Genomic DNA, 144,179 nt, shown 5'->3' with positions numbered 1-144,179 from the left:
AAAATTCACAGTTACAACTCAGATGTGCAAACATATAACTTTATTTCTTTGCAAGTGGATGCAGTCTTTCCTGGAATCCTGCTTTGTGTGACACAGGTGATTGATCTTGCTCTTTAAAAGTAATGGTCCTGGTTTTTCAGTTCTGTCCAGCTTACATCAGCCTCTTGAGTAAACATGCAAGCTTGCAGGCTTTCTTTCCTTTTCTTTTTCTTTCTCTCTTCCCTGAAAACTCTGGGTGACACAGTGCCCTTACTCAACATTGCTCTGTGATTTAAGTTGATAGCATTCTGGGAGGAACTTGCTGCCCCCAGCCCTTGATGGCCTCCAGTAAGGGCTCAGGTGTTGGCCTCCACTCCTCTGCCTCCACTCAATCTCTGTTTGTTTTCACAGCACTGAGTACACAGAGGTTCCTTCCCACTGGCTTTCCATTGCAGATTAGCTTGAGCTCTTGCTGTCCATCCAGTTCAGCCCCCACTTAGAGAAGCTCACATTGCTGGCTGCAGGCCACTCCCTGACTCACAGAGTTATCCTTTGAGTCACTTCAGGAAGGTGGAGAGAAACTCCAGATACATTATTTGTTTCCCAGCCCCTCACCCCCTAAGCTGCCTGCCATTTTCTACTCCACTTCAGTCAGTAGTCTCATGAGTCTGGAGCTTATAGGAAGACTGCCTTGGTCTGAAAAATAGCTTATAACATGAATGGGAGGTGCTAAAGTGGTGACAATGAGTGTGGACAACTTGATAAAATTGGTTGTAAGGGAGGGTAGAAAGGTAAGGAAATGTGTAGGAAGGAGGTTTGGTCAAGACTTGCTAGTGGGATATAGAGAGTGGACATCTTCCACCTATTGTCCTTCTTGTTTTGTGTTTTATGTGAAACTCTCTTCTGTGACTACATTGTTTTACATTTCATTTGCTCTATTCAACAATTAACTATTGTAACCCTACCAGATGCCAGAGCCAAACCTCCCATACGTGTACACTTTTTCCTATTTAATTTGTTTTAATGTGTTTTAAAAATAATGTAATATCGATCACTTAGCAAATGACTACCCCCTCTTGTACAATGTGTTGGTTTGTACTTTGATCATAAGAATTGGATTTTTTTTATCCCTACTGTGTGGCTGCTGCAGCCTGAAGTATGTTCTTTCAGTATAGTGGTTCCTTCCAAAAGTCATGTGGTTAGGGCTTAACTAGAATATAGCTGGAAACTGTGTGGAAGGAGATGAATCCAAATTATGTTCAGGTGAAAAGTAAATGAAGAAGAGCTAGCTTAATATGAATGAAGTTATTTTCTGGTAGGGTTTGATAGCAACCATGCAGAAATAGGTGACTAAAATTTCCAATATCAACTTTCCTTCATACACATCTACTCTTTTTTTTATTGAAGTGTAGTCGATTTACAGTGTTGTGCCAATTTCTACTGTACAGCTAAGTGACCTATCACACACACACACACACACACACATATATATATATATATATATATATATATAACATACATTCTTTTTTTATAATATTTTCCATCATAATCTATCCCAAGAGACTAGATACATCCCTATGCTATACAGCAGGACCTTATTGTTTATCCATTCTGGATGTAATAGTTTACATCTACTAACCCCAAACTCCCAGTCCATCCCACTCTCTCCCCTCACTTCCTTGGCAACCACAAGTCTGTTCTCTATGTCTGTGAGTCTGTTTCTCTTTGTAGATAGGTTCATTTGGACCATATTTTAGATTCCACATATAAGTGATATCTTATGGTATTTGTCTTTCTCTTTCTGACTTACTTCACTTAGTATGACCATCTCTGGCTGCGGCCATGTTGCTGCGAATGGCATTATTTCTTTCTTTTTTATAGCTGAGTAGTATTCCATTTAGATATGTACCACATCTCAATCCATTCAACTATCCATGGACATTTAGGTGGTTGTGAATAGTGCTGCTATGAACATAGGGGTGCATGAATCTTTTTGAATTATAGTTTTGTCTGGATACATGCCTAGAAGTGGGATTGTTGGACCACATGGTAATTCTATATTTAGTTTTCTGAGGAATTTCCATACTGTTTTCCATAGTGGTTGTATCAACTTACATTCCCACCAATAATATACACACTTAGTCTTGGTCTAGAAATTTCCTTTCCAAATAGATTTGAGTCTCTAAAGGGGAATATGACCCTTACAGCAACTTTATAGATAATTTTTGGATAAATCCAAACACAGGTACAATGCATATAGCACTGACAAATGAGGAGAGGTGAAGACTTTTGAATAAATAGAGTTATTTTTGAGATACCTGGAAAATCCTATTTAAATCAGAATACAGAAGGGTGGGAAAAATACCAAAGCCTTTATATTACATAAGATTAAAGCTATGAAAACATTCTGAAATAATTTTATTCACCATTTAGTTAATAACCAAATATAAAAATACAAGCAGCAAGAAGTCTAAAGTAATTGTTTTGTTAATTCATCAAAATTCTAAAAGTAAATTTCAAAATGTGGATATTGAAAATTGTATAAACATATTTGAATTAACACATTTAATACATTAATGGGTTTTTACAATCTCAAAATACTCTACACAGTTAACAAATCAGTACAGTAGTTCTCTCACCCCATCTGCAGTTTTGCTTTCCATGATTTCAGTTGCCCATGGTCAATCATGGTCTGAAAATATTAGATGGAAAATTCCAGAATGAAACAATTCATAAGCTTTCAATTGTGCACCATTCTGAGTAGCGTAATGGAATCTCATCATCTCTGCAGGACATGAATTTTCCCTTTGTCCAGTGTATTCTGCCTTTTAGTCCTTCAGTAACTTTCTCAGTTTTCAAATTACCTGTTGAGTTATTGAAGAACCTGTTCAAGTAACCCTTATTTTACTGAATTATGGCCACAAAGCTCAAGGGGAGTGATGCTGACAATTCGGATGTGCCAAAGAGGCTGTAAAGGGCTTTCTTTCAGTGAAAAGGCAAACTTTCTCAATTTAATGAGGAAAGAAAACAATCAGTGATGAAGTTGCTAATATATAGGGGTAAGAATGAATCTTCTGGGAGTTCCCGTCATGGCGCAGTGGTTAATGAATCTGACTAGGAACCATGAGGTTGTGGGTTCAGTTCCTGGCCTTGCCCAGTGGGTTAAAGATCTGGCTTTTCTGTGAGCTGTGGTATAGGTTGCAGATGAGGCTTGGATTCCTTGTTGCTGTGGCTCTGGTATAGGCCGGCATCTACAGCCCGAATTAGACCCCTAGCCTGGGAACCTCCAGCTGTAGGAAAAAAAAGGCAAAAAGATGAAAAAAAAAAAAAAAAAAAAAAGATGAATCTTCTATTTGTGAAATTGTGAAGGAAGGAAAAGAAATCCCTGTTAGTTTGGCTGCTGCATCTCAAACTGAAAAAATTAAGGCCTCAGTGCATAAGTGCTTAGTTAAGGTGGAAAAGACTTTAAATTTGTGCAATAAGATATTTTGTGAGAGAAACCACTTTCATTTAATTTGTATTACTGTACATTTTTATAATTGTTCTATTTTATTATTGTTGTTACTCTCTTACTGTGCCTAATTTATAAATTAAACTTTATCAAAGGTATATATATGCATAGGAACAAGCATAGTATATATAAAGGTTCAGTAATATCTGAGATTTCAAGCATCCACTGGGGGTGGGGGTGATTCTTGAAACATATCCTCAAGGATAAGGGGAAATTCTTCTACCTTATATGGGGGAGGTGTAGGTATAGGGAGATAATATATGCCTTGACCTCTTTTTCCATTAAGCTACCTCAGCTGGAAACTTACTTTCTTCTAATATCTCAGGCACTGTTCCTAGATAATAGAGCCACAGCAAAAGCTTTACTGGAGAAATAAGTTAAGAAAAAAAGAGGATTCTAACATTGTTATGAAGGTTATAGATTGAAATCTATTGAGGATAATGAGAGGAGATTAAAGAACATAGAGACCTATATTCTTTTTCTTTTCTAATTTGCTAATTTTAAGAAAACAGAAACTTTTATCTCTAATATCCATTTTTTGGTTCTTAAGTCTTCAATCAGTGGAGCTCCCACAATATTGCAATGGTTTTAAAAAAAAATGTGGCCTTAGGTAACAGCATTTTAGATACTAGGGGATTAGTTTTCAGGCAGTATAGATTCTATACTAGGTGTTGCACTATGAATATCTCAATTACTCAGATGCAAATGAGGGGAAAATTCAAGGAGTTTAGATGAAGACTCCGCTTTGGTGCTTTGGTGTTAATCCTTTTAAACCCCTAGATGTCACTCCTGCAAAACTCTGTTGCTAGTTAGGAATGGCTTTAGGAAGGTTAAACAACTTCATATTTATGGCAAGCCATGCCAATTTATTTATGATTCTCTAATATTTACTATGTATGATTATCTAATTTTTAATTTCTAGATTGATGATGGGATTATCACAAAAAAGCAAAATATTTAAAAATTTTACTTAATGAAAATAATATTACATTGTTATTTAGGATTTAAACCTTAGAGAGGATTTGAGGTAGCTTGCAAGATTAGCTATAATTATCATTTACTCTGTATGTCTACAAAGATAGCTGGGAGAGGCATTTCCTAGGTGGGCTTTTTTTTTTTTTTTTTTTTTCTTTTCTGTGTGCATACTGTCACAATAGTTTGCATTTTGCAAATGAGTGTCTTTGTAGGAGGGGTACCTATGGTTGGAGAATTTACACACACACACACAGCTTTATCATGATATAACTGACAGAAAACATTGTGTAAATTTCATGTGTGTAGTGTGATAATTTAATATTCTTATATATTGCAAAATGATTACCACAGTAAGGTTAATTAACATATTCACCATAAACACTACCTTTTTCTGGTGTGTGGGTGTGAGAACTTGTAAGATTTACTCCCTTAGCAACTTTCAAGTATATAATACAATATTGCTGCCAATAGTCATCATGTTGCACCTCAGTCCTCAAAAATTATATATCTTGTAACTGGGAAATTATAACTTTTGATCACCTTCATCCATTTTTCCCAGTCCCCACCTCTGGTAACCACTCTCTGAGTTCAGTTTTTAGGTTCTAGATATAAGTAAACTCATACAGCATTTGTCTTTCTCTGGCTGACTTACTTAGCATAATGTACTTAAGGGTCATTCATTTGTCACAAATGGTAGGATCTCCTTCCCTTTTAGGGCTGAATATTCCAGTCTATGTCATATATATATATATATATATAATATATGTATATATATATATATAATATATGTATATATAAACATGTTTATATATGTGTGTATATATGTATGTGGTGTATGTGTATAGATATATATGTATGTATATAATACCACTTTCTCATTCTTGATTCATTCATTGACAGACACTTAGGTTGTTTCCATGTCTTGGCCATTGTAAACAATGACACAGTGAAAATGAGAATGCAGGTATCTCTTCAAGATACTGATTTTATTTCCTGCAGATATACACCAGAGATGGGGTGCTGGATCACATGGTAGTTCTACTTTTAATTTTTTGTGTAACATCCATAATATTTTCCAGAGCGGATGTACCAATTTACATTCCTACCAACAATATCAACAGTGCACATGTGTTTGCTGTTGAAAAGCTCCACATTCTCACCAACACTTATCTCCTGTCTTTTTGATGGTGGCAATTCCGAAAGGTGTGAGGTGATAACTCATTGCAGTTTTGATTTGCTTTTCCTTGATGATTAGTGATGTTAAGCAAATTTTCATTCACCTTTTGACCATTTGTATGTCTTCTTTGGAAAAATCTCTATTCAGGTCCTTTGCCCATTGAAATATCAGATTAAAAATCATTTTTTTGTTGTGCTTTTGCTATTAAGATGTATGGGTTCTTTATATGTTTTGATCTTAAACTCTCATAAAATATATGATTTGCAAATACTTTTTTCTCTTTCCATAGGTTGTTGATTGTTGCTTTTGCTGTGCAAACAATTGATGTAGTCCCAATTGCTTTTCTTTCCTGTGCTTTTGGTGTCTTATTCAAAAATTTGAATGCCAAGATCGATGTCAAGGAGTTTTTCTCTATTTTTTTTCCCTAGAAGCTTTATAGTTTTAGCTGTTACGCTGAAATATTTAATTCCTTTAATTTTTGTGAGTGAAAATAGGATCTATTTTCTTTCTTTTGCATGTAGGTATGCAGTTTTGCTGATACCATTTATTGGAGAGATTATCCTTTCCACATTGAGTATTCTTGGATCCATTTGTCAAATATTAGTTGACCATGTTTGTGTGGATTTATTTCTGGACAATGGATTATGTTCCATTGGTGTGTGTTTTTATGCCAATGCCGTACAATTTTGTAAACTTTTTTTTGTTAAAAAAGTATTGCTTATAATTGAAATTAATTTATCTGTGGATCTATATTTAAACATAAATAATAAAAATTTTACAAGTTAATGTGACTCAGTACTTCTTGTTTAAAGTTTAGTCTCAGCTTTATCATCTCTTCCACTCTCTCCCTAGTGTTTACCCACTGACTTGTCTATTCTCAAGTGATGATGATTTATGCTAGAGCTCCAGATTGAAAGTGAAGTAAACCTCCATGATTCTCAAATTCTACCAGAGATGATTAAAAAATTATGTCATTTTGTTGGGCCACAGTGTTCAGATATTTAGTCAAACATTGTTTTTGTAGGTTTCATGAAGGTGCTTTTGGCTGAATTAACATTTTACTTGGTGGAATATGAGTAATTGAAGATTGCCCTCCAAAATGTGGGTGGGCCTCATCCAATCTGTTGAAGTCCTTAATAGAACAAAGACTGACTTAACTTGAGTACAAAGGAATTTTTCTAGCAAACTGTCTTTGAATTTAAATTGCAACTCTTCCCTAAGTATCTGGCCTGCTAGCCTACCCTAGCAGATTTCAGATTTGTTAAACCTCAACAATTACATGAGTCAATTCCTTAAAATAAATCTCTCTGTGTATATATACATTCTGTTGGTTCTGTTTCTCTAGAGAAGCTTGACTAGCATGCCTCCCCTAACCAGTTAAAATTTCTATTGAATTTTATAACAACTCACTCTCACCCCTTGATTCTGAGAGGGGGTTACTCAGAGAAGAGAGTGCCATACTGTTTTGATTACTATAGTTTTGTATATAGTTTGAAATCAGGTGGTATGAAGTCTCCAGCTCTGTTCTTCTGTCTCAAGATTCCCTGGGCTAGTTGGGATCTTGTTACAACAAACGATTTAGGATTTTTTTTTTTCATTTCTGTGAAAAATGCCTTTGGACTTTTGATAGGGACTGCATTGAATCTATAGATGGCTTTGAGTAGTATGGATATCAAACAATGAATTCTTCTGCTCTATGAACATGCAATATCCTTTCACTTATTTGTGTCTTCTTCAATTTCTTTCATCAATATCTTACAGTTTTCAGCACACACACTTTATCTGTGTGAAACTAACTGAAATGAGCAGGGATCAAACTTAATTCAGAAAGTACTGTAAGGAAGTAGATGGACTCATATCCAGGTATAAAGGAAATGAAGAAAGTGCTCTTAATACTTATGGTGCCTACATATCATTCTTAAAAACACCCCACCTATAAGATTAAGCCTAGATTGATTCAATTAGGTAAGGTATAATAAGGCTGATATTCTCTCTAAGGACTAATAAATAGTAAGAAATTGAAAAATATGCTTAAGATTCAAAGATCTTCAAGAGTTAGAATAGTTTTTCTGAACTCCATGTTTATCTTGATTCCTGTTTGGATTTGGATTTCAGAGCCTAATTTTATTGGCTACAACTTGTTGGAAAAATAATGTTGGCATTAATAACATCTATGGATGGTCCTCTTAAGGAGTTACAAATTCCTCTTTTACTCTAAAATGTCCCCCTGTGCATCTTGAGCTTAAAAAATTCAGAGGTTTTACCTAAAAACTTCCCATGATTAATCCATTTGTAGTTTAAAGTGATGAAGACTGCCACTGAGCTTGTTCAATCTAACATCACAATGATAAAGTCTATTAGTGAGTCAATTGACTCTGTTCTAGATAAAACATCAAATTTTTTTATATTATCTTGTTACCTGGCTGGGTTCTGAGGGAGTACATTGCAGAAGAGGTATGTTTTTGTGGGGGTGATTTCTGGGGCAGTGAGGGTGGGCTTTGTTATGCACAAAAAGCAACGTGAAGGAACAAAGACTTTTAGAGCCGGAGACCAGGAATGTTTGGTGGTGTTGGGAAGGCTTCTTTGGGGGAACAAGTCTTGCTAAAATTTGAAGAATACAAAAAATTTAATATAATCATTAAATGGAAGAATTTCTTGGCTGAGGGAAGAGAGTTACAAAAAATAAGCTGTGAATCCCCTTATGCATGTATTATCAGAAGTGCTAAACTGTTAGAGTGGAGACCAATTTACTTATAACAACTGGTAACCTCAAAATTAAAATTTTTTTCAGATGCATTTTATATGGTATTAGATGATGGTAAACTCTGTTATCTCTTAGAGCTTTATTATGGCTTTCACTATGTTCAAATTGCTGAGTGACAGAGGGAGAGAAAATGTAAATGTATAGTTAACTCATTCAATACCAAATTAATTATGATTTTGGTGAGAAAATGTAAACAGAAGGGAAATTGATATTTTAAAAAAGTATTAAAAATTGGATTATTTAAGGAAGTTATATGCTTTCTTCCTTTTTCTTTTTTTTCTTTTCTTTTTAGGGCCGCACCTGTGGTTTATGGACGTTCCCAGGCTAGGGGTTGAATCAGAGCTGCAGCTGCCAGCCTATACCAGAGCCACAGGAATGTGGGATCCAAGCGATGTCTGCGACCTACACCACAGCTCACAGGAACACCGGATCTCCGACCCACTGAACAAGGTCAGGGATCAAACCCACATCCTCATGGATACTAGTCAGATTCATTTTCATTATGCCACAATGGGAACTCTGTAAGTTATATGTTTTCTGCTTGTAAGACCAAATAAGTTGAGAGTGGTTCTTGGAGGAATTGAATGAGCAGGAGAGAAGTCTTAGGATTCAGTTGGGTCAACAATGTTTGTTCTTAAGGAAACTATCTTGAGTCTTTAAATTTTTGGACATTTTGCCACTTACAAGAGTTCAAAACGGGAGTTCCCGTCGTGGCGCAGTGGTTAACGAATCCGACTAGGAACCATGAGGTTGCGGGTTTGGTCCCTGCCCTTGCTCAGGGGGTTAACGATCCGGCATTGACGTGAGCTGTGGTGTAGGTTGCAGACGCGGCTCGGATCCCGTGTTGCTGTGGCTCTGGCTTAGGCCGGCGGCTACAGCTCCGATTGGACCCCTAGCCTGGGAATCTCCATATGCTGTGGTAGCGGGCCAAGAAATAGCTAAGAAGACAAAAAAAAAAAAAAAAAGAGTTCAGGACGGTTCAAAACTTGTGGTCTTATGTTACACAATATAACGATTCCTACTTTTTTCAAGGCATGTCAGTACATCATTCTTTTATAATACCGATTTTCAAAGGAATAAAACTGGGTAATAAAACTGGCCATAACAGGGAGTTCCCTTCGTGGCTCAGTAGGTTACCAATCTGACTAGTATCCATGAGGATGTAGGTTCAGTCACTGGCCTTGCTGTGACCGCAAGGCCAGTGGATTAAGGATCCTGTGTTGCCCTGAGCTGTGGGGTAGACTACAGACATAGCTAGGATCCTACATTGCTGTGGGTGTGTTGTAGGCTGGTGGCTGCAGCTCTAGTTCGACCCTAGAGTGGGAACTTTTACATGCTGCAGACATAGCCTTAAAAAGCAAAAAACAAAGCAAAACAAAACAAAACAAAAAAACACCCAAACCTTAAAAAACAAACCCAAAAAACCAAAAAAAAAAAAAAAAAATCCCCCAAAAGCTGGCCATAGGTGGGTATGTCTCCTATGAGGTGTTCATGCTAATGGTCAGATAAAAAGTATATAATAGGTTGCCAAAAGCCAACTCGGAGAAGCTCCACAGAAAAGAAACGCTGTTAGCCAAATCTCCAAACCTGAATAAGCATGAACATGAGACTCTGAGGCCAAGAGGGAATTTAGGTCAGGTGGAAGGAATCAGATGAGGGAAATTTGTGCATAAGCGTATTCATGTCAGAGAAATTGGAGTTTTGTGGGAGGTGCAATCCCAGTTACAGGCCCTTGGAGGACTTTCGTAGAGGGAGGGTAGATTATCAATCCAAATAAAGTCAAGCCTACTCTCATGACTTCTAAAAAACTTATGACAAATAAGTAACTTTTGTCTGAAAATATTGGACCCAGTTTAGATTTTGCAGATTTCTGTGACTCTGTATATTTTTGCTAAATTCTGTAGTTTACAGACTAGTACTTGCCTTGGAGTTTATACTCTTACCACAATATTCTTTTCTAATATGTCAACTTGGCCTCAGCACCAGGTATATCACAGCTGTTTCTATAATTTCTTATAGTTATTTCCCAGTATTACAAATTTCAGCCTCCTTGGCACTACTCCTTGGCATTTTTTATTAGAATTCTATCTTGCTTTTAATATTTATATTAAACTGTGGAAAAATATGAAATCTATAATATGTAAATGCTTTGGTTAAGTGATATACATAGACACAGAATATTTATATCGATTTTTGATTGTAATAGTTCTTTTCTTCTAAAAGACTTAGGAAGTATAAGTGAAAAACATGATCAATATCTGCACATATTTTTTTCTTGTAAGTCAAGGGTATGGATTTGACAGTGGTCTGTTCATAACCCTCTAGAATTTGACCAGCATTAAAATTGTGAAGAAATTGAAAGGAAGGATTAAAATTTGGTGAAACTTTCTACTTATTTGCCTCATTTCTCCTTGACTTTCAAAAGATGAGGATTTCAAGTGGAAGAAATGAATGACTAATAACTAAAGATGTTCAGAAATATTATCAACACCTACACTTGGTATAAATTAAACTATAATAGTCTCAAATCTGCTTTTTTGTCTTTAATAGTCTGTATATATGCCTTGGTGACAGTCTTAATGGGAACAATTGGCCTTTTTGTGCTGATACTCCTTGAATTTTAAGGAAAGTAAAGCCTAAGTTATATAAGTATAACATTGGAGCATGGCAACCCAATCTTACTGGAAGGCATGTCCTCCATAGCGAATAGAACAAAATTGTCATGCACCCTATTTAAACAATACTATGAACACTCTGAGGGTCTATGAGGATGGCAATATTAAGTCTTCTATTCATCTCCATCTTTGTTGGTTATACTATTAATTATTATTTCCCACAGTTGTTCTGAAGGCTGTCTGTACTTTCAAATTTATCCCTTTATTAGGAGACCGAACTTTTTTTCTTCCTTATTTTTTTTTTTCTTTTTACAGTCCCACCTGTGACATATGAAAGTTCCCAGGCTAGGGGTCAAATTGGAGCTGCAGCTGGGGCATACACCACAGCCACAGCCATGGCGACACCAGATCTGAGCTGCCTCTGTGACCTACACCACAACTTGCAGCTATGCCAGATCCTTAACCCACTGAGTGAGGCCAGGGATCAAACCTGTATCCTCAGGGACACTATGTTGGATTCTTACCCCACTGAGCCACAGCAGGAACAGCAGTAGCCTGTACTTTAAAGGTGGACATGAGATCTATATTGATGAAATAATCAGATTGATTCTGTACTTCAAGTGTTGGTCAGCAACATTGGTCTGGAGGAGTAACTGTAAAGGTCATCAAGGAAGGCAAAGCTCTTTATAATGAGCTTAGGTAGAATTGGAATCAGTAGAAGGAATTGCACGTGGGGTTAGGGAGGGAGTGGCTATGAGTATTTACCTGGCTGAGTGCTGTTGGGGTGTCAGGAGATGCTGAGGGAGTGCAGAGGTGAAGCCCTCTCTTATAGGGCTGCCTGAGCATCCTGGACTGTGTCAAGTGACCATTAGGTATCTGCAGTCCTCCCATTATCCGTAAAACTCATGCCTTAGAACTTACAGAATCTTAGGCAGTTACTTAACAAATCCTATCCTTACCAAGGCCTTTATGCCCCATATCTGTGATTTGTCATTTCTACCAGAGAGTAAAACAACTTATAAAAATATTTAGTTGTGGACATTAATAATAAAGTCTCGATGCCTGATTTTCAGAAAGGTCAAAAACAATTTTTAGTGTTGTCTAAATAGTGATAACAGAGCAATGTAGCATTTTAAAATGTACTATCTTATTTGATTAGCTACATGGCCTTCTGAGGCAGGTAGGGAAAATATTACTGTTGCTGGGAGGAAACTGAAATCCAGAGTGGCTATTTTGGTAAGGAACGGTAAGGAGAAGTGAAATAAGGATTCGTGGTTCCTTAATTAGGTCTGTCAGATGCTTTTACAAGTGGTCTGTTATTTCACATTACATTTGACTCTGTCAGTTTAGCTTGTAGATATGCTTTCCTTCATCATGAAACTGGGATTATACTTCACTTTCTTTATTTCAAGGATTGCATAAAACATAAATATATGATCAATTTAAATGTAATAATTCTCTTTATATGGATCTCAATATTATAGCTGTTTTCTCAAATGAGTAATCTCTGAAAGAGAGTTTCTTGAAGCAAGTAACTATCTTTTTTTGAAAAATGGAACTAATGGAGTTTTTTTGAGAACCTGTTATAGAAACAAAGACATCAGAAAAAGTCTTTAGAATAAGGAATGCTACTACAATCATGAGCAATTTGAGTATCCAAAACCAATTTTCAAAATTGTTTTTACCTAAGATTCAAAAAAGACCTCTGAGTTCCTGTTGTGTCTTAGCAGGTCAAGAAACCATCATAGTTTCTATGAGGATGTGGGTTCGATCCCTGGCCTTTCTCAGTGGATTAAGGATCTGGTGTTGCCGTGAGCTGTGGTGTAGATCACGGACGCGGCTCAGATCCAGCTTTGCTGTGGCTGTAGCTCCGATTTAACCCTTAGGCCTGGAACTTCCATATACCGAAGGTGTGGCCCTAAAAAGAAAAAAACCCTGACAGTTTCCAATCTAAGAATCATTTTGCAAAGGTTTTGCCCATTTTTTGATGTTTTGCTTGGTTCAGGGGGAAAATGGTTTTTTCATCTCATGACTGATCTGACATACAGCAGACTAGGAGGTGGTTTAAAATAGTGTCAGATAAAGGGTCTCATCCCCCCTAAATAGGAGGATATGCATGGAAACATACACAGACATATATGCACTTAATTTTTGGCTGATTGATGGTCATCTGTCTGACTGTCTGTGTTTGTCTGTCTATCTTTTTATCATCACATACCTCTTTTGTACTTAGACTATTGCAATCCATAAAAGCCACTACCAGATAAATGGCATTCTATATTTAAGTTATTTAGGTATTTATATACATGTAAATATTCAAAATATTAATGGATATTAAAATTATATTTATCTTTTATATTTGTGTGATCATTGCTATGAGTAGAAGACAGTTAAGTGGTACTGCTACAACTACATTTGACAGGAGGTGGACAGAGATTTTTATGGCATTTAATGAGGGTCATGTGTGTGTGTGTGTGTGTGTGTGTGTGTGCACATGTGATTAGATTATCTGGACAACTAGAGAATAGCATGAAAGCACTGTACGGGATGAAAGACAGGAAAGTGGAAGAGCTGAAGGGAAAGTTTAGTTTCATTTTTTTTTTTTTTACTATTGTTTAAAAAAGCATAGTTGATTTACAATGTTTGTCAATTTCTGCTGTACAGCAGTGACCTAGTCATTTATATCTATCTATCTATCTATCATCTATCTATCTATAGTTTGTGATATATATACACATATTCTTTTTCTCCTACTTTCTTCCATCATGTTCTATCCCAAGAGACTGGATATAGTTCCCTGGTTTCCACCAGTGTTCTGAATGAGAAATCACAAGGGCCTAAATAAGATGGTGGGGAGAATAAGAAGGAAGAAATGGATGTTATAGCTGTTATGATAGCAGAATGGGATGTTGATTACATGAGGGTAATCAAGGGAGAGTGTGCTGTTAAGGGTGTAAAAATATTTCAGCCTAGGGCTCAGAAGGATGGTGTTCCTATGAAGGGGGAAATGTATTTAGTTCAGTTAATATGTGGGGTTGTAGTGAAAGCTGTGGGGCTGACCTTGGAAAGAAAAATTAGAGCCACAAAGAGATAGACAGGAATGATCAATATCCGGGTGGTATTTGAAGTCACAAGCTTGGATGAAACTGACAGGAAACATTGCAAGAAGACATTGAAAGAAAAATCATTGAAAGAAGAGAAGAAATATATGGATTCATCCTTAGGAAATGTTCATATTTAGGTTGGTGTCAGGACACAGAGCAGCCACAGAAAAGAGAGGGAGATGGGAGGACAAGCACCTACAGTGAACCAGAAGCGGGGGTTTTGATACAATTGAGTGCTGCAGAGAAAGTTTAAAGAGTGAGAGAAGGCCAGTGAACTTGATGGCTTTGAGGTCACTGATGGCTTTGTGAGAATGGTTTAAATACACCAGATGAGAATATTTGTTGGATTTTGGTACGTAAAAAAAAATATAGAAATTCATATGTGTATATTTTGGTAAAGTTGGGCAGAGAAAGGAAGGAAGCAAATAAGACCGCAGTTGAAGAAAAAGGTAACCATGTATAGAAATGTTGTTGTTCACGAAGAGAGCACATGAACATATTTATAAACTGCTGGGAAGAGTCCTTTGAGAAGATGCAATTTGAGAAAGGAGAGGTGGGAATATCCTTCAACAGCAAATTCTCAGAGAAGGTGGGGCCAGGTGGCATCCAGGGCACAACTGGAGGGATTATCCTTTTTTTTCCCCCCTCTGAAATGGAAGGTAATAGAGAATCCTTGAGTCAGGTTGGGTTTTACCTGATGATCTCAATCTTCAGGTGTTGTAGGATAAATGGAAAATAAATGTTATATGTTCTGATTTTATCCTTTATAAATATTCCTTAATCCACTAAGTAAAGTGCAGTTATCAGAATGAATTCATGGTTCATTTAATTATATAGATTACTATTAATAAGCAGGTATATAGTGGAAGATTTTCCTAAATTTTGATAAGTATATACATTCTTCAAAATGTGTACATCTGACATAATAGGATTAGGAGTTCCCATTGTGGCTCAGTGGAATAAGGACATGATGTTGTCTATGTAAGGATGTGGGTTCAATCCCTGGAATCACTTAGTGGGTTAAGGATCCTGAATTGCTGTGCCTGTGGTGTAAGCTTCAGCTGCAGCTCTGATTTGACCCCTGTCCCAGGAACTTCCATATGTTTCACTGTAGTTGTAGCCATAAAACAAACAAATGACCCCCCCCCCCCGGTATTAGTAGTATAAAATGAAATGAAGGTAGATCAAATTTTATTGATAAGATATTTGAGTTGAACTGTGATTATCACTGAAGCACAATTAAATATAGATGCTTTCTTGACCTGTCCTCATATTCTGGAATTACCCCAACCACTGTTTCCTTGACATTTCACCATAAATATCTTAGAGACCCCTCAATGTCATCCTGTCCTTTACCAAAGTCACATTTTCCCCCCTGAACCGACCAGACTCCTAATGGTCCCTACTTTCTGGTGTCCTACTGTGTAGTCCCCTCCCACATTATATCAGAGTTGGTCTATTTGAGCAATACCATATGGCAGAGGTGATGGTGTGTCACTTAATGATATGAGGTCAAATAATCCTGCAGCTTCCATCTTGAAAGTCCTCTCTTGCTTATTCTTTTTCTCCTTTGGGTTTCTTACTGTGCAGGGAGGGTGGAGTGTGAAGTGGAGAAGAGGGAAGCAAGCTCTCCTGTTGGGAGCAGTCCTGTGTAGAAGCTGATACCTCCAGTCAATTACTAGAGAGGTACTGAGACCTGCCAACAACCACATGAGTGAGCTTGGATGTGGATCCTGCAATAATGACAGATCTTAAGATGATACAGCCCTGGCCAGTAGCTTGGTTGCAACCTCGTGGAGATCTGCTCTTATATTTTTTACCTTCAGATACTCTGTACTTGCTATTTTAAGTGGCTATCTTTTAAGATACTTTGTTTTGCAGCAAAAGAGAACTACTACAGCCCTTATCAGATCCTATTTTTGGATAGTATTGGTGAATTTCCTCATTACCTGCTCTCTTCCATGAGCCAAGATCCTAACAATCATCCAAGATACCACTTTCTCCTTCACTCTGTCAATCAACTACAAAGTTCTCTTTACTAACTCTGTATGGGGGACTAATTTAGATACTGGTACGCATTAATGAATAAAATAAAGAAAAAATATTCTTTTATGAAATTTACATTTAGTGGGAGATAAGACAATAAATGGTGAATAATATATTTGTCTAATGGTGATTACAGGTGGTATGAAGAAGAAAGCATGGTGAAGAGAAAGAAAATAGTGGTGATGGGGAGTTTGGTTTATCCAGAGGGTTGGAGAAGGCATTTCTGGTAAAGTGTCATGTGAAGAGAAGTCTGAAGGAAATGTCTATGTGAATGTCATGTGCAAGGGGCCTGAGACAAGACTGATTTGGGCTAGCTGGTGGGCTTGATGCAAAGGGCTTGAGACGGGACCATGCTTGATGTGTTGAAGGACCAGCAAGGAGCCCGTTTTGGCTGGATCAGAGAGAAAGAAAGAAAGGGTGGTAGGGAAAGATATCTGAGAGGTAGTAAATCACCCTGGAGATCTTTGAAAAACTTTTGATTTTATTCTACATTAGTTGGGGGAACTATTGGAATATTTTGAGTACAAGAGTGAAAAGACCATGTTCAGGTTTCAATAGGATCACAATGGTTGTAGTGTTGAGAACAGATTTTGTGGGAGGGCCTGGAGAAGGGAGAATAGAAAAAATGATGAGAATATAGATTAGAGTGGTGGATTTAGAGGTGGTCTGACATGTTAGATTTTTAGATATATTTTGAAGGTAGCATGGACTTGATGAGTTAGGTGTGGGCATGAGAGAAAGTGAAGAAATAAAGATGTCTTCAGATCATGCTGAGGTACTCTGGTGGCCCCGAGGTAAGGATATACCAGTCTATTTTCCTCTCCCAATTCTATGTCCCCAGTCCATGGCCCCTCCCCATAACTCACTGTTCTACTCCTTCTCTTCCCCAAGGAACTCCTCAGAGCCCCTGGGGGATTTCTTCAGAGATCATTCAAAACAACCACTCTGGTAATAATGGCTGCAGATTCTGATAATATTGATCTTTAAGTTATGCTAAGCATGCTCCTATCCCAAGTTGTATTAGTCACTATATTTTTCTAATATTAAATGAATTTTAGTATACCAGTAAGTTATGGCAGTTCACATGTATTGAGTGTTTTTCATATATTATTTCATGAGTCTTGGCAGCAACCTTATGAAGTAGGTACTGTTATTATGACAACTTTATGGCCAAGAGGACTGAGGGTTGGAAAAGTTAAGGTAGCTTGCCCATATTTCTACAGCTAGTAAGTAGTGGGGACAAAAATTTTATATAATTCTGTAATTTCAAAGCTCAGTCCAGCAGAGCTACATTCCAGTGAACTACTCTGCCTCTATAAGTTAATTGTCTTTGACACACTCAGTTATACTGATTATATCTATCTCACTTTCAAAGAATTATACTAAAATGCTACAATTGAGGAATAATAGTTGGTTGACAGGGATTGGCAATAATGTGCTAACAGGACCTCAGACAAATGACATCATTACTACCTATGCAAGAAATAAGTTCAACATCCATAGTGATGGACTAACAACTTGCTAATAAGAACTGGCCAATAAAACCTACTCTGCTTAAATGTTTATTCCCAAATAATCTAATTTGCATGGAGATCTGGAATGGGGCTTGTCATGGATGCCAGCGTTGAAATGTCTGCTCCTTTTATGAGTCACGAATGTTGAGTAACCAGACTACTAGACTGATGTGGCATTTCCCATTTGACTACTCATTTTCTAAATTGTTTTATTGTCTTATGCTTACACTGGTATAATTGACATTATGCACTATCACAACTCAATCACCCTGGTATTTTTATAGAGAAAATGAAGTTGAGAGTTCAAAAAAAAAAAAAAAAAAAAAAAAAAAAGCCTGTGCCTTTTTATAGTTCTTGGATGCTTGATTTTCTCAACTCTTTTAAAATTCAGTACAGATTCTATTACATTATCCAAATAATGATGATAATACCAGTGGTCCAATAGTCCATTTGCCTTCTTTTCATTATAAAATGGTGCTTAATAAGTACTTCAAGCTTTTTGGAAGAAAATCACTATTTCTATGATGATTGCTACTTTTTTTTTCTTTTGAGGATATAAATAAAATGCCCAGGAAAGGAGAAATGCCTATATATTTTTCATGTAAATTAGCAAGAAATGCTATTACTTTTAAATGATCCATTGACAGAATATTTGAAATCACTTTCTGCTTCTAAAGAAAATTAGGGACTTTAGATGGCAAAACTCCAGTCACCTTCTTTCTTTAGTAAATTGGTTGTTCTGTTTTAATCCTAGTATTTTTCCATTGTAGTTAAGGGTCAAATGTAAACAGAAGCTATTTAAAAAAAATCACCTTGGGATGATGAACTCTAATATTCTCATTCCAAGTTTGACTACATTTTCCTTCACAAAATAAGGAAAGCCAATGAGGGACAAAAATAGCCTTGGGGCCATACCTCAATGTCCCAGATTTTCCCTCCTTTGATTCCCCTCCTCCAAATTTGACAGAGATGGAGCTTGTATTTTATCAGGTCTGGGTTGCTTCCCATTACTCTTTTCTCAAAGACCTGTTTTTTGTTTTTGTTTTTGTTTTTGTTTTGTTTTGTTTTGTTTTTCGCTGAACCTCTTCCCAAGAACAAGGTTTGACCAGTGGATTGTAGGCACTTCATCTTCTCCATGAGCTCCTGAAGAAGTTGGAATATAGAGCCTACCTTTGCACCTTTCCCTTCCCTTGTGTTACCTTTTATTCCCTGGAGTTGTACTAGAAGAAAATTTCAACGGAATGAGGGTAAAAAGTAAAACATGCAAATACGAAAACCTTTCTTGCCTTCGTTTTTATTATGCTTATGTTATAAAATTAAGATTTGGAAGACGTGACTCTTTCTAACTCAAAAATGACTTCAGAGTCCCACAGAATATCTTTTATTGTTGAATATATTTATATAGCTCACACTTACATGTTTTCTATGTGCCAGGCACTCTCTAATTATTTTTACATGTATTGCCTCATTTAAACCCCATACCAACTCTATGAGGCAGATAATATGGTTATTACCAGAGCAGGAAACAAGCCAGGACTGGCTTCATGGTTTTGCAGTTGCGCTTGGGCCTTGCAATTGCACAGGGCCTCAGAGGGACCCTGCACTTGGTGTAAAGCCATGTTGTCCCTGACTTGGAATTCTTGATAATTTTTGAACACGAAGCACTGCATTTGCATTTTGCCCAGGCCTAGGTAAATCATGGGCAGAGGCAGAACAGTGGGAAGCAGTACATATACTTACTACTAAATCATGCCTTATTATCTGGCTTTGGCAAGAGAAGGGCTGGAAGAACATGCAGCCTAGGGTTTAGATTTTACCTTGTAGGCAAAGCTGGGACCAGCAAGATTTGGATCATGGAAACACAGATGTGCCAGTAGCCTGCAGATGCTTTTCACACTAACATACCCTATGTTATAGATTCATAGTGAACTTCAGAAAAACATTTGTTAGTGACTATTTTACTCAATTCATTAATAATACAGTGTTTTTTTTACCATATTAAAAAAAGCAATTATTACTACATCTGGGATGAAAATGTTCATTTATATTCAAAGCACATAGAGATGCACAATTTAGACTCTTTTGTTTGTTTGTCTTCTTTTGCACTTTTGTCTATTAAACAAAAACCAGGAAGAAATGGTTACTAAGATGAATATAATGAAAAAAGTATTGGAAATAGAATTATTCTCACATGGGATCATATTTACTTGATTTCAGAGAATTTAATAGTATGTTTTCATGGACTGGGATAAACACACTTTTCCTAGGAGATCATATCAAACACCATACATGTGCCTGGAACTCTCATATTCACACTCTGATTCAGAGCTTGCTTCAGTCACCTCCATTAGGATGGCTCTCAGACACTTCTGGTCATCAAGTCCAGAACTGCATCTTTGGTCACCCTCTCCTGAAACTCTTCATTCTCCTACCTTCCCATTTGGAACATGGCACCCTTGGTTACCTTTGCAATCACTCAAGCCAGTTAGTCATCCTTGTCACTTACGTCTTCCTCACTCTGCATCCAGTTCATGACCAACTCTGTGCCTAATATCCATCCATAGCTCCTATTTCTGTTGCTTCACTCCTAGCCAAGCCATCATCATCTCTTTGTGCTAGGTTCCTTAATGGTCTCTCTGTCTCTTTTCTCACCCCTTCTCTAATTTTTCTCCACCTTGTAGGCAGTGATCTTATTAAGACAAACTTGACTCATGTCTAATGAAAGCCCTCCAATGGCTTCCCAGTTTGATTAGTGTGAAACCCAATTTCCTATAGGAGGGTGATAGTCTGTCTCAAGCTTGTCCTCACCCTCACCTCATGTCTGGTGAGACCAGCTCACAAGGACCACAGATTTGTTCCCTTGTTGCTGCTCCAGGGATGTGAGAGACTCTTTTCTGCCTGAGAATACAGGATACAGGCTGAAATCTCTCCCTGAGTGCAGTTCGGCCTAGATCACCTAACTCCTGATCATTGTTCAGAACCCCAGAAACTATCTTTAGGGAAGGCCTCCTTCACACTTCAATCTAAAGTAGGTCACCTTGCTATCATTTCTCTAAGCACCCTGTGAGTTTCAATTATTATCATTTTTTTGTTGTTGTTGTTTAGTATCTTCTCTTGTAAATGACAGGCTTCAGAAGGGCCAGGCCATGTCTTTTGTTCATCTCTCTCCCTAGGACCTAATGCAATGCTGGATGCATATGGAAATGTTCAGTAAATACTTAATTAGTATTTGAAATAACCCTGGCCTAACGTTGTCGTTTTACATGCTTTGTATATTTTATACCTTAAAACTTACTTTTGTTGGCCTCTCCTGGGCATTTTCACTTTCCCTGTTTTTCTGCTTGTTCCTCTCCTGGTACGTCCCCCACAGTGTTCCATACTTAGTACTGATATTCATCTCTGATGAACTTGTCACTGTTCAGGGCCAGAGGTAGTGTTCCCACCAAAGTGCCACCCACTGTTGGTGTGGGGGTGTGTGTATATGGAGCTCTGGGAACATGCCCCAGATGCTTGCCACAAACATGAAGCTTCTTTGAAGCCCTTATCATAATTTTAAGTAAATTTGCATCCTACTTTATAATTATTCCCTGTTTGTCTTACTATAAAAAGTGGATACTTGGTGTTACTTCTGCAGGTGGTGCCTATATCCCAGAAGCTCTGATTTAAACATTTTTAGGCATTTAAGCCAGTTCAGTTTTCAAAACAGTTCCTTCTCTACTCTGAGCAGAGACCTCCTGAGCACTATAAAAGTCCTGTCTCTACTTCTCTGCTTTCCTTGTTCTATTTGCTTGTTTTTGTCTCTTTTATCCCTTCCACCCTAGTTCTCATTCCAGTAATTCCTGATGGGCAGAAAAGCTATTTATCGTGCTGGGCTTTCCTATTGTCCTCTCCACCTCTCTCCATATTGCAGAGAATTTAGCATCCCTGGCCCCATCTGCTGACACAGTCACCAGGGCAAGCCAACCCTGCCCTGTACTTCCAAATACTCTTAGGTAGGTTGTTTCTCCCCCAGTTGAGAACCACTTCTCAGAATGTTGACCCCTTTAACCAAATCCAGAAACTTCTGCTTGTTAATAACTTTAGGGGTTAATAATGTGTTCATTCATTCAAAACACAAACAACTCTTTATTAAATGCCTGTTGTGTGCCAGGTACTGTTCTAGGCAATAGAGTACAGCAACAAATAGATCCATTCTCTGAGGTTTACTCTGGTTCTTTCTGTCTAACAACTCACTGCTTTTTTTTTTTTTTTTTTTTTAATGCATCTTTCCAAACAAGGTTGTTCTCTCTTAATGTATCATTAAATTATTTTCATTTTATGTTTTGATGATTCTTCGTTTAACAGTTATGAGTGGTAGGTGGTAACTGTAGAAAATGAAACACAAAGCTGCAAGACAAAAGAATAGCTGGAGAAACTGTGAAATTTTAACAGCATGTCTTGTGTCTTCCCTGTTTCTTACTCCATCAGGAACGTGTGCTAAAAATAGAATGTACTAAAAATGGAGACTACCTCTTTCCTTATAAAGCTAGCTGCTCCTTACGCTGCCAGGGAGCCTGAGTTCTCTCTGCTCAGTGCTCCCAACCACTCCGTTTGTCGATAAACTTGCTTGAGATCTCCTTGCTCCTGTCTGTACCTCCTTCTTCCCTTGCTATTTCTAACAGTGAGGACATTGACATTTAGAATAGATGAAAACATTGGCCAAAATAATAATAAAAATCATTTAAAAAAATCCACAAAATATAAATGACCATTGCCTATTAGGTAACACGTTGGTAGAATATTAATATTTTAAACATATTCTACATTAAAATATTTTATTGCTGAACAGTGTAATTTTTATTAGAATTCATACTTTAATTCTTCTTTTCTCTTTGATATAGTAGTTCATTTTGGAAACAGTGATTTTATTTGCTATATGTATTACTTAATTTCTCTGGATTTACTCACATTGTCCTGTCATTCTAACTTATTTATGTATTCATTCATGAATATAGCTATACAGTGTTTAAAGAAGCTGCTGAATGCTATCAGAAGCCACAGTGAGAACCCCTGTATCTATAAAATGAAGCAGCATGGCAAGACAGAGAAGAGGGGGCCTGAGATGATATGAGACTACTATTTGGGAGAACAAATGGCAGAGAAAGCAATATGACACAAAACTGTTATCATTAAGAGGTAATAAAAACAGATATCCCACTCTTGGGCATATATCCAGACAAAACTTTCCTTGGAAACAATACATGCACCTGTATGTTCATTGCAGCATTATTCACAATAGCCAAGATATGGAAACAACCTAAATGTCCCTTGACAGATGAATGTATTAAGAAGATGTGATATATATATAATATACATAATGGAATACTACTCAGCCATAAAAAGTACAAAATAATGCATTTGTAGCAACATGGATGGAACTAGAGACTCTCATACTAAGTGAAGTAAGTCAGAAAGATAAAGATATATGATAAAGATAAAGATACATATGATATCACTTATATCTGTAATCTAATATATAGCACAAATGAACCTTTCCTCAAAAAATTAAACTCATGGCCTTGGGGAACAGACTTGTGGTGCCAAGCAGGAGTGAGGGGGAGGGAGTGGTATGGACTGGGAGTCTGGGGTTTTAAAGGAAGCAAACTATTGCATTTGGAATGGATAAACAATGAGATCCTGCTGTAGAGCAACAGGGAACTATATCTAGTCACTTATGGAGCATGATGGAGGATAATGTGAGAAAAAGAATGTATATATATGTGTCACTGGGTCACTTTACTGTACAGTAGAAAATCGACAGAACACTGTAAACCAACTGTAATTGAAAAAATAAAAATCATTAAATAATAAATAAATAAATAAATTAATTAATAAACAAACCTTAAAAGAACAGGCTTGTTTTCCCAACTGCTAACATTACTTGCAGATTTCAGAACCTGCAGTGACCAGAAGATAAAACTGTAGCACTTTTATACCACTTTGCATGTCCGGCACCATTACCAACACTTTATATAACTTTGTTTAATCTTGACAAGAAACTTGTAAGGTAGGTTTATTATCACTACCACCATCACTACCACCATGTCATCATTCATATTTTGCACTGGGAGATTAAGTGACAGGTAGGATCAGAAGTGGGCTCCAAACCCAGAGAGTATGGCTGTAAGGCTTGAGTGATTAACTGCTACATTGTATCGCCCTTGGCAGGATAATGTTGAGAGTTTAGTAACAGTATGAGCTATTGATAAACTACATACTGCTCTCTTAATGTCAGGCTTGGTAAAGCTGTGATTTGCCTTTTTTTTCTTTTTCTTTTTCTTTTACATTACAGTTTAATCTTTTTAAAAAATCGATTTTAATTAACTTCTTTTAATTTTAACACCTTTTCTATGTAAGGGAGATCATTCCTCAGTTCTGTTACAATTAAGCATTTTATTCCTTTTTAAAGGCACTATTTTGGCTATTCAAGGTCTTTTGTGTTTCCATACAAATTTTAAAATATTTTGTTCTAGTTCTGTGAAGAATGTCCTTGGTAATTTTTACAGGGATTGCATTGAGTCTGTAGATTGCCTTGGGTAATATAGTCATTTTGATAATATTGATTCTTCCAATCCAAGAGCATGATATATCTTTTCATCTGTTGATTGTCTTTGGTTTCTTTCACAGCATCTTATAGTTTTCAGAGTACAGGGCTTTTGTCTCTTTAGGCAGGTTTATTCCTAGGTATTTTATTCTTTTTGATGTGATAGCAAATGGGATAGTTTCCCTAATTACTCCTTTTTTTTTTTTTTTCTCCTTTTCTAGGGCTGCACCCGTGGCATATGGAGGTTCCCAGGCTAGAGGTCGAATTGGAGTTGTAGCTGCTGCCCTATGCCACAGCCACAGCAACATGGGATATGAGCCACATCTGCGACCTACACCATAGCTCATGGCCATGCCGGATCCTTAACCCATTGAGCAAGGCCAGGGATCAAACCAGTGACCTCATGGTTCCTAGTCAGATTCGTTAACCACTGAGCCATGTCGGGAACTCCTAATTACTCCTTCTTGATCTTTCATTGTTAGTATATAGAAATGAAGTCAATGTCTGTGTATTAATTTTTTTATCTTGTAATCTTACCAAATTAATTGATATGTTCTAACAGTTTTCTGGTAGTGTTTTTAGGATTTTCTAGATATTGTATCATGTGATAGTTTTACTTCTTCTTTTCCAATTTGAATTCCATTTATTTCTTTTTCTTCTCTGCTTGCTGTGGCTAGGACTTTCAAAACTATGTTGAATAATAGTGGTGACAGTGGGCATCCTTATCTTGGTTCTGGAAATGTTTTCAGTTTTTCACCACTGAGAATGATGTTAGCTGTGGGTTTGTCATATATTGCTTTTACAATGTTGAGATAGTTCCCCTGAATCAGGCTTCCTGATCTAAGACTATCTTACAAAGCTACAGCCATAAAAACAGTATGGTAATGGCACCCCAAAAGACACATAGATCAGTGGAAGAGAATAGAAAGCCGAGAAATAAAACCAAACACCTATGGTCAACTAATCTATGACAAAGGATGTAAGAACATACAGTGGAGGAAAGACTGTCTCTTCAATAAATGGTGCTGGGAAAACTGGACAGCTACACATAAAAGAATGAAATTAGAACATTCTCTAACAACATACACAAAAATAAATGCAAAATGGTTAAAGACCTAAATGTAAGGCCAGATACCACAAAATGCCTAAAGGAAAACATAGGCAGAACACTCTTTGACATCAATTACAGCAACTTTTTGTTTGATCTACCTCCTAGAACAAGGACAATAAAAAGGAAAATAAACCAATGAGATCTAATTAAACTCAAAGGATTTGCACAGCAAAGAAAACCATTAAAAATATTAAAAAACAATACACAGAATGGAAGAAATCTTTGTTAACAATGCAACCAACAGGGCCTAATCTCGAAAATGTACAATCAAGTCATACAGCTCAACATTAAAAAAAAAAAACCTGATCCAAAAATGGCAGAATATCTAATAGACATTTCTCCAAAGAAGACATATGGATGGCCAGTAGACACATGAAAAAATGCTCAATATTACTAGTTATTAGAGAAATTCAAATAAAAAATACAATGAAGTACCACCTCAGACAGGTCAGAACGGCCATCATTAACTAGTCAACAAATAACAAAGTCTAGAGATGGTGCTTAGAAAAAAGGAACCCTCCTTCACGATTTGTGGGCATGTAAATTGGTACAACCACTATGGAAAACAGTATGGAGGTACCTCAGAAAACTAAATATAGAGCTACCATATGATCCAGCAATCCCACTCCTAGGCATATATCCAGACAAAACATTCACTCAAAAAGTACATGTATCCGTATGTTCATTGCAGCACTATTCACAATTGCCAAGACATAGAAACAACCTCAATGTCCGTTGACAGATGAATGGATTAAGAAGATGTGGGGTACACACACACACACACACACACACAGGAATACTACTCAGCCATAAAAAGACAAAATAATGCCATTTGCAGCAACATGGATGCAACTAGAGATTCTCATACTAAGTGAAGTAAGTCAGGAAGAGAAAGACAAATAACATGATATTAGTTATATGTGGAATCTAAAATATGGCACAAATGAACCTGTCTACAAAACAGAAACAGATCTCAGACATAGGGAACAGACTTGTGGTTGCCATTGGAGATGGAAAGGGAGTGAGATGGTTGGGGTGTTTGGGGTTGGTAGATGCAAACTATTACATTTAGAATGGATAAGCAATGGGGTCCTACAGTACAGCACAGGAAACCATGTCCAATCTCTTGGTTTAGAACATGATGGAAGATAGTATGAAAAAAAAGGAAGAATGAATATGTGTGTGTGACTGGGTCATTTTGCTGTATAGCAAAAATTGAAGGAACATTGTAAATAAACTATAATTTAGTAAATAAATAAATAAAAGGCATTATTTTATAGAGAAATTTCTGTGCAGTAATATAATAAGTAGTTACATTTTATTTCTCTAAATTTTTTACTTTTCCAGAAAGATAAAAGTAAAAGCACATTTATTTTCCAAAGGCAATTATTAAACCTAGAACAGATTAAATATCATCTATTAGTTATTACTTGCCTAAAGACTGTCAAATGTAAATACCTGAATGTTGGTTTCTCTTTTTTTCCTCTACTTTGCTTAATTTTGATCTTTATTTTAAAATATTAGCAGATAAGTTTTTAAGTCTTCTTTTTTTTTTGTAATTTCACTTATTCTTAGCCAAACTGACAATTATCTCTAGGGTTAAAACCACAGAAACCATGTTAAAATATGGCCAAATGGCCCCTCATTGACTTGCCTAATCCAAAGAAGTGTGTTACTGAATGTGAGATCTAGTGCCTGATGCACAGTGAGGCAGAACAAACCTAATCATTGGAATTTGGGGGCAGAAAAATTTTATTGTAGGGCCCATCAAGGAGAACAGATAGCTTGTGACCTGCCAAACGCCAAACTCCCTGAAGGGTTTTAGGAAAGCACTTGTAAATGCAAGAAGGCAGTGGTTGGTTGTTGCAAACTTCTTGGTGCAGGAATCCTTTGTTTTTGCAGTCGTCCATAGTAGGGCAGGTCATAATGTTCGTATAAACTTCCAAAAAGGCAATTGGTATTCTCTGTTCTGAAACTTTTTATCCCTCTATGTATGGAGAAGTGTTATGCCCTTAAAGGTCAGAGCCTTGAGGAAGAGCAGAATACCTGTACATTTCAGGCTGTAGACAACATTCTTAACTGGAAGCAAAAGCAATAGAATACAAAGGTTAAAGAAGCAGATCTGATATGGAGTCAGATTTGTTCTTCCCTATTACAGAAGGTCAAGATGGAGAAGTCTGGAATCCAACAGGTATACAAGCTGCTAAGTAGTGTATACACTTACTATTTGCTGAAAACAAAATATCAGTTATTGGTCCTTAGCTACAGGGTTCTTTTTATTAATCAGAAAGCAGAAGCTTCACTTGAATCAATCATCTATTTCTGTCCTCAGATTTCTAGGTTTATTCTGTCACCTGGGCACTGTTCACTGTTGCCCAAGAACCTGTGTCTGTCCTCTGTGAACCCATTTGTCCTCAGCCGCTGCAGCTCACCTCTTGTAAGATGCCTATCCCTTCACAGCCTGGCTTTCATCTTTCATCTTTGTTGAAATTGCTCTTTGGCAACTGATAACAGATCCACATCTAGTAATTTTTTTTGTTGTTCATAACAAAAATTACCATCTTAGTCATTTTAAGATGCACAGTTTAATGGCATTAAATACATTTGTGTTATAGTGCAACCATTAGCACTATCTATCTCCAGAGCTTTTTCATCTTCCCAAGTCGAAATTGCTCCCACTACTAAGTCTTCACTGCTTCTCCCCCAGCCCCAGAAAACCACCATTCTACAATGGTCCCTATACCACATATAAGTGGAGTCATGCAATATATCATATTTTTTAATACAATGTTTTTGACTTATTTCACTTATGCTTAATATAATTGGGGTTCATCTGTGTTGCAGCATTGTTGGAATTTTCTTTATTTTTCAGGCTGAATACTATTCCATTATATGTATATACAATATTTTTTTATCCATTCATTCATGAGTAAACATTTGAGATGTTCCCACCTTTTGACTATTATGAATAACACTGCTATGAACATCTGTGTCCCTGCTGTCATTTTTTAGGGGGTTATGTGCCCAGGAAAGGAAGCACTAGATCATATGGTAATCCTGTTTAAGTGTTTGAGGAACTGATATACTGTTTTCCATAGCAGCTTCACCATTTTACATTCCCACTTCTAATGCAAAGTGTTCCCATTTCTCCACATCCTTGGCAACACTTGTTCTTTTCTTTCGTCTTTTTAAAAAGTAGCCATCATCCTAATGGAGAAGTGGTATGTCTTTGTGGTTTTGATTTGCATTTCCCTTATAATTCATGATGTTAACTCTTTTCCTGAGCTTTCACTAACAGACTTTTTAAAAAAAATTATAGCTGATTTACATTGTTGTGCTAGTTTCTTCTGTATAGCAAAGTGACCCAGTCATATATACATATGCATTATTTTTCCCACTAACAGATTTTTAAAGGAACTCCTGTAATTAGAGTTTCTCTTTCTGATTTTTCCAAGTTCATTATGTTCAACTTGTTCTTATATTTCCTAAGAATCTCCAGTGTTCTCCCACTCCCCTTTCTGCTTAAACTTGGTCACCTTGTTTTCTGTTATTGTAAACATTTCTTATTTACTTTCCTAGAGGATTTTCTATTCCTCTTTGCCTCCACCAACTTTGCAATTAACTGCAGCCTTTGATCCACTCCACTATCTTTGTAAAACATTCTGCTACAGTCTTACCATTCTCTGTTTAGGGAAAATGATTAGCTGTGGCAAAGAAAACCCCTAAAATGTTGTTTTATACTTTAATGAAATAAACACATAAGCAGGACATTTAGAGTGTACTTTCCCCTCCATGGGAGGTCCAAGATACATGTTTACCATTTCCAGTTAGATACATGTTTACCATTTCCAGTTAAGCTTGTGTTCTCTCTTATGCCTGGATGTCAGGGCAAGAGTGGTCTCTGCTATATACAGCAGCCATACAAGGAATCCTCATAGGTGGAGGAACAGCAGCCTGGGCATATGCGTTGGTGGGTGGGAAGGTAGGGGACTCTAGTAGAGGGGCTCCCAGATTTCTAGTAATACCACCCTTGGTATGGCTGTTTTAGAATTTCACAAGGTAGAGTGAACATAAAATGACTTAAAGCCTTTCACCCAATGCGTGGCAATCACTACTAGATCAGTAAACGTTAGCTATCTCCCTCCCCTCAAAAGGCAGTTTTAATATCAAAATTAAGAAATTCTCTTCATTCTTGGGTGACTTTCCCCTAAGTGGTATTTAGGGAGCATGGGATATAGAGATTTTATTTCCCTTTAACTTAATACCTTGCATTTAATGAAGCAAGATGGCTTTCTAAGAGTACAGTAATTAAACAAATGTTACAGAGGGAAAGGGGTTGGCCACACATGCCATCATTTCAATGAGGAATGAGGAAAAGATCAATGCCTTGATTTTCCATAATCATTATAAGGGTCACACAAAATGTCATTTTCAGTAATGGGGGCTATATTTTCATTCTACTGTCAGGTCTTCTGAAGTAATGAGGAAGGAAAAAAGTTACAGTGTATTTCACTGACAGCTTAGATCTGAATTAATATTCTTTAAGGATCTATAGAGTTTTACCAAATAATAGTTCAGCTTAAATTAAAATGGAAATTACAGTAATATTTTTCCTCTGAGAAAGAACTCCTTTGTCTGAACTGTCACTGTATCATCATTTCTTCTTCTGTTATTAGAATGATCATTCAATCATATTTTCTTCTTTTAGGGTTAATTACAAGCTTAAAGACTTGCCAGCAGCCTCTCTCCTCAGTGCCATGATTCAATCCTAAAATGTTTCATAAGGATTCTGACAAAGCAGGATCCTGGACTTACATCTATCTTTTCTATTTTTTTTTTTTTTTTTTGGAAGGAAAGTGAGTTAAAGTGACTATAAGAAATCAACACACTTGGACTTTTTTAGACTTGTGCCTTTTTCGGTAAGGAATATTATATTGTGCTCTACTATAACCACCATACAGATCTGGAAAACCTGTAGGTTCAGCCTTGGGTGATGAAAATGACAGATCCCAACGCTAATATTGTCAGAACTTACCTCCTGTGCCAGATATGATTACAATTTCTGTTTGTAGCAATGTGGTTTCTTAAACTGTGACCACTCTCTGCCACTAGTCTGTTTGGAAAATTTCTGTGTTCTCTATTCTCTTCACTCAGGGGTCAGACATTCAGGAGATGTTTCTTTAAGGCTTCAATAGTCTTATTTCACCTACCCCCAAACATATCAAGATGTTCTTTTTATAGTTGTTACTGTGCCTCTGACCTAGCCCTATGCAATTGCATCTGGAGTAATGATGCAATTCCAGGTGATGCTTTGAGATTTGATGTGGTGTTTTCATTTGTCTCACTAGTAAATGGATTTTTTTTTTCTAGTTTGCAAGGTGTAGTCTTCTCAGCTTTAAGAATCCCATAGGTATCTTTGGTCATGGAAATAATATCTTTAGTGTTGTATTTGAGTTGATTTTTCTTATTTGTGTATCAATTGTAGATTTTGGTTTGCAGTTACCCTGAAGTTTTGATATAGGAGTCTATATATATATATATATATATATATATACACACACAAGATTATTTTATGTTGTTGGTCTCTTAATTTCGAGTGAGTCTTAAGTGTCCTGCATTTGTACCTTCCTCTTCTCAAGATTTCTGATTTTGATAGCATAATTGTGCATGGATGATTTTGTATCTTTACTGTATATATGCCTTTACTGGTGACCCTTGTCATTTGCTGTATTTTTTGTTTCTGATTGTGGCCTTTTCTTTTCTGCCTAGAGAAGTTCCTTTAGTATTTGTTGTAAAGCTGGTTAAGTGTTGCTGAATTCTCTCAGCTTTTGCTTCTTTGTGAAGCTTTTGATTTCTCGTTCAAATCTGAATGAGAGCCTTGCTGGATAAAGTAATCTTTGTTGGAGGTTTCTTCCTTTCATCACATTAAGTATACCATGCCACTCCTTTCTGGCTTGTAGAGTTTCTGCTGAAAAATCTGCTGATAACCTATCGGGGTTCCCTTGTATGTTATTTGTTTCTTTTCCCTAGCTGCTTTCAATATTTTCTCTTTGTCTTTAATTTTGGTCCGTTTGGTTAATATGTGTTGTGGGGTGTTCCTCCTTGGGTTTATTTTTTATGGTACTCATTGCACTTCCCGGATTTGAGTGAGTGGCTCCTTTCCCATGTTAGGGAAGTTCTTGGCTATTATCTCTTTGAATATTTTTTTCTGTCCCTTTCTCTCTCTCTTCTTCTGTCACCCCTATTATATGGATGTTGGTGCATTTAACATAGTCCCAGAGTTCTCTGAGACTCTCTTCATTTCTTTTCAATCTTTTTTCTGTTTTGAGTTCCACATCAGTGATTTCCACTTGTCTGTCCTCCACCTTGCTTATTCATTCTTTTGCCTCCTGTATTCTGCTCTTGGTTGCCTCTAATGAATTTTTTATTTTAGTTATTGTATTTTGCATCTCTCCTTGCTTAAGTTTTATATCACATATTTCTTTGCTCGGTGTTTCCTGTAAGTTATCAGTCTTTGCCTCCAGTTTATTTCTAATGTCTTACATCATCTTCAGCATCAGTAGTCTAAAGTCTTTTTCCTAGAGGCTGAGAATCTCCTGATCACTTAGCTATTTTTCTGTTTTTTTTTTTTTTCTTTCTCCCTCATCTGAGTTATAGTTCTCCGTCTTTTCATTTTTATTGGTTTTTGGTGTGGTGACCTTTTTACAGATTATAGAGTTGTAGCCTCTCTTACTTTTGGTGTCTGCCCCCCTTGTGGCTGAAGTTGTTACAGGGACTTGCTGTAGGCTTCCTGATGGGAGGGACTGATGCCTGCCCACTGGTAGGTGGAGCTGATTCTAATCCCTCTGGTGGGTGGAGCTTTGTCTCTGGGTGAGATTAGAGGTGACTCTCTGCCTGCAGGGTCTTTAGGCAACCTGTTTACTTATGGGTGGGTCTGTGAACCTACCTGGATTATTATTTGGCCTAGGGCTCCTCAGTGTTGATGGGCGGGGCCAGATTTTCCCAAAATGACCACCTCCAGAGAAATGCATGATGATGAATATTTCCAAGAGCTTTGCCTCCAATGACCTTTCCGCAAAACAAACCACAGTCACCCCCTGTTTTCCCAGGAGATCCTCCAAAAGCTGCAGTCAGTTCTGACCCAGATTCCTATGGAGCCTCTGCTTTACCCTGGGACCCAGTGCATGTGAAAGTCTCTGTGTGCCTTTTAAGAATGGGGTCTCCATTTCCCCCAGTCCTGTGGAGCTCCTGTGCACAACCCCCACTGGCCTTCAAAGCCAGAAGCTCTAGGGGCTCTTTCTCCCAGCGCCAGATTCCTAGGAATGGGCATTCGACATGGGGCTCAGAACTCTGTGAATCTCTGTGATAAAGTTACTTTCCAGTCTGTGGGGGCTTCCAACCCAGGAGGTATGGGGTTGCTTATATCATGTAATCACCCCTCCTACCTCTTGATGTGGTCTCCTCTTTGTCTTCTGGAGTAGGATTTCTTTTTGAAAGTTTCCAGTCCATTTGGCTGAAGGTTGCTCAGCATTTGGTTGTAATTTTGTTGTTTTTATGAGAGAAGTTGAGCTCCAGTCCATATATTCTGCCATCTTAATCCCATCTCCTGGAAATGATATTTTAAAAATCAGAGATGGGTCCTCACATAAAGCATAAAGTAGATTTTGTTTCTACTGGAAAGAAAGGATTCCTGAATATCAACATGAAAAACAATAGACACTTAAAGATATGGGTACCAAAGACTCAAAAGTGTTAAGGATCACATTGTTTCATACTAAAACCAGTCCTACAATGCAAAGAAACCAGGTGTCTTCTTGCAAATACCTTAGTCTTCCTCAAGTTTTGTTTCTATTTTAGGTGGTAATCTTTACAGCTGAAAGGTTTAACAAATTTTCATACCAGCTTTATCATTCCATAAGATTTTTATTTTCCCAGAGAAAAAGCTCTGTGATTGTGGATGCTCTCAGGACAGGCTGGTACTTCATTCATGTATATCTCTTGAACATGCTCTGTAGGACTTGATCCTTAGTGATGCTAGGAAATAATAGCTAAACAAAGAGACATTTTTCCTTATTTTATGCTTCTCTGTGTCTGAACTTCTTTTAAAGACAGTGTTGCTTGGTGACATTTGACAATTTGGTTTTTTTTTTTTTTTTTTTTTGATAGAACATGGAACTATGGCCTCCATGCATGACCTAAGAGGAACAGGAGTGTACTGTTTCTTGAGAAAAAAAATTTGCCAACTAAGAAAATTTGCAGAGTTTCCCTTGTGGCACATTGGGTTAAGAATCTGGCTGCAGCTACTTGGGTCACTGTGGAGGTCTGGGTTCTATCCATAGCCTGGTGCAGTGGGTTAATCGATCTGGCATTGCTGCAGCTCTGGCACAGATTGTACTTGTGGCTTGGATTTAATCCATGGCCTAGGAATCTATGCATGCCACAGGTGTGGCAAAAAGAAAGAAAGAAAGAAAGAAAGAAAGAAAGAAAGAAAGAAAGAAAGAAAGAAAGAAAGAAAGAAAGAAAGGAAGAAAATCTCCAGAGTTGTGGGAGCACCTGTTCTCAAACATTTCTAACTCTCTGCTTAGCTAGTCCATCACAGACACAAATATATGTTCCATTGTGAACTGGAGATTGGCACTTGCCTTATGCCGCTATACAGATTGAATCATGATCCACTCTAGCTTCTGACCCTCAACACCCCCTGAAAGGAGCTCAGGCTGTATGTCTGTACTCTGGGAAAACTGACAGAAAAGTCCTCAGATAGTAAGATGTTTTCAGGAGAAGATTTATGAGCCCAGTTCTTAAATATCCTTATATCTAGAAAAGCACTGAAATCCTTTATGGTGATGTCTGCTCCTTGTGACTAGCAGCAACCTTCTGTAAAATGTGTGTGTGTTTACAGGTACCTCCCCCTTCACCAAAATCACATATAGACTCACCTTCTCCCCTACCTCTTTGGAACAGTTTTTCAGAGCTATCTGAAATGCTCTTTCTCTATAGTCTTCATTTTGCCCCCAATAAAATTTAACTTTCAATTTTTATGTTGTGTATATATTTTTAAGTCCATATCATGACCTCATGACACCATGATCTCATTATATCCAGACTGAACTCATCCTTTTTTCTTTTAATTGATTCCCTCTTGCTGTTTCTGTTAACATCATCACCCTTATTTCTACTGCTTCTTCCAAAGATTTGGCTTTATGCTTGACTTCTACACTTTCCTACACATAATTTCCAATCCACTGCCAAACACCACTAATGATGCCTTCCCTTTATCACTTACTCCATTTCTTTTTCTGCATACCCAACTGTCACTGGCTTCATTACATCTTGGATGTTTGTTTTTCTTTTTTCTTCTTTCTGCCCTCTTCTCTCCTTTTTAAATCAAGGGATATCTGGTCCCTTCAAATCATCTTGAAGCAGCTACACAGCTATGTACTCCATTCATTTACTCTTTATCCCAAGTTCCCCAATATCTTATAGAACCAAGAATGAACATTCTAGCTATTATTATTCTAGAACAGTATTTTCACTGGAATATAATCTGCACCCCTATATAACATTAAAGTTTGTCATAGTCACCTTAAAAAAGAAAGTAATACATTTTAATGCAATATTTTATTAAATTATTATCATATTAACTTGTCATCAATATAAAATTATTAATATTTTACATTATGTTTTTCAACTAAATCTTTGAAATATGTTTTTAGCTGCATTTTAAAGGCTCAACACCATCTGTGGGCAATGGCTACCCCATTAGCTAGCATGGCTCTAGAACTTTTACTACTTTTTATAAAACTGTTTCTGTCTCTATTTTTCTTTTCTCTGTATACACGATATGCTCTAGCCAAGATGAACTCCACATTCATGTTTTAAATCATCTAAGTTATTTTGCCACCGTGTCTCTGTGCTGTTTTGTACCCATAGAATGATGTTTCCCCTCCAAATTCCCCAATCCTGGAAGTGCTCTAAGGTTTTGTTTAAATGCCACCTGCCCAGGAGGTCTTATCTTCCCTCACATGAAGTAAGCTTTTCCCTTACTGTTTTTTCAGAGCTTATTTTCTATGATGGCTCTTAGCAATTTTTCTACATAGCCATCATATCTACTTTATAGGTCATATTTTTTTTTGTCTTTTTTTTTTTAACAGCTATACCCACAGCATATGGACATTCCCAGGCTAGAGATTGAATTGGAGCTGTAGCTGCTGGCCTACACCAATGCCAAATCTGAAGCATGTCTGCAACATATACCACAGCTTGTGGCAATACCAGATCCTTTAACCCACTGAACAAGGCCAGGGGGAAAAACCTACATTCTCATGGACACAAGGCTGATTCTTAACCTGATGAGCCACAACGAACTCCATAAGCCATAATTTCATTGAGAACAAGGACTGTGCTTTCTTCTTTGTGTCATGAAGCTTAGCCCTGTGCTTTGATCATAATGGCGTTTACTGAATGCTAAATGAATTATAAGTTAGACTTCCCCAAAGGTGATTTTTATTAACTAGGTTTAGAAATGATTGCATTTAGTCAGAAATGAAAAAAGTGTACCTGTATACATATGTAATATTTTGGATTTACCTGACATTTAGAACAGTGCTTTCAAGTTAGCAGAAAATGTAGCTTTACCAACAACACACTCAAATGGCTTGTGTGGAGTTTATAAGGACATATTTTCTTTCACTTAATAGGTGCCAAGTGAATACTTTCATAGATTTCTTTAGAATCACCTTAATTAGCCATTCTCTAAGAGAGGATGCTGCCAGAGGTTGCTTTTATTTTGCTTATCAGTTACTAGCAAAGGACCACAGTGAATCAGAAAGACTCTTCGGTTCTTCAGACTTCTCCCTGAGCCATTTAAGTGTTCTGTCTCTTTTGTCTGGTTTACATGCTCAGTTCCCTCAGGATAATTGAGTCAGGAAATTGTCTGTAAGAAAGCTTGATATTGGTGAGGTTTAGGTATAGATTTTTTTTCCCCATGATGGTATCTCTTCTTATATTTGACTTGATTGCTTCCTGCCCTTGTAAAATAAGTTCTTCTAAAAGACAAACCTCAAGTTTATTAATAATTTATTAACTGATGGACCAGAACATGCCATATTTCTGTATTCCAACCCAGTTTCTTTCTTTTTCTTGGAGGTACCTCAGTGGAAATTTCTCTTTGTTCTCTGAGTGTAGCAGATGCTGTCATTTCTTTACTCATAGCTCCTGGGATCCCTTTACCATTTCCCCCCATGCCAGCCTGATTTTGAATATCCAGGACCTTTGCACCGCCAACGGAAAGTGCCTGAGAATTCAAATACTCCTGCAGGCAGTCCCTAACCAATTACTGAAGGGTGTGGAGGTAAATGCACTCTAGTTCCCTGTAGCCTTGGCTGGGAGGCATGCACCATACACAGTTTCCAACAGCATCCCCTCACCTCCATCATTCAACCACAGAGCTTGCTGCCTTAACTGATTGCCTTCCCTTTCCTTCTTGTACCTGCTCCAGGCAATGTTGGTTTCCTTGTCCCTCCCAAATAAACTCCATGTCCTCAGTCCTTGACTCAGTATCTGGTTTCGGGGCAAATTAAGACAATGAGATAATCAAGGATTTAAAGCCCTTAGTGTGATTTCTATTCTCCCCACCTCTCTTTCCTTCTCCTTTCCCATGCTCTTCTCCTCTCCTTTTCCCTGTGACTCTCTTTTTCTTTCTTTACCCAATGCTTGCAGAATCCCTATTTTACACCTAACAATAGAGATGAAAGATAGTTCCCCCCCGCCTCAAGAATCTCAGTCTCTCCAGTGAGACAGAACAGAAAACAGAACATTTTTAAGGCAAAGTGTTAAGTGTGCAAATATAGAGAGGAATACAGTACAGTATGCTACTAAAATGAAAGACAAGGAAAATAAAGGGCATCAGAGAAGGTGTCCTATATAGTTGATGCCTAGACTGTTTGAAAGCGATTGTTCTCCAAGTGTGGTCCCTGTATCTACAGAAGCATCACCTGGGAATTTCTTAGCAATGCAGATTTGCAGAGCTAAGCCAGACCTACTAACTGGGAAGTTCTGTGGGTGGGACACAGCCATCTGTACTTCATCAAGCCCACTACATGATTCTGACATGCTTGCCTCATTGCACCAGTGGTTCCTGGAATCAGCTTCCAAATGAAATGCCTGCACTTGTCTCAAGTCAGCTTCTGAAGTTACCCAGACTAAAATCATGCTGCTCTTGAACAACTGGAATTTTTAATTGCCTGGGGTTGCTTTGGATTATGGTAGCCTAGTTACACAGTAGGTTTTCTACTGATGTATGCTGAATCCCATCCCACTGAATGTATTGTGACATCTATAGTAGTTGGTTTGTCCTTTTTTTCTTTTTCTTTTGCCTTGGAAAAAAAACCTTTCAGCCTATTGTTGATTTTGATGATACTAGGTTTTGTTCTTTGATCTTTTTTTTTTTTTTTTTTTGAAGCAAAAATTCTAACCCATATTTGTTTCAACTTATCTCTATTAGGTATTCTTATCAGATTGAATGGAGAAAATGGTGTTGATTTTGATGAAAGCCCATAAAAGAAAATTATTTTTTCCAAATTCTAAATTATTAAAGTTCATGCACAGATGTGGTCCTGTTGATATCAGGAGACTAATTTACATGGACCATTAGTGAGTATCCTTCCATCAGACATTTGATAACCATCCTATACAACACAAACCTGGTAGCAAAAAAAAAAAAAAAAAAATCAGTCCTGAATATTTGATGTTATGTCAGATTGGTGCCTGGATGATTACTTAAAAAAAAAAACAACAAAAAAACCTCCTATGATTGTTTTACTGTTTTAAGTTTGGAATGGCAAAACCTTTTTGTTCTGAATGAGTATTAGATAGTTTTCCTCTTCCTCTACTGTATGCCACTGGCATATCATAATAAAACAATAAAAATCTAAACAATTTTAATATAATATTTCAAACCTGGGCAGTAAAATTGTCATAATAAAACAATAAAAATCTAAACAATTTGAATATAATATTTCAAACCTGGGCAGTAAAATTGTCTAGCAAGCTTACTACCAACATCATTAGAAAAGAATAAATAGGAGCGTATATCAAAACATAAACCAGTAGCAGAGAGTTCCAAGTGATATTTTTCATCTTATTACAGCTTTGCTAATCCTGTTGTCTCAAATGTAAAATCATTGTGTGATCATCTTACAGAGACACCCATGCATTATCATCTTATACTCAATTATATTTGCTTATATTATATATAAGACATGCAGCCCCACTTCATCTGCATATCATAGGGAGAGCTGAAGTTGACTTAAATTGTGTGGATTTAGACTGGTCTCTCCTCAAACTAGCTCCTTACCTCACCCCTCTGTTTATCAGAGTCATTATTACTTTTTCCATACATCCAGATTGAAAATCTTGGTTTTATCTTTGATCTTTCCTGTCTTAGTCAGCTCAGGGTGCCATAAAAAATATTATAGACTGGGTTACTTAAGCAACAGAATTTTATTTCTCACAATTCTGGAGGCTGGGAGTCCAAGATCAAGGTTCTGGTAAGGTAAATTTCACTATGAGGCTTCTTTCCTTGGCCTATGTGTTCATAGGGCCTCTTTGTATGTGCAGGGAAAGAGAGCATGTTCATGCTCTCCCACTATAAGTTCACTAATCCTTTCATGATGGCCCCATTGTATACTTTTGGCTCCTTTTTTTATAAATTAATTGACCACATTTCTGGGCTATTTATTCTGTTCCATTGTCCTATGTCTCTATTTTTATGCAAATACCATACTATTCTGATTATTGTAGCTTTGTAATATACATTTAAATCAGGTAGCATGATGTGTCCAGCTTTATTCTCTCCTTTCTTAAAGTTTCTTTAGCTATTTTAGGACTGACTGCTTGTTCTATTTCTATAAACATATTATTGGAATTTTGATAGAGTTGAGGAGGGGGAAATTTCTTCTTCTCTACCCCTCTTTAGTTTTTGTACCTGGACAAACCATAAAATTGACACAAGTCAGATTAATAGGATTAATTTAATTTTGTGCACGTAGGAGACCATAAAACAATGTTTAGAGAGTGATCACAAGCAAGCAACATTTATACTGTTTTACACAAAGAAATGATAAACTTGTGAGGATTTGACAGTACAAAGAAGCATAGGTTTAGGTGCTTAATCAGTAAGGGATTTAAACAAAGTTTGAACTATAGTAAATTAGTATAAAAGTAACAAGTTTTGTTTATAGGGGATTTTCAGCCCTGAATTGCCTATTTCTGGTGATACAGATGTCTTTCTACCTCCTGGTACAGGGAGGACACTTTTCATAATGAAGATTTAATTCCTAGTTTAGGAAGACAGAACTGAGGGTCAGAGCATTTTTCTTATATCAATTTTTTCTTAAATAACTTTAATTCAAAATAATCAAGATATGTTTGAAGCATGTTTTGGGGGTGGTGGCCTGACCTGGGCCCCAGGAATAAGGACTGCACTGAATCTGTAGATTGCTTTGGGAGGGTAGTATGGATATTTAGAAAATATTCTTTCAATCCATGAGCACGTTATATTTTCCCATTTATTTATTTGTGTCATTTTCAGTTTCTTTCTGGTTTTCAATGTACACGTATTTTACCTCCTTTGGTAAATGTATTCCTTAGTATTTTGTTCTTTTTGCAATTTTAAAAGGGATTATTCCTTTAAATTCTCTTATGGTACTTTATTATTATTATTATTAAAGTATATTTGATTTGCAATGTTTCAAGTTCTATTGTACAACAAAGTGCCCCAATCATACACATTTCCCTGTGCTGTACAATAGGATCCCATTGCCTATCCATTCCAAATGTAACAGTTTGCAACCCAAAAAATCCCCAAAATGCCCCTCCATTCCACTCCCTCCCACTTCCCCCTTGGAAACCCCAAATCTGCCCTTCTTGGCCATGATCTGTTCCTTTTTTTTTGCTTGTTTGGAATTTGTAGATAGTATCATCTGTGCCATATTTTATATTTCACAAATAAGTGATATGGTATTTTTCTTTTTCTTTCTGGCTTATGTCGCATAGTGTGAGAGTCTCTAGATCCATCTATGTTGCTGCAAGTAGCATCAGTTTGTATTTTTTATGACTGAGTAATAGTCCTCTGTATGTATGTATCACATTTTCTTAATCCATTCATCTGTTGATGGACATTTTGGTTATTTCCATGTTTTGGCTATTATGAATTGTGCTGCTATGAACACAGGGGTGCATGTATATTTTTCAGGGATGTTTTTCAGGGAATTGCTGGATCATATTGTAGCTTTATATTTAGTTTCCCGAGATACCTCCATATTGTTTTCTATAGTGGTTGTGCATATTTACATTCCCACCAACAGTGGAGGAGTGTACTTTTTCTCCACACCCTCTCCAGCCTTTGTTATTTGTTGACTTGTTAATGACAGCCATTCTGACTGGTGTGAGGTGGTGCCTCATTGTAGTTTTGATTTGTATTTCTCTAATAATTAGTGCTATTGAGCATTTTTCATGTGCCTGTTGGCCATCTGTATGTCTTCTTTGGAGAAATTTCTATTTAGGTCTTCTGCCCATTTTTCAGTTGGGTTGTTTGTTTTTTTGTTGTTGAGTTGCATGAGTTATTTGTATATTTTGGAGATTAGGTCCTGGTCTGTTGCATCATTGGCAAAGATTTTCTCCCATTCTGTAAGTTGTCTTTTCATTTTTTTAATGGTTTCTTCTTCTGTGAAAAATCTTTTGAATTTGATTATCTTTCTGACTTTAGACAATACTACAAAGCTACAGTCATCGAAACAATGTGGTACTGGACCCAAAACAGAAATATAGACCAATGGAACAGGATAGAAATCCCAGATATAAACCCAAGTACCTATGGGTCAACTAATCTATGACAAAGAAGGACTGAACCTACAGTGGAAGAAAGATAGGCTCTTCAATAAATGGTACTGGGAAAACTGGAAAGTTGCATGTAAAAGAATGAAAGTAGAACACCATCTAACACCATATACAAAAATAAACTCAAAATCAATTAAAGACCTAAGTATAAGGCCAGACAATATAAAACTCCTAGAGGAAAACATAGGCAGAACGCTATTTGACATAAATTACAGCAACATCGTATTTTATCCACCTCCTGGAATAATGAGCGTAAAGACACAAATAAACCAGTGGAACCTAATACATCTCTGTGATACTTCATTATTAGTGTATAGAATAGTAATGGACTTTTGTTTATTGATTTTTGTATCCTGCAGCTTTACTGAGTTCATTTATTCTAATAGGTTTTGGTGATATCTTCATATATAATCATATGGTTACATGATTATATATGTGATTAAATATGTAACATGTTATATATAATTATAACTTCTGTGACATAACAAGTGGAAATTTCATGTATTCCTTTCCACTTTGGATGTTTTCATTTCATTTTCTTGCCTAATGGCTGTAGCTAGGACTCCCAATACCATGCTTAATAAAATGAGTGAGAATGGACATCCTTGTCTTGTTCCTGCTATTAGAAGAAAAGATTTAAGCTTTTCACTAAGTATGATGTTAGCTGGGGGCTTATCATATATGACCTTTATTATTGTGATATATGTTACCTCTAAACCCATTTTGTGTAGAGTTTTGAATCATAAACAGATGTTGAATTTTGTCAAATTATGTTTCTAAAGTAACTTATTTTCAGGAACTTTATATACCATAAATAAAATGTTCATGGTTGTTTACTACAATTATCATGCTAAAATTTCTAATATTTTTTCATTCTTATTAATGTGCAAAACAGTTTTTTCTCACTTTAAAACTATCTTACAATGATAATTTATATTGTTCTAAGCTACTATTTTTGTTAATTTGTGTAAGTATCTTAAAGAAAATGAGTGCCTTGCTATATTCTGTTTTTAGGTGTATTGTATAGGTTTCCTAAACAGATGCATTAGAAAATCCCAATATGTGGTATGCTCCCACTTTAAGACCAGAAATGTTTACCTGAATTAGGAACTTACTAATACCAGGGCTTCCTTGTTAAGACTTTAGGAGGATTATATTGACCAATATTGACCTTGTCCATCAAAAGACTGAATGGCTGATTATTATTCATTTTTTTTATGTGGTTGGAACACTTGAACAATAGAGAATCATTCTTTTCTTACATATATTCACAGCATATAAGATATCTTCTTTCTTTATTTGTCAAAGTTATAATTTCACTGAAAATCTATCAGCTTGGTCTGATTTATTCCCTGAAAACACTTGCTGCTTTTGCTAATGGTTCTTTGTGCTGTTTTCTTTGTAAATGCTTGTTTCATTATTTTCCCTTAAATTGAAAAGGCTTTTAAGAATGTAATTTGCAGGCTCATTCTAAGTATTTGGAAGCTTTGTGCCAATTTCTCTTTCAGTCTTCACTTCTTCATTTTCAGAAACAATGGCAAACAATTCATATGCGAGTATGGACCCCAAAGACTCTATTAGAAGTTAATCTCCAGGGGTGAATAAGACTGTGCCAACTTTCCTTTTGAGCCAAATGAAATAGAAAAGGAGTTAGATGTTTGAGGCAAACTTAATGGCTTTTTGTGGGTGGACACCTGTTAGATGAATATTTCTGTGACCGGCTGGTTCTTAATTAGCAGAGCTTTAGGACAGATGAACTCTTCTGTGCTTGTTGGTGCTCAGTGACACTTGCCTTCATTTGCTCTGAGAGAAGCTTCTGTCATAGTTTTAAGGAAAAACATAGTATGTAAAATATATAACATTCTTTTCCCTGTCATTCAACAGATTGACTTGAAAATGAGTTAGAGACATATTGTGAATTATGCCCTATTACTCAGACACAGAATGTCATGTAACACCTAGAATTTGCCAGGGCCACTTGTCAGGCATTTTTGAAATACACTTGACAAGGTGGTTTTTTGAGGGAGGCATAAACATAATACGATTTTATGGCAGACTAATGCCATGGACACAATGAAATAAATTACACACTGGTTCTGGAATCAATATTCCCATCCCCCAATTTTTATCCAAGAGGAAAAGTGAGGGTTCTAGGAATGTAGATATAGACACCAGATGTTGCAGTGTCCTAATAGCACTAATTTAATTTGAGTGGGATTCAGTATATTTGTATGCGTGTTAAGTCAAGGGTATAGAAATCTGGGATGAAAAATTACCTTTTTATTTTTAATTTATTTTTATTAAATTATGGTTGATTTACAATGTTTTGCCAATTTCTTTTCTGTACAGAAAAGTGACCTAGTCATATATATATATATATATATATATATATATATAGTTAAGTAGTTTGCAGGAATTCTATGGCACTCTCATGTATGTCCTTCCCCAAAGCCTTCTGGTAGAAACTCTGCTTCAAAAAACAAGAAAAATTGTTGGAATGTACTGGTGTAATTAATCATAATGCATAAAACTGCAGCAAATGACAGTGCTGAGTTCATTGGGCTAAACTGATGTTGGAGAACAGAGTCAGTAGTTATCTAGCTCGGGGGCCAGGGCACATCCACCCTCCTAGTAATTCTAGAAGCAGAATGTCCCATATGTGCCAGTTTTCTCATTTAATGTAGGAATAACAAGCCCAGCTCCTTCTTGCAGGTGTAAGAATCAAACATGATAGTGATGGCATATAGTCAATACCAAATCTTTAGTGTCATGACTATGAAGAAAAAGTCTCATTATTTCAATTATCCCACAAAGCATTTTTAAAATTTAAACACATTTTAAAGAAATAATTCATTTTATATCATATCTTCATTCTTTTAGGTTTCTAGTAGGATTTCTATTTTAGAAAGATTTAGAATCTGCTTTTATGTTGTGTCTAAAAGTTAAAATGGAAAATAGCAAAGAAAATAGTCCTGAACATGTAAGGTTTAGGATTTATGTATTTATTTACTTTTTATTTTTAGGGCCATACCTGCAGCATATGGAAGTTCCCAGGCTAGGGGTTGAATCAGACCTGCAGCTGCTAGCCTATACCACAGCCACAGCAATCCCAGATGAGAGCTACATCTTTGACCTATGCTCCAGCTTGTGGCAATGTAGGATCCTTAACCCACTGAGCAAGGCCAGGAATGGAACATGCATCCTCAGGGCTACTAGTTAGGTTCTTAACCCGCTGAGCCACAGCAGGAACTCCCAGGTTTGGGATTTATATGTTGGTATGTGGCCATGCAATCTGAGTAGTTGGAGCCTTTTTTTACTCTGGCATTATTTCCTTAAAAAATTGTAATTAACGTGTTATTTGAGAGAGCTTGAATGCTTTGGTAATATAGCTTCGGTCTTTTTTCAAAGCAGTCTATAATTTTTAGGGTGTATAATAGCTTCATTCTATACACGTGTATAATGGTGAAGCATAGCTTATACAATCTATTTAAGAATGTGCTTGACTATCTTTTATCAGAATGAAATTCATGCAAATAGAATGCAGTCATCTTTAAATTAAAATATCAATTATGTTGTCAAGATCCTTGGAAGCAAACATCTTAAATTTAAATATATTATTCAATTATTTCAATATCACTGCATATATATGTTTAAATAAAAATGAAGGACATCATGTCAACTTCAGATTTGTTTAATTCTTGTTGTCTTTGGCTTCACCTGAGCCACAGAGATGCAAAGAGAATGGGAAGCATGAGGAAGTTCAGCCCGGAGATACTCAGGAGCCAGAAAGACTAGGAGTCAGTGATGGTTTAGAAGTGTCAGGGAAGAGAGAAGAAAGATTTAAGAGGATATATGTGGAATCTAAAAAAAGGATACAAATGAAATTATTTGCAGAATGGAAACAGACTCACAGACTTCGGAAACAAACTTATGGTTACCAAAGGGGATAGGTGTAAGGGGAGGGATGGACTGGGGGTTTGGAATTAGTATTTGTACACTGAGGTATGTTGAATGATTAGCCAACAGGGATCTGCTGTATAGCACAGAAGATTCTACCCAATATTCCATGATAATCCATGTGGGGAAAAAACCTGAAAGAGAATGGATGTATGTACATGTAGAAATGAATCACTCTGTTGTACAGCAGAAATGATCACAACATTGTAGATCAGCTATATTTCAAGAAAACTTAAAAAAAAAGGGAAGGATACCATTTCTGACTTGAGTAACTGAAATGGTGAAAACAGATGTTGAAATAAGGTAAGTTTGAGTTTGCATTGAATTTGAGCTAAGGATATAGAGCAGAAATGTCTATTAAACATATGGATTTGGGCTACAAATTTGGGGAGTCATTGTCATAAAGATCATAACTGAGTTAGATGAGATACAGCCTGCTTCTCTCCTTTCTCTGCTTCTTTTCTTTCCTCCACACACTCTTCCCAGGCAGAGGATGGAATACTGAGGAGCATTCACATAGAGTTGGAACAAGAGGAAGCCATAAGGACAACTGAGAAAAACAAGCCAGAGAAGGAGCAGGAAGGTCAAGAAGTCACTGTGTTAGAGAAGCTGGAGACAAAGGATATCAAGGAAGCAGAGTTGGCCAGAGATGCCACAGGTTGTAACAAGGTCAAATAAGATATGAGCTGAAAGGTGTTCACTGGGTTTATCATTGAGGGATTTGGCCCTGGAGAGTACTGGGAAGGGCAGAATTGGAGCAGCTTCCAGTGGTGGCCATGATGGGATGTGGCCGCGTTATGGGTGGCTGAGGCATGGGAATGAAGAAGAAGAAATGATGAAGCCGTTAGACTGCTGTCTGGGGTACTGTTATTAATCTGGGTTCTTCTGAGAAACACAATCGATGTAAGAGGAGATGTACTATGGGAATTGGTTCACATGATGATGGAGGCTGGGAGGTCTGGCAATGTCCTGCCTGCAAGCTGGAGAACCAGCAATGGTGGTGGCAAAGTTAATTCAGTCCAAAGGGCTGAGATGGGCCGGAGATGTAAGAGTGGGGCTGCTGGTGTGTGTCCTAGACTTGGAAGGCTTGAGAAGCAGGAGAACATGACAATCCAGCTCAGGGGTGTTGAGGGAGGAAAAAAGGGGGGTTCACCTTTCCTCTGCTGCCCTAAAAGCATTGGATGATGCCCACATGAGTGAGAATAGATCTCCTTTACTCAGTCTACTGAGCCAAATGCTAATCTCCTCTGAAAACACTCTCACAGACACACCTGGAAATAATGTTTTACCAGCTACCTGGGCATCCCTTAGGCCAGTCAAGCTGACATATAAAATTTACCATCACAATTTTTCAACATGGATATTGAGCTACCTAGGATGGTTGGCAGTATTTGGGGTAAGGTCAAGGTGACATGTCAAAGTCTCTGTGGATCAACAGGAGTGGGTCAGGATTTTAGAAGTCAGTGTTGGGGACAGGCAGTGACTTGTTCAAAATAGACAGGGTTTTTATGAATGCAGTGAGATGATATACCTCTGAGAAAGCACACAAAATAGTTTTAAATTAGTTTGATATGTGGTTGCTTAATATCTAAACACTAGAAAGAAATTAGGGTATGGGGATGTAATTGGGTTCTTAGGACCTGAGTTTCTTTGTGTACAGTTTTCAAAGGCTGTGTTCTGGGTTCTGTCTCTGCTTTCTCTGGTTTTCCTCACCTTACTATCCATCTGCGCATAATACACGGTCTCAACCCCATCATTGAGTCCAAGGATATCTAATCTCAAGTTCCCATGGCTAATGGTCCAGAGTCTCAGTGCATTCCAGTTCAAATGTATGTGAGCTCCAGGAGGCACTGAAACCTGCCTTGTATCAATTTCAAGGATGGTGTCTACTTGACTTTCTGGCTTTGAAGGGCCTGGGAGAATAATGACCTCCATTTCAGAGGTTTAGGGGAAGCCTGAAGGATATAAAGGACAGAATGTAAAGAGAGAGGCAGTTTGTTAACAATGGAAAAGATTCCAGAATTGATTTAAAGGGTGAGAAGCCAGGCAAGTTTGGGTTGGCAAGAAGATTTTTTGTTTCACTGTTTCTTTTTAATTATATGTTCCTTAAAATATATCACATCCTTAAGTAGACTGTGGTGTCTTAGCGTGCTTATATAATATCACTCTATCTTATGTTTCTTTTGCATCCCAGCACTCCTTCACCCAAGTACCCAGCAAGCAAAGCACCCACTGTCACTAATGGTTTTTTTTTTTTTTTTTTTTTTTTTTTTTTTTTTTTTTTTTTTTTTGGCCTGTGGCTTGTGGAAATTCCCAGGCCAGGGATTGAACTCAAGCCACAGCAGTGACCAGAACCACTTCAGTGACAATGAATATTCTTAACCTGCTGAGCCACCAAGGAACTCCTGTGTCCAGTGGATTTTGGGATTTATTTTCTTCTTTGAGTTATATCTATATAATAATGTACAGGGTCTATCAACTCCACAGTAAGCTTTATAGGTCTTTTTACCTTCCACATCTCACAACCCTCAGCCTTGTGACCGAATTGTCATGGTAATTGACTGAATCAATTTAAATAAAGGGTAACATGATGGAACAAAATTAGAGAAAACACTGCTTCTAGTGCTTAGGGTTTTAGCAACTTTTTCAACACTTCAAAAAGTGTCACACAGTTTCATGTGATATTTAGGACTCATTTTCATTAATGATGTATATCCATTCTCTTCTTTCCATATTCTCTGATTTATTTTTAACAGACTCCTGGGTTATAAGCCTGCCCAAACCGAAATCAGGGTGGGAAAGGTTAGTGAAAGTGCTAAAGTTACTTTATCAGGAAATGTGGAGACAGGAGGAAGGACATTATGACCAGAGGGAATTTTCCGAAATAAGAATGAAAGAGGGTATTTCCTAAATGCCACATTGAGTAAATATATGATTGAGCATGCAGATTAAAATTGCCACTATTTAAAGCTTCCTACTTTCTCACACCTTGTATGAATTGTAGTCCTTTGGATATATTTTAGGAGCTTTCTTTCATAATATTTAATTTGTGATGTCATTTTCTCCCTTATTTGCTATGTACCTTGTTCTTATAGTCAAATCCACAGGCTACATGATCATCATGTTTATATAATAGTGGTATTCCATAATGACATCAGATAATAAATAGATGGAAGCTTAGCCATGAGCTGTGCCTGGTCCCTTCTGGTGGTTACACTCTTTTCTTTCTTTCTTTCCATTCCTTCCTTCCTTCCATGCTTGGTAGGGCACCTGAGGCATATGGAAGTTCCCAGGCTAGGGGTTGAATTGGAGCTGTAACTGCTGGCCTACACTACAGCCCAGCAATGTGGGATTCAAGCCACATCTGCAACCTACACCACAGGTCACCTACACCAACAGAACCTGAGGTCATGGTGAAGTGGGACCATCAACATTTCCACAGCCTGCGTCCCTATATCCAGTTCTTTCTTGCATCTTTCTGACCACAAGTAGGACTCATGTTCATAATCTGCTTATGGTGATGTGTCCGGAACATAATCCTTGAGGATGAATTTTTTATTCTTTAAATATTGGCGTATTCACCGTTTCCATTTCTCCTCAGGATTTCTCACTTCTGCATTCATTTTTTAATCATTTGATCACTAATGGAGGACAGACATTATATTAAGTATAATGTAACTCTTTCCTTGAATGGATACAAAAGAAGGAAGGATTTTAAAAAATAAAAATTTATCAAAGATTAACTATGGTATTTTTTGAGCTATTTAAAAATTTTATTTCTAAATAGTTGATTTAATTCTTAAACCAGTGCATTTTAAAAAGTAAATTCTCAGGTAATTTATTTATGAGTCATTTCTAATAAAGGGTATTCTAGAATGTACTGTAAGATTTAGGACATAAAATCTATAGATTTACTTGCTGTGAAGGTATTTTGAGAGAGTTAATTAATATCATATAGCTCACTTATCAAAATTCAATGAAAAGAATAGACATTGAGAATTCCACCTTCAAAAACCTATTCTTAACCTCCGGGAGACTCTGATGTGCTTTTCTGTTTTTCAGACCTTTTGCTTTTCCATCCCTGTAGAACTCACCTCTGTGCTGACTTTAGTTCTCTCCTGGGGGTGCACTGGAGGCAGCTCATCTAGATAGGTGTGTGTGTATGTGTGTGTGTTGGGGTGTGTATGGCACAAACAATGATTAGAGCTAACCTTTTCAAACAGCAGTCCCTAAATCTTGCTGCCATATAGGAAACCCTTTACCTCCTGTCCAGAGAGAGCCACCATCCATTCTCTCCTGATCTCCTTACCAGTCTTTGTTTGTTTGTTTTGTTGTGTTTCCTTGAGTATAGTTGATTTACAATGTTGTGTTAATTTCTGCGGTGCAGCAAGTAACTCAGTTTGCTACATATATGTATCTATAAATACACACAAATACATATACATATATATTCTTTTTGATATTCTTTGCCATTATGGTTTATCACAGGATATTGAATATAGTTCTCTGTGCTATACAGTAGGACCTTGTTGTTTATCCATCTTATATGTAATAGTTTGCCTCTGTTAATCCCAAACTCCCAATCCATCCCTCATCCACCCTGCTCCCTCTTGGCAACCATAAATCTGTTCTCTATGTCTGTGAGTCTGCTTTTGTTTTGTACATTTGCTGATTTGTGTCATAGTTTAGATTCCACAAATAAGCGATGTTATATGGTATTTGTCTTTGTCTGACTTACTTTGCTTAGCATGATCATCTCTAGGTCCATCCATGTTGCTGCTAATGACATTATTTCATATTTTTAATGGCAGAGTGGTATTCCATTGTATACATGTATCACATTTTTACCCATTCCTCTGTTGATTGGCATTTAGTTTTCCATGTCTTGGCTATTGTGAATAGTGCAGCCATGAACATCATGGTGCATGCATCTTTCTGAATTATGATTTTGTCTGGGTATATGTCCAGGAGTCCTCAATCTTTTGTCTGTGATCCATCACCATCACCATTTTAAAGACTCCCCAAGGGCCCTCAGTTGCTGCTTTCTGCTCTCAATGTACCACAATGTCCACTCTGCTAGAATGAGAGGCAAGCAAATTACTAGCTCTCAAGTCATTTTATTCATTGTTATTTTTATATGGCTTTCCAAGATGTCTCTATCTTGTTCCTTATCCTCAGAGAGTCATCCTGTCTCCTTAAATCTTTCTCTTCTCCATTGCCTTCCAAGTTTTTAAAAAATCTCATATACTACATTCTAATAGATAATATTAAGTTCAGAAAGATTACAGCTAACATTGCGAGCTATGACCTCTTAAAAATACCTCTATCATTTTCTTCTGACCATTTTAGGGAATACCTTATATATGCACATAACAGAGTGACAGACCTATTATTTAGGAGAGGTGGGACTTATGTATAACATACAAAAGCAGATAATAATTTACTAAAGCCCTTAGATTTGCTACCCAAGCATACATCTCTTGTCACTAAGTAGAATAGTAAATTCCCCTGTATCTAGCATTGGCAGACCCCAGGACATAGATGAGTAAATGAGCCAATTTTAAATTAACAAAAACAAAATAGTATTTTTTTTAATATTGTCTACTCCCTGTTTTATGTGCGTGATTATAGTCAGTCCTAACAATGAACCTCCAAATTTTTCTTTTGGGAATCTAAAGTTCAGAAAGGTTAATCAACTTGTTCTAAGTCAAAAACTTGTTATGGTGAATGCTTCAATTCAAAACCAGGTCTGTTATACCCTGAAGTTCACATTTATCATTAATCGGCTTTTCCCAATGACTGTTTATGCAACATTGTGCCCATGAGAGATTCACCAACAATAGGTATTCTTTGCTTAACTGAGATTGAGAACTGCTGTAGAGGAAATGGTTTAATTTTGTTTAACTGGACTGGCTCAAACATTTTACTATGGTGACTTTTTCTTACAATTACTATTAGGTAAATTTTTTTCTGTTGCAGTTTTTATCATGAATCGTCTTGGTTCATCAGAGCCTGGTTGTATAACATTTCTTCAGTGTTAATCTGGGCATTGTTTTGCATGATTACTGCAGTCAATAAATCTAAAGCATTTAGGAATCACGTTGTATATTAAAAATACGGTCATGAATTCTTTGCAGCTCGTTTATCTTAAGGACAAAACTATTTTCTCGCCCCTTGAATCTGGGCTGACTTTGTGACTTGCTCTGACTAGCAGAGTGTGACTAAAATGTCATTGTGAGGACTTGCTCCCTCATGGAAAGGTGCCCACAGGCCTTTATAGAAGGAAGCTTACCAAGCTTATTAGAGTATAAGCAGCTACGTGAAGGAAAATTGAGATGTCCTGCCTAACAGCCAGCAGATACCTACCTAACTGCAAGATATGAATGAGGGCATCTTGGATCTTCTAGCAGAATTAGACCTCCAGCCAAATGCAGGCCTGTTAGTGAACCAGGTGAAACCTACTGAAGAATCATCCAGGCAACCTCAGGACCTATGAGAAATAATGAACCATTGTGTTTAGCCACAGAGTTTGGGGCTAAATTTTTACTCTGAATGAGTTAACTCATACTGTACCATATACAGTAAACTGTACCATTATGAATGTTGACACTCTAGCCGTAGAGTATTGCCAGGGTATAAGAATTATATGAATTTCGGAGTTCCTGTCATGGCTCAGTGGAAAAGTATCTGACTAGCATCCATGAGGATGCATGTTCAATCCCTGGCCTCGCTTAGTGGATTAAGGATCCGGCGTTGCTGTGAGCTGTGGTGTAGATTGACGACATGGCTTGAATCTGGCATTCCTGTGGCTGTGGCATAGGCCAGTCGTTACAGCTCTGATGTGATCCCTAGCCAGGGAACTTCCATAGGCCGAGGGTGAGGCCCTAAAAAAGACAAGACAAAACAAAACAAAAAGAATTATGTATTTCTAAGTTTGTACTTGATCTTGTTGTTTGTTTTGGGGGGCATGTGGAAATTCCTGGGCTAAGGATTGAACTTGTGCCACAGTTGCAGTCTGCACCACAGCTGCAACCTGCACCACAGCTGCAGCAACTCCGGATCCTTAACACACTGTGCTACACAGGACCTTCCCATACTTGAGCTTGTTGAAATTAACATTTTATGTAGTGCATGTGCTACCTTTTGGAGTGTAATTTGCTATGGGTCCCTCACATTTGTACATGTCTTAGGAGGGGAAGCCTTGACATATTTTGTTCTGGGCTAACTCTTCAAGGCTGTTTGCATGGAGAATAGCCTTGGAGGATAGAGATAGTATTTTCCGCTAGGCCAGAGGGCAAATTTTCTTTCCATCCAGGACAAGAAGGATAAAGTCCTCCTCTGAGACAAGGGTTAGGTAGGATTTTCTAAGCTCAGAGTTTCTCAGTCTTGACTCAGCCCGTCCTCCCTCCTCCCCCTGCGTGAGTGGCATCACTTTGCTGCTTTGAGCATTGGAGGCTGGGGAGAACCAGTGCAAACACGGAGCTTCTGATGCCTGATGTGTCCTGAGGAATAGAGTTCTCTGTCTCTGACCTGGGAATCGCAAGTCTTCTGCTACCATCAGGGGAACTGCAGCAGACTAATTGTTAGTTTACAAGCTGGGAAAAACTGACACTTCATGGTTCTTTACATTATCTAATTTGAACTTAAGGCAGAACATAAGATACTTGATGAAAATTGTATGAGTGTCTGACTTTTTCTCAGGGTTATATTTGTGAGAAAATCTACTTATTCCTTATGAAATGCTTATTATTCATGAGTACTTATATGTTGGTCTCTCAGGAGTTCAATTATTAGATTCATTAGGAATTGTATTTAAGAAAAAGAATTTTAAGTTGCAGTGATAATTATGCATTTCAATGGATGGAACATATTAATATTTCATTGATGATGATTAAGTTCTGCTAGAACAGTGTATGTTATGCTAGATGTAATTTGTTTTATAATAATTATTTGATTGCTTTTCATACTTTTTCCTCATTATATTTTTCATTTTTACATGTTTGTGATTTCTCTGTCCCTGTTTGGTTTTTTTTTTTCCAATTAATTATGCTTGTGGTATTTATTTATTTATTTATTTCCTTATTTTATGGCTGCACCCGAGGCATATGGAAGTTCCTGGGTCAGGGACTGAATCTGAGCCACAGTTGTGACCTACCCCGAAGCTGCAGCAATGTTGGATCATTTAACTCCTTGTGTTGGGCTGGGAATCAAACCTGAACCTCCCCAGCAACCTGAGTTGCTGCAGTTGGATCCTTAACCCACTGTGCCACAGCAGGAACTCCTGGCTAGGGGGTTATTTATTTTAGTTTATCATTTTATTTTCAAGAATGAACTGTTGAATTTATTAGTTCTACTTGTTTTATTGTTTATAACTCATAAATTTCTGACTTTCTTTTCAGTTTCATCTTTCTGCTTTCCTTAAGGTATTTTTTAATTCTTTTTCCTGGCTTATTGCGATCAAATGGCTAATTCACTTATTTTCATTCTTATTTGATATGTAGCATTGCCAATCTTGCTGTGTTCTATAGTCTCAAATATGTGATATCATTGTTATTTTTAATTTCTTGTGATTTTTTTTTTTTTTTGTCTTTTTGTCTTTTGTTGTTGTTGTTGTTGTTGTTGCCATTTCTTGGGCCGCTCCCGTGGCATATGGAGGTTCCCAGGCTAGGGGTCGAATCGGAGCTGTGGCCGCCAGCCTACGCCAGAGCCACAGCAACGCAGGATCCGAGCTACGTCTGCAACCTACACCACAGCTCACGGCAACGCCAGATCGTTAACCCACTGAGCAAGGGCAGGGACCGAACCCGCAACCTCATGGTTCCTAGTCGGATTCGTTAACCACTGCGCCACTACAGGAACTCCCTCTTGTGATTTTTTTTAAACTAAAAAGTTAAACAGTACAGCTTTCACTTATCCTGATAATTTTTTTTAACTTTTTTTCCCTTTTATTTCTGGATTTAGTGCATTGTGGTCAGAGAATAGAGTTTGTATTGGTTATAATTTTTGGAATTTTTTGTGTGTTTCTTTGTGAATAATATATGATCAGTTTTTGGAAGGTCGTTTTAATTGGTATTTCTGTTTTCAATGAGAAGTTTATAAATGTTGGGTTTTGTGTGGGCAAGGACTTGTATAAGGAAAAAGGGTGAGGAATCCAGTATGTTTGTGACTTGTGCAAAATGGTGAGATGTACAAAATGGTTAATGACCTTTGAGGTTTTTACTAACAACTGGGGAGCTGAACAACTTTTATATCACTTACTAAAAAATCTTAATCCTAAATGTCTCAATCTTAGGCTGGTGTTTGGAATGCAAAGTTAGATAAGAGAATTGTTTAAAATGTGCACTTTCTTCTAGGGACACAAAAGGAGTTTGTCATTTTTTATTTCACTTTTAGTTGCCATCTTCTAATTGCTTTTTGTGGTCATAACTAAATATCAGATTACAAGTTCTGTGATCATCAGAATTTGTAATTTGAGTTCCTATCATGGCTTAGTGCATTAAGGACCCAATATTGTCTCTGTGAGGTTGGGGGTTTGGTCCCTAGCCTCCTCAGTGGATTAAGGATCTGGTGTTGCCATGAGCTGTGGTGTAGGCCACAGCTGCAGCTCTGATTCCACCCCTGGACTGGAAACTTCCATATACTGCAGGAATAAGAAAAAAATTTAAAAAAAGAGGAACTTGTAATTCACCAGTCTCTGCTATTTGGGCTATTATAGTACTGGGAGCTGGGAGAGAACCCTATAACAAGAATCAGTCTGATTATCATGATTCTGCTGCTTCTAGTTGGCCCAAGACCAGTGTGGGTTCTATAATAGAATGATCTTTGGAGCAACAGAGATCTGGGTATGAATTTCAGCTTTATTCTCTATTATCTGTATTCTGAGGGGTAAGCTGCATAACTTACCTGAGCCTCTCTCTCTCTTTTTTTCTTTTATAAAAATGTAGATAATTAAGTCTACCTGAAATGTTATTTTGAAGATTGATATGTATGAAAGCTGGGCCACTGGCTGGCCCAGTTTCATCTCTTCTTTGAATTTAGGTCTTTGGACTACATGCTCTGGGGAATAGAACTATCCTGACAGTGTAACTTAGAGAATTAATTTCCCTTCTTTAGTTAGCAGTTCTGGGCTTCTGAGTCCAGGATCAGGGTTGACTGGGAGTCCCTGTGCAGTGGTGGCAAATTGTGTGGTGATGGATTTGTAGACTCCGCAGCCCCTCTAGCTGGGGCCAAATCCTTCTTTCGTTTTTTTAGCTGTGCGACATTGGCCAGAGTAATGAATAGCTCCAAGCCTCAGTTCCCTCCTGCTTTAAAATTGGAATATTAATAGCACCTGCCTCAAGGTTGCTGCAAAGGACGAGTGCAGTAAAGCATGGGAAGCAGTTAGCTTAGTTCCCAGAGCATATGCATTGTCATCACCTCGTAAATGTGTTCCTTATCATTTTCTCCGGGAACACTCATTTTTTGAAAGTTAAAAATAGCCTACGTTAGACCTAAGTCAGAATACAGGATGATCTGGAGAGGGTTTTTTTTTCTTCTGTTTTCAAAGTTTGATGATTAGTGTTTAAGGTAAAGAATATTGAAACGCAGACATAAAATGCTTCATTAAACCATCACGCCCGTCTTAACAAGGAATGTGACAGTGAGGCTTGAAAGTAGCAATTATGGTTGCCCCAGAATTAAAAAAAATACAGGTTTGCTCAACAAGGTCTACCTGTTTATAGGAAAGGCTAAAAAGAGGGTATAAAAATATTAGAAGAATACAGAAAAACTTGGCAACTCGGCCGTGACTGGTTCCTGACAATACCTGATGCTTGAGCCTTGAGGGTGTTGTGTCTAAGTGTTGTTGGGTGGTACTAGGTTACTTCTTAGCAAACCACGGGAACTTCTAGTTTGATTTAGGATGTGTAAGTGGCAGCATGGGCGGGGGGTGGGGAGGGTGCTTTGCTTTAGAGTGATCTTTGGGTTCCAGCCATTAGAAATTCTAGGTGCCTCTGGCTATTTGAACGACACATCACAAGAAACAGTTCCTCTTTCTGAAGATTTTTTTTTTTTAAATGCACTTATTTCTTTAGTAGAACTAGCAGATTTATGTGAAACCATTTATCAAAGCCCTCTGGACCCATGAACACCAGGGCTACCCTGTGTCAACACCATAAAACAACTCCGTGGATGCTAGAGGATCAAAGCCCTCCTTTGCAGTGGGACTTCTCAGCACGACCCCAAATCCCGGAGTCCCAGTCTGTCTTCTGTATTAGCTGATAAAAACAAAAATAAAGGGATGGGTGACGGAAGACATCACACTAGCATACAAAACACTACACGGATCATCACTCCAAGGAAGAGAGCTGTTCTTTAAAATGGAATTCCTAAGCTCTATGGGGCAGTGGGGAATACAGCATCATATTTTGGGAGGGACTCTTATGATTGGATTCCTTCTTTTACAATTAAGTGTTGACAGAAAAAAGCCGAAGTTAGCCTATGCACAGTCTGTTCTCTAGGTACGTGAGTTTGTTTCTGTTCTGTAGATAGATTCCTTTGTGCCATATTTTATTTATTTATTTTTAAACTGAATGAATTTTATTACATTTTTAGTTGAACAATGATTGTCGTAACCCAGTGCGCCATATTTTGGATGCTAGGTATAAGTGATATCATATGGTATTTGTCTTTCTCTTTCTGACTTACTTTACTTAGTATGAAAATCTCTAGTTCTATCCTTCCATCCATGTTGCTACAAATGGCATTATTTTGTTTTTTTTATGGCTGAGTAGTATTCCATTGTGTATATACACCACTTCTTCTTAATCCATTCATCTGTTGATGGACATTTAGGTTGTTTCCATGTCTTGGCTATTGCGAATAGTGCTGCAATGAACATATGGGTGCGTGTATCTTTTTCAATGAAAGTTTTGTCCAGATATATCCCTCCAGGAGTGGGATTGCTGGATCATATAGGAGTTCTATATTTAGTTTTCTGAGGTACCTCCATAATGTTTTTCATGGTGGTTGTACAAATTTACATTTCCACCATTGATGTAGGTGGGTTCCCTTTTCTTCACACCCTCTCCAGCATTTGTTATTTGTTGACTTGTTAATGATGGCTATTCTAACAGGTGTGAGGTGATGCATCATTGTAGTTTTCATTTGCATTTCTCTAATAATTAGTGATGTTGAGCATTTTTTCATGTGTCTATTGGCCATCTGTAGGTCTTCTTTGGAGAGATGTCTATATAGGTCTCTTAGGTGGAAAATGAACCAAGGCCTAAAAGGACAAAAAAAATCAGCATAACCCAGCCAAATCCAGACTTACAGTCTCCATCTTATTTAACAGGCCCATGTAAGGGATTGAGTTCCCTAGAACAAAAATAGCCCCAAGGCTGCAGACTACATGATTCAACAAAACAGACCCCTATCTATAAAAAGCCAAGCACTCCCCTGTGGGGGAGGGGGAGCCTGAGTCTTGCTTGCTCACAGCTCCCAACCACTCTGTTTGTCAATAAATTCTGCTGCGGTTTCATTGCTCCAGCCTCTGCCTCCTTCTTCCTCACCATTCTAACAAGGTTTTCTGCCCATTTTTCAATTGGGTTGTTTGTTTTTTGCCATTGAGTTGTTTGAGTTGTTTGTATAATTTGGAGATTAAGCCTTTGTCGGTTGCATCATTTGCAACTATTTTCTCCCACTGGTAGGTTGTCTTTTTTTTTTTAAATGATTTTCTTTGCTGTGCAAAAGCTTGTAAATTTGATTAGGTCTCATTGGTTTATTTTTGTATTTATTTTTGTTGCCTTGGGAGACTGACCTAAGAAAATATTTGCATGGTTGATATCAGAGAATGTTTTGCCTGTGTTCTCTTCCAGGTGTTTTATGGTGTCTTATGTTTAGGTCTTTAAGCCATTTTGAGTTTATTTTTGTGCATGGTATGAGGGTGTGTTCTAGTTTCATTGATTTACATACCGCTGTCCAGTTTTCTCAGCACCAGTTGCTGAAGAGACTGTTTTTTTCCCATTTTCTATTCTTGCTTCCTTTGTTGAAGATTAATTGACCATAGGTGTCTGGGTTTCTTTCTAGGTTCTCTATTCTGTTACATTGGTCTGTATGTCTGTTTTTGTACCATACCACACTGTATTGATTTACTGTAGTTTTGTATATTGCCTGAAGCCTGGGAGAGTTATGCCTCCTCTTTGAATTTTTTTTTCTCAGGATTGCTTTGGCAATTCTGGTTCTTTTATGGTTCCATATAAATTTTTGGATTGTCTGTTCAGTGAAAAATATAATGGGTAACTTGATAGAGATCTGTAAATTCTCTGTAGATTCTGTAGATTATTTTGGGTATTGTGGCCATTTTATATAATATTAATTCTTCTAATCCAGGAGCATGGAATATCTTTCCATTTTCTATTTTTTTAAATTTTTTATTACTCAAATGAATTTATCACATCTGTAGTTGTATAATGATCATAAAAATCTGATTTCACAGGATTTCCATCCCACAGCCCAGGCACATCCCCCCACCCCCCACACTGTCTCCTCTGGGGACCATAAGTTTTTCAATGTCTGTGAGTCAGCATCTGTTCTGCAAAGAAGTTCAGTCTGTCCTTTTTTCAAATTCCACATGTCAGTGAAAGCATTGGATGTTGGTGTCTCGTTGTATGGCTGACTTCACTTAGCATGATAGGTTCTAGGTCCATCCATGTTGCAAAAAAATGCTGGTATTTCGTTCTTTTTAATGGCTGAGTAATATTCCATTGTGTATATGTACCACCTCTTCTTGACCCACTCCTCTGTCGATGGACATTTAGGTTGTTTCTATGTCTTGGCTATTGTAAATAGTGCTGCAATGAACATTGGAGTACATGTGTCTTTGCGAGTCATGGTTTTCTCTGGATAGATGCCCAGGAGTGGGACTGCTGGATCAAATGGTAGTTCTATGTTTAGTTTTCTGAGGAATCTGCATACTGCTTTCCATAGTGGTTGTACCAATTTACAATCCCACCAACACTGTGCTATTGTTCCTTTTTCTCAACACCCTCTCCAGCACTTATTGTTTGCAGACTTTTGGATGATGGCCATTCTGGCTGGTGTAAGGTGGTACCTCATAGTGGTTTTGATTTGCATCTCTTTAATAATGAGTGATGTTGAACATCTTTTCATGTGTTACTTGGCCTTCTGTATGTCTTCTTTGGAGAACTGTCTGTTTAGATCTTCTGCCCATTTTTGGATGGGGTTGTTTGCTTTTTTGGTATGGAGCTGCAGAAGTTGTTTATAAATTTTGGAGATGAATCCCTTGTCAGTTGATTCATTTGCAAAGATTTTCTCCCATTCTGTGTGTTGTCTTTTTGTTTTGTTTAGGGTTTCCTTTGCTGTGCAGAAACTTTTAAGTTTCATTATGTCCCGTTTGTTTATTTTTGTTTTTGTTGTCAATACTCTGATAGGTGGATCTGAGAAGATGTTGCTGTTGTTTCTGTCAGAGAGTGTTTGGCCTATGTTTCCCTCTAAAGAGTTTTATAGTGTCTGGTCTTATATCTAGGTCTTTAACCCATTTGGAGTTTATTTTTGTGTATGGTGTTGGGGAGTGTTCTAATTTCATTCTTTTCCATGTGGCTGTCCAGTTTTCCCAGCACCACGTATTGAAGAGGCTGCCTTTTCTCTATTGTATATTCTTGCGTCCTTCATTATAGCTTAGTTGACGGTAGGTGCCAGGGTTTAATTATGGGCTTTCTATCCTGTTCCACTGATCTATATTTTTATCTTTGTGCCAGTACCATAAGGTTTTAATGATTGCTACTTTGTAGTATAGTCTGAAGTCTGGGAGCCTGATTCCTCCAGCTCCATTTCTCTTTTTCAGGATGTCTTTGGCTATTCTGGGTCTTTTGTGCTTCCAAAGAAACTTTAAAATATTTTGTTCAAGTTCTTTGAAAAATGTCCTTGGTAATTTGATAGGGATTGCATTGAATCTGTGTATTGCCTTAGGTAGTATAGTCATTTTGATAATATTAACTCTTCCAATCCACAAGCATGGTATATCTTTCCATCTATTTGTGTCATCTTTGATTTCTTTCATCAGTGGCTTATAGTTTTCAGAGTACAGGTCTTTTGTTTCCTTAGGTAGGTTTACTCCTAGGTATTTTATTCTTTTGGATGTGATGGTAAACGGGATTGCTTCCCTAATTTCCTTTTCTGCTCTTTCATTGTTAGTGTATAGAAATGCCATCAATTTCTGTGTATTGATTTTGTATCCTGCGACATTGCCAAATTCGTGGATAAGCTCTAACTGTTTTCCGATAGAGTCTTTAGGATTCTCTATGTATAGTATAATGCCATCTGCAAATAGTGATAGTTTTACTTCTTCCTTTCCAATTTGGATTCCTTTTATTTCTTTTACTTCTCTGACTGCTGTGGCTAGGACTTCCAGAACGATGTTGAAGAATAGTGGCGAGAGCAGACATCCTTGTCTTGTTCCTGATCTCACTGGGAATTCTTTCAGTTTTTCCCCATAGAGAATGATGTTAGCTGTGGGTTTGTCATATAAGGCCTTTATTATGTTGAGGTAGGTTCCCTTTATGCCCACTTTCTGAAGGGTTTTTATCAGAAATGGGTGTTGGATTTTGTCAAAGGCTTTTTCTGGATCTATTGAGAGGATCATATGGTTTTTATTCTTCAGTTTGTTAATGTGGTGTATCACACCGATGGATTTGCGGATATTGAAGAACCCTTGCATCCCTGGGATAAATCCCACTTGATTATGATGTACAATTCTTCTAATGTATTGTTGGATGCGGTTGGCTAGTATTTTGTTGAGGATTTTTGCATCGATGTTCATCAGTGAAACTGGCCTGTAGTTTTTTTTTTTTTTTTTTTTTTTGTGGTATCTTTGTCTGGTTTTGGTACCAGGGTGATGGTGGCCTCATAGAATGAGTTTGGGAGTATCCCTTCCTCTGCAATTTTTTGAAATAGTTTCAGGAGGATAGGTGTGAGCTCTTCTCTAAATGTTTGATAGAATTCACCTGTGAAGCCATCTGGTCCTGGACTTTTGTTTGTTGAAAGTTATTTAATCGCAGTTTCAATTTCAGTTTTTGTAATTGCTCCATTCATCTTTTCTATTTCATCTTGGTTTAGCCTAGGAAGATTGCACTTTTCTAAGAATGTGTCCATTTTGTCTAGGTTTTCCGTTTTATTGGCATATAGTTGCATATAGTAGTCTCTTATGATCCTTTGTATTTCTGTGATGTCCGTTGTTACTTCTCCTTTTTCATTTATAATTTTATTGATTGGAGTCCTCTCTCTTTTTTGCTTGATAAGTCTGGCTAGGGGTTTATCAATTTTGTTGATCTGTTCAAAGAACCAGCTTTTCATTTCATTGATCTTTTCTGTGATTTTCTTTGTTTCTATTTCATTGATTTCTGCTCTGATCTTTATGATTTCTTTCCTTCTACTAACATTAGGTCTTATATATTCTTCCCTCTCGAGCTGCTTTAGATGTAAAGTTAGCTTGTTTATTTGGGCTTTTTCTTGTTTCCTGAGGTGGGCTTGTATTCCTATAAACTTTCCTCTTAGAACAGCTTTTGTTGCATCCCATAGGTTTTAGTGTGTTGTATTTTCATTGTCATTTGCTGCTAGGTATTTTTAATTTCCTCTTTGATTTCTTCAGTGATCCATTGGTTGTTTAGTAGCATGTTGTTGAGTCTCCACATGTTTGTGTTTTTTGCAGTTTTTTCCTTGTTGTTGATTTCCAGTTGTATAGTGTTGTGGTCGGAAAAGATGCTTGATATGATTTCAATTTTCTTAAAGTTACTGAGGTTCGATTTGTAGCTGAGGATATGATCAATCTTAGAGAATGTTTCATGTGCACTTGAGAAGAATGTGTATTCTGTTGCTTTTGGATGAAATGTCCTATAAATATCTGTTAAGTCCATCTGGTCTAATCCTTCATTCAGGGCTTGTGTTTCCTTATTGATTCTCTTTCTGGTTGATCTGTCCATTGCTGTGAGTGGGGTGTTAAATTCCCCCACTATGATTGTGTTATTGTCAATTTCTCCTTTTAAGGTTGTTACCAGTTGCCTTATATATTGTGGTGAACCTGTGTTGGGTGCGTAGATATTTAAAATTGTTATAACATCTTCTTGGATTGATCTTTTGATCATTATGTGATGTCCTTCTTTGTCCCTGAAAGTATTCTTCATTTTAAAGTCTATTTTGTCTGATATGAGTATTGCTACTCCAGCTTTCTTTTGATCCCCGTTTGCATGAAATATTTTCTTCCATCCGCTTACTTTCAATTTGTATGCGTCCCTAGAAGTGAAGTAGGTCTCTTGAAGCCAGCATATGTATGGGTCTTGTTTTTGTATCCATTCATCCAGTGTATGTCTTTTGGTTGGTGCGTTTAGTCCATTCACATTTAAGCTAATTATTGCTTTGTATGTTCTTATTGCTATTTTATTAATTACTTTGGATTTGTTTTTGTTGCTCTTTTTTCTTTCATTCTTCTCTTGTTCTTTTCTGCCTTGAGAAGTTCATTTAGTATTTGTTGTAAGGCTGGTTTAGTGTTGCTGAATTCTCTCAGCTTTTGCTTACCTATGAAGGTTTTGATTTCTCCTTCAAATCTGAATAAGAGCCTTGCTGGGTAGAGTAATCCTGGTTGGAGGTTTTTTCCTTTCATCACATTGAGTATATCTTGCCACTCCCTTTTGGCCTACAGAGTTTCTGTTGAAAAATCTGCCAATAACCTATTGGGGTTCCCTTGTATGTTATTTGTTTCTTTTCCCTAGCTGATTTCAATATTTTCTCTTTGTCTTTAATTTTGGTCAGTTTGATTAGTATGTGTCTCGGGGTGTTCCTCCTTGGGTTTATTTTTTATGGTACTCGTTGCACTTCCTGGATTTGAGTGAGTGATTCCTTCCCCATGTTAGGGAAGTTTTCGGCTATTATCTCTTGGAATATTTTTTCTGTCTCCTTTTCTCTCTCTTCACCTTCTGGCACCCCTATAATATGGATGTTGGTGCGTTTCACGTTGTCCCAGAGTTCTCTGAGACTCTCTTCATTTGTTTTCAATCTTTTTTCTCTTTTCTGTTCTGCATCCGTAATTTCCACTAATCTGTCCTCCACCTCACTTATTTGTTCTTCTGCCTCCTGTATTCTGCTGTTAGCTGCTTCTAGTGAATTTTTTATTTCAGTGATTGTATTTTGCATCTCTTCTTGTTTAAGTTTTATATCTTGTATCTCTTTGGTCAGTGTTTCTTGTAGTTATCCATCTTTGCCTCCAGTTTATTTCCAATGTCTTGCATCTTCTTCAGCATCAACAGTCTAAAGTCTTTTTCCTGGAGGCTGAGAATCTCCTCATGGCTTAGCTGTTTTCCTGGGGTTTTTTCTTTTTTCTTTTTTTTTTTTTTTTTTTTTTTTGTCTTTTGTCTTGTTGTTGTTGTTGTTGTTGTTGTTATTGTTGCTATTTCTTGGGCCGCTCCCGCGGCATATGGAGGTTCCCAGGCTAGGGGTCCAATCGGAGCTGTAGCCACCGGCCTACACCAGAGCCACAGCAACACGGGATCCGAGCCGCGTCTGCAACCTACACCACAGCTCACGGCAACGCCGGATCGTTAACCCACTGAGCAAGGGCAGGGACCGAACCCGCAACCTTATGGTTCCTAGTCGGATTCGTTAACCACTGCGCCACGACGGGAACTCCCTCCTGGGGTTTTTTCTTTCTCCCTCATCTGAGTTATAGTTCTCTGTCTCTTCATTTTTATAGGTTTTTGGTGTGGTGACCTTTTTACAGATAATAGGGTTGTAGCCTCTCTTACTTCTGATATCTGCTCCTCTGTGGCTGAAGTCAGTATGGGGGCTTGCTGTAGGCTTCCTGATGGGAGGGGCTGATGCCTGCCTCCTGGTAGGAGGAGCCAAGTCTAATCCCTCTGGTGGGTGGGTCTTAGTCTCTGGATGGGGTTAGAGGCAGCTGTGTGCCTGAGGGGTCTTTAGGTAGTCTGTTTACTGAGGGGTGGGGCTGTGATCCCACCTGGGTTGTTGTTTGCTCTGGGGCTTCTCAGCAGCTGACTGATGGATGAGGCCAGATTTTCCCAAAATGGCCCCCTCCAGAGAAAGGCACTGCTGCTGAATATTCCCGAGAGCTTTGCTTTCAATGTCCTTCCCTCACAACAAGCCACATTCACCCCTGTTTTCCCAGGATGTCCTCCAAGAACTGCAGTCAGGTTTCACCCAGATTCCCTTGGAGACTTTGCTTTGCCCTGGGACTCAGTGCACGTGAAAGTCTGTGTGCACCTTTTAAGAATGGGGTCTCCATTTCCCCCATTCTTGTGGAGTTCCTGTGCACAAGCCCCACTGGCCTTCAATGCCAGATGCTCCGGGGCTCTTTCTCCCCATGCCAGATCCTCAAACATGAGAGTTTGATGTGTGGCTCAGAACTCTCACTCCTGTAGGTGAGTCTCTGTGAGCCAGTTAGTTTTCAGTCTGTGGAGCTTCCCACCCAGGAGGTATGGGGTTGTTTATATCGTGAAATCGCCCCTCCTACCTCTTGATGTGGCCTCCTCTTTTTCTTCTGGAGTAGGGTATTTTTTTTAAGGTTTCCAATCCATTTGGGTGAAGAGTACTTAGTTTTTAGTTGTGAATTTTGTTGTTTTTAGGAGAGAAGTTGAGCTCCAGTCCTCCTATTCTGCCATCTTAATCCTGTCTCCTCTTTCCATTTTCTTGAATCCTCTTTAATTTCCTTGATTAATGTTTTATAGTTCTCAGCATATAAGTCTTTCACTTCCTTGGTCAGGTTTATTCCTAGGTATCTAATTTTGGGGGGGAGGCTGCACCTGTGCCTTATGGAAGTTTCCAGGCTAGGGGTCTAATCAGAGCTACAGCTGCTAGCATATACCGCAGCCACAGCAACTCTGGAAATGAGCCATGTCTGCAACCTACACCACAGCTCATGGCAATGTTGGATCCTAAACCAATGAAAGAGGTCAGCAATCAAACCCACATCCTCATGTATTCTGGTCAGATTCATTACCACTGAGCCAAGAAGGGAACTACTAAAAATGTATTTTTATATTCCTTTTCTAATGTTTGATCTTAATACACAGAAATGTAACTGAATGTTAATCTCGCATCCTGCTACTTTGCTGAATTCATTGATCAGTTCAAATAGTTTTTGTGTGGAGTCCTTAGCGTTTTCTATATATATTATCATATCATCTGCATAGACTGACAGTTTTATCTCTTCTCTTCCAACTTGGATACCTTTTATTTCTTTTGTTTGTCTGATTGCTCCAGTAATATATTGAATAAAAGTGGTGAGAGTGCGCATCCTTGTCTTGTTCCAGATTTTAGTAAGAAGGCTTTCAGCTTTTCTCTGTTGAGTATTGGCTGTGGGTTTGTCATAAATGACTTCTGTTATGCTAAGGTATGTTCTCTCTATACCCACTTTTGTAAGAGTTTTTATCATAAATGGATATTGGATTTTTTCAAATGCTTTTTCTGCATCTATGGAGATGATTATGTGGTTTTTGACCTTTCTTTTGTTAATGTGGTATATGCTGTTGATTGATTTGCCTATGTTAATTATCCTTGTGAACTTGGGATGAATCCCACTTGGTTGTGGTGTATGATCTTTTTTTATATTTTGTTGGACTCGATTGGCTAACATTTTGTTGAGAATTTTTGCATCTATATTGATCAAAGATATTGGCCTGTAATTTTCTTTTTTGGTAGTATCTTTGTCTGGTTTTGCTATTAGAGTGATGGTGGCTTCATAGAGTATCTTTTGGAGTGTCCCTTCTTCTTCAACCATTTGGAGAAGTTTAAGAAAGATGGGTATAAGTTCGTTTGGTAGAATTTGCCTGTGAAGCCATCTGGTCCTGGACTTTGTTTGTAGGGAGTGTTTTTATTACACCCAGTTTTATTTCTAGTGATTGGTCTATTCAGTTGATCTGTTTTTTCTTGATTTAGTTTCTCTGGGCTGTAAGTCTCTAGAAAGTTGTCCATTTCTTCTAGGTTGTCAAATTTATTGGCATATAATTGTTCATAGTATTCTCTTACTTTTTTTGCATTTCTGTGGTATCTGTTGAAAATTTTCCTTTTTCATTTCTTATTTTGTTTATTTGGGTTCTCTCTCTCTTCTCAGTGAGTCTGACCAGAGGTCTCTTTCATTGTTTGCTCTGTCAGGGGGAATTCTCCTGTTCTTTCAACTGGGAAATATTCCTGAACTTCTTCATTTTAAGCTTTCTTATTCTGTGAGTTTTGGGAGAACAACTACTATAGTCTTGTATGGCTATTTATATGTGAGAGTACCCTGGTTATTTTGTGAGGGTTTACTCTTTTTTTTTTTTTTTTTTTTTTGCTTGAGGGCTGTTTCTGGTTTGGATTATATTGTCTCTTTCCTCAATGTGTGCAGGCTGTTAACCCCTTGATAGGGGGTGCTGGTGTATGGCCTGTGTATGTTTCCCAGGAGATGGAGGCAATGGGAAGGTGCTGTAGCCAATGCTTGGTTGCTGGGCCCTTGACAGTCATGAGGAACCACACTGAAGAAAGGTGGCACAGACTGCTGCTGGTTGCAGGGCCCTGGGAAGTGGCAGTGAGCTTCAGGCAGGTGTAGGCAGTATCCAGAGCATTTGGCAGTGGCAGTGGAAACAGCAGGGCATCTGTGTCCCAGGAGAGTAATAGCAACATTGGGTGATGCTTGGTTGCAGTACCCCCCTGTGTAGAGTCCCTTGAGGTATCTGGGGCTGCATCACCTGTTCATGGAACCCTAGTGGTGGCAGGCTATGCCCACCTCTGTAGTCTGAGATGGCTGCAGTGATTTGCCCCTGTCACCTATAGCCCGCACAAGAGGTGCTCTACTGCCCAAGAGCCCAGCCTGAGACCCATGCCCAAGAGGCCACATATGCACAAAGAAACATATTCCTATAGTGGTCCTGCACCTCCTCCCCACACATTACCCAATGGTGTCTTGCTTCTCCTGCAGGCCAGGCCTCCTCCCAAGCTCCCTTGGCTGTGGTGCTCTGCTCCCCAGCCTGTGGCGCACAGATCCCTAGCTCCCTAGCTCCCTCAGGCAGTCTCCATACAGCCAACCCTAGTCCTCTCTCCAAAACTGACCTCCAGAGCCTGAGTCTCAGCACCCACCCCAGCATCTCAGGCTGTGGTGTCCAGGGGCTGTGGTACTGATGGCTTATGGGTCTCTCTATCTGCTTTACCCTTCTCAGTCTGGCTGCTACACTTTTCTCTAAGGCTTTGAGGTCCCTCCATCTTGGCTGATCTTCCTACCAGCTAGGTGGCTTCCTAGGGGCTGGATTCCTTTCCTCTCTCACAGCTCTCTCTCAGAAGTGCTGGTCCTATCCTGATTTCTTTTTTTTTTTATCTTCTCTTTCTCTCTCTCTCTTTTTCTTATTTCTTTTCCTTTTGCTCTACCAAGTTATGTGGAGGGTTTATTGCTTTTTCTGGAGGCTTAAGGTCTTCTGGCAGAATTCAGTGTATGTTCTATGCAAATTATTCTACATATAGATGGGTTTTTTTGATATGTTTATAGGAGAAGGTGAGCGCCAAGTCTTACTCCTCCATCATCTTGATTCCCCCTCCCCCATACTATGTTCTGACTCACTTTGCAATGAAGGATGCACATTGGCAACATGGCAGCCTGCACTGAGTATAAGGGTTACAGAGTGATGTCATTACCATCACCCTTCCCATTATCATTACTTAATATCTTTATGAAACTTTACTAATTTATTTTTAATGATTGCATGCTCTGCTAAGACAGATGCTATCTTTTTTATGTCCATAGCCATTAGTCATTAGGAAAAGGATTTTCTCCTTGAGAGTTCAGGAGGTAGACTTGTCTGACACTTTATGAATTCTGATACATGTCTGGAGGTCAAAGGGTTTATGGTCATTCAGGGACTTTCTGATAAGTTTCAGCCCAATATTTATAAAATCAATAAAGTGTCTTAAATTGGGGCAAGTTGAATAATTTCAGTAGATCACCTAATCTCAAGTTTTCTTTTTTATAGTTTTCATGAAAGGAGTTTTTGATAAAAGATACTGAAACATTTCCTTTACAGTGTAAGCTTTTGATATGTTAATGCAACTATTTTATTTATTCAATGACATAGTGTAGCTTTTGTGTAATGAATTTATTTGTGAATTTATTAGGCTGTTTGTTTTATACATTTAAGTAAAAGTGTCAAATATCTATCCTGTGATATGTGAATATTTTAGAAGCACTGTAATGTCTTACATTATTAAATTACAATGTGTTACTCTGAAAATGTGAGTTGTGTTGTCACTAATATGCAATAGTATTATCAGAAATATGTGTTACCTTCCTTTTTTTTTTTTTTTTTTTTTTTTTTTGTCTTTTTGCTATTTCTTTGGGCTGCTCCCACGGCATATGGAGGTTCCCAGGCTAGGGGTCGAATCGGAGCTGTAGCCTCCGGCCTATGCCAGAGCCACAGCAATGTGAGATCCGAGCCGCATCTGCAACCTACACCAGAGCTCACAGCAACGCCGGATCGTTAACCCACTAAGCAAGGCCAGGGATCGAACCTGCAATCTCATGGTTCCTAGTCGGATTCGTTCACCACTGCGCCACGATGAGAACTCCTTTGTGTGTGTGTGTGTGTGTGTGTGTGTGTGTGTGTGTTACCTTCTTGAGTCTTGGTTTATTGTGTTCTCAAACATTTGTTCTTATGAAAGTGTTAGTAATAAATTTTGGAAGTCATGTGGTTGGAATATACTTCTTTACTTTTTAATGACTCTTTGGATGCTATGATTTGAAGACTTTTTTTAAAGCCAGTTTATTTTCAAACTCAATTTAAAGGCAGTAATAGCAAAGGAAAATTTGAATGAAAGTAGTACATCATTGGTTGCACTTACCAAGTATCTCATTTCCACACTCAGTTATGCAGAGTGTTTTGTGAAAACTTAGCTCATAAATTTTTTTTATCTTTCCTTATATCACTCAATTGTCCCTGCAAACAAATTGGAGAGACAGTGAGTTGTGTATAGGAGTATATAAATTGGTGCACACTTTATGGACTTTTTCCCACATGCGTTAAAAAATACCAAGACAGTTATAGCCTTTGACACAGTAATTACATTCCTATATCTTTACGCTAAGGAATTAGAGGGGTAACACACTGTTAGTCACATAGAGATGTTTATGATCTTTTTCTTTATCAAACTGAGAATGTGGGAATAACTGAAGTATTCAAGAATTGGGGATTAGTTAATTATGCTCTATAACAATAAAATTATATGGAGCAGTAAAATCATGCAAAATAATAGCAATAATAATTGTAATATTAAATGGAAGATTCCAGAAATAAACACTTCCTAAGTTTTGAGTTGTACATCATTCTGAGAAGCATGATGAAATCACTCTCCGTCCTACTCTATCCCTCCAAAGACCTGAAGCATCCCTTTATGCACCTGTTAGTCACTCAGTAGCCATCTCAGTTATCAGATCCACTGTTGTGATATCACATTGTTTATGTCAAGCAACCCTTATTTTACTGAAAAATGGCCCCAAAGTGCAAGGGTAGCAATACTGGATTTAGTATACACCAAAGAGAAGCCATAGCGTGCTTCCTGGTAAAATGTAAACAGGTAAAAGTTCTCTCCTGAATAAGGCAAGAAAAAACATTGTATGCAGAGGTTACTAAGATCTATGGTAAGAATAAATCTTCTATGCTTGAAATTGTGAAGAAGGGAAAAAAATTGTGCTTGTTTTTCTGTTATACCTCAAACTGCCATGGTTATGGCCATAGTGCATGATAAGTACTTACTTAAGATGGAAAAGACATTTGTGAAAAAGAATTTGTACAATAAGCTATTTTGAGAGAGAGAGGAAGAGACAACATTCACATAAAACTTTTATTACAGTATGTTGCTGTAATTCTATTTTATTACTTATTGTCATTACTACTTTAATGTTTAATTTATAAATTAAGCTTTATCATATGTATAGAAAACAACATAGTATAGATAGGGTAGAATGCTATCTGCAGTTTCAGGCAACCACTGGAGGCTTTGGCCATATGTCCCCAAGCAAAAGAGGGGACTACTGCATTTAGTGTGTACTAATACATACAACTTAATGCACTTAAATACATTTCAGGATTTACTCCTCATAATAACCTAATGCCTGGAGTTCTTATATAATACCCAAAGCTACATATCTGGTAAATTATGGAAATTAGATTCAGACTCAGATATGACTGTTTATAAAGCTGAAGCCTATCAGACTTTATTTACATGGAGAAATACACATGATTTATTGTGAAGCAAAAGGATATAAAGTACTATATATAATATTATCACATTAAAAAAATTTCTTAAATGCACAGAAATAAATGCTGGAAGGATACTTCCCAGGTAAAAATAGTTACTTCTGGGCAGTGGTGATTTTCTTTGTTTTTAAGTTTTACTTTATTTTCCATATTTTATGAAGTGAGCCCGTGTTGCTTTTTTAATTAGAAAAACAAACCTTTTTTCACCCATTTCCCCATTGCAAGATGTTAATTGCAGCATTATTTATAATATAATTGGGAACAGTTTAAATGTCTAACAGTAGAAGAATTATTTAGTGGAATATTGTTCACCAACTCAACTGGATAATACAAAATAAAATTATTTCTATTACATACAGGGAACAAATTGAAATCACATTTATTAAATAATGTTCTGTGTAATCAGGAAGAACGTAAATGTTATTTACTCTAAGATGATAGTGATTTACACTATGATTATAATGTGAATTCCAGTGCCAAAGATTGGAATGTATAGGATAGTCAAAGGCACTGGGATGTTGGCAAATCTTTTAAGTGATACAAATATTTTCTCTAATGTTCTAACGATATAATCATAATGCAAAAATATGAGAAGTCTCTGTGGCTTGGTAAATAATGAGATATGTGGAAGGGAAGACTTTTACATGAAACGTTTGGTCTATTTCACTACTTTACAAAAGACATTTACTCTCCAGGGGGAAGTTCCTTTAGACAGGTTTGACCTTTAATTAAAACTTAATTAAATTAAGTTTTAATTCTCTTAATATAGTGCAGCATCATCAGAAATAAGATGATTACAAAGGCAGAGAGCCTCTGGTTTTCTTCTCCACATTTGCTGGAGCTGTTTCTATGGACTGCTGCCATCCCAAATTAGAGAACAACCTGAACAAAGGCTCCCCAGACAGGTTGTCTCTGCTACTTTGACAAATGCCGTGTAGTCTATCCCTGAGGTCATGGCAAATGACAGGATGTGAAAAGTGAATAGGAAAATGCTTCCCTTGCACTCTCTCATCCCTAGTTTGCTGAGTAAGATGGGCAGTGCAGAAATCCAGTGGCTTCAAGCCCCATGCACTTCCAGAGAGGGCGTCCACAAAGGCAAAAATGTCTCTCCTGCCTCAAAGTGGCAGTGCCATCTCAGCATGTATTTTGCCTCTGGGGTGTCAGAATGAAAGCTGGCAGCTTGCCTGGTTTCCCTTCAGAGCCCAGGTACAGAGGAAGCCAAATGTCATGCTGCCTGTTTCTGCACCCAAGTGACATACCTGTCTCCTTCCCCTCCTTTCTAGTCTGCTTCCTATTCAAAGGTTGTCACCAGTCGATAAAAATGCATTATTCCAGTCACTCAGTTGGGTGCCAGAGACAGTGAGCTTAGCTGTAATAAGTCGGTGTCAGCCAGTATGGGAGACTTTAGCTGTTTTTTATTTTTTTAAACATTTTAGCATACTATTGATTTTTCATGAAATATAATTGTATTGTAGAAGTACAGACTTCTTAAGCTGCTGTGACAGTTCAGGGATTGGTTTTGATGACTCAAGAGAACTCTCAGAGAAAGAAAGAACAGATACACCACACAAAGTGGTGTCACTTTTTAAGACATGAAAATCCGCAAGTTCAAGACATTTTTAGAGACAGAAGTTGCTAAGTGATTACAATTTTCAGCACCCTCAATTTAGAATATTTGAACTAGAGAGATGATTTTCACAATAATTTCGGAGATCATTCCTAGCTCTGGAAATATCTTGAAGTTTGATCTAAAGAACAGTCAAAGGGCACAGGTAAACTGCAAATTTTGTACGTGACACCCCTTGGTGTCTCCAAGAGCAGTGTTTAATATCATCAATGCTGAGTCAAATAGAAACATTAGCTCTGAGCTTTTGGACTTTTTTTGTAACAGTAAGCATACAACCATTGGAGAAAGATAATCAATAGGAATTATGAATATGTTCCATCACTGAAAAATCATTTAATCCTTTAAAATGACATTATAGTAATAGTGTTGAATGGACCATAAGTTTTTAATCACCAAAAAAAGGAGATAGCTGCGATTACACAGGGAATACAATATATTTGGGCTTTTGTTATGTGTCTTCTCATACCTATTTCCTTCCTTTGATACCAACCCTACCTGACTTTCTAAGACATCTCCCTTGGTGGTGAGGCAGAAGACGGATGGGTCCCAGGCTGAGCAACTGGAATCTGTTCCCAGTGGACAGATACTTCAAGATAAAGATGAGAGCAGGAATAAGGAATGAAGAGGAGCAGACTCTTGCCTGGATGAAAGGTAAAGAGATCACATATTTCTCACTCTTGAGGTCAAGGAGACCTCCTAAACTACATGTATACAGAAAGTTACTCAGAGGAGGGAGGGGCCCCAGACCGTAGTCCGTCTTGTCAACTTGGGCTAGACCTTGGTGCTAGAATCCATCTTGGTAAAAAGATCCATGTTCAAGTGGGGGAGGGCCTGAGTCAGGCCATCCATTAACTAGAGGCCAGACAAAGCATCAGGTTTGGCCAGAGGAAGCCTGGAAGGCCTGCCCCCATGCAAGTGCTTTAAACCACCTCAAAGCAATTGGCACTTGGCACTTTGTCTGTCTGTCTGCTCTCTGAGTCCAATGTGCTTTCTCCCTACCTATCTCCTCTCTATTCTCTCTTAATAAACACTTTATTTGCCTCCTTCCTCTTTGCCAAATTTTTTCTCCAAAGAAATAAGGACTTGGGACCTACCCCAAGCCTGCTGGCCCTTGGGATTTGGTGGTTAGAGTTCAGCCTTCTCGCTCTGCAGCCACCTGAGAAGAGCAGATCCATTCTTTTTCATGCTTAGGTTGAAGGGGGAGTATTTACCCATTCCTGGTTTCTAGGTTGAGTTTTGATACTTTTCAAGCAAGCTGGCCATCCAGTTTCCCTGTCACAATACCAGGTGGGTTCAGAGATGGACACGGAAACCAATCAAAGATGTGAGGAGATATTTGCTAAGTTTTCTGGAAAGAGAAGCTTCCACTTTCTTTGATAACAGTTACTGAAATATGCACCACTGCATCTCTCAGGCTTAAAACTAAAGCAGATATTCTGCTATCAGTATAGATGGAGTTTGCTCGTGTGTGTGTTTGTGTGTTTGGGGGGTGTCATTGGGCATTATGCACTGTCTGTAGAAGGCAGAGCATGGAAATAAAGATGAATTGGATGCTGGACAATGCTTTTTGAATTGGAAGGTCAATCTGCCTGAACTAAGAACTACTTAGGGTTACAGACTAAATTCATCAATAAATTCATCAAGCTTGTTCGATTTTCATCTCATAATATAAATAGTGCTGACACAAAAATCCAAGATTTTTTTTGTAACAGGGAGTTCAATCATATGTACAAAGAGATCATAATTTATTTCCTTAACAAAGTACAATCTGATGGTTAAAGAATCACACACAGTTAAATCATATATTTATATTAACCTACTATATTCTGGAGAGCAGTGTTGCAAGGAGTACATTCAGGGTCAGATTCCCAGATGTCCTTGTGCTGTGGGACCAGCTGTTAAAACTTGGCTCACTTTCTCACATTTTATCCTAGTGTGAAAGGATAGGAGTGGGGTAAATTTCATTCAGAGCAATGGACATCTATTGAATGCCTAATGAAGGAGACTTTTCATATTCATTTTGACTGCTCAGAATTTAAATCCCCTTATGTCCAGAAATGTCTGAAAAAAAGCTAGGTATTTGCTTTCTCAGTATCCCTCTCAGCTACTGTGGAGACATATGATCTAGGCTATGCAGATCAATACACCTGCCCCAGAACTTTGTGTCAAAAACTAATAATATGAAGAAGCAGGCTTTGTTCAGAATCAATTCAGGTTGTAGGTGTTAGAGACAGTTCTGCTAACCAAATCTATTACCTAGACACAATAGTGACTATAGTTTTAAGAGTAATGCCCTCGGTTAATTTTGCCAGAGGTATAAGATGTTGAGTTTATTTTCTATATCCATGGCTATAGTCCTTTCACTGGATCATTTCTGTGGATCTTTAGCTGGTTGGTCAGCACTCAAGGCCCAATGATGTCTGAAGTGTCTTGGAAAATCAGAATTTTTATGAAGCTGTGCTAAACTCCAATTAGAAAATAATTGCAGTAGTCCCCAGGACTTTAGAGAAATTAGATCCTCTTCAGCAAACAACTCTTTTCCTCTTGAGAAAGACCCCTTGCTTTGCCACTAAGATTTGGGAGAGACCAGAGTCTTATCGTAGTTCACTGGGTGATCATGCAACAAAAGCTGTCCATTGATGTTTATCAAGCTATAAAGTTGGAGCATGCCCAGCATGACTCCTTTATCAGATTAAGTGGTGCTGTGGGGCTAGGTTTGAGCAGATCTTGAGGCAAAAAAATAAGATACCTGAAGAGCTGACTCACACTCATAACGTGCCTGCTTCTTTAACTCATAGCTTTGGCTGTGTCAGGTTGCCTGAGTGTGTCAGCCCAAGGTGTGCTGGCATTGCAGTCCCTCAGGTATGGCCTGTGTGTCAGTGGAGGATGCAACTAGTCCTAGGGGTAGTTACTCAAACTTTGTCCACATTTTCTAGAAAGAGAGATCTTGGAGGCATGGCTCTATCTCAATTTATAGGATGTGGTAATTGGTTTGGCTGAACGAACGGTCAGGAACTTAAAAGACATGCAATTGATAGAGATGACTTTTTGTTCAGTTAATGAAAGACACATACTTGAAGGAAAATAATAAGGAGGTTTGGGGAAGAGTTAGAGAGACCTTTCAAAGTGGGCTCAGAATATGAGAATTATATGAATGCTAACCCAAAAGCCCTCCCTGCAATTAATTCCATTGACTAGCAAGGGTAAGAAAAGATGCTATCTAAATGGAAAATTTACATGGAAAATTGACATAGATAAATGTGTCAAAATTCATTAGTTAGCAGGAAAATGCTCATGAAAACTTCATTAAATTCCCACTAAACACCTAAAAAACTAGCTAAAATTAAGAAGTTGAAGAATAGTGTCAAAATTTCAAGTGTCACATGGTGGCAAGTATGTGGAGTAATCAAGACTCTTTAACCCTCTTGGTGAGAGTGCAAATTGTAAATTTACACTTTGGAGAACTTATTGACAGTATCCACTACAGTATAACATATGAACATTCTTTGACTCAGTGATTCCATTCCTAGTTACCTACCCAGTATAATTCCATAGATTTTTATATCCAATACACCTAAAAGACTACTTGTAGAAGCTAATATAAATTCTTGAAAGCTAAGATCTGGAAACAACCAAAAGATACACTAATTAGAATGGGTAAATATGTTGCTCTATAATCAGACAATTGATTATGATATAGCCATGAAAATATACAGACTACCTCTGCATTTAATGAAAGGACAGACCTCACAAACATAATGCTGAATGAAAGAGCCAGATCCAAAAGAGGACATATTGTGTGAATCCATTCATGCCAAGTCATAAAAAAGGAAAGATAACATGATGATAGGCTCAAGATAAAAAGTATGTCATAGTGTCTAGAGGGGGACCTCTGGGATTGCCGGTAATGACTTATTTCTTGATCTGGTTGTGGCTATATGGTTATAGTTACTTTGAGGAATCAAATTGTACTCTTTGGTGTACTTTTATGTTTAACCCTATATTTCAATAAAAATGTTTATTTAAACAATGTAGAACAAATATACTCACAGAATATAATTATAAAATTTTAAATCGAAAAAGCGTTAATGACTGGAATGGATTGAAAAAATTCAAACATGTAAAATTCCTGAGTTCATACTGATAATATTAATAACAAAGTCTATTGATTGTTACTAGGGTACCAATATATTTTTCCCCATTTTAAAAAATATTTATTGAAGTATAGTTGATTAGCAGTGTTGTTATCATTACTGCTGCACAACATAGTAATTCAGTTATACATGTACATACATCCATTCTCTTTCAGATTATTTTCCCCCTTAGATTATCACAGAATATTGGGTAGGGTTCTCTGTGCTATACAGCAGGTTCCTGTTGAGCAGTCATTCCATATACTTCACTGTGCATATGCCAGTCCCAACTCCCTGGTCCATCTCTCCCCCACCCGTACCGTTTGGTAACCCTAAGGTTTTCTTCAATGCCTGTGATTCTGCTCTGCAAATAAATTCATTTTTTTTGAGATTTCACATATAAGTGTTATAATATGATGTTGTCTTTCACTGTTTAATTTCACTTAGTATGATAATTTTTAGGTCCATCCATGTTGCTGCAAATAGCATTATTTCACTCTTTTAATGGTTGAGTAATATTCCATTGTATACATATACCACATCTTTTATCTACTCTTCTGTTGATGGACATTTATTTGTTTTAGATGATGTCACAGTGGATGTCACTTTCCACTGTGATACTCTTCTTATGTGCCAGGATCAGGCTAGGTCCAGGAGGTTTGCAATGAATAATTATATACTTTCTTAAGTTAGCTCAGCTGAGCAGCCTTCATGATATCTAGCTTTGGGGGTCTAGATTCCTTGAAGGCTACACTTTTTGGCTACACAGTTTTAGCTCTTCACCTATGATTGCTTGACAGTTATCATTTTCTAATCTAATTAAAGCCAGTGGATTTGTATTTCATTGGATATGTCAAATGTCTGGTCATCTTTGAATACTCTACTGTAGACATCTAATTTTAGATATTTCTTAAGCTATTAATCACTGGCAGAGATGAAGGAATTCCATGACAGGAAGTGAGTTAGTAGATGGGTTCTCATGGTGGGCAGATTGGATGCCCTTCACACTCTAGCCTGCCTTGTAACTCCTAGAAAGGGATAGAAAAAAAGCAATAGAAGAACAAAGGTTTGAACAAATTCTTGAAATGATTCTTGAGATGATCCATTTCTAGGAGATTTCCTAGTGGGTTAATACTCACCTACCAATCTTTTGTGTGTGTGTGTTTCTTTTTTTAAAAAAATTAAAGCATAGTTGATTTACATTGTTTCTTCAATTTCTATTGTATAGCACAGTTCCCTGTGCTGAACCATAGTGCCCCATTGCCTATCCATTCCAAATATAATAGTTTACATCCACACATCCCAAACTGCCTGTCCATCTCATTCCTTCCTTTCTCCCCCAGAGAACCAGAAATCTGTTCTCCTTGGCCATGATCTGTTTCTGTTTTGTAGATAGGATCATCTATGCCATATTTTAGATTCCACAAATAAGTGATATCATGTAGTATTTGTCTTTTTCTTTCTGGCTTATGTTACATATTATGAAAGTCTCTGGATTCGTCCATGTTGCTGCAAATGGCATTAGTTTGTCTTTTCATGCCTAAGTAATATTACACTGTATATATGTACCACATCTTCTTAATCCATTCATCTGTTCATGGACATTTAGGTTGCTTACCTTTAGGTTGCTTACCTGTGAATAGTGCTGCTATGAACATAGGGATCCATGTATCTTTTTCAGTGAAAGTTTTTTCTGGATATATGTCCAGCAGTGGAATTGATGAATCATATGATAGCTCTATATTTAGTTTCCTGAGGTACCTCCATACTGTTTTAAATAGTGGTTGTACCAATTTACATTCCCACCAATGGTGGAGGATGGTACATTTTTCTCATCACCCTTTCCAGCATTTGTTATTTGTTGACCTGTTAATGGTGGTCATTCTGACTCGTGCAAGGAGGTACCTCATTGTAGTTTTGATTTACATTTCTATAATAATTGGTGGTGTTGAGCATTTTTTCATGTGCCTGTTGGCCATCTATATGCCTTCTTTGGATAATTGTCTATTTAGGTCTTCTGCCCATTTTTTGATTGGGTTGTTTGTTTTTTTGTTGTTGAGTTGTATGAGCTTTTGTATATTTTGGATAAAAGACCCTTGTCTTTTGCATCATTTGCAAAGTTTTTTTACATTCTGAAGGTTGTCTTTTTGGTTTTTTAAAATAGTATCCTTTGCAAAAGCTTTTGATTAATTTTTTTTTATTTTATTTTCCCACTGTACAGCAAGGGCTTTTGATTAATTTGATCCCACTGGTTTATTTGTGTCTTTATTGTCATTATTTTAGGAGGTAGATTAAACAAGATATTGCTGTGATTTATGTCAAAGAAGAGCATTCTGCCTATGTTTTCCCTAGGAGTTTTATGGTATCTAGCTTTATATTTAGGTCTTTAATCCATTTTGAGTTTATTTTTGTGTATGGTGTTAGATAGTGTTCTATTTTCATTCTTTTACATGTAGCTATTTCCCCCACAAACATAGAAATATGTCTGATAAAAGAGTTACTTTGATAGAGTAAAAAATAGAGGTTTAAACCCTCTTATTTCTAGAACAATAGGACTCGAACCTAAACCTGAGAATTCAAAATTCTCCGTGCTACCAAAATACACCACATTCTACAGTAAGTTCAGCTAAGCTAAGCTATCGGGCCCAGCACCATTTATTGAAAAGACTATCTTCCACTGTATGTTCTTGCCTCCTTTGTCATAGATTCATTGACCACAGGTGCTTGAGTTTATTTCTGGGCTTTCTATCCTGTTCCATTGATCTATATTTCTGTTTCTGTGCCAGTACTATATTGTTTTGATAACTTTAGCTTTGTAGTATTGTCTGAAGTCAGGGAGCTTGATTCTTCCATTTTCATTTTTCTTTTTCAGTATTGCTTTGGCTATTTGGGGTATCTTGTGTTTCCATACAAATTTTAAGATATTCTCTTCTAGTTCTGTGAAGAATGTCCTTGGTAATTTGATAGGGATTGCACTGAATGTGTAGATTGCCTTGGGTAGTATAGTCATTTTGACAATATTGATTCTTCCAATCCAAGAACATGGTTTATCTTCCATCTGTTTGTGTCATCTTTGATTTCTTTTGTAAGAATCTTATAAATTTCAGAGTATAGATCTTTTGTCTCTTTGGGTAGGTTTATTCCTAGGTATTCTATTCTATTGGTGTGATGGTAAATGGGATGGTTTCTCTTATTTTTCTTTATGATCTTTCATTGTTAGTATACAGAACTGCAGTTGATTTCTGTGTATTAAGTTTGTAGCCTGCAACTTTGCCAAATTCATTGATGAGTTCTAATAATTTTCTGGTGCTGTCTTTAGGGTTTTCTAGGTACAGTATCATGTCATCTGCAAGCAGTGAAAAGTTTTACTTCTTTTCCTTTTTGGATTCTTATTCTTTCTTTTTTTTCTCTGACTGCCATGGATAGGACTTCCAAAACTATGTGGAATAACATTGGTTAAAGTGGACATCCTTGTCTTGTTCCTGATCTTAGTGGAAATGCTTTCAGTTTTTCACCATTGAGAATGATGTTAGTTATGGCTTTGTTTATATTGAGGAAGTTCCCCTCTATACCCATTCTTTGAAGAGTTTTTATCAGAAATGAGTGTTGAATTTTGTCAAAAGCCTTTCCTGCATATATTGAGATGATCATATGGATTTTATTTTTCAGTTTGTTGATGTGGAGTATCACATAGACTGATCTGCAGATATTGAAGAATGCTTGCATCCCTGGGATAAATCCCACTTGATCATGATTTATAATACTTTAAAAATATGTTCAAATTCAGTTTGCTAGAACTTTGTTGAGGATTTTTGTATCTATGTTCCTCAGTGATATTGGTCTGTAATTTTATATATTTTTTTGGTGGTATCCTTGTCTGGTTTTGGTAACAGAGTGATGGCAGTCTCATAGAATGAGCTTGGGAGTGTCCCTTTCTCCACTGTTTTTAAAAAGAGTTTCAAAAGAATAGGTATTAACTCTTCTTTGTTTGATAGAATTCAGTTGAGTAGCCAGTAAGTCCTGGACTTTTGCTTTTTGGAGTGTTCTTAATCACATTTTCAATTTTGGCACTTGCCATTGATCTGTTCAAATTTTCAATTTCTTCCTTGTTCAGTCTTGGTACCTTTGCAAGAATCTGTCCATTTCTTTCAGATTGTCCATTTCATTGGTATATAGTTGTTTAGAGTAGTCTCTTATGATCATTTGTAATTCTATGGAATCAGTTGTAATTTCTCCTTTTTCATTTCTAATTTTATTGATTTGAGCCCTCTTCCTTTTTTCTTGATGTCTGGATAAGGGTTTATCAGTTATGTTTGATCTTTTCAAAGAACTAACTTTTGGTTTCATTGATCTTCTATATTGTTTTCTTTGTCTTTATTTCATTTATGTTTGCTCTGATCTTTATGATTTCTTTCCTTCTGCTAGTTTTGGGCTTTGTCTGGGCTTCCCTATCTAGTTGTTTTAGGTGTAAGGTTATGTTGTTTATTTGAGCATTTTCTTCTTTCATGAGGTAAGATTGTATTGCTATAAACTTTCCTCTTAGAACTGCTTTTGCTGTGTCCCATTGGTTTTGGGTTGTTGTATCTTCATTTTCATTTGTCTCTAAATATCTTTTGATTTCCTCTTTGATTTCTTCAATGATCCATTTGTTGTTTAGTTGAATATTGTTTGGCTTCCAGGAATTGTATTTTTTGCTGTTTTTTTTTTTCTCTTGTAGTTGATTTCTAGTCTCATAGCATTGTCATCAGAGAAAATGCATGTGGTAATTTCAACTTTTTAAAATTTACCAAGACTGATCTGTGTGGCTCAAAATGTGATCTATCCTGGAGAATGTTCTGTGTACACTTGAGAAGAATGTATATTCTGCTGTTTTGGGATGAAAAGTTCTATAAATATCAGTTAAATCTATCTGGTCTAGTGTGTCATTTAAGGCCTGTGTTTCCTCGTTGATTCTCTGCATGATCTGTCCTTTGATGTAAGTGGGTTGTTAAAGTCCCCCACTATTATTGCGTTGCTGTCAATTTCTCCTTTTATGGCTGTCACCAGTTGCCTTATATATTGAGGTATTCCTATGTTAGGTGCATGTATATTTACAATTATTATATCTTCTTCTTGGATTATTCCTTTGATCATTATGTAGTGTCCTTCTTTGTCTCCTGTATTTTCTTTATTTTAAAGTCTATTTTGTCTGATATCAGTATTGCTAGTCCTACTTTCCTTTGATTTTCATTTGCATGTAATATTTTCTTCTATCCCTTCACTTTCAGTCTGTGTGTATCTTTGGGTCTGAAGTGGGTCTCTTGTAAACAGCATATATATGGGTCTTTTTTTTGTATCTGCTCAGCCAGTCTATGTCTTTTGGAGGATTTACTCCATTTACATTCTGTGTAATTATGGATAAATATATATTTATTGCCATTTTATTAATTGCTTTGAATTATTATTTTAGGGCTTATTTTTTTCTTCCTTTCTTTTGTTGCCATCTCTTGATTTGTTGACTATGTTTAGTGTTGTCTTTGGATTGCTTTTTCTTTCTTATGCGTGTGTCTATTGTAGTTTCTGGTTTGTGTTTCCCATTAGATTTGGATATGACCATCTATGTGTGTACAGAATTGTTTTGGGTTGTGGTTCTCTTATTTACAAATGCATTTTTAATGTTCTGCCTTTGTCTTCTGCTCTTCTAATACCTGCTAATTTTGATATTATATTTGTCAATAGGTGATTTTCTACCTTTATATTATCTTTTTCTCTACCAGTGAGTTTTCTCATTTGAAATTTTCTTGTTTCTAATTATGACTTTTTCTTTTATGTTTAGAGAAGTTCCTTTACTAGCTATTGTAGAGCTGTTTTGTAGGTGCTGAATTCTTTTAGCTTTTGCTTGTTTGAAAAGCTTTTGATATACTTGTCAAATCTGACTGAGAGCCTTGCTGGGTATAATATTCTTAGGTTCTAGGTTCTTCCCCTTCATCACCTTAAATATATCTTGCCACTCCCTTCTATCCTGCAGAATCTCTTCTGAAAGATCAGCTGTTATCCTATGGGGGTTCCTTTTTATGTTATTTGTTGCTTTTCCCTTGTGACTTTTGGTATTTTTTCTTGGTATTTAATTTTTGTCAGTTTGATTAGTATGTGTCTCCCTGTGTTCCTCTTTGGGTCTATCCTGTGTGGGATTCTCTGTGCTTCCTCAACTTGAATGAACCTTTCTTTTTCCATGCTTGGGAAGTTTTCAGCTATAATCTCTTCAAATATTTTCTCTGGCCCTTTCTCTATCCTCCTTCTGGAACCCTTATGATGAGAATGTAGATACATTTAATGTTGTCCCAGAAATTTCTTATACTCTGCTTGGTTCTTTTCATTCTTTTTTCTTTATTTTTTTCTTGTGGCAGTGATTTCTACCACTCTGTCTTCCATGTCACTTATTCATTCTTCTGCCTCCATTATCCTGCATTTGATTCATTCTAGTGTATTCTTCATTTCAGATATTGTGCTGCTTTGCTTGCTCATTCTTTTGGTCTTTAGCTCTTCATTAACTATCACTTGTAACTTATCTATCTGTGTCTCCATTTATTTTCCAAGGTCTTGGATCATCTTTTCTATCATCACTCTGAATTCTTTTTTCAGGTATGTAAACTATCTTCTCTTCTCTTCTTGTTTCTTTGTCTGAAAGCTATTTCTTTGTCATCTCATAGTGTTGAACTTTCTATATTTATTATCTCCTTGATGAAAAGTGTGTAGATGTAGCAGCTGGTGCCTCCTCTAGAAGTTCCCAGGGGTGGTAGTGGCTCCCTTGCATCTAAAGCTCGTGATGGGACAGTGGTATGCATAGATGAATGGATGTTAAGAATAGGGTCTGTGTGGGTGTTGGCAGTTGTTCGTTGTTCACAGGGTATTTTTTTTGTGGTGGGGAAGGTCAGGACTGGTTCCCATGACCCCTCCTGCTTCCACGTAGCCCTCAGGATGCTTTCCTATAGTTGGCAACATCAGCAGTTGATCCTGTAGTTTCTCCCTTTGTCAGGAAGGCTCTAGGGACTGTTCTCTGTAACTGGGGTGGGGGTGCAGCCACCCAGGGGGCATTCTCTGTAGCCCCAGAGGCAGGGGCTCTTCCCTAACTTTTGCTAAGAGGCTTTCTCTGTAGCTGTAAGGCATGCACCTTTCTACTGGTCTCTCCTCCTACCAGGCTGATGGTAGAGTGCTACCTTTTGCAGTTGTGAAAGAAAACATACACCAGTGGGCCCATCTATACTCCTCTGGTTAGCCATGCAGCAAACACTATTTGTGCAGTCCCCTGCTTGACTGTTGGCAGGAATTACAGAGCTTGTGCTATTCGTAAGATCACTCCACCACTCAGCCAGGCTGTTTGTGTCTCCCAGGCTGTGTGTGTATTTTTTTCAGGTTCAATTTGTCCCTTAACTGGGCCATTCTAGGCTTCCCACTTGCCTACCTGGCTTCTTATGACTTTCAGGATCCTTTGTGCCATTTCCAAGTTCACTTTCTCCACCCTCTATGCAGGTCATGGCTCTTCACCTGTCCACCAGGCCTTTATGACTCCCAGGACCTTTTACACTCTTTCTGAAATAGCTTTACCAGTTCTCTCCAGCTCCCCCAACAATGGCATCTGGCCTCCAAGCCCAACCAGGATTCCTCAACTTACAGCTTCAAAGTCTAGTGGTCACTCTAGACTCTAGTACCTCAGGCTGTTTCCATGTTACCAATCCTAGTTTTCCCCAGGCAGCCAACCCTTGATTTTGTCTGAGTCTGATGTCTAAAGTTGAAGTTTCAGTTCCTGGCCCCTGTCCAACCCTGCTTATTATTGGGAAGTGCAGGGTGATGACACTGACCAGTTGTAGAGGAACATTTCTATTGTAACTGCTTTATACTGATTGCTGTATTCTTCTCCAACACTCCAAAGTTCTTTTTCCTCTGTCTTGGCTCATCTCCACATGGTGTGTGGGATTTCCCAAAGTGTGGAGTTTTTTTCTTTTTTCTTTTCCTTTTCCACCTCCCTCCCATGGGTGCAGGTCCTTACCTGCTCTTTTTTCTCCTTTTACTTTTTTTACTTCTTTCTTTTGTCCTAACCAGGTTTGTGAAGTTTTTCTTCCTCTGTAGGAATCCTGGGTACTTTGGCAGCATTCAGCAAATTTTCCTGGCAAATACTTCCACAAATGGATGGATTTTCAATGAATTTGTGGGAATAGGTGAGCTCCATGTCCTACTCCTCCACTGCCATCTTTTTCCCTCTCCCTACTAAACTTTATTTCACTTGTTTTTCAAAGGCAGAATCTTCTTTAATATTTAGTGGTTCTTTCAAATGCTCCTCTAACAATGTAAAACTACCATTTATATAATGGCCTAGAACCTAGTAAAGAAATATGGCCATGGGTTCAAAAATCATTGAACCTTGGATAAGTTTATGCCATCTCTGTTTCTCTTGTATAAATTTATTGTAATAACTGAACTGTGTTTTTAATGAATGCAAAAATAATCTTACTTGGAAAAATCTTTTAAAACTCCCTGGGGAAATAACTGGGAATAAATAGACATTTCAGGTATCTTCACACTCTCAGAATTTAACAGATGAAAGACTTGTCAACCCAAACACAATAGTTAGTGCCATTCTCACATGGAGTCACCATTGCTTCTACTTTTTGTGTGGTAACATTAATCTTAAATTCATGTGGAAGATATTTTAAATAAGCATATAATGTGGCACTTTCTAACCTTAAATTTGGAGATGATAAAGCATTTTATAATGGCCAATGAATTAAACTCTCCTGGGGCTTTTATAGACATGATTATAAAGGGTAACTATCCAATTATTCTAGATGTAGAACTGAAAGATATGCAGTAGTCAGCCAAAATTTTGGGTCTCTGAAAGGCTTCCTTTCTGGAAAAGAGTGTTTGGAAAGTTGCTGAGTCAAGAAGAACCATTTGTAAGGCTGGGGTGGAAGTATATAGTTAATCATTCATTTAACAAATATTTATTATGCACCTAATTTATGCATTCTTATAAGCACTGGAGACATGTTGGTGACATAATAGACCATTTGGGGGGAGGAGATAGCAGATATAGGCAGTGTTCTCCATCAGGGAAAATTACATTTCAAATAAATATCCTCAAAAAAGAAGAAAAATCTCAAATTCACAACTTAATCCACTACCTAAATGAATTAGAAAAAGAAAAACAAACAAAACCTAAAGTCAGCAGAAGGAAGGAAATCATTAAAATCAAAGAGGAAAACAATAAAATAGGGATTAAAAAACAATAGAAAAAATCAATAAAACCAAGATCTGGGTTTTTGAAGAGGTAAAATTGACAAACCTCTGGCTAGAGTCACCAAAAAGAGGGGAGAAAAAAACCCCAAATAAACAAAATAAGAAATGAAAAAGGAGAAGTCACACTGATACTACAAAAATACAAAAAAACCATGAGAGAACACTATGAACAATTGTATGCTAACAAAGTTGACAACCTAGAAGAAATTAACAACTTTCTAGATACTTACAGGCTGCCAAAACTGAATCAAGAAGATATAGATCAACTGAACTAACCAATCACTAGAAATAAAATTGCATGTGTCATAAAAACATTCCCCACAAATAAAAGTCATAGGTGAATTCTACCAAACTTACAAAGAGGATTTTATACTCATCCTCCTTAAACTTTTTCAAAAGGTTGAAGAAGGAGGAACACTCCCAAAGACACTCCATGATGCCACCATCACCCTAATTCCAAAACCAGACAAAGATATCACCAAAAAAGAAAACTATAGGCCAATATCTTGGATGAGTATATGCAAAAATTATCAACAAAATTTTAGCTAACCAAATCCAACAACACATAAAAACATCCTAAACCACGACCAGGTGGGATTCATCCCAGGTGCACAAGGATGGTTCAACATTCACGAATCAATCAACGTCATATACCACATTAAAAAAAGAAAAGTCAAAAACCACATGATCATCTCAGTAGATGCAGAGAAAGCATCTGACAAAGTCCAACATCCATTCATTACAAAAAATCTTACCAAAGTGGGTACAAAGGGAACATACCTTAACACAGCAAATATAATAGTCAATGGAGAAAAACTGAAAGCCTTCCCACTAAAATCTGAATTAAGACAGGGATGCTTACCCTCACCACTGTTATTCAATATGGTACTGGAAGTCCTAGCCAAAGCAATCAAACAAAATAAATAAAAGGTATCCAAGTAGGAAGAGAAGAGATAAAACTGTCACTGTATGCAGATGACATGATACTATATATAGAAAACCCCCAAAACTCAACCCAAAAACTACTTGAACTGATTATCAAATTCAGCAATGTAGCAGGATATAAGATTAACACTCAGAAATCAGTCGCATTTCTGTATACTAACATTGAAATATTAGAAAGGAATACAAAAATACAATACCTTTTAAAATTGCACCCCAAAAAATCAAATACCTGGGAATAAACCTGACCAAGGAGGTAAAGGATTATATGCTGAGAACTATAAAACATTAATCAAGGAAATTACAGAAGATGTCAAGAAATGGAAAGATATTCCATGCTCCTGGGTTGGAAAAATTAATATTGTAAAAATGGCCATACGACCCAAAGCTAGCTAGAGATTCAATGTGATCCCTATCAAATTACCCATGACATTTTTCACAGAACTAGAACAAACAATTCAAACATTTATATGGAACCACAAAAGACCCAGAATTGCCAAAGCAATCCTGAGGAACAAAAACCAAGCAGGAGGCATAACTCTCCCAGACGTCAGGCACTATTACAAAGCCACAGTCATCAAGATAGGGTGGTACTGGTACCAAAACACACAGACAGACCAATGGAAGATAACCCAGAAATAAACCCAGACACCTTTGGTCAAGTAATCTTTGACAAGGGAGGCAAGAACATGAAATGGGAAAAAGACAGTCTTTTCAGCAAGTATTGCTGGGAAACCTGGAAAACCACATGCAAATCAATGGAACTAGAACACACCCTCACACCATGCACAAAAATAAACTCAAAATGGCTGAAAGACATAAATATAAGACATGACACCATCAAACTCCTGGAGGAGGACAGAGGCAAAATATTCTCTGACATCAACCTTACAAATGTTTGCTCAGGTCAGTCTCCCAAAGCAACAGAAATAAAAGCAAAAATAAACCAATGGGACCTAATAAAACTGGCAAGCTTTTGCACAGCAAAGGAAACCAAAAAGAAAAGAAAAAGACAACATACAGAATGGGAGAAAATAATGTCAAATGATTCACCTGATGAGGGCTTAATCTCTAAAATATACAAGCAACTTATACAACTCAACAGCAAAACAAAAGCCAACAACCCAATTGAAAAATGGGCAAAAGACCTGAATAGACATTTTTCCAAGGAAGATGTATAGATGGCCAACAAGCACATTAAAAAATGCTCAACATCCCTGATTATTAGAGAAATGCAAATCAAAACTACCATGAGATACCACCTCACACCAGTTAGAATGGCCATCATTAATAAGTCCACAAATAACAAATGCTTGAGGGGGTGTGGAGAAAAGGGAACCCTCCTGCACTGTTGGTATAAATGTAAGCTGGTACAACCACTATGGAGATCAACATGGAGGTACCTTAGAAATCTATTCATGGAACAAACATATGACCCTGCAATCCCACTCTTAGGCATATATCCAGACAAAACTCTCCTTAAAAATGACACATGCACCCACATGTTCATTGCAGCACTATTCACAATAGCCAAGACATGGAAACAACCCAAATGTCCATCAACAGATGATTGGCTTAGGAAGATGTAGTATATATACTCAATGGAATACTACTCAGCCATAAAAAAGAACCAAATAATGCCATTTGCAGCAACATGGATGGAACTAGAGACTCTCATCCTGAGTGAATTAAGTCAGAAAGACAAACACTATATGATATTCACTTATATCTGGAATCTAATATACTGTACAAATGAACCTTTCCTCAGAAAAGAAAATCATTGACTTGAGAATAGACTTGTGGTTGCCAAGGGGGAGGGGTAGGGAGTGGTATGGAATGGGAGCTTGGGGTTAATAGATGTGGACTATTGCCTTTGGAATGGATTAGCGATGAGATCCTGCTGTGTAGCACTGGGAACTATGTCTAGTCATTTATGATGGAGCATGATCATGTGTGAAAATCGAATGTGTACATGTATGTGTAACTGGGTCACCATGCAGTACAGTAGAAAAAAATTGTATTGGGGAAATAACAATAAAAAAAACCAAATAAATACCACACAAAATTTAGCCTAAACATTTGGACACACACACAGACAAAATCTACTGGTAAATGTCAGGGTGCTAATAAGAGAGGGAACAATTATGGGGCCAGGATGGAGAACAAGTGGCTCTGGTGAACCTGAGTTTGCTCCCCCAACTCCCTCATCAACAGGAACACATTTGTCAACTCTGTATGAGTGGGCTAAGTTTGGAGCCCTCAGCAGTGTCACAGGCAAAAGCATAGTGGTTGGGTAGAGAAGACGGGAACAATACCACTAGCAGCCCTGACTTAATAAACATATCTATAACAAAGCTTCTCTCAAACTGCAGAAAATGCATTCTTTATAGGTACACGTGGAAGAGCTACAATAATTGATCATGTGTTGGGCCATAAAGCAACTTTCAACACATCTGAAAAGACTGAAGTCACCCAGAATATGATGTTTTACCATAAATCACTTATGTTAGAAGTTAATAGCAAAAAGATATCTGTAATATCACAATATGCTTTGATATAAGACCTACATGTAGTATACATAACCCATGGACCAAAGAAAAAACACAGTGGGAATTAGAAATACTTTGATCTGAAAAATAATAAAACTACATTATGTAAAATTTGTAGGATACCAGTAAATATGTACTTGGAAATGTTTAGCCTTGAAATGCATATATTAGCAATTTTTAAGAGCTGGAGAAAAATCATTGCATCAGTTATGTCAAGAATTAGGAAAGTATATCAAATTAAACCCAAAGAGAAAAGAAAGTTTTAGAAGTTATGGATAGATAAACATAAATGATAGAGAGCACCAACTATAATTAATAAATTCTTGGTGAGATCTGATCAGAAAAAATAAAAAACACATGAATAACCATTAGGAATGCTAAAAAATATGTTGTACACAATAAAATGATCCTACACACAGTAAAATGATAAGAGGATAATGTGAACAAACTCAGTGATAATGTATTTTGATGAAATGGATGACCTACAAAAAAAAAAAAACTTACAAAAACTAATTATAAGAAGGAATAGCAAAGCCTCATAATGCTGTGCTTATTAAAATAATCAAATTTGCAATTTAAAAGAATTTAAATTTGCCTATAAAGAAAATCCCAAGCAGAGTTCCTGTCGTGGCTTAGCTGTTAACCAACACGACTAGCAACCATGAGGATGCAGGTTCAATCCCTGGCCCCACTCAGTGGGTCAAGGATCCGGTGTTGCTGTGGCTGTGGTGTAGGCCATGCAGCTACAGCTCCAATTGGACCCTTAGCCTGGGAACCTCCATCCTAAGACATTGACGAGATGTCTTCCTTGACCAGACGTTAGTCAGTCTCTTATTGTTTACTCAGCTTCAGCCTTTGAACTTCATTGTTCTTTGTTCTTGTCCTTGCACCACCCAGTATTAGCAAAAAGCTTTCTTGGTCAGTTTAGCATGGGCCATACCCTTGATAGCTGGACAAGTTCCTATTCCTTACACTTGGTGTCTGATCACCCTTACCTGCCTTCAGCAAGCATCCTGTTAAGTCACTTTAGCCAGAATTTCCCTAGTCTTTGATGTTTCCTCTTAATAATTTTCTATTCACTGACCCCTACTCTACTCTTTGTCTATAAATCTCCACTTGTCCATGCTGTATTTGTGCTAGAGTCAAGTTATATACTGACGTCTCTTTCCCCATGTTGCAATAGCCCTGGCACAAAATCTCCTTCTGTTGTTTTAACTTCCACATGGCTCTGGTTTTCTTTAACGTATTGCTTGCTTTTATGAATTCCTTCCTTCTCCTAATTCTGCTTTCATATACCTCAAATCTACACAAAAGCCAATATTAATCTTCACCCAATACTGCGTCCAGAAATTGTGGTGACATCCTTTTTAGTATGGTCAGGTAAATTAAAAATCTCACTCCTGATTTTTCTCAAGTCTTAATAGAAGCTCCCAACCATGGAAAATATCTTTTTCTGTTATGTCCACTAATTTAACCATAACTATGGTTGAATATTCACCATAGCTTTATAAAACGAGTTACTATCTTTTTAAAATTACATAAGGAAAAAAATGGCTGAGAAGTTTAAACCATTGTTTTGACACAGAATTACTGAAGCCAGCTTGCAAAACATAGGTTAGTCTGAAACAGTTAAAATTTTTCTGCTCTGTATCCTCTTATTTTGTAAGCCAAGTTTGGATGATATAACCAGGGAGATTGAAAGGAAACTCTTCAAGACCCTCAAACATTGTGTTTCATCAGGAGAGAGATAAGGACATAATTGGAAGACTTTAGGTCCAAGCTATGACCTTAATCAATTTGTTTCACTTCTCTGTGGCTTACATTTTATTTATTTTATTTTTTATTATATTACTGCTGCATCTGTGACATATGGAAGTTCTCAGGCCAGAGATTGAATGTGAGCTGCAACTGTGACCTACACCACAGCTGCCTCTTTGTGCCTTATATTTTAAAGTCTGTTGAGATGCTTATAATAATCCCTACTACATAAGATTATGTTAAGAATTAAATTAAATTAGGTATATGAAGTTTTTTAAATTATTGAAGTATAGTTGATTTACAGTGTTGTGTGAGTTTCAGATGAACAGCAAAGTGATTCAGTTATATATACAATATATAATATATATGGTCTTTTCAGATTATTTTCCATGATAGGTTATTAGAAGATATTGAAAATAGTTCCCAGTAGGTCCTTGTGTGAGCTTTCTTATATTTACCACCTGACACTCAATGGGTGCTTTAGATTTTTTTGATCAGAATGAAATGACTAAATATAGTATTTAGGTCTAAGCTTAGAATATTTCCTAGTATTATGTTTTTATCTACCTGTAAAAGGTCTGTATGTTATCTTCTAAAATACAGACATTTCCTGCTCTTTCAAAATGATCTTATAAACCTGATCTGACCCCAAGGAGAGGAAAGTTCATCTCCTTTTTAATTTTAACATTAGTATGGGCACCTTGATGCTAATGTGATAAGTATATCTGAAATAAATATTTCAAGTAGGATTTTACTGCTTTCATAAACTCTTTCCCTGACTCTCTACTTTTTCATTTTGATCAGCAATAGAGGAAAACACCTGGATGGAATTTTCAAGTCTCATCCATCATAAAAAATGAAGTCAGAAATTTACTCTTCCAGTAAATCACTTGTTTCTTTAATATTTCCTCTGTGTTATAGTTTTTTCTAATATATTCCAAATTTGATGAAGACATGCTCCCCCCAAATGACAAGAAAATAATTACCTTTACTAAATTCAGGATGATTTAGAAGGATCCAACCTCTTAAGCCATTGTTCTGTTCTTGCTGAATAGTATTCAAAGTATCAATGAATATAAGGAGACATTAGGAATGAAATAACTCTACAGCTGGTAATTAATTGAGTGGAGAATTCTTCAACTGAGTTTTAAGTGTAAAATAATGAAAATCTAGCCTTTGAATATTTAGGATTCTAAAAGTAGATGAGCATTATGATTTTTTGTATACTCATAAAAAAACTTTTTAATTTTTATGAATGTGATTGTGCTTTATTAGTCCTGGGTAATAGGTCAGAGTAGATTAGCAATAATTCAGGTTTATTGTTTCCATATATATGTATAGGTAGTTGTAAAGTGGTGTACAAAGTCCCAATTTTAGTTGAAGTCTGTGTTGAGGCTATAGCTCTGCCATATACCTATAATTTAAGCATGCCAAATCTTTGTTTCCTTATAGGTCCTATTATTTGAAAACTAGTATTATGACCTTAATGTAAATACTGGTACAATGACAATGACAGTGTCTGCTACTAGCTCTGCAGCTTTTCTACACAGCCTGCAGTTTTCCACTAAGCCTCATGCCTTGGGAGCTGGATATAACTCAATCTTAGAAATGATGGAAATTCTAGTCCCTCAAATGCTTCTTTAGAAAATGAATCTGTTTTGTAAAGTCCAGTAGTTACAGACTGCAAAAAAAGAAAAAATGGGTTGCAGTTCTCCTATAAGTTAAATGAAATTCTTCTTTTATTTCTTTTCCTTTGTCTCTCTCATTATCCTTTGTCTCTCTCACTCTCCTTTGTGTCTCTCACTCTCCTTTGTCTCTCTCACTCTCCTCTGAGGAAAGCATAAGAAAGTAATTCTGCTTATTGGTATTTCAAATGTTTAGTTTCTAAAATTTCTAAGAGTTTTTAAAATTGTATTATGAATACTAAGGTAAAGAAATTAATAAAATTTATGTTTGAATAAGTTAAATAGGTATGTTAACACATTTTCTATTTTTCTCGGTAAGCACACACACAATAGAAATAGAGTATATTACTTTCTAATTAGTTGAAGAAAAAGAAGAAGTAAAAATATTATTTTATAAATAAAAAATATATGGAAGATGAATAATTAAAAAATAAGTGGGTGATAGCATATATTAACAATTACAGTAAAGTAACTAGATTAGTTAGGAGTTAAGAGTAAAAGATTTTAAGACTAAAAAACCAAAGTCCTGATACATAGAATTTATTAGTGATCCATCTGGAATATTAGGAAGCAGATAGTTTGAATATCAAATTATGTCCTGGAACAATACTAATAAACACCAATGTTAGAGTTCACATTGTAGCTTAGTGGTAATGAACCCAACTAGTACCCATGAGGTTGTGGGTTTGATCCTTGGCCCCTGCTCAGTGGGTTAGGCATCCAGTGTTGCTGTGGCTGTGGTGTAGACCAGCAGTTGCAGCTCCGATTCAACTCTTAGCCTGGGAACTTCCATGTGCAGCCGTAAAGGATAAATAAATACCAAAACTAATAAACCTGAAACTGCTATTTTATCTTCAGTCAAAATAGAATTTAAACTAAGAAGTATTACTAGGAATAAAAAGTCCATTTCATATTGATAAAAACTCAAGTAACCAAGAAGATACAATAATCTAAAACTTCTACATACGTAATACCAGCCTGAAAACTATGTAAAGCCAGAACTGACCAAGGACAAAGAAATTAAACAAATCAATCCTATTGTGGGAGATTTTAAAACACATTTTTTTTAATGGCTGCACCTGTGGAACATAGAGTTCCTGGGGCTAGGAGTCTAATCAGAACTTCAGCTGAAGCCTACTCCATAGCCACAGCAACACCAGATCCATGTTGCATTTGTGAACTACACCACAGCTTGCAGCATCATTGGATCCTTAGCCCACTGAGAAAGGCCAGGGATCAAACCCACATCCTCATGGATACTTGTTGTGTTCTTAACTAACCCAGCCACAATGGGAACTCCTTAAATGAACATCTTTTAATGATTGACAGAATACGTACATGAATGTATTGATGATGATATATAGTTTTTAATCAAAGTAGGAATTGGTAAGTTTGAAATAGAACTGCAAAATACATATCTTTCTGAGTACACAAGGAATATTCTTGGATATAAAATACAGTGGCTCATAGAGCAATTTACCAAGGGTAGATTTCACATCCACTTCATTTTCTGACTATAAGGTTGTTAACTTTAAACATAATGATTACATAGATATGAGTATAAAAGATAATTAGAAAAATCCTTTATTTTTTTGTAAATTTAGAAACACATTCCTAAATAACATACAAGTAAAGAAAAAAATTTAAACAATAATCAATATAAAAAATATCTTGAGCTGAATTACAATAATTTACTGCATATTTAAATTTGGGAGATCTGGGTAAATTAATATTTTCATATATGTATTATAAAAGGGGGGAGTCTCAAAATGAATGAGCTGGGTGGCTAACTTAATATGGAAAAGAACAATAAACACAAAGAATGTAGGAGGAAAGAAATGATGAAGATAATAAATAGAGTAATGAATGTAGTAGAAAACAAACATTTAATAGAGTAGATCAACAAAGTCAAAACTTTCACTTGGAAAGACTACTAAAATTAATGAATTTCTGTCAACATTGATCATGAAAAAAGTATAAAAGCTCAAATAAGCAATGTTAGGAATAAAAAAGAAACAATTACAAAAGTTACAGATATTTAAAAAATAGTATAATATTAATAACTTTATGTAAATAAACCTGAAGGTTTTGATGAGAGAAGAAGGAATTTCTAGAAAAAAACTTATCTAACAAAAATGACTCAAGGAAAACCAGAAAGCCTTAATAGTGATATAGGTACAGAAGAAATTAAAGAATAATTAAAAATATCTCCTCATTGGAACTATCAGGACTAAAGAGTTCTTACCTGTGATTTCTACCCACATGCAATAAACAAATTATTACCAGAGTTCCTGTCATGGCTCAATGATAATGAACCTGACTAGGATCCATGAAGATGTGGGTTCAATCCCTGGGCTTGCTCAGTGGGTTAAGGATCTGGCACTGCTGTGTGCTGTGGTGTAGTTTGCAGATGCAGCTCAGATTCCACATTGCTGTGGTTGTGATATAGTCTGGCAGCTGTATCTCTGATTTGACGCATAACCTGTGAATTTTTTTTTCCTAAAAAAAAATTAAAAACAAAACAAAACAAAGCAATAAAAAAATTATTACCATATTGCAAAACTGCAAAACAATGCAGAATACAGACAAATATGGAATGTGTGCAATACATTTTATGAGACTAGCATTTTCTTGTGAAGCCCAACTAGGCCAGTACAAGAAAGGAAAATTACAGGCCAATGTCATTTATGAGCATGCATGCAAAAATTCTAAAAACATTAACTGACTGATTACAACATAAAAAGATGGCACATCATGACTAATTTGGGCTTATAACAGTACTGCACAGTTGGCTTGACATTATAAATAATTTAATTCACCACATTAGCAGATTAAAGTCTCAATAATGAGAGGCCAGAAAGGAACTCACCAAAATTCAATATGCATTTATGATACAATCTCTAAGTACTTTAGCAATCAAATAAATATCATCAATGCAATAAAAAATAACTATAGAAAAGCTATGAGAAGCATTGCACTTAATAGTAAAAGATTAAAAGGATTCTTTTTAAGGTTGGGAATAAAACATGTTGTCAACCATCTCCACTTCCATTCAATATTATACTTGAAGTCCAAGTTATTTTAGTAAGGAAACAAAACCCCATAAAAAAGAAAACCAAGAAACAAAAACACAAAAAATGCAAATGAAGGAATTAACATTGGGAAAGGAATAAATAAAACTATCATCAAATACCTAGGAATAAATTTAACCAAGGAGGTAAAAGACTTGTACACTAAAAACTCAAAGACAATGATGAAAGAAATTAAAGATGAGACAAATAAATGGAATGATATTCCAAGCTCATGCTTTGGAAGCATTAATATTTTTTAAATGTTCATAATTACCCAAAGAACCTACAAATTCAATGCACCCCCTATCAAACTTCCAATGACATTTTTCATTGAAAGAAAAAACAATCCTAAAATTTGTATTGAACTATAAAAGACCCTAAATAACTGAAGCAATCTTGTGGAAGACCAAGGCATCAAACTTCTTGATTTCAAATTAGATTACAAAACTATAGTAATTGAAACAGTATGCTATTGGCATAAAAATGAACACATAAATCAATGGAACAGAATAGAGAGCCTGGAAATAAACCCACTCATATATGGTAAATTAATTTATAACAAAGGAATGAAGATTGTATAATGAAGATAGTGTTTTTAATACTTGGTGTTGGGAAAAAATGGCTATATGCAAAAGAATTAAACTGGACTGCTATGCTACCTCATTCGCAAAAATTAACTCAAAATGGATAAAAGACGTGAATTTAAGACTTGAACACATTAGTCGTATAAGAAAACATAGGTGGAAATTTCCCTGATATTAGTTTTGGTTTCGAATTTTTTTTTTTTTGATTTGACATCAAAAGCAAAGGCAACAAAAGCAAAAATCAATGAGTGGGACTATATCAAACTCAAAACCTGAACAGCAGAGGAAACTAACAAGAAAATAAAAAGGCAACCTTCTAAGTGGGAGAAAATTTTTATAAATCATATTTTTGATAAAGGGTTAATATCCAAAATATATAAAGAACTCATAAAACTAGAAGGCAAAAAATAAACAATCCAATTATAAAATAGAGGATCTGAACAGACATTTTTCCAAAGATGACCTACAGATGGCCAATCGGCATGTGAGAAAATTCTCGACATTAGTAATCATCAAGGAGATGCAGATCATAATAGTGAGATATTACCTCTTAACTCTTAGAATGTCTGTTATAAAAAAGACAAGAGATAACAAGTGCCAGTGAGTATGTGGAGAAAAGGGAACTCATGCACTGCATGCGGGTATGTAAACTGGTGCACCCACTATGGAAACCAGTATGGAGGGTCCACAGAAAATTAAAAATATAACTGGATATAATCCAGCAGTTCTATTTCTGACTATTAATGCAAATAAAACGAAAAAACTAATTCAAAAAATAAATGGATACACCACCATGTTCATTGCAACATTATTTACAATAGTTAAGAGATGCAAACAAACTGTTTATCAATGGATTAATGCTTAGAAATATTGTGGTATATGTGTGTATACACACACATACCATATACACATAATATATTTTTTCATTATATATATAATGAAATATTATTCAGCTATAAGGAAGAATGAAATCAAAACTGATACTAAATTAGATAACGTGGTACTGATGCAGTGACAGATGAAAAGACCAGTGTGATTGGTTGCAATCTCATAACATATGGAATTTCTACATGTATATGGAAAGTTAATTTTGTTCAAAGCTAGCACAACAGCTAAGTGAAAGTAAAGAACGGATTTTTTAAAACTTATATGTTGAAACAACTGGAAAACATATGAAAGTTTAAAGGCATATGTGAAGGGAAAAATTATAAAACTTTTATGAGACAGTATGAAAATATATATTTATAACACCCAGTATATCAAAAAATTTCTTAAACAGGGCACAACACACAAATCATAAAGGAAATAATAGATACATTTCACTAAATAAAATTAAGAGCCTATGTTTATCAGTAAATGCTTTAAAACAAAGAGAAATATAACCCACAAAAGGGAAAATATATTTGCAGTACACAAACCCAACAAAGTGTTATAGTTCAGCTAAACAGATTAAACAACAACAAAATAATACAATAGAAATATGGATCAAATACATGAATAGAATTTCACAGAAGAAGAGAGGAAACATGAATGAATGGCTCATAAACACAGGAACATGTGCTTAGCTTCCTTAGTAATCACGGAGACGGAAGCTAAACCGTGAGGAGATAACATTTTGCATGGGCTTGTAACTTTACGGTGAGGATGTGATGAGAGATGGATTCTGAAGGCATCCTCTATGTGGGGAAGTTTAGGAGGAAGCTGGGAAACTCTTTCACTTGCTTCAGGACACACAGCCCAGAAAGTTCAGGGTGTAAAACTGGAGGCAGCTCAGAAGTCCATCCTCAGGATAATGAGTGAAGAAATGGGGGTACACTCACATATTGGGATACTAGAAAATCGTAAACACTGCAGAGTTATAACAATTAAAATAACAGGAGAACTGATTCTCAGGAGGAACAAACATTAGGGAAGCACTGACCTTATCTCTGGAAAAACTTCAGAGGATGCTTGCTTTGTTTCTCTCACAAAGCTCTTGAAGTTCCATTGCCGAGTAATCACACAATTGCAGTGAATTTTGGTAAAGATAGCTATAATTCATTAGTTTATTGGAAGTTAATGCATAAGGATTACTGTCACAATAAAACTTTCTTACACTCCAAATAAATTTGTTTTTTCTTAGAACATTATACGCTTTTCCTAAATACAAAGGCTGATCTAATTATTGAATTTAAAACTAGAATGTTGGACTATTGCCAGTATTCTGTTAAACACTAAAATGCTATGTGGATAAAATTATATTAAAAAATGCAAGTAATGGGAGTTCCCTTTGTGGCATAGTGGAAAAGAATATGACTAGTAACCATGAGGTTGTGGGTTCGATTCCTGGCCTCGCTCAGTGGGTTAAGGAGCTGGCATTGCCTGGGCTGTGGTGTAGGTCACAGATGTGGCTCAGATACTGTGTTGCTGTGGCTGTCGTGTCGGCTGGCAGCTGTAGCTCCAATAGGACCCCTAACCTGGGAATCTCCATATGCCACAGATGCGACCCTAAAAAAAGGAAAAAAACTGCAAGCAGTAGGAAAATACAGAGCATGACTATACAATGTAAACTAACAATATTTTCTTAGGGCTGTAGCACATGTGGGGTAAAACTTTAAAGAAGAGCAAGGCAGTGATGCACTGCGAAGACTGTACTGACCTCTGAGCAGAGATAACAATGATGAGGTTGGGTTAAGACAACCCTCCCATGGAAGGGTACCACCCTTTCTGTAAAACTTGGTAGTGGGTACACAAGTATTTACATCACCTTTCTTTTTCTTTTCATATTTTAAAAATCAAAATATACTTGTCAAATTCCTATGTGGTTGCTAAATATTCTATTTTTTTTCTGTTGTTGCTATTGTTTAGTTTTAAGTGCATTGGGTGGTGAAACTTTTTTTTTTTTGTAAATTTCATAGGAGAATAGTTGACTTAAAGTTGTGTTAGTTTCAGGTGTACACTACTAAATATAAAATAGGTAACAAGGGCCTACTGTCTAGTACAGGGTAAACTATTCAACACTGTGTAATAACCTATATGCGAAAAGAGTCTGACAAGGAATGTATTTACAAACATGTGGATACAGGTATATGTGTAATTGATTGACTTTGTTGTACACATGCATCACTAAGGAATTCACATGCATCTTATTTTTTATCTAGTCAATATTTAATACAACCAATGAAAACAAGTAAAAATGATGCAGACGCCCAGTTTAGAAATGGTTGAACAAATCTTGACAGTCATTTAGGATGGATGTCCATGGGCAGAATTCTCCAGAATCTTGGCTCACGTAGCCTGGGATTATGTCCTATGTGATGGCAGCCTGACAACCAGCAAGTCAAGGCACTTCAGGCTCCTGGCTGAAGTTTCTCTGAGAGTTCTTAATCCCATCTTCAGTTAAGAGGTGTTCTTTGGCACATGTTAGCAAGAGGCTGACTCTGCACTGTGATTTCTCTATCGACCCTGAGCAAGAGACATTTGGCACAGAATCTAGGTCAGAGTGTATTGCTGTGGGATCCTCTCACTCTCTGGCTGTGTGGGCATTGATGGTATCCTGCAGCTGCCCACCTGTGAGTTCTGAGACCCATATTTCAGTCTTTGGCATAGCCAAGAGCTCTCATTTTTTCAGTGGAGCCTCTGCAGTAACTTCAAGGGAAGTGTACCTCTTTCACTTCTCATCATCTGTCTTTTAACCTAGAAATAATAAAACAACAAGCAAGTACAGCTGGTCTTGGTAAGGACCTGGCCTTGTCACTGCTATAGCTTGGGTCTCAGCTGTGGTGTGGTTTCAATCCCCGGCCCCAGAACATTCACAGGCCATGGGCCTGGCCATAAACAAAACAAACAAACAACAAAGGTAGGGGAGCCTGTCTTAGAGGGTTATTTTGTTTTCTCAGAATGGCAATTAGGTTGTACTGCAGAAAAACCTTTTTTTTTTTCTTGATTTTTAAAAAGATTTATTTTTCTAGAATCTATTCATATTCACACACATTCACACACACAGACGCACAGACATACACACACCACACATATATACACACTCTCTCTCCTGGTTTTTGGTTGGACCTCTCAGCTTGCCCACATCTTTATTTGGTTTATTTAAATTTTGTTTAAATTTTAGGGAGGCACCACATACCCAGAAATACTCTGATTTAGGTTTTTTTTTTTTTTTTTTTTTTTTTGTCTTTTTTTTTTTTGTCTTTTTAGGGCTGCAACAACAGCATATGAATGTTCCCAGGCTAGGGGCTGAATTGGAGCTGTAGCTGCCAGCCTACACCAGAGCCACAGCAACGCCAGATCCTATCCACGTCTTTAAGTTACACCACAGCTCACAGAAACATTGGATCCTTAAGCCACTGAGCGAGGCCAGAGATCAAACACACAACCTCATGGTCCTAGTTGGGTTCATTTCTCCTGTGCCATGACGAGAACTTCAGGTTTTTTGTTTTTTTAGGGACCACACCTGTTACACATGGAAGTTCTCAATCTAGAGGTCCAATCAGAGCTTCAGCATCTGGCGTCGCCACAACCACGGCAACTCCAGATCCAAACCATGTCTGTGACCTACACCTCGGCTTTCAGCAAGGTTGGATCCTTAACTCAAGGATCTAACCTGCCTCCTCATGGATACTAGTAAAGTTCTTAACTTGCTGAGCCACAACTGGAACTTCTGATTTAGTTTTCTACTGGATGGAAAATAACAACTCTTCATCTATCACAGAGGTTCAAGGAAAGAATTAATTTCTTAAAAATATCAATCTTGGAAAATGTATCCGCTTTCCACTGAAGTAGAGATGTCTGTTTATACTTCTAGTGGAACAAGTAACAGTTTAAATAATAGCATGGTTTAGAATCAGGGTTTAGACTCACACCCAGTTCTGTGACCACGCATGGGTCATCTCGATTCTCTGAGCTTCTTTTTGCCTTTGTAACATGGTTGTGCTTATGTCTACCTTTCATGATTTTTTTCCGAGACTGGATTTAGAAAATGTTTGCAAAGTGCTTGGCATGTGAGAAGCATACTTTCAAGGGTTGCTGTTATTATCATTACTATTGCTGCCTTGTTATTACTACTGAAAAGCACTGCTTTTCTTAGGGATGGGGTTATATATCTTAACACCAATGCTAGGACAGCACTGAACATGTGGATTGTAAAATTCCTCTGGTCCAGACATTTTTAAGAAAAGGGTATTATAACTGCGTATTAGACAAAAATGTCAGAAATGTCAGAGGCCTGCGATTTAGCCATTCCTTCATCATGCTGTGTGCTATAAAATTAGCTTTTGCATTAATTTGAACAGAAGTGTCTTCAGGGTTTTCTTTTCTGCCGGTTTCGCTGCAGTAGTTGGGTGCAGCCCCTTTGTCTAGTCTGTATGATCTAAGTCATTATTTCTTTTGAATTGGACAAAAGGAGTAAAGGAGCATTATTAAGAGTTTCAGGTTATGCCTATTATCTACTCTGTCACTGTATTTTCTCCAAATAATCTGTATTCTTTCCATAATAAAATGGATTGAATTTTAAAAATGTTCCCTGAGAAAGTGGGAGGTGACAAATTTGAAAGAGAAGATGCAAGGAAGTCTTTAATGATATGTACATACACATATTGTATGTATGTAAAATCCTTTTCTTTTTTATTTTATTTTTGTCTGTTCTAGGGCTGCACCTGTGGCATATGAAGGTTCCCAGGCTAGAGCTCTAATCGGAGCTATAGCTACTAGCCTGTGCCAGAGCCACACCAATGCTAGATCCAAGCCACATCTGCAACCTACACCACAGCTCACTGCAATGCTGTACCCTTAACCCACTGAGTAAGACCAGGGATTGAACTGGCAACCTCATGGTTTCTAGTCATATTCGTTAACCACTGAGCTACAATGGGAACTCCTGTAAAATACTTTTTGATGCCTTCAATATCATGGAGAACCATTATCATAAAAATTATGCTTTTAAATTATTTAAAGGCATATATTAGTTAAATTAATAATATTAATTTTAATTATGGATTATCGTTATTACTATTCATTGGTTATTTTAATTATTATTCATTAATACTTGATCACTATAAAATTATCTAATGACCTTTTAATTAACACTTTAAAAGGGGAACATTATTTACTAAAGAGTGGGGAAAATGGCTACAGCAGTAAGGAGAAAAATAAAGTGAAATGAAATCCCATTCCACTTTATTTAATTCAAAAAGTATTTTCTGTGTGGCTACAGAGGGTAGGTAAATGCAATACTTGGTTTTGAGGTGATTCTAGTCCAGAAGAAGAGACAAAAATATAAGCCAGTTAGTTAAAACATGAGCAGTAATAATGACTGAAAGATTTCTACTGTTTGCACTTGTATCAAGATGAGAAGTAATGGCAGCAGAGAAGGAGGTAGTAAACTCTACAGAGTGGTGGTGGAGGGAAGAAATTAAACTTCCTTGAAGTAGTATTTGACCTGTAGGGCAGAAGGAGCACTGAAGCATCTTAAGAACGTAAACTTTCTGGACTTCAACTCAGTCATCTATAAAATGAAAGAATTCAACCAAATGAAGTCTCAGATTACTTTTAGCTTTAAAATATTGTTGCATGAAATAGGAGAGCTAACGCAAATATGTGGTGGCTTATTTAATTCTCATTGAGGGTTAATTCTGTTTATTTCTTAAAGTTCCAATGTGAATTTCTTAACTATTCCATTATTAATTTATACAAAAGTTTCAAAGACCAAATTAAGATGGAGAACATTTTAATTCAAAGTCCTTACAGTCTACTTAGAATAATGCATGTTGCATGACTTTTGAAGTCAGGCAAAGTTCAGTCCCTCACTCTGCCATTTATTGGGGGAAAGTCAGTGGGTCTCCATGAGGCATTCTGGACCCACAGCATCACCAGCAGACCCGAAGCATCACCAATGAATCCAAATCACACACATTCTCTGGCCTCAGCCCAGACTTCCTAAATCAGAAATACTCAGGCAGAAGCTAAAACTCAGAGCAATCTATTTTCCAACAGGCCCTCTGGGTGATATTGGCGCCCCCTAGCCTGTAGGAAACACTGATGTATGATTCAGGATCGATAACTTAATCTTTCCATGGAAGATGGAGAGTTAACACTTAACTTATACAGTGCTTGGCAGACTTTAATGACGTGGTATTTATTCCTTGGTCCTCAGCAGATGATAAAGATTCTTTTTTACTATCTCAATAATATTATAATAACCATTGCTATTTCCATGAAGAATGGAGGACCTAAGTTTAATACTCATGTCACTTCTTACAAACATAAATCTAAGTTTGTAAAACATGTGCTATTTCTTTAAAAGGGAGCGTCACACTTGGTGAAGGAAGTATCTCATTATCCAGAAGTGCTTTCTAGAAAACTCAATATGTTGGGCAATGATTTAACTTTCATTTCATTGGTGTGGGGCACTAAGTGTTCCTGGCATACATGAATCCCTTTGGCTTGTCTCCCTTTATTGCAGCTTAGAGAAAATCACTGGAAACCAGTGAGCCCTGGGGGACAGGTTTGGTATTATCATTTACTACTATGACTTTAAGCAAATTCCAGAACCATCATTTTTCTCATCTCTAAAATTGCAGTCATAGCATCTCCCCACTACTTGTGACAATCCAATGATGTACATATTAGTTAAATTCCTTTGTAAAACACACATTAGCTGGCACATCCAAGTTCAACAGAATTTGGTTATCATTCATTCATTGCATTTAACAAATACTTATTGAGCATTTAACAATAAGGTAGGCATTCTACTGGAAAATATTGCACAGAGACAAACCTGCCTTTGAGTTGAGTAATGTTGTAATTATCTGTGACTTTTTCATTCATGAAGCTAATGAACACTGTATATAAAAACTTATTTATTCCAGGAATGCTTTACCTCTTGGGAAAACTTAGCTTTAAAAGTTCCTGATTTGATAAGGGTTACATGAAATGGCAATTCATAAATATAACTGGGTACAGCTTTTTAGGAAAGCAATTTGTCAATATGTGTCAAGACTTAAATAATATACCCATTGATGTATAACTTTCATTTCTACGGCCCTCAGAACCTGTTCTAAGTAAATAATCAGGGATGTAACAAAAAAGATATGAAAATGCTTATTATCATTTTATTTGTAATAGTGAAAAATTGGAAATAATGCATAATAACAAGGGAAAGATTAAGTCAGTTATGTTAACAAGCATGGTGTAATATCATAGATGTTTTATATTTAATGAAGGGTTAAAATCCTCACAATGGAGTATTACCTAAAAAATAAAACTATGATAGATATAGTTAAAGAGATCCTAATTGAAGGATACATATTCAAAGGATAAAGATTTTAAGGAAATGTCCAGTCCTCAAAATAATGATGAAGAAATGAACCAAAGTAGGCCTTTTTGAATTTATAAATTTTCTAAAAATAAACATAGTTTTTCCTTTTATAATCAAAATTCCCTGCACTACCCTCTCATTGGGAATGACAGGAGCATTATCTCTTGCTTTCCTTTGCCAGCCTTTAAAGATGCAATCAGGGCCTCTGAAGAGATGTGTTATGTCCCTTATACACTAAGTGTGTTAAGTATTCAGCAGTCATCATGTAAATGAGGGCTATCTCTTCCCTGAGCAACTGAGTCAGTAACTTGTAGAAGCAGTTACTCATTTTGACAAATGTCACTATAAATACGACAAGATGCTTCACAGGTGAGCTTCCAGTAAGGTAATCTTTTCTTAGGTCTGGAATCAACCTACCACTTTTCTACTCCTACCTTACATATGGTTTCCTGGTGTCACAGCATTATTGGACAGAGCCTGTTAGCAGGATGTGTCTAAGATCCTTGGGCAACACTTTAGAAGGATTATTTAGGCATGAAAGGATGGAATAATGACATATTTTAACACAGTGACTCAACTTACACTAACTTAATGCTCCTAGATTTTGGAGTGGGCATAGTGAAAGCTCATTTGCAAAAGTTCTAAAAGTTTCAAAAATTAAAAAAAGAAAGTCATTTTAAAATATGGCACAGATGAACTTATCTATAAAACTGAAACAGACTCACAGACATAGAGAACGGACTTGTGGTTGCCAAGGGGAAGGTGGGAGGAAGTGGGATGAACAAGGAGTCTTGGGTTACTATCTAGATGTAAATTATTACATTTAGATTGGATAAGCAATGAGGTCCTGCTGTACAACACAGGGAACTATATCCAGTCTCTTGGGATAGACCATGATAGAAGGTAATATGAGAAAAAGACGGTATATACTTATGACTGTGTCACTTTGTACAGCAGAAATTGGCCCGACATTGTAAATTAATTATACTTTAACAAAAAAAAAATAAAAACAGAACTTTAATTTAAAGCAGTATTCCTTAACAAATATCATTCCGCCAAACTGGACTTATTTCTATGTTTGCAGAGGTTCATCTGCTATTAACTCTTGAAATAATTATTTTTAGGCAAATGGAGCATAATGTAATAACCATAGATTTTGAGAGAAAAGATTCTGAGTCTTGCCTCTCTCAGAAGATCTTGACAAGCTACATCTGCTTATCTCTCAATACATCATGAGTAAAATGAGAATACTAAAGCCTATCTCACAGAGTAATTTTGAGAATAAATTATTAAGAGTGTGAATGCTGAGTGCCTAGCATAGTGTAGCATATACTAGTTACTAAATATGTTGTAGTGGTTGCCATTTTGTTTTTAGTGTAAGAAAAGCTCCCAGATGTATTGGTTTTCTATCTTCTGGAGGTTGGTAAATACTTGCATCATTCTAATGAGAGGCAAAATACCAACTCAGGCTCAACTAATAATTAGCAAGGATTTCCCTCCTACATACCACCCCCATTCTGGGTCACCTTGAACAGTTCATGCTGCTGTGTAAATTTAAAATATGTTTGCTACATAGAATGGAGATGAATCTGAAAAAGAATATATACCTGAATCACTAACACACACAGGTGTATTAACTATACTTCAATTTAAAAATGGAGTTCCATCGTAGCACAGTGGAAATGACTAGGAACCATGAAGTTGCAATTTCCATCCATGGCCTTGCTCGGTGGGTTAAGGATCTGGTGTTGCCATGAGCTGTGGTGTAGGTCACAGACATATCTCGGATCTGGCATTGCTGTAGCTGTGGTGTGGGCTGGCGGCTGCAGCTCTGATTTGACCTCTAGCCTGGGAACCTCCATATGCCACAAGTGTGGCCCCAAAAGGCCTAAATAAATAAATAAATAAATAAATAAAATAAAAATGGTTAAAAAATATCCTCTCCCCTGAAAATGCCTCTCTGCATATTCTTCAACAGAGCTCAGGATTTTTATTGTCTTCAAGAAAACATGATTGTCCATAGAAAATATTAGCCAGAGGAAAGGAAACCAAGACCTTCAATAAACCTTTGGTACCTGTGAACAGATTTTGAAAACATCTCAGCAGTGTCTGCTTTTTCCAGCATCAAACTCTCCTTTTTCAGTACTTCATTTATGAGCACACGCGCACACACACACACGCACATGCACACAAGCATATATATAATATTTTCAGCTGTCATTCAGAGGAGCATGAAGATGGAAATAAATATGAGCCTCAAGTTGAATTCCAGTAAACAACTTGCCCCGCAAATTGTTCCAGGAAACCATTTGTCTCTATTTGGAAGCTCAAGGAATTTATGTACATGGTCCTGGATGCATTTGAAGTGAAAGCGTTTTAAAGCACTTATCCCTGGAAATAAAAAGGGTAGACAAATATATTAGTTTTTTTTTAATCTGTTTTTATGGAAGTCACCTGATTCATTCTTTGGCTTTTATACTTACAGACAGCCTTGTTGGGGGAGACTTTGCAGTGGATGGAAAATGGGAGCTATCTTCGTGCAGGTAATAAGACTGATTTTTCACTTGTGGCCACATTTTAGGTCCTACCCATTTGTGAAATAGACTCAAATATTCATTTTGATCCAAAGCCATGGCTAAAAAAACAAACAAAACAAAAAAACTCCTGGCTCTTTTGACCACATGCACAAATGATAAAAAATTTCCTTGGTTAGTACTGTTTCTCAACCGCCACATTTTTTTCTGCTATGTTGGAAGCTGGTTTTCCTTTTCTGACCTCTTTGCCAGAAGTCAGGATATTTTATTTTGTCACCAAGCTCCTAGGACAGTAATAATGGTAGTGATATTCATATCAAATTTGAAGGTTTCACAATGCTTTTGGAAATGATTTGTCCTAGTTTAGGCAGTAAGTTCCCCACAGTGGCCTCTCAAGAGCATGGTGTGATTTGCATTTCAGATTTGGTCACAAATGTTTGGCCCTGAAACACATCAGAGTGAAGAGTTTCTAATTCAAAGATATAAACTTCTGTGTTTGCTTATGTGTAGGTTTTTTTGTTTGCTTTGTTTTGTGGTTGTGGATAGGGACTTTTAAAGCCAGCTAGCACCCACCAATGTTTGGCTCTCAGGATTTTTGGCCACATGTGGATGTCCTTGGCACACGCACAAACTTAATCATTCTGTTGCCAAAACTCAGTCTCTGTGCACCAGCATTGAATTGAATCTCAAAGACAGAGTTTTGAGTGAACTCGAAATGAATAACTTTATTGCTTTGCTGGGAAAAGGGGACCACAGCAGGTAGTGCCCTCAAGACTGAGTATCTCCTCCTAGAGGGGTTGTAAAGAGTCCTGCAGTGTGTAAGGAGCAGGGCCTGATCTGCTCATGATCGCCTCTTCTGATTGGTTGGTGGAAAGGTCATTGAGATTAAGGTCAAGATCATCAACATTTTGGTTACAACCCATCCATGGTCTATGTTCATGTGGTGAGCAGTTTTCATCTGGTGGGGTTCTGCTTCCTGTAAAAAAATAACTTAGGAACACGTGTCAGGCCTTGATCTTTATTTTCCAGGGAACTGTGAGTTCAGTGATTCTGCTTTGGCAGATATACCATCTAAATTGTTACCAGTTCCTCAACCCAACAGCTATTCTTTGTTGGTTTCTATGTCTTTACCTTTCCCAATCATTAACTCCTTCTTTTTTTTTTTTTTTTGGTTTCTTTTTATGGACACATCTGCAGCATGTGGAAGTTCATGAGCCAGGGGTTGACTCAGAGCTGCAGCAGCTCTGGCTCCAGAGCTCCAGGCTGTATCTGTGACCTATAAAACATCTTGTGGCAATGCTGGATACTTAACCCACACAGGGAGTCTAGGGATCAAACCTGCATCCTCACAGAGACAATGCCAGGTCCTTAACCTGCTGGGCCACAGTTGGAACTCCTCCAATCATTAACTCTTGAGTCAGCCTTTTACTTTGAAAGACAAGGACACAGAGGCTTGTACATGTTTTCAATTCTTCAAGCTTCTTATTGGTGTCAAGTACTGCTCAGACTCCACAAAGCTGTAGCTGTGATAGGGATGGAATAGGAACAGGTAGTTATAGCATTCCCAGTAGAGGATCACAAATAGAGAGGGAAATCCAGTGGACATTGGGAGATCACTGTAAGTTAATAAATTGCTCAAAAGAGCCATCAGCACAAGGCAGACTTGCTTGACTAGTGGAGGCATTAAAAAGTGCCTTAGGTCATTGCATGGGGGATGAGATTAGGCCTGCATTCAGATTCAGACTAAGGGCAAGAGTTTGAAGACCACCCTTCTGCTGATTTTAATACACACCTTACCAGATACTAAGAAGGAACAACTACTCCCAAAAAGAAAGAGGCCAGCTTTTCCAACCCCCTTGGATGATAAAACTGTAGCCCACACAATCCTTGGGGCCGACCTTCCCTGCCTGCCCACTTGCATCTCTCACAAGCGTCCTATCCTAATAAATCTATTTCTTGCCTATCACTTTATCTCTTGCTGAATTCCTTCTGCATGGAGGCAGAAGTTTAGACCTCAGTAGTTTAGACATTGGGTGAATGCTAATTTAAAACGTGGATTCAAGTTCCAATCTGGGTTTTGGCAGGGTTCAAGTCCCAGCACTTGGGTTCAAGTCCCAGTTCGTGTTCTGGCTAGAGTCAGGCCATTAGTACTGTCAGTTTCAGCTGACCATAAATGAAGTCATCATAAACACATTTCTTTTCCTTTTTTCTTTTTGTCTTTTTTAGGGCTGTCCCCACAGCATAAGGAAGTTCCTAGGCTAGGGGTCAAATCAGAGCTGTAGCTGCCTATGCCACAGCCACAGCAATGACAGATCTGAGCCATGTCTGTGACCTACAAACCACATTTCATGGCAACTCCAGGTCCTTAACCCACTGAGTGAGGCCAGGGATCAAACGTGCATCCTCAAGGATGCTAGTCAGATTGGTTTCCACTGAGTCATGAAGGGAACTCCCATAAACACAGTTTTTTCCTGGGCTCCCTTTATCTAAAATGCTCTCTCACCCCTTCCTTTCAGAAAGCCTCTTGACTATGTCCCCTCTTTAATCCTGTGGTATCCATAGCCCAGGCTGCTTCCTGTGGTGCTCCAGTTAGAGCAGCAACTGCCCAGATGACCTGAATGGGTGAGGAAATGGGGCCTTTACATACTCTGCACTCAGACACACATGCCGTTGGCTCTGGGATGTAAGTTCTCTTCGGAAGGCAGGACAATTTTTATTTCCCAGCCTGAAAGTTAACTTGCTGTTACCTTCAAAGTGGCCATTGTTGGTCCATCTTGAAACCTGTTTCTTGCTTTCATCTTTGATCTTCTTGCCTCCTCTCTCCCATGTCCACTCCACCCCAAGCACGCTTCTTAGCTAGAGGCCTGATTCCTTGTCTGTTGACACCTGCTGCCCTGGGCTGTTGCCTGCATCCTTTCCTGTGGGTTTCTGATCCTTGTTTCTGATATTGTCCAAAGTTGCAGAGCCCCTTGATCAGGGACTCTTTTCTGAGCTTCCTGCTGGTGGAAGATTTCACAACTTGCTCACTGCTTTCTGCTGTGGTTGCTGCCAGGGGAGTTTTGAGTTGTAGAAATATTGGAGGAACAATAAGAACTGGGCTTTTATATTAAAAAGGAAAAAAAAAACATCTTTTGAAGTCTTCCCTTTAGTGATATTGGCCAGGTTGCCACCTAATCAATTAGACCAGATTTTTTGTGGGGGAGAGGGGGGGTCTGGTCCATGTTTGCAGAAAGATTCATATTCAGTAAGAATCTTTAGAAATTTGGCTTGATTTCAGTCATATAAATCACCATATTTTACTTTTATTCAATTTTGGTTTATTATCATTAATCCATTTTGTACCAGAAAGCAGACTATCAGTTGCTCTAGAGTAGTTCACATGATCTGGAAAGAAAGAAATCAGATTCCCTTGCACAAATATCATGTAACAGCCTAAGACCGAGAGAAATCCTGTGCTGAGCAGTACTGAAACATTTCCATCACTAGTGGGAGGTTACTCCAGGACTTATTCCTCAGCTGTGGTACCTGGCAGATGCCCTTTGGTACCCTGGCTTAGAAAGCAAAGTTAAGAAGACAACTCAGGCTTCCCTGGATGGAATATTATTTGGGGTCCTTATGAGATGGAGGGCCAGAGGGAAATATGGGGCCAAATTTGGGATAAAGATTTGCCCTCATGGAACAAATTTTCAGTAGCTACCTTGTATCAGGGGAATTCTGGAGTCACTTCTAATAGCTCTGCAGACCTGGTTGAGTAAATAACCTCCAGTGAGCTTTATTTTTCTCTCTGTGAGGAGGTGGTGATGGTGATATAATAATGGTTCTTTCACAGACTGTTGTAGCACCAATTGAGAGAGTGTATTCAAAAGCATTTTATACAACATATAGCTTTATTTACCCTATACCGAGAGCATTATACATGACCATAAACTACAAATATATTTGATTTTTAGTAATATTTCCTTCAATTACAGAGTTTGGTTATAAAAGCATAGCTGTTTCTTGAGCTTGTAAGCCTTAGTGAGTTTTTAGCTCTGCTTTAACCTGTTTTTTTTTTTTTTCTTCTTTTTTTTTCTTTTAACCTGTAATTTATCTTCTGCAAAGTGCTACGAACTGGCTGAGTGAGACCACATACTCCAAAGGGGTCATTCTTCACTGGAGGTCTATTTGCTAGAAGTAGTTGACAAGCTATTTTTTGTTCCTCGAGTAAATTATTTCCATTGGTTTTTATTAGTCAAAAGTCACAAGGACCAAATAAGTTCAAAAATAATGTTTATGCAGCCAGTATAATGCAAGGGTATTTATGGATGGGCTTCAACTAGTACAAATAAAATATTTGAGTATTTATCATTTTCACACAGTATTACAGCTTGGATTAATTTTCTGATGGATTCAAACTCACATATTTCTTTGAAATGCATCACATATTTTCCTCCATAACCCACATTTCAAAATCATTTAGGCTTTACTACTTCCAGCTCTCAAAGGCATTGTTACAAGGAAAGACATGCAAAATTATTGCAAAACGTATTCCCAGGAAATCCCTTATGCTTGTCAGTTGATAAAACATATATTACTCTTTAGTGTTTTCATCTGGTAAGGATTTAGATAGCCCTGACTTAGACAAAGTATTTTGTCTTTTTTTTTGCAAAAGGGTTTAAAATCCAAACATTTTATAAAATCTTCTGGTAGCTCTGTAGTAACAAAGGGCCAACACAGGTTTCTATTTCTAAGCCAAGTATGGAGAGATTGGGTATTTTTCCATTGCATTAAGTTTACAATATGAAAAGTTCAAAGAGAATGGCCAAGATGACCAATTCCTCTATATGGTGGTAAAAGGGAAGCACCCTTTGCAGTGTCTGCTGCTGTTAGACCTGGTTGACAAGGGTTTCAAGTACCCTTATACATCCAGTGTCAGAGAGTGGACAGAGCACAGGCTTTGGCCTTAGACAGAACTTGATTGGAATTCTTGGTTTGTCGTACTGGGGCCCAATTTCCCCATCTTTACTAGGTAGTGCTGTTCAGTTCATTTTTAATTTTTTTTATTTTTATTTTTTTGTCTTTTGTCTTTTTAGGGCCATACCTGCGGCATACGAAGTTTCCTGGGCTAAGGGTTGAATCGGAACTGTAGCTGCTGGCCTATGCCACAGCCATAGTAATGTGGGATCCAAGCCGTGTCTTCAACCTATGCCACAGCTCATGGCGACAGCAGATACTTAACCCACTGAGCAAGGCCTGGGATCAGACCCACATCCTCATGGATACCATTTGGGTTTGTTACCCACTGAGCCACAATGGGAACTGTGTTCAGTTTAAATGAAATATTCCATGTAAAGCACTAACACCTAGTGCCTGCCAAAACGGTGATGCTTAACAAATAGCAATTTTTTCCTTCCTGAGAATTCCCAAAGAAATTGTTAGTGTTAGCTCTAAGGTGAAGATGAGAAAGTCATGTATGTGTGCGAGGGAACAGCATCTGTGAATGGAAGAAGAAAGAGTCTTGAGTGGCACCTGCTGGGCTGCATCACCAGCTTCTAGAAGGTATCACCCTCCAGCCTTCCAGCCAGGAGTGAAGCTCCCTGTCTCTGGTCCCGTGAGTATACTGTTGGTGGTTATGGATAAATTCTACTGAGGTAACATGTGATAGCAGTCAATCTTCCCTTTGGTGAACTAGGAAAACAAAGTGAGAATCAGGATTCCATGCCCAATTATGTTCAAACTCTGGATGAAAGTATTCAGATTGTAATACTTCAATGTATAGAATTCAGTGTGGTGGAATTAGAATTCACCTATGCTAGCAGGACCTCTGAACTGTCTCTCATTAGATCTAGTTGATCCAGGATGCTCTGAAAATTGAAATCTCATTATTGATCTCAGAGTTGAAAGAAATCCTTTACTATTCAAAGAAAAAAAAACTACTTTATGAAAGTTCTGTTTTATTTGCAGCCTGAGGAGTCCTGGTTGCCCTCTTAGCCTAATGTAGTTGATAGTTGTTATTGTTCATTATTATGGAGAACTGCATCCAGAGTGGCATAACATGATGCAGTGGAATGACCTTCTGAATCAGCACGGGTGAAATCATTTTAAAAAAGAATTATTAATGCACTTTTTTTTCATTCATTATAAAGGGATGGAATATTTTCCATTTTCAATTAAAAGCATATTTAAAAGAACAGAATATAAATTTCTGTTTTGATGAAATGTAACGTAAAAGAGAAGTTTTCTTTAGCCTCTTGAGACCACTGACCTATATCAGCTTTTCAGATTATTCAATTTGAATATAAAATGATGAATTTGCTTGCATTTAGCTGTGGTGCACAGGGTTTATTTATACCTTTCAGTTCAGTTTCAAAAATTAAGTGTTTTAAGACAACTTCCACTGGGATGAAAACTCTGAGTCATTTTTTGTTTTATGATTGGAGATCCTATACAGCAAGAATATTAGTTTTGGATAATAATTCTATCAAATACAGCTATCAAATGGTATATAATTGTTGTATACACATCAACATCCCTTAGTAGTCTGTAAGGTTGCGTATTATATAAAGTTGTATATTCTCAGCCCTAACTCAGTATTAGGTAACTAATAGGGATTTAATTAATATTAAATTAAAGTAATTCTTATATGCTATTAAGGGGCAATATATATATTAATTAAGAAAAAATTTTCTTTTCAGAATTAGGCAATATAAGCATTTACTTGATCTTAGAGGTGAATTAAACTAAAATATCTTGTTGAAAATTTAAAAAAATATGAGGTTTTATTTAGGTAAATTTAAATATATTTATAAATTCTTGACTTAAAATAGTAATAAAATAAAGAAATCATGGTAGATATGGACTGTCTGTACAGTATTAAGATAATGCTATCATATAAGAATTAAAAATATAGTGAGAAAAACACTGTCCTGAATGTATGTGCATCATGATTATAAATCCAAATTCCTGATTTTTCTCTTCATTGGATGTTTAGAGATTATATAGAAAATGTGAAAAGATTATCTGTGGTCTATTTTTATACCAGAAGCAACTGTACCAAGTGAAAACTTAGAGTACTGGTTTCAATTGGAAGCTGGCCCTGCCTAATTAGGAGCATTTTCTGAAGTTGGAATTTTTTCTCACAATTTTTTTGCTATAATGAGTTGGATGAGCTATGATTCTTATTGAAACTTCTACTGTTTGTTGGAACAAACTTACACAAATAAAGTATTAGGCAGACAGGACTGATCTGGAACTTTCAGTTATGATTGAGTCAGTTCTAATAAAGACAGTCTTGAAAATTCTTTCTTACAGATTTCTTTTTATTACTCAATGAATTTTATTACATTTATTGTTGTACAATGATCATCACAACCCAGTTTTAGAGCATTTCAATCCCAAACCCCCAGAGCATCCCCCTACCCCTCAACCTGTCTCACTTGGAAACCATAAATTTGTCAAAGTCTGTGACTCAGTATCTCTTCTGCAAAGAAGTTCATTGTGTCCTTTTTTTAGATTCCACATGTAAGTGATAGCATATGATGTTGGTATCTTGCTGTCTGACTGACTTCACTTAGCATAATTTCTATGTCCGTCCATGTTGCTAAAAATGCTGCTATTTCATTCCTTTTAATGGCTGAGTAGTATTCCATTGTGTATATGTACCACCTCTTCCTTATCCACTCCTCTGTCAATGGGCATTTAGGTTGTTTCCATGTCTTGGCTATTGACCGATGTACATACTCCAATGAATGTTGGAGTACATGTATCTTTTCAAGTCATGGTTTTCTCTGGGTAGATACCCAGGAGTGGGAATGCTAGATCGAATGGTAGTTCTATTTTTAGTTTTCTGAGGGATCTGCATACTGCTTTCCACAGTGGTTGCACCAATTTACATTCCCACCAACAGTGTAAGAGGGTTCACTTTTTTCCACACACTTTCCAGCATTTATTGTTTGTAGATTTTTTGATGATGGCCATTCTGGCTGGTGTTGATTTGCATTTCTCTAATAATGAGTGATGTTGAACATCCTTTCATGGTTTTTTTTTTTTTTTTGGTCATCTGTAGGTCTTCTTTGGAGAACTGTCTGTTTAGATCTTCTGCCCATTTTTTTTTATGGGATTTTTTGCTTTTTTGGTAGTGAGCTCCAGAATGTGTTCATAAATTTTGGAGATGAATCCCTTGTCAGTCAATTCATTTGCAAAGATTTTTTCCCATTCTGTGGGTTGTCTTTTTGTTTTGTTTAGGTTTTCCTTTGCTGTGCAGAAACTTTTAAGTTTCATTAGGTCCCATTTGTTTATTTTTGTTTTTATCATCTATACTCTAAGAGATGGATCTGAGAAGATGTTGCTGGTGTTTCTGTCAGAGAGTGTTTGGCCTGTGTTTTGCTCTAAGAAGTTTATAGTGTCTGGTCTTATATCTAAGTCTTTAATCCATTTGGAGTTTATTTTTGTGTATGGTGTTAGGGAGTGTTCTAATTTCATTCTTTTCCATGTGGCTGTCCAGTTTTCCCAGCACCACTTATTGAAGGGGCTGTCTTTTCTCCATTGTATATTCTTGCCTCCTTTGTCATAGATTAGTTGGCTGTAGGTGTGTGGGCTTAATTATCCTGTTCCACTGATCTATATTTCTGTCTTTGTGCCAGTACTATACGGTTTTAAGGATTGTTGCTTTGTAGTACACTCTGAAGTCCGAGAGCCTGATTCCTCCAGCTCCATTTCTCTTTCTCAGGACGGCTTTGGCTATTCTGGGTCTTTTGTGCTTCCAAAGAAACTTTAAAATATTTTGTTAGAGTTCTTTGAAAAATGTCTTTGGTAATTTGATGGGGATTGCATTGACTCTGTATATTGCCTTAGGTAGTATAGTCATATTGATAATATTGATTCTTCCAATCTAAGAGCATGGTATGTCTTTCCATTTATTTGTGTCATCTTTGATTTCTTTCATCAATGTCTTATAGTTTTCAGAACACAAAACTTTTGTCACTTTAGGTAGGTTTATTCCTAAGTATTTTATTCTTTTGGATGCGATGGTAAATGAGATTGCTTCCCTAATTTTTCTTTCTGATCTTTCATTGTTAGTATATATAAATGCCATTGATTTCTGTGTATTAATTTTGTATCCTGTGACATTTTGCCAAATTCATGGATTTAGCTCTAACAGTTTTCTGGTAGAGTCTTTAGGATTCTCTGGGTATAGTATCATGTCATCTGCAAATAGTGATAGTTTTACTTCTTCCTTTCCAATTTGGATTCCTTTTATTTCTTTTACTTATCTCATTGCTGTGGCTAGGACTTCTAAACCATGTTGCAACTGAGAGCAGACATCCTTGTCTTGTTCCTGATCTCACTGGGAATTCTTTCAGATTTTCACATAGAGAATGATGTTAGCTGTGGGTTTGTCATATATGGCCTTTATCATGTTGAGGTAGGTACCCTTTATGCCCACTTTCTGAAGGGTTTTTATCAGAAATGGGTGTTGGATTTTGTCAAAGGCTTTTTCCGCATCTATTGAGAGGATCATATCGTTTTTATTCTCCAGTTTGTTAATGTGGTGTATCACACTGATGGATTTGTGGATATTGAAGAACACATGCATCCCTGGGATAAATCCCACTTGATCATGATGTATGATTCTTTTCATGTATTGTTGGATTTGGTTTGCTAATATTTCGTTGAGGATTTTCGCATTGATGTTCATAAGTGAAATTGGCCTGTAGTTTTCTTTTTTTGTGGAATCTTTGTCTGGTTTTGGTACCAGGGTGATGGTGGTCTCATAGAATGAGTTTGGGAGTATCCCTTCTTCTGCAATTTTTCTGAAATAGTTTCAGAAGGAGAGGTGTTTGCTCTTCTCTAAATGTTTGATAGAATTCGCCTGTGAAGCCATCTGGTCCTGGACTTTTGTTTGTTGGAAGTTTTTAAATCACAGTTTCAATTTCAGTTCTTGTGATTGGTCCGTTCATCTTTTCTATTTGGTCTCGGTTTGGAAGATTGTACTTTTCTAAGAATTTGTCCATTTCATCTAGGTTTTCTATTCTGTTGGCATATAGTTTCATGTAGTAGTCTCTTGTGATCCTTTGTATTTCTGTGATGTCTATTGTAACTTCTTTTTCATTTCTAATTTTATTGATTTGAGTCCTCTCTCTTTTTTGCTTGATAAGTCTGGCTAAGGGCTTATCAATTTTATTGCTCTTTTCAAAGAAGCAGCTTTTTGTTTCATTGATCTTTTCAAGCCTTTGCATTCTTCACACTGTTCTCTTTCCACTACCAGGTATAAACATGGGAAGTAGTGAACAAGATAAATCCACTCTAGAAGTTCCATTGAAGTTATAAAAGGGGACCATAAATCAGGAGAATTTCCCTATGGCTTAGGTGGCATTTGAATATGGATTTTGAAAAGAAGATTAAAAATAAATTCCAACATGCCATCAGAATGATACAAATATAAAGTTTCCACCACCTTTGAAGAAAAGATGAGTACATTAATTAAAGAGGTAGCAGTATAAAAACGTGTTTTCTAAATATTGGAATAAAGATCTGTTCTATTTTGAGTAAAAAGGAAATTGGCAATAAATTAACTTTATCAGTTTTTAAGGACAAGCAGATATTTGATGATAAATCTTCAACCAATGACCACCTCTGCTTTTTCTGGGAACAAAATTCTCTGTCAAACTTTACAAACTACTACTCAAATTCCTCTAAGACTCTTATTTGCCTTTTTTCTCCCCCCAACTGCCTGCCCTGGCCCCCACTCCAGCAGCATGCAGAAGTTCCCAGCTAGGGATCAAACCTAAGCCACAGCAGTGACCTGAGACACTGCTATGACAACACTGGATCCTTAACCCACTGCTCCCCCAGGGAACTCCCCAATTTCAAGTTTTAGTGCATGCATTGAGAACGGCTTAAAGGCTATACTTATTGCTTTGGGATTGTCAAGAATTTACCATTTGGGATAAGGTTTATTTTGGAATAGATATTACAATAAAAATCAATCTTCATTATTCACAGGGAAAGTTCTCAGTCATCATTTATTGTAGCCCTTCCTCAAGTCATTATCAATAGTCCTTTTTTAGATGTCACTATTCAAGGAATTAAGAGTTATAAGCTAAGATTTTCCATTAACAATAATATAGACATTAATCACCAGAACTCCAAGACTTAATCACTGGGGCAGAATGACCTGATGTTGACAGAGTAAATAAAATGCAAAAAAGTAAATTTATAAAAAAGAAAAAGAAAAAACGTGCATGTAAAACCATGCAAAGGAAATGCCCAGGCACCAGAAGCAAAGAGGGGACTCTGACAGAGATGTGAGCTGCTCCTGAGGAGGATGGATAGGTTGCAGGAATATCAGAGCTATCAGAATATCAGAGCAGGAATGTACAGAGACGGCTTCCCTTACCTGCAGTGCATAGAGCCTGTGATGAAGATAATAAGCTCAGTGTCTAAAATATGAACAAAATGAGGCTGAAGAAGCAGAACGAAAACATGAAAAACTTGATGTTAATTATAGTTAAATATTCAGAGAAGTGAAGGAATTTATTTACAAGCCAAGAACAGAAAAGGGTTAAAAAATTACTACCTAGAATTCTAGGAATAAAACGTCATCAGTGAGATTAAATTAAATATATTAGTTTATAGTGTATTAGATGTATATCTGAAGGAATTAAAAAACTGGAAGATCAGCCTAAGGAAATCAGTTAACCTGGTGTTTCTCTTAGTGTGGTTTGTAGGCTAATGTAGGTCTATCAACAGTTAACTAGACTGAGAAAAGATTAGGGCAGAAGTTGATCATTCTAAAGTACTCATTTAGAATATTTTGTAACTAGCTGACAGAATAATTTTATGTTGTTGAACCTAGTAACAAAAATGTTGGGGGTTGTCCTTTTTTTCTAATAATTCATTTTTTATAGTATTTTATAAAAGTATCTGGTCCTCTTTTTTCATAAAAAAATTATGAAAAACTCTACTAAATTAGCAAAGCAAATTTTTAGTTGACTGAAAAGTAGTGTTATTACTTAGTTAAACAAACATTAAATGTAGAAGATAAAGTCAACAAGAGAAATAAGTGTTATACATACATTGAAAAAAATAACGTGAATTTTTTAGGGATGTATGTGAAAACTTACAAAATTTAATTTAAAAGCTTTTATAATTTAATTAGGTTAAAATTATTTTGGTTTGGACATGCAAAGTTTTCTTAAATGATTATTCCTTAATATTTTAAAATAGAATATGTATTGTTTAGGAGCTAAAGATTTAGAATCAGAAAGACCTGGATTTGCATTATTCCAAGTTCTCTCCCTAAAGCTCTGTCTCATCATCAAAACAACAAGAAAAATAATAGCATCAGCCTTGTGGTATTATGGTTAGGGTTTTGTTTGTAAATTGAATATTAGCAAAGTGCTTTCCATAGGTAGAACTGACAAATAGGTAGAACTTCAGAATGCCAACACATTGTCATTATTCTTACCTTTATTATTGCTTTTACTGTTACTGTGTATTGTAAAGTTACGTATTTCAAGAGGTTGTGTCATTGCAGAAACTCATGGTGCTAAGATGTCATCAGCCATGATGACTGGGAAAAACTGTGTCTAAAGTTTTATTTCTGTTTTTTTCTTAACATTTAAGGACTTATGCCCTAACTAATGCCCTCAATTTTGTGGGGCTACAGCCTTTGTTTTTACCTTATTTAACTCCATTAACTGTATAATGCATTAAAACTCATGGTCTATTTGTTTCTTTGATAGAGAAATAGAGTGTTTCCATCCTTCATTTCCATACACAATTGGTCCTCCATACTCCCAGGTTCAGTATTTGTGGATCCTCAATCAACTGAGGATAGAAAACATTAAGAAAAAAATTCCCAATGCAAAACTTGAATTTGTCCTGTGCAGGCAACTGTTTACATAACATTTGAATTGTATTAAGAATTATAAGTACTCTAGAGATGATTTAAAGTATATGGGAGGGTGTGCATAGGTTATATATAAATACAATGGTCATTTTATATAAAGGATTAGAGCATGCCTGTCTGGATATTGGTATCAGAGGGAGTCTGGAACCAATCCCTCTGCAGATATAGAGGGACAACTGTGTTCTGTTTAGTACATTTGAAAATGTCAGAATTAAGAGATTTATGTCGTCAAATGGCATCAGTGTAAAGAGAATCAACTTGTTCAATTTGTTTATTTCAAACACTTTGGAAAAAAGTCTTCAGGTGAAAGATGGTACATAAATGCTGAATTTCAGGTACGTGACACTGAAGAGTTAAATGTAAATATCATCTCTATGAACAGAGATCAGAACTTTACGCAAATGGTAATGGTTTGGCACTGGGAATATTCAGTGTGATGAGGAAACATAGAAAAATGCTATAGTTTAATAGATTCTTTAGGAGGTAGGGCCGTCTGCCATGTTCCAATCTTTTCTATTTTTAGCTGGAACGTGGCAAGGGCTTTTTCAGTGTTTATGCTAGCTCAATCTTACATCGTTATCAAGTCAGAATGGCCACTTATGACAAATTATGGTCAATGACATGATCTCGTACCACCAGGAAGCTAGAGCCAGTGCCTTGGTTAGCCAAACTGTCCTTCAGTGCTTTGAAGGGCTGCAATGGGTTTATCTTTTTGCTGTATTTTATGGACTGTATTCTTTCTCTTTCTCTCTCTGTCCGAATATATTCTTGTTTGCTCATAGAACAATAAAAATAATACACATAGGGATGTCATACATTCAATGTGAGTCTAGATGGCCTGTAATTTGATGTTTGTTAATCCAGATCAGTGCAGTGGCACCCCAGAAAATGTGTCCTTAAACTGGTAACAGTGATTAACCTGATACCTAAAGCCACTCCTCTTGGAGGATTGGTTCTTCCTGAGTATTCCATTTGGCCAAGATTTGACATGAACCTTTTCTATGATAAAAATTGAATGTGTGGCTAGAATATTTATATTTTTGACAAATTTGCACTTGGGTTTAATTTCTAGGTACAGAGTTGAAGTCGCAGCTAAAACTGTGTTTTGAACTGCATTGAGTATACTTTAGGTGGCTGAGAATGGATGATTAAAAAGTTCCCTTCTGCTCAAGGACAATAGATCTGGTTATGAATTTGCATACTATCCCTGATGCAGTATGAAGATTGGAGAAGCTGAACTGAGAGAGTAGGAGAGTTGTAAATACAGGCGGATCTTTCCCAAATGTAAGCAATGTGAGAGAATGCTCTTAAAGTCCCCATGCTTTCATCTTCAGAAGGAAAGCTTTTTTGTTTAAGTGTGTGTTTGTTTTAACAAATGATCTCTGAAAAGGGATTTTGGTGAAGCACCAGTTTAAAGTTTATAATATCTCAGGAGGATTGCACTACTGCTTTTTTTTTTATTATTATTTTCCCACTGTACAGCAAGGGGGTCAGGTTATCCTTACATGTATACATTACAATTACATTTTTCCCCAAGCCTTTCTTCTGTTGCAACATGAGTATCTAGACAAAGTTCTCAATGCTATTCAGCAGGATCTCCTTGTAAATCTATTCGAAGTTGTGTCTGATAAGCCCAAGCTCCCGATCCCTCCCACTCCCTCCCCCTCCCATCAGGCAGCCACAAGTCTCTTCTCCAAGTCCATGATTTTCTTTTCTAAGGAGATGTTCATTTGTGCTTGATATTAGATTCCAGTTATAAGTGATATCATATGGTATTTGTCTTTGTCTTTCTGGCTCATTTCACTCAGGATGAGATTCTCTAGTTCCATCCGTGTTGCTGCAAATGGCATTATGTCATTCTTTTTTATGGCTGAGTAGTATTCCATTGTGTATATATACCACCTCTTCCAAATCCAATCATCTGTCGATGGACATTTGGGTTGTTTCCATGTCCTGGCTATTGTGAATAGTGCTGCAATGAACATGCGGGTGCACGTGTCTCTTTTAAGTAGAGTTTTGTCCGGATAGATGCCCAAGAGTGGGATTGCGGGGTCATATGGAAGTTCTATGTATAGATTTCTAAGGTATCTCCAAACTGTTCTCCGTAGTGGCTGTACCAGTTTACATTCCCACCAACAGTGCAGGAGGGTTCTCCACTACTGCTTTTGATATCCTGTCATTTGGTCCAGAATTTCTAGCATTGTTAGTGTTGAGGAAGATAAATATAATGTTTGATTCCAAAGGTAAAATGATTAACTTTGTAGTTTATTGATTTTTCCCTTAATGCTTTGTTTGCTTGGGAGTGATGCGGGCAGCTATACAATTCATATTTGGACTGAAACCTGCCATCTGGATTCTAGAGGAAGGAGGGATGGGAGGAGAAGCATTACCCTCTTTATCCCTGCAAATTCTTGAGGATGGATATTTTCACAATATACCAGAACCAAAAAACTAAGTTTAAATGAGTTGGATGGTCTTTTGATTTATTGCCCTTCTTTCTGCCAGCAAATTGGTTCTTCTGTGTGGGAAACGTAGATGAGGTAGCCTGAGAGCCAGGTTTCCATTTAATGTGAAGTTCATCCAAGTCTTGTTAGCTCTAAGAGAGAAGCCATTCTCTGGCTCTTTTCCTTTAGGTTTCTGGAGATTTACAACCCAAATTCTGTCATCCTTCTTCTCAGGTCAGAAATTTTAATTTGTGGATTTAAAGGTCATTGCTTGTGGATATAATTCTCTGTTATTTCTTAATACTCTTGATAGCAATGATGTTTAAAAGTATTAATTGTTGAATTTCATATCCTATAATTACATTAGCTTTGTATATTTTTGTCCATATTTGACATTTAACTTGCTTTGAATTTTTTTCTCATTTAAAATAGTTTTGGCTCATTTAAAAAGTATTATTAATGAAATATATTTTTATAAAAATTTATAAATCATACAATTATAAAGAGGAAATAACATATCCAAACTATAACACCTAGCAATAAATCATGGTTTGATGTATTTTTAGTTGTTTTTTTCTTACTATATGTTACATACCCATGAACACAACATACATATACATCTGTTTCACTCTAAATAGAGATCATACTCCATAAACAGGTGTCTTGTGTCTGTTCTTTCATTTTGTATCATAACAGTTTCCCATTTGGTATCATAAACAATCATAAATAAAATTTCTCATTTTATTATTTGCCAAAAACCATTTTTAATTGCTGCATGCAAGTTTTAATTTATATCTTCCCCTGGAATCCAAGGCAGCATTCAATCAAGTAGAAGAGCTAAGTGTGAGTTTTCTATCAGTTCAACAACTCGTTACCACAGAAACTTGTTGGTTATTTAATAATTCTACTTAGGTGCTTTGTGAGCCCATAAATATTAATATGTCAAAGATATGCTAAATAATTAACTAAGGGGTGTAGTTTCTAAGAGAACATTTGACAACTTCACTGAATTTACAGATCTGTGGATTTTTGATAAATGACTCAGTGATTAAACTCATTCTATCTAAAACAAATATTTATTGAGGCCTGCTGTGTCACGCACTATCACATATACTAGAAATAAATCAGTGAGCAAATTAAATTCCCTGACCTCTTGAAGCATATATTCTAGTGGGACACAAAAAAGAAACAAGTAAAAATTAAGTATAGATGTTTTTATTGGTAGATATAAGTCTCATTCCTTGAAGAATCATCTAGGGCAACTAGGAACGTGAGATAGGATGTGGGAGGCTACACACTGCTGCTTCAACCAGAACAACCACACATTTGTGGTATGTATGCTTCTGCAAAAGTTCATCTTTGGAGGAATGCCTTAGTTTCCTCTTTTGTGAAATGGATATACATAAAAATTCACAAGAGAAAGACAAATACCATATGATGTCCCTTATATGTGGAATCTAAAATATGGCAATTAACTTATCTGCAAAGACAGAAACTAACTCAGAGACATGGAGAACAGACTTGTGGTTTCCAAGTGTGGGGAGAGAATGAGGGTTGGAGTGGGAGTTTGGAGTTAGTAGATGCAAACTGTTACATTAAGAATGATAAGCAATGAGATCCTACTGTATAGCACAGGGAAGTATATCTGGTCTCTGGGGATAGACTACGGTGGAAGATAATATAAGAAAAGGAGTGTGTATATATATATATATATATATATATATATTATACATTCATTCATATATTATGCATTCATTATATATATATATGCAACTATAATAAAAAACAGTTCACATATCAGAAGCTTGTTTTATGAATTCAATGAATTTTATAGGGAAAATGCCTAGACTAGAGCATGTGGTGGTAGAAAATTTTTAGCTGTCCAATTATTATTGTTATTTGCACATCTTTGCCTGATATGAAATCTCCTCAGCTTCATGTGCTCTTTGATGTTTGCCTGTTGGCCACTAGAAGGTAAGTCCTAAAGGAACCAGACTAGATTTTGGGTGTTTTGTTCAGTGATTGTCTCCAGTTCCTGGAGCAAATATTCAAAATGTAGTTGTTGAATCCTATTAAGTTTTCTCTTTCCTTCCTGGATGGTTCTTTCCTTTCTCCTTGCTCTCAATACATATTTTGGTAGCCTTTCCTCCTTGTGACTTGATATTTCAATTATGATATAAGCATGGCCTTTAAATATATTAGACTGTTAGAACGGTATGTAAAATAAAAATACATTGGTCCAGAGGGAAAGCCTATGCACTTGACTACAAATTTCATGAAAACAGAGAACTTTTTTGCTAATAATTTTATGCCCAATGCTTGGCAGAGTGCATGGCCTACCATACAACACACAATTATTTTTGATGATTGAAAGAATGGACATGTTGATAAATAAAATAGCATGTTATCCTTTTGGCTACTTAGATTTGGGTTTTTGCACTGTGTTCGCTGGGGATACAGTTTTATGATAGAAAGTTCCACACAGGAAAAATATTTAACTACACGATAATACTGTTGTTATTTTACATAATCTGCTACATGTTGTGACAAGTTACCACAAAGTTTACAGAATTCAGACTCGTATATTTTTTTCATCCTTTGCTTTAAAGTTATTAATTATTCTAATTTCTAGCTTAGATAAAAGCAAAAAAAAAGTTTTAAAATAGGTTACAGAGTATGTAAAATGTTTGCTTTCAGAGCATCCTTAAAAGAAGAGTCACAAAATGTATGTGTGAGTCCATCTGTTTCTGCAAATTAAGTTGATTTGTCATCTTAAAAGCTGAGAAGCTATTTCAATTTACAGGGCCTAAAGACAGTAGTCACTCTCAGGGGAAATTTATTCACTTAAGGTAGAGCCACAGAATCTGCTAATTAGGGTCTTGATTTCTGAGGGCACATCCTATTTCTAAGTGTGTGAGGTTGTGTGGTCCCTGGAAGTATCTCTTCTCCAGCTTATGTCTTCAAAAAGCTGATGGGCTTTAGGTCCTACAGAGATTAATGCCTTCAGTAATGTGTTCTCCTCAGGAACAAAGGCCCTGAAATATATATGAAATAAACATGAAATAGCATCATAAGTAATCCTGCCAAAGGGCTCATTTTATTCCTGGTCACTTTTGGTTTCTTTTAACACTTTTTATTTTGGAAGATATTTCCTGTGTGCCTACTTATAGCAATATTTCCTGAATTTTTTTCTGAATAACTGATACGAAAGGGTTATGAATAATTAAACCAACTTAAAAATTCATAATTAAGCTTAAAAAACCTGGTCCTGAATTGTTTGTGCTTAAAAGCATTTCACCCAGTTTTCTGAAGTGGTGAGGTAAAATGATTACTTTTTTTTTCCTTTTTTTGTCTTTTGTCTTTTCAGGGCCGCACTTGCGGCATACGGAGGTTCCCAGACTAGGGGTCTAATCAGAGCTACAGCTGCCGGCCTACGCCACGGCCACAGCAACGTTAGATCTGAGCCGTGTCTTGACCTACACCACAGCTCAGGGCATCACCAGATCCTTAACCCACTGAGTGAGGCCAGGGGTCAAACCCGTAACCTCACGGTTCCTAGTCGGATTCGTTTCCTCTGAGTGATGGGAACTCTGTAAAATGATTACTTTTAAAATGTTGAAGGCGTAAGTAAATTCCAGTTCTCTGATAATGTTTTTCTATACATATATAGATGTCTGTCCATCTATATGAATATTTAATTTGAAATGTAATAGTAAAATTTATACATGGGAAAAATATAAAAAAGAATAATTCTAGAAAATTTTTATATCTTTCTACTTTTTACAGGACCTATTCTTCATCAAAATAAAGTTATCTAACAGATAAAGTTATCTAACAAAGAGAGGGATGTTGGGGAGCTGCTTTCAGAGAGAGGGATGCTGGGAATAAGATGTGAGAGAGGAATGCTGGGAAACCCCATCAGAGAGGGAGAGAGATTCTGGAAATACAATGTAAATGAGGGATGCTGGGAACATACCCTCATGTTGGGAACACAAAGTAATGGAAAGATGTCGAGAACACCCTTCAGAGAGAGGGATGCTGGGAACACAAAGTAAGAGAGGAATGCTGGGAATAGCCTTCAGAGAGGGATGCTAGGAATCTCTATTAGAGAGAGGGATGCTGGGAACACAATGTAAGGGAGGGATGCTGAGAACAGCCTTCAGAGAGAGGGATGCTGGGAACAAAAAGCAAGGGAGGAATGCTGGGAACAGCCTTCAGAGAGAGGGATTCTAGGAACCTCTATTAGAGAGAGGGATGATGGGAACACAATGTAAGGAAGGGATACTGGGAACAGCCTAGAGAGAGGGATGCTGGGAACACAATGTAAGGGCAGGATTCTGGGAATGCCCATAAGAGAGGGGGATGCTGGGAACACAAAGCAAGGGAGTGATGCTGGGAACAGCCTTCAAAGAGAGGAATGCTGGGAACTCCCATAAGAGAGAGGGTTGCTGGGAACACCCTTCAGACAGTGGTTACTGAGAGCCACTATTAAAGAGAGGGATCCTGGGAGCCCCCATGAGAGGAAGGGATGCAGGAACACTTGTTCCAGGAGGGATGCTGAGTGGGAACCCTCAGAGTGAGTTGCTTCCCCTAGGAGCACCGAGACTGGCACTGCCTATCCATGGAGTCCTTATTCAGAAGTTTATATTTGACAAGAGAAGATTCTGAGAGGCATATAGCATAAAGTGCTACAGAAAATAAGTATTATTAATTCTCTGAGAGGTTTAGATATGATGGATTTTTAATCTTATACTTATTTAATTAAAGTTCAGATTGTCTTTGGATAGTCAGTCAGGTTTAAAAAAAACATTATCTAGAGGGGTCAAGGTGCAGTGCAAAGAATCAGAACTTGTAGATTTAAGTTTCTTTCACACTTATCAACTTTCTATTCTTGGTAAAATACTTAATTTCTCTTAGCCCTGGCTTCGGTTAAAAATGATAATCTTTTCCTTATTTTTTGTCCTACTCTTGTTGACAACAAGTAAATAAGAAAAATGCTTGGGACAATGCTTCCAAAATGCTGTACAAATACACCAGTTACATCAGGAGGAAGGCATTGGAATAGCCTTGCCTAGATGGCTGTTCATGAAACTTCCAGTGCAGGGTAAAAATCCTTGTAAAAATGTCTGAATTGTTTGCTTCTGTCCTAGAAGCTGCAGTGACACCTCTCAAATAAAAGGATAAAAAAGTATAGCCGGACCTAGGAAGAGGCGGTCTGAGCGCAGAGTGGTGGTTCAGTCAGTGACTTTCAATTTCAAGGCTACTGAAGTCTTTGTTCAAATGACCTCTTTTGATGGAGTCAAATGTATGGTACAATATACAATAAGCTAAGTGCTTCTGCTGGAGGGGAAGGTGGGTGTCAGCAGCCCCAAGAGTCCCCTGCTGCTGTCAGAGGACTGAACTCAGATTAAAAGCTGCAGTATGAAGAAAGGGCCTGTGGTTAAAGAGCCACTCTGTGGGATGAGCCACAGCTCTGTGCCGGGGGCCAGGGCTCCATCTTCCTTTTCTGACAATCATCTGTGTTATACTAGCTGCAGGGTTCCTGTTATATTCCCAGATACCAGATCTCAAAGTGCAAAATAAAATACTTCAGGACCATTGTTAAGGACTGCAACTCAGGACTGAATATTTCAGCAAGGAGTCACTTAATGGTCCAGTCTGGTAGTTTTCAGACTGTCCAGTAGCGTGAAAGAGACATTGAGGCAGATACAGCAATGAAAAGACTAAGTCTGTTTTATTATTTTTTATGTATTTTTAAATTAAATTTGAGGCGTTCCCATTGTGGTGCAGCAGAAGCGAACATGACTAGGAGCCATGAGGTTGTGGGTTTGATCCCTGGCCTCACTCAGTGGGTTAAGGATTTGGCATTGCTGTGAGCTGTGGTTTAGGTTGCAGATGAGGCTTGGATATGATGTTGCTGTGGCTGTGGTGTAGGCCAGCAGCCTTAGCTCTGATTGGACCCCTAACCTCTGATTGGAACTTCCATATGCTGCAAGCGCAGCCCTAAAAAAAAAACAGTTGATTGACAATGTGCCAATTTCTGCTGTACAGGGTAGTGACCCAGTCATACATATATACACGTTCTTTTCCTCATTTTATCTTTCATCATCTTCTATCCCAAGATATTGGATAGAGTTCCCTGTGTGGTACAGTAGAAGCTATTGTTGCTATTCTTGGTAAGAATCAACCAAGAAAGATTCTCCTGACTTGCAAAGTTTGAAAACCACTGGTGTAACTGGCTTTCTTCTTCATGTCATGAGGCCGTGGGGCCCTGCAGGTGACTGGACAAGATGGAAAGCTTTTCAGAGGCAGAGCTGGCTGTGAGGCCCTCTGGCTTGCCAGGCTCCCTCACTTTAGTACTCTTTCAACTCTGTTGAGTTGTTCAGACTAGCAATAAGAAATTTAATCATTTTTAAGACCATTTTCCTTTTTATCACCACTTTCTGAGGGCTGGATAGCAACATCCAAATTAAGAGACTCCATTTTGTGGCTAACATGTGCAGTTCTACTAGTTTTGTTTCCTGGCAGCTGCCTTTTGAGAAGCGATTTTTATTTATATCATGCCCATAAAGATTTTCAGCCCTGGGAGCTCCTGTCATGGTTCAGTGGTAATGAACCCAACTAGGATCCATGAGAATGTGGGTTCCATCCTTGGCCTCGTTCAGTGAGTTAAGGATCTGGCGTTGCCATTAGCTGTGGTGTAGACTGAAGATGAGCTCAGATACCATGTTGCTGTGGCTGTGGTGTATACTGGCAGCTGTAGCTCTAATTTGACCCTTAGCCTGCATATGCTGCATATATATGCAGCCCTAATAAAATCACGCACAAACACACACACACACACACACACACACACACACACACACAAAGATTTTCATGCCTGAGTTATCACTCTTCCTAAAGAATAACAATAATAGCTATCATTTGGTGAGAAGTTAGATAATAGCTAAGGGGTAAATGTATATTTTTTCATGTTCGTGTTCATCCTGGAGGTAAATATTATGCAAGTTTTATTTATTTATTTTTTTGGTCCTTTTTATTTTTTTTGGGGCTGCCACCGAGGCGTATGGATGTTCCCAAGCTAGGGGTCCAGTCAGAGCTGTAGCCGCCAGCCTACACCACAGCCAGGGCCATGCCAGATCCGAGTCACAACTGCAACCTACACCACAGCTCATGGCCCAGATCCCTAACCCACTGAGTGAGGCCAGGGATCAAACCTGCACCCTCAAGGGTGCTAGTCAGATTTGTTTCCACTGAGCCACGATGGGAACTCCATTTTCCAAGTTTTAGAGGTGAGGAACCTGACTCTGCTATCTTCATGCTTTTGTCCAAATCTGAAGGTTGGCGAGTTGGAGAGCTTGGGCTCAAACCCAAGTATCCGCCCTCAACACCTGGGCTTTTAGTCACAGTGTTGTATTGCCTATTTCTTTGTTCTACTAGGAAAGAAATTCCTCAGCAGACAACTAAACCAAAACCTTCTGAAATGTCATTTAAGTTAAATACTACAACACTAGAGTCTTAAAAAATATATATTTCTTTGCGTCTTAACCAACTTTTTTTTTTTTTTTCTTTTTAAGGCTGCTCCTGTGGCACATGGAGATTCCCAGGCTAGGGGTGGAATTGGAACTACAGCCGCCGGCCTAGACCACAGCCACAGCAATGCAGGATCCGAGCTGTGTCTTTGACCTACACCACAGCTCACAACAGCCCCGGATCCTTAACCAAATGAATGAGGCTGGGGTTCAAACCCACAACCTTATGGTTCCTAGTCAGATTCATTTCCACTGCGCCACAATGGGAACTCCTTAACCAATTTTGAAAGAGAATTTGAACGACTGTAGGAAGAGTACAGAACAGATCTTTACATATGAGCTGGATAATTAATCATTGGCATTTGTGAAAACTGAATCCACAAGCCAGTGCAAACTGGCACTTGGAACTCTTGTTTTGCCTGGCTTATGACAGAACCAAGGTCTTACCAGAAGAGTAAAAACATGATAAATACTGCATAACCAGTGGAAATGTCAGCATTCCCCTGATACTGAGTACAACTTTCTCCATATGTTTGGAAACACAACTTTTCCTCCTTATTGACTGATTATGTTTGAGTCTCAGAATGTTTTACATGCATTAACCATGGCTACCACCACCACAATAATGGACCCTGAGAAGTAGTCAAGATAATCAATGGGTTGAGAGCCTTGCTTTTGGGAAAGTGTCCAAATGACTCAACAGAGTCTTGTAAATTTCTGACCCTCTTTAACATACAGGATCAGAAATATGGGTACAACAAATGCTGAAATAACACGTGCTTGCTACCACCTGTCCCTCCAAAAGAATCATATTTTTTTTATCGTCATTCTTAATTTCGTTAATTTCTTTTTTTAGTATTCTTTCTTGAATGCAGGGCTATAATACACTAATCTCTATTTTCTGCTCTTAAAAAATATGCAGTGCTCTGAAAAAATATGTTTACCTAGAAATTGAAGAGATAAAGCACGATTGCATACATGGAGAAAAGTGGATACTTATAATTCCCTTCCTTGGGAGTGATAAAAAGTGACATTAACTGACTTTTGTCTTGTTAATGACAAGGTAGAATATTCTACCTTCCTTGACAAAAACATGAACAAGATACCATGTTAATCACTGAGTCAGTTGACCAAGATAGGAGAAACAGCCATCACGTACGTGGTTTCATGAGTGCTTTGAGTTATGACAATTCAAGTTTACATTTGTGTGGTCTTGTCCTTATGGGTATCACATTTTGAAGTTAAAAGCATGAACAACAATGGCAACAGAAACAGGAACAAGAAGAATACCATAAATATTACTGGCTAAAGGTCATGTGAAGTCTCTCAAACGTATTGCTTAAAAAAAAGAGAATTTTAGTTTTATCAATTAGAAAATTAATTGGAAAATTATTCGACTAATAGCTGGGATTTGACCTGTATTTTTTTCTGCCATCTCTTTCATTTGTATGTTATGGTCCATTCAGATCTTGAGATAACTGAACATGAGAAAACACCGGTCTGTGGAGCTGGGTATCTTATCTACTTTCTGGAAGAAGAATGCAGTGTCCCAGTCTAAGTTTGAGTCAGGGAGGAAGAGGTTATCAGGATTCTTCAGATGAATGATCATGTGGTTCGTATGTAACACTGTGCTCACCTTCTCTCAAGTCCGCCCTTCTCCCACACTGTTTACAACTCTCTTGGCCAATTAACCAGTAAAACTTTCACAACTGAAACATCACTCCCCTGCATAAAATCATTCAATTTGCCTATATTCAGAACTCTGCCCACACTTTGACTATATTTCTCCCCCTTTCCTCCTTGTTCACTCCCTTTCATCTTACTGGCTACACACAGTCTCTTGATCCACCAAGCTGATAATGCTTAGGCTAACACACCATGTGTTGCATCCACTGGGAATGCTCTTTTTAGAGATCTCCTGGGCCTTCATTGGTAGTTCACCTCCCCAGAGAAGTCCACCCTGATTTCACTGTCACAAGTAGCAGCCACCTCCCTGTATTAATCTTATTTCTCATCTAATATTTTTGAATACTAGATAAAATCATCTTCATTTTTCAGTTGTTTAGTGTCTGCATCCTTTAAATCTCTACTTCTCCAGTAGAACAAAGATCAAGGAAACTATCTTGTATATCATGTTTTATCTCAAGGCCAGAATAGTTAGCACATTTTAAATGCTTAATGCAAATTTCTTGAATGTATACAGTGTAACTAACATGGTGAGAGCAAAATTTTTCTGCTCTTTATCTTTTTGTGGTTCTTCTATCAAGACTATTTGAATTTCTGAAGATTTTAGATTCTTGGCATCTTATAATGTGTTAAATCCTGATTTTGTAATTGTCTAGTACCCATATATCAAATATACTAAGTAGAGTTTTTAATCTGTCTTTCCCCTAAGTGTGCCCTTGCTTGTGGGAGGCAATGACAGGCCTCAAGCAAAAGTATTCCCAGGCAGAGGAATCTGTATGTCATTAGCCGAGACTTAATGGAAATAGAAAAGCCATGAGCTATTACATAAACCCAGCCAGGAGTTAAATCATGGGAGAGAATGTTAGAACCCCATTAAAACTGGGAAAATTTGGTTAATTGAGAATATTTTTGTTTTTTGTAAAAGCATGCTATAGCATTTACCTCATCTCTCATGGAACATTCCCTTAAGATTGCCTCTGACATTTAAAAAATATAGAGACTATAAAATGCAATCATGTTATTTTGGCTTTCTATCATGCTTTGTTCATATTGACTATTCAGCATTGATTTCCTAAATGACCAATTGCTTCTTTGTTTTGTGTTGGCAAGTATTGATAAAATACATCATTTTAATTGACTTGGTTACACAAAGCCTGTGCCAACTGTCCAGAATCAGGTGTTCTGCCTTCTTCTGTTTGTGTAAGCTGTGTCTTCAACTTAATAGTCATAGAACTCTTTGAGACTCTGCTTTTCTTATAATATCTCTAACACACCCTTTTCATTGTGTCTGGGTGTTTTCAGCCAAATACAGTAGTTTATTGTTGGATAAAGCACAGGTGAAACACCATTGTCTGTGAGGTGAGTAGCTATCTTGTTGATGTGGGACGGTGGTGCTGGGCATTTGCCTGGACAATTTCAGGTGCTTGGAGATTAACTTCTGGGCCAGGAAAATCCATGGTACTCTGCGGTTTCTAGCATCATCTTGGACTACTGGTGATTTTAGTGTTGATCATTCATAAGGAAAAAGATCACTCTCAGGTTAGAATGGCTTTAGCAGAATATTGCTTTCTCTGAGTGGGTGAAAAGGAGAGGTGAATACAGGCTGACCACATGCCTCCTTATTGTCCCATCCATACCACCATACAGAGCTTAATGGGTACATCATGCTTTTCTGAATGGTTGGAGTAAAAAATAACAGTTAATATTTACTTAGGGGATTACTATATACTACTCTCCACTTTAAGAGTTTTATACCCACTAACTTAATTTTCAAAACAACTTTATAAACAGGTGTTATTATTCCAGTGTGGTAGTTGAGGAAACAGAGGCAGAGAAAGCTTCATGATTCTTCTAAAGTTCTGGCAATTTTAAGATGGTTCCTAAGGTGGCTGTTCCCTGGTGTCCATGCCCAGAGTGACAGCTCCCATGAGTAGGAGCAGGGCTTGTGAATGTGATGGGATATCACTCTTAAATGGCAGAAGAGACTTTCCAAATATCATTAAGGTTCCTAATCGGTTGACTTTGACTTAATAAAAAAAAAGGAAATGATCCTGTATGGGCCCAATCTAATCAACCAAACTCTTAAAAGAAGTCTGAGATATTTAAGGCAGCAGAGGTTATCCTGCTGGTCTGAAAGGAGCAAACTACAATGTAGAGGAGAGGGCTATGTGGCAGGAAGTAGTGAGTTGCTTCATGGAGTTGAGAACTGTCCCCAGTTGACAACCAGCAAGAAAGCAGGTATTAAATGAGCAGCAATGTACAAAAACAAGTTATACTGAATTATGTTGTGATAGATTCTTTGGATAAATTTATCTAAGAGCACTTCTGAAAGGGAAGGAAATAGCTGTTTGTTCTAGTTAGTTCTGTAAAATGTTAAACTGAACAGAATATGCTGTGGAAAAGAACATGGCAATTGCTACAAAAGAGAGGCCATGATACATAGAAAAAATAGATAAAGTGTATATTTAGTTCAGTGTGGAGATGGCACCGATTTCATCTAGTGACATTCCAGTTACCTGCTTCACAGTTTTATCCTTCTATTATCAACATTTAAGTCAATAGCTTTGATGGAGCAAATACAGGTGATACAATTTGTATATACCCAAAGCATAGAGGCATAGAAAATTTTACAGAGGATTGAAACTTCAAATAAATATTAAAAAAATTAAAGAGCAGTTTATTGGCAATATTATGTTAGTTTTAGGTGTACAGTACAGCATAGTCACTCAGTATTTGTATAGATTATAGTCTCTTTAAAGTTATTACAAAATGGAAGTTCCCACCATGGCGCAGTGGGTTAAGAATCTAACCACAGTGGTTCAGGTCACTGTGGAGGTATGGGTTCAATCCCTGGCCTGGTGTAATGGGTGAAAGGATCCAAGGTTTTTGCACTTGCAGTGTAGGTCTCAGCTGTGGCTCAGATTTAATTCCTGGCTTAGGAACTTCCATATGCCATGAGTATGGCTATTAAAAAGAAAAGAAGTAAAAAAGTTATTACAAAATAAAGCAATATATCCTTGTACTATAAAAAGGGGAAAAAAAAGAACAAGGAAAAAAAGCAAACAAGGCAAAAAAAAAAAAAAAAAAAAAAAAAAGCAGGGACTTTCATCCTACAACTATAAAAAACCTGAATCTACCAACAACTATGTCAGCTTGGGAAAGGATCCCATGATCCAGACTAGAAAGCAGTCTGGCCCATATATCAATTTCATCCTGTGAGACCCTGAGCAGACCATCTTGATATGAAACATCATGTGTCTGGCCTTCTGAACTACATAACTGTGAGAAGATGAATGGGTGTTGTTTGATACAGCTAAGTTTGGGGTAAATTGTTATGCAGCTATAGAAAAACATATAAATGATATTGGTCATAGTATAGGGGAATTGAGGTCTTCAAGGATAGGCACATGTCAATGGCCCATTTGCTAACTACACTTCTTGCTTCCTGCCTGGGCCTCTCTATGAAAGTGCAGGGGAGTTTTTGATTTCTGGCCTACAGCTCTCCATCACTCCACAGAGCCTCATCCCTGTCAGTTGAAGCAGTTCATCAGCTCAAGTATGAATGTACTGATCTAGAATTGCTTGACTCCCAGATTTTCAGATTAATCCGTTTTGGGATAAGGCCCAGTTATTTTTTAAATGTGCCCAGATGATTTTATTTTAAAACATCCAAGTAATTTTATTGTGTAGCTAGGGTGGAGAACCAGTGCTCCAGAATTACATACTGTGAAGCTCTAGAAGGAAAGTTTGTGGTAACAATTGACATGCAAAGTTCTGTTCAGTGGGCCTGAGGTAGAGAGTGATCAGAGCAGCAGTGTGGTCATTGCTACGAGCCCTGCTCAGGGGAGGTTGAGTATGCACCCTTTAGTTATTTCTCACATCCAGAAGATTCAGAGATATATCCAAATGAGACACTTCTAAAGAACATGCTTTAATTTCCTGAAACAGTATGTTTTAAAATTGTAAGGAGGAAGAGCATATTTTCTTAACTGTAATATAAAGTGAAAACCTGCCTCTCTACCATGCAATCAGTACTTACATTATTATGCAGTAATCGAGTGCCCTGCTTGGGAATCTTATCCATTGACTTCCAGCTGAGTCATATGCCTCCTAAAAGCCCTTGTCTTAGCTACACAAGTACCTTGAAAGAAACTTTAAAATACTACTTGCAATAATAATACTTGTAGTCATTGACCAAAATCATTTTTAGCAAAGCTTCCTATTTCTCATTCTGGGTGTAGGGGTTGGGGTGGGAGGAAAGTTGATTTTATTATTCTAGTTTGTATAGCCATATATATTAATGCATATCTCTGTGTGCTTGCATATACATACCTACTATAAATATATATTTATTTTTATCATCCCTCTATGAATTAAGGTAAGGTTTTGATTTTCCTTTCACCTTTATTTGTGTGTTAGCCATTGCTTATAAAACAAGCAATATATTTGGAAATCTAAAATTCTATCTGTAACACATGATAATCGTGTGAGGCTAAGTAAATTGATAGAGCTGAAAAATGTTTTATTTGGTATTTGAAATACTAGCTTTTGGAGTCCTGCATCAGGTGGGAACTTGTCCCCCAACTGATAGAGAAATATTTGGTTTATGATAAAATTAATGTGAGGGGTGTGTGTGTGCATTGTTAAGTTTTCTTTGGTTTAGGGGCTCTGTTATAAGTTGGTTCCAGTAAGATGAAAAGCCAAGTGTGGTCTAGTGTATTGAGTGAAACATACAGCTGTGAAATGAAGCCCGAAGATGTGGAGGTAAGAGAACCAACAGCTGTGAAGTGAGCTGACAGGTAGGAATTGATAGAGACTGTCTTGTTTGGGCTGATCACCATCCTGAGAGCCTGATGAAAGTGAGGTAGGGAAAATGATGAAACACCAGTGAGAGGGAACCTCAGGTACAGTTCTCTGTCAAAGTCATAGAGTGAATTGAAATTTTCAAATAAGAATACTCTCTATGTTTAGGAATGGGTTTTGATGCATGTAAAGGATATTTGAAAGGAAAATCTTAATGTGAAAGTACCAAAAACAGGGCAGTTGAAGAGATGTGCACAGTGCTGGGCACAATCAATGCTGGTGTTTAAATTAACTTTTGGACAAATAGACAAGTGATGTATAGGGCCTTATTATCTTGCCTTTTTTTTTTTCCGGTTTTTGGTATATTGAGAGGAGTTATGTTTATTAGTACAACGGTTCTGTGTTTCGAAAAAGGCTAAAGAACAAAAACCTGATGACTTGTACAATTACGTGCTAAAATTAACAGGATTTAAATGATAAAATGGAATGAGGGTGAGGGGAGACCCACCCACACCCAAGTACAACTTTGTGATAAGAGCACTAAGCAAATTAGCATTGGTTCCTTGGGAGATAACAGACTTCTCAGGCATGCAATTCAATATAGCTAGAGGCTGTCCCAGAGGATAGTAAAATGTACAGAAAAAATGCAGTGGAAATTCTGACAACTCCTTAATTAGTAATAGGCTGGCAGGTGGATGGAAGCAAAGATCTAAACCTGTGGGAGTCTTTTGAAGGTGTGTTTGGGGGGACTGCAGAGTGTCAAGGGAATAAGGAGGCTGGGTGCTCCTCTCTGGAAAGGGCTTATTTTAATTTTATGAAAATGGAGCTGAAAGAGCTTCTGCTGCCTGAGATGACATGAGCTGAGGGCTTTATCCTTCACCGCTGAAAGTTTTATTTCTACTCCTCCTTTTCTGGTTTCTCTTGCTTACGGAAAATTACATAAGAGCTAGATTATTTCCATATTATCCTGATATGATTCCTTTATATACTAATTAATATTGTAGAAACATACTCTATAGCAGAACAGATTTTTTAGTTATTTGGAATTTTGTAAATGAAGAATCGAACCCTAGACTATTAGATCTATGGGGATTATAGTAGCCATATAAAGTCTCATTTTATAAATGTGGAATCAGGGAATTACAGAAATGACATCCTTTGTGTAAGTGCCTATAGTAATTCAATATTTACCAAATTAAGAAAATTTTAAAAGCCATAACATTGGACATACTTTATAAATGTATGTTAGGTGAATGAAATAAATAGAATTTTAAGAAATTGTCTAATTAAATTAATTTCAACAGCAATTAATAATTATTATTATTTCATGTACAAATATTGTTTTTCTGGGTGGTTTTTTGAAGGGCAAAAACAAAAATTGCACTTGACAAACGGCAACAGGCAAGGAAGACTTTATTAAAGACTACTGCAATAGAGGAGTGAGATTAAAACTGAGCTTAATTCTGTGGAAGCAAAGTGCTGGAGACTTTTTATGAGCCAGAGGGGGGAGAAAAGTAGGCCATTTGTGTTTGCTTTGGACTCACCTAGAGAAAACGTAAACTTTCTCTTATCTTCATGACAGGAAATATCCTATTACTCACAAATAGGAAATAGCTAAAAGAAAATAAAAAGCAAAAACAGTTACATTTACATTTATATTGTTATGAAATTCTTTGTAGCATTAAACATAGAAAGTAGAAGAGCATTTAAAAATATTTTGAAACAGATTCACAGACAAGTAGAATAGACTTGTTGCCAAGAGGGAGGGGGAAGGGAGAGTGATGGACCAGAAGTTCGGGGTTAGTAGATGCAAACTATTACATTTAGAGTGAATAAAGAGGTCCTACTGTATGTCACAGGGAACTATGTCCAATCTCTTGGGATAGAACATGATGGATGATAATATGAGGAAAATAATGTGTATATATATAATGTGTATATATATATATATATCTGGGTCACTTTGCTAGACAGTAGAAATCAGCACAACATTGTAAATCAACTCCACTTTAATAAAAAATTAAAAAAAAACATGTTGATACACGTTAAATAAAGAACAGCATGACTCCAATATTACATATTTATGCAAATATTATATGGTAATATATAACAATTTCTTCTACTTCTTAAAAGTTTATATTCTTATGGTTACTTTCTCTTCAAATCCTATTTCTACAGAATCCTAGTGTCTTACCTCCTGCTGTCCTTCTTTTCCTTCCAACAAAATGTGGAACACACTTTTCTTTGACTTCTAAGCACCACGTCAGTTGTTGTGTGTAGAAGACCACCAGTATTGAATGTTTGAGGCAGTGTAGAAGGTCTCTAGCTTATCAAGCTCTCAACCTAAAATCACACGAGAGCTCCCCTCTTTGCCGAGTCCCTTAGCCATCTCTTCCCCACAGTCATTTCTCATAGGTTGTTCCTTCACTTTGGACACTTGCATCCTGCAACCTCTTTGCTCTCCTCTCCAGATTTCTTCCATCTTTATCCCTTTCTGGGCACCTTTGTTCTTTTCTACAAATTTATTCAGGAAACCCCAGATTCTTTGTAATGTAAAGCAAAGTTTAGCTTTCTCTTGGTTTTATTTCTCTAAGTCTTCATGAGCACGACTCCAAGACTGTCTTCCTAATGACAAATTGGCTCATTGATTTTCTTTCTAAGATGAGAATAAAAATCTTTTTTTCTTTCTATAATCAATAGACTTCAAGTGTTTTGGACAATCTGCACAAGCATATGAGTGCAAATGGACTCACATGACAATCCCTAGCTGCTGGTTCTTTCCTCTTTTCTCAAGTAGATCATTGCTACTGCTCTAAACTCCCCCTGTTATTTTTCTAGAGTCTCCTGTCCTGCCAATATATTAAAATTTTCTGAGGTATAAACGCTGCTCAGTGATCTGGAATCCTAACTGCTAGAATTATATGTCAAAACAGACCTGTATTTGCTGGAGTGAGAAGAATGTCCCCCATCCTTCCTGAACTGCAGTCAGCTAGAAAGCACCCCATGAGGAACAACCCTGTCCCCCAGTACCTGCCTGAGATGCTGGAGAAGGTAGCTATCAGTCAGTCACTTATGGCAGTCTGCTTCTTGAGATTTCCTGGAGCTGGATCTTGGAGCATACCCAAGTGGCAGCCTCTAGGCCAGACTGGGTGTCCCTCTCTGTTGACTGCTGGATTTGTTGGTGATTCTACTTGGCTGTGCTTCCCTCCTTCCTTAGGATACATTATTCTCAGGAAGCTCTTCAGATGTTCTTTGGAGTAAGACCCTGACTATACCCTATCCTAAGAGTTTATTAAACCAGATGTTGATTCTTAGCTGCAGCAATGAAAGTGTGAAGTCCTAACCACTAAACCCCAGGGAACTCCTGGACAGTTTATTAGAGAAGACTGAAATGTCTGTTAACCTTACAGACAGGAAAGAAATACACCAAAACCTTGAGTTGCTATCTTTAATTAGTAAGATCATGAACAGTTTTAAAATTTATGCTTTTCTTTCTTTTCCGTATTTTTATGTTGACCATGTAGTACAGTTATAATCAGAATAATTAAAACTTATAGGAGTTCCCGTCGTGGCTCAGTGGTTAACGAGTCCGACTAGGAACCATGAGGTTGCAAGTTCAATCCTTGGCCTCACTCATTGGGTTAAGGATCTGGCATTGCCCTGAGCTGTGATGTAGGTAGTAGACGCGGCTTGGATCTCGTGTTGTTGTGGCCCGGGTGTAGGCCAGCAGCTACAGCTCCAATTAGACCCTTAGCCTGGGAACCTCCATGTGCTACGAGAGTGGCCCTAGAAAAGGCAAAAAGACAAAAAAACAAAAACAAAAAACAAAAAAACCTATAATAAATGTTAAAAATAAGGTACTTGAAGTATATTATAGTATGAGAATTCTACAATAGTTTTAGATAGATAAATGCTATTCTCTTACTTGTAAGAAGAACTAGTCTGAACATAATTATTCTAATTCTCAAACATAGGCTCTCTGAATATTTATGGTCCCCTTTATCTAAAGGATTTCTTTTTACAATTTCTGAGGAAAAATTTATCCAGGGAGAAATGCAGAGAGTTACATATTCTGGAAAAAGCGGAGGACAATTGCCAAAACCGTGAGAGTTTTGTGTAGTGTTATATGTCTATGAGCATTTAAAATGTTTTAAAAGAGAGACAAAAAATAAAATTTCATCAATTAAAAATAAAAATAAATGATTTTCGTTATCATTTATATTTAGTCCTTCCTAAATTCCTCCATTCTCCTACTCAGGATTGCTCCTTGGCCCACATTGGGATTAATGGTTGATTATCAGTATCTAATGAAGCTGATGGTAGCAGGGCATATACTCATTTTGGAATTTCACTCATTGAAGTTGTCATTCTCACACTAAGTGAAGGAAGTCAGAAAGATAAAGGCAAATATCATATAATATCACTTATATGTGGAATCTAAAATATGGCACAAATGCATGATCCTCAATATAGAGAACAGACATGTGGTTGCCAGGGAGGAGTGGGGAGGGAGTGGGATGGACGGGGAGTTTGTGTTTAGTAGATACAAACTATTACATTTAGAATGTATAAGCAATGAGGTCCTACTGTGTAGCACAGGGAACTCTATCTAATCTCTTGGGCTAGAACATGATGGAGGATAGTATGAGAAAAAAATGTATATATAATGTAGGACTGAGTCACTTAGCTTTATAGCAGAAATTGGCAAAGCATTGTAAATCAACTATACTTTAATGGAAAAAGAAAGTAACTTACAATCAGTGAAATAAAAAGGGGGAAATTTATGTAGAAAGAGAAATGGTATCAGATGAATGAGATAGAGGATTCTGGTCCCCACCTGCGGCGAGGCACTTGGCTGACTCATCAGCTGCTGTCCATGCTGAGGCCCTGGCCACTGGCTCTGTCTTGTTTGAACAGAAGTGGCAGCTGTGCTCTGAGAGTCTCTGAGAAACCCTCTGTGCATTAACTGAGGATCCATAGCCACAGGAAGCCCTTTCAATGGCTTGTTTTAAAGACAAGAGTTCAGTGAGGACGTGAGGATATAAGGAGACATGTTTTTCCGGGAAGCCATGCCTTAGGAATTCAAGAAGGGTTTTTCTCAGAATGGCCAAATGGGGGCTTGAAATCACATTAATTTTACTGTTAAAAGTCATATAAACTTATCTGGTATCCAAAGCTGAGGATGTGAGAGATTTGGGTTACACTGAGAGCTCTATGGAGGTAAAGCAATGCATGCCCATCTAACTCTAGGTTAGGAAAATAGAGACAGAATGTGAGTTTCAGTCTCTGCTCTTCCTAACCTAGAGTTGCTTAATGTCTATGAGCCTCAGTTCACTCATTTGCATAAAAATGAGGACAATAATAATAGTCTTAGTGAGTAGATGTAATACATAAATGAGTTCATTATTTAAAACAAGGGGTTTAATTATTGGAACATAGTAAAAGTTTGATAAGCAGTAGCTATTATTTTAAAGCTACAGATTTCCTAGATATATTGAAGGCAATTTAAGGAAAGCAGGTGTAACTAATACAGTGTTCTGGATACAAAGAAATAATCATTTTAATGAAATAATTATGAGGCAGGAACAACTGTGAGGTGTAGAAGAGGATCCACATGTGAAATATAAGTAGATGATGGAGGAATAAGAGCATTAAGCAGAAACATGGCACTACTGGTATTTTGATATATACCTTTTGAGACTCTTCTACGTCAACCATTTAATCAATTAGCCAGTATATCTACATATGATTTTTCTGCATCTTGCTATCTAAGCATTTCTCTTCCTCAGCAAAATGTCAATTTATCTGTCTATTCCCTAAATATGTATCTAAAACATCATGCATTTTTATATTCTCTGGGAGAAGCAGACTTCAAGACATATGTATATTAGGCAGGCTCCTGATAATAAGTGTGTCCAAAATGGGAGACACACACACACACACATATCAAAAAAGGAAGGAGAGAGAGACAAAGAGAGAGAGAGGGAGAGGGAGGGATAATGAGCTGATTCACTTTATCAAGTGGATATAGCCTAGTGCTCACACCGATCAAAAAGAAAGTAGAAAAGGCATGATTTTCATATGTGGCAGACATTTTAACCTTTTGAAAGGTTAACTCCTGTTGCTGTGGTACTATTGGTACTATAATTTTCTTCCTTGGGAATGCAGTACAATTTTTAGAATTGACCTCATACTTGTTGAAAGAAGAATGAGGAGAATCATAAAAAAGAAGAGATTTAACTCAAAAATTCCCCACAGACCAGTATGCTTTAATAATTTTTTTATATTTGCCATTTATTTTCACTTGTGAATAGTCTGTTGATGCTATTACCCATTATTCTATTGGAATGTGAATTTTTTGGAATGTGCATTTTTATATTCAATCATGTGTGCTCTTTTTATATTTTGAGTATTATCTATTTGACTGTCATATAGACTGCAAGTCTTACTTCCAGATTGATGCATACCTTTTATTTTGCTTATGAAGTTTTTGGATATACAGATATTAAACTTAATATTGTTGTGTATTCTAGTGCCTCATAGTGTTATGCATAGAAAAGCTTTTCATTCTCTAAGTGTACCGGAGATCTCATCTGTATTTCTTTTAGCCTTTCCATTTAGAAACAAGGATAGTTCTCCATTTCAATTTAGCCATTATATTCCTTGATAACTTGGGTAATTTTCTATTTATAGATCTTGTTTTTTTTTTTTTACTTTGTTATTCCCAGTTATGTGAAATACTTTTTAATTTTTCTTTTTTCTATTTTTTTTTTTTTTGGTTGGGAATTTTTAAAAAATTGCCACCGTCTTTTCACTTAAGTTCTTTTACTTGACTTACCACACCCTATGAGGAAATATATTGAAATGGTTTTTATTTTAGGAAGGGTATGTGAATTATGGGATGTCTGAAGCCTTGACTATCTGAGAATATCTTTCTTTTGCCTTTGAACATCAATATTAGCTTGGTTTGTAGCAGAATTTCAGGTCATGACTTTTTGCCCTCAGATCAAAACAGACCTAGCCTCGGTACCTCTGCCATTTTCTGGTGCAGAGGCATCATAGGTCAGCCTGAGTTTGTTCTTTTTTTCAGTAATATTAGCACAACAAAAGAAGTAATTATTTCTTATAACACCTATGACACTAACAATCTTCTGAAGATTTCCCCTTGTCTCATTAAGAGAATGGGCACATAAGGAGCTCTTTAGAAGTAAAGACAAAGGAAATCTTTTATCTGTGCCATGCCAACTCATCTGCTCATCATCTTTCTGCTTGTGATGTGGTTAAGCTGTTCAGAGAGTTGTGATGAAAATAGTGACCTACTGAGGCTTTAATTACATTCCATGACCCGAAGTGCTTGAAAATGATTTTCTAATTTATTTTGCTTCTGATATTGAGTCCTTTCTCATGACACTATACAAGGCTGCATATGCAAATATAATGGATTTCTGTCTGCTTTTTAATGAAGATTTTTTAATAAGATTAAGATTCAAGACATATTTGAGCTCTTCTGATTGGGGCAAAGACCTTCTAATGATTTCACATTTATCCACCAAAGCATTGACTACTTTTCTGGCTCCTTTCTGGAGGATGAGCACCAAACAGCACGGCTTCACTGCCACTCAGAGCAACCCGAGTAGACTTCTCAGACCTGACCATCTGGAATGTTAGGAGGAAAATACCAAATAAATCGGATAATTTTTCTACTTTATCTCTAAAACAATGTGATACATTGATAATACATAAACAATATAAAAGAATACAATATCTTGTAAGTAATAAAAACATAAGACATTATAAACTACATCAAATCTAAGAGATTTGTTACAGCAAAAGAAATGATCAATAGAA

The 144,179-nt window shown here is 37.1% G+C and overlaps 1 long non-coding RNA gene across 2 annotated transcripts; it reads left to right on the top strand.

Annotated features, from left to right (window-relative positions):
• The first annotated feature begins 57,724 nt into the window (after nucleotides 1-57,724).
• On the top strand, nucleotides 57,725-111,334 carry LOC146406183 (uncharacterized). Of its 2 annotated transcripts, none has more exons than XR_014808024.1 (3): nucleotides 57,725-57,796; nucleotides 72,649-72,791; nucleotides 106,926-110,099. It is a non-coding gene; the product is annotated as an uncharacterized LOC146406183 (long non-coding RNA). The 2 variants fall into 2 exon arrangements; XR_014808023.1 differs by lacking the exon at nucleotides 57,725-57,796 and adding an exon at nucleotides 111,076-111,334 and having other exon boundaries at nucleotides 106,926-106,983.
• Nucleotides 111,335-144,179: the final 32,845 nt, after the last annotated feature.

Source organism: Sus scrofa, chromosome 1 (assembly GCF_054392235.1).
Source record: "Sus scrofa isolate SSC_HxYL_T2T_F1_AM1 chromosome 1, Sscrofa_HxYL_maternal_Yorkshire_Landrace_v2.0, whole genome shotgun sequence".
Taxonomy (NCBI): domain Eukaryota; kingdom Metazoa; phylum Chordata; class Mammalia; order Artiodactyla; family Suidae; genus Sus; species Sus scrofa.
Note: the sequence above shows the minus strand (reverse complement) of the source record. Positions and strands in the feature narration are given on the sequence as shown.